Below are 144,179 nucleotides of genomic sequence, written 5' to 3'. Positions count from 1 at the left end.
CTTATTTCGACAACAGGATCGATGAAGCGGGGTGCACCTTCCCTCGGAGATTTCACACGAAGTTCCTCACGATCGTCAGGCTTTGGACCGGTACCGCTGATGTCGCCAACTGAAGGACTGGGCTATTTTAAGACCCAGCGGTGCCAGGGGACAACACCTGAAACCTTCGTGGGTTACCTGTTCCGGCGTACAAATTACTGAGACACAGGACACTTCCTTCGGAGTCAAAGATCAGCGTTTATTTACTGCAGGGATACAGAAATCGCTAGAAGTACAACAGAGTGTAGGTTCAGAGAGTCTGCTTCGAATTGCAAAAGTGGATCGCTCCTTTTATACCCATTTTCGTCATTGCACAACATAACAAACAAAAGGTTACAACTCAGTTCCCACAGTAAACTTCAAAAGGATCGCATTCATGTTTCAGAAGCCCGGAACATATTTACAGTAACATGGCAGTTCCCAACTGTAAAAGCACGCTATCCCACCATTAGGCACATTCCATTCTAGTCGTAAATGGGCTAAAAGAAGGGACAGGAACAGGTGCAAGGAAAAGACAGACAACAGATTGAAAAGAGTGTAGGGGCAATATCGGAAGCGTGATCACAAGATCAAAGGATTCGAGCCTAACGTATGCAAGGCTGAAACAATAGACCGGCACGGCAAGATGAGCCTCGAGCGGAGCCATCTGCCTTAGCCGTGTCATTCCCCTAGTCATAAAGGCACACTCATAGGAATATGCATCTTCCGCAAGAGCTTGGGAAACCCAGGGTCATCAAGCGAACATTTGTCCGTTCGCCGGCTACGTGAGGGCAAGAAACAAAATGGATGCCGTATCTAAAATGGAACCCGAGGGTTCAGATGGAAGAACCCGTAAATAAGACTAACCCTTTCAAGTAGTGTAACGAAAACACGTACACCTACTAAACTCGTCATTTGTGGTTCATAGATACCAAACTCGCCATATCCGAACATGCCCAAAACGTCGTTCCAATTCTCACGGAACCTCAAAGGTTATCGCCGTTTTCCATGCAACATCGCTGGAAAAACAGCGATGTTCCATGAAAAACACCACTATTGCTGGAATAATTATCAACATTGCGCTATGCATTGCTAATACAAAGCTAGCAAAGTAATAATTTCCAGTGATATCCGGCGGAATTTTTTTTCCAAGCTAAGCGCAGTCAGCGATAGTTATTGCTACCGCTTGATAATTTGCCCCCCAGGGGCATATTAACAAGAGGGGGAGATAAAATGATCGCCACTTTAGTGTCCGTTTGCGGCCTAAAAGCAGCGATAATTTTATCGCAATATTAGCAAGGACACACTAGTGCGTGTTTCTGTGATTTAGCACCCGCTTTGCACAGCATCATTAATGAGATGCAAAGTAGGTGTGCCTCAATAGACCACATGGGAAATATCGCGAAGACAGCTTCGCAATATTTATAAGAATGCCCCAGCCGGCGTAGTGATAAACAAAATTGCTCTAACCGGCCATTAACGCTGGATTTTAACGTCTGCTAAAATCCAATGTTAGGCATACTTTGCATGGGAGATGGAATGTGGGGTTTCGACTAACCCTGGGCATAGTAGGCGTAGTGGGGCTACACGAAGCTACGTGAAGTGGGCGAGAAACTACGCCCACCTACGCACTTAGCATAGCCCCACTACGCGCCACCCGCCTCCCTCCCGCCCTCCCTAAATACTTAAATTACCTATTACCTTCTCGCGAGAAATGCGCATGCGCGGGCGGCCGCGCATGCGCATTAGTATCCGAGACGGCGGCGCGATTACAAGAGGGAGCCCCGGGGACGCAGCGGACAAGGTAAGTGGTTTTTATTCATTTTTAAAAGTTAATTTAAGTATTTAGGGAGGGCGGGAGGGAGGCGGGTGGCGGGCAACTTCGCTACGCCCACGGAGTGGGCATAATTTTGCCTGCTACGCCTACTTCGCAAAGGGCGAAGTAGGCAACACTATGCCCACTCTGTGGGCCTAGCGAAGTACTTAGCCCAGGATTAGCTAAGACCACAGGGTCGTCTCAGCAAGGTCATTGCTGTTTTGCAGGGAACATTGCTGGCTTTACAGCAATGTTTTAGACATTTCCCTGCTATTGCTGGAGTTTTCATCACCAATGTGCTAAGCGTTGTAAATACAGTGCTAGCTTGGCGATTAATTCCAGCAATAGCCGGCAATAGTGAAACTCGCACTAGGCGCAGCCAGCAATAATTATCACTTTCGCTTGTTATTATGCCCCAAAGTTATCCTTTGTGAGATTCATCCACAAGGGCTGGCGCGATGTGAAGCTCATGTGTCTCTGCGCAGCTAAGGGTCCTGTTAATCTACATTTACTACAGTTACAGGACAGCATTACCTGAGCCGGGAGAGCTACAGTCAGTCAGTCGTAAAGCTAAACAAACGTCCAAGGCGCAAGTTGTAAAATGAGGAAATGTATTTGGCTTCCTGGGGACAGCGAGTGTCTGACCTGACACCATGCTGTGTCCATAGGTGCTCCAACTCAAAGCAGAGCAGTGCGAGATGAAATCGGAAGGGCATGGCTAAATAGACAGAGACAAATGTCAAACAGGCAACACTGCGGGGCTCACGCAGAGGGGGGAGGGGGCTAGGGGCATACGGATGCGCAAGGAAATCTGGGAAAATAAGCGCTGGAAAACATCATCTGTCCTCAGTCTTTGAATCCCCAGCAAATGTGATAGGATGACAAGATTTACTGGCCTCTTTACACAAATGGAGTGAGCGAGTAAAAACAGGACCAATCCTGTGAATTGCTTTTCAATAAAGAGGAAAGGAGATCCTGAACAGATGTTAAAATGGTGACCAGTGTATTTATACTGTTCTTAGTCTCTGGTCTCGGGGGACGGCTAGTCACAGGAAGAGGCATGACAAAAGCATACCATGGACGAATAGGAAGAAAGAATATGAGAGTGACAATGGAACCAGCAAATATGGTCAGGGATGCCCGCCACCCCTTCCACCACCAATCCCAATGGTAGGAGACAGACACAGTTTGAACTTTTGAAAGGCAGGGGGGCCTCAAGACCCCCCCGGCCGTATTTAATAAAATATGAAACAAAATTTAAATTAAAACGTTTCATGTGTCATGTACAAAATTCAGCTTTCATTACACTTGATGAAGACAGGTATCCAGGCTAACCTTAACAAATCTCTAATACAAAGATTTTCCTAACCAAGTCTAACATCATGACATAATGCATTGCATACGAATTTTGTACATCCTATCGTTAGGGGCCAACGGCAAGGTCTTAACCGGTGTCAGATCCCTATCGACAAATTCCCGCCCTCACGTGTGAGTGGCGCATGCGCAGAAGGCTTTACCCTCGTAGCCAACTGTAACTTCCCTTGTCATGGGGGCCCCCTTTCACTCGGCGCCATCTTAAGGTCGTCCGAGTTCCCGTGCAGGGTATCTGTAAGAAGGACAGCGTGGACTCCGCCCCTTTCCCCGCACTCTCTTCCGCCGCGGCGGATATCCGGCCCCCGGGAAATTCGTGGGAGGGGCATCTAGCCATCTCCCCCTGGGAGGGGCCTATGGCCGTCTCCCCCTGGATGACCCATCCGTAATGGGTGCCGCCCCCCCGTGGGAGGGGCCAATGGCCGCCTCCCCCCGGGCGCTCCCATCCATAATGGGTGGCGCCCCCACTAGGGACCTTGAAATCACTGCTCACCGATCATGACCTTACCGCCACAGGCCAGATAGTTGACCCACTATTTGGCTCCCCCACACCTCCTATAGGTCATGTCTCCTCAATCCCACTAGCCAATCTATCATGTCCCCTATCAATAAGTCATTCCCCACCCTGGACAGGTGTACCCCATCGTCTGAATAACAGTGGTCCCCCCAGATGCACCCATGAGGTATGCTTTGAAGATGAGCAGAGCGAAACAATTTCTCCATTTTATTGTTGACCCTCTTTACCGAATGGTTCAACGCTGTCGTGGACAATCCACCCCTCCATACCCTCCTCGGGATCATGTGTGACCACGCTATCGTGCACCCCGGGAGCGTCTTTGCTAACCAACTAACTGCTGAAAGTATGTGCTCGATTAAAGGCCGTCTGCCCAACCTTACCAAGTCATTGCCCCCAACGTGCAATATGACTACTGCTGGCGGTGACCTGTGTCGCCCTAACAATTCTTCCACAAAACTTTGCAGTCGGTCAATACATAGGCCGCCCTTCCCATGGAAGGACACCCTGAAACCATATTCCTCAGATGTGTGGATCGCATCACCTGTCTTGAATATGTCCGCGGCGCACCTCACGTATGAGTGGCTCATGACCCAGACCACTCGCCTTCCATTCCTTGTTCCTGAAGTGGTGGTTAGCTGAAACTGGGCCGGTCCCAATTTCCGCCCTGCGTCACAGGCTCATGAAACTGTAATCCAAACAAAAGACAACAAGTGTGAGTGCACTTCTTCAGTAACTTACAACATGTGCAGCCGCACGTACCGTTTGAAACAACTCGACGACCAGCGGCCTAATTGTTTCACATTGTCCGCCCGCAGAACTCCAGCCATTGCTTCTGTAGCGGCTCCTATCCTGAATGAATGAGTCCCAAAATTGCTCGGGTTCAAGCCCGCAGCTGCAATCGTGATTGCCAGCACCCTCTGGAACTGAAATTTTGTTAACGGGGTGCCGTCAGCATGACGCAGCAAGGCCCCCCCATGTCGTCAACCTTTGTTTTAGGTAGGCCTCAACATGCCTTACTGGACAACAGGGACTACCCAGAGCGCGCTGCAACACAATGCTATTCCCCTGGCCTCCTGGTCTGTCTTTGACCTGGCTATCGTGACCAGCAGGGAATCCCCCCTCACTTGCGTGTGGTCCCTGCGCAGACCCCCATCGATATCCCTTTTGTTAGCAGCCACTAGTCTGCTTACCCGCAGGGCCCCATAAAGCGCCAACGCAAATGCTGCCCTGAATAGGACGACCTCACTAGGTGAGGAGCACGTCTCCTCTAGTTTAGCCAACAAGGAGGTCAATCTGTCAAAACCTATCGGGTGCCTGGTATCCTTTTTGCGACCCTCTAGGCGCCGGCAGCCGCGCAGCGCCTTTCTGACTATAAAGGAATCCGTCAGGTCCCTAATCCCCTGGAGCTGAGCCATAAACGATATGGCGGCCTTATACCGACTGGCGGATGCCACCGACCGGCCCTCCTCATGAAGTGCCACTAAAAATCGGGTAAAGGACCCCTCCTGACCCCATCTATGCTCCCATGCAGGGCCCAAAAAGGCGGAGTACGAGCGGAACGCCCCTTCATAAGCTTTTCTTGTCCTGAGCACTAAACTGGCTGCCACGAGGTTTTGTAGTCCGGGGCGCCGATCTGCCATAGTGCTTCGGGAAATGGCGCTGCCACTAGCTCCGCTGAGGGTAAACACTCCCTGAAAGCCTGCATTGTGAAACGAGAGAGCGCATCCGCTGCATTATTCAGTACACCCGGCACATGTTTTGCCCTGACTTGTACATTTAGTCTCCAGCATTCCAACACAATCTCTTTCATCAATCGCAATATCCACTTGCAGCGTGCTGCCTGCTGGTTAATGCACTCGACTACAGTCATGTTATCAGACCAAAATATCACCGAGCGGTTTCGGAACTCTTCTGGCCATGCCGAAAACGCTTCCCAAATGGGGAATAGCTCTAGAAAACCAGTGTTGCTCGTCAAACCACTTGTTTCCCACCATGCTGGCCATTTCTGGCCCGACCATCGGTTACCAAGGATCGCGCCAAACCCCACACTGCCCGCAGAGTCAGAGAGGCCGGGGCTTTGCTCCAGACTACTCAGCCGTTGAAATCCGCCAGGAATGCCAGCCAAATGAGCATGTCCTGGCGAACCTCTGCCGACAGCCTTGTACGATGGTGCCCTTCCTTTAGGCCAACCATGGCCTGGGCAATCGATCGGGAGAAGGGGCGAGCCATCGGTATAACCCTCAATGCAAAGTTAAGCTGACCCACTGTTTGCTGTAGTTGGTGCAGTGTCACTTTGTCGTTACGGAGACATTGCAACAAGGAGGCCCTGAATTTGGCGATCTTCTCCGCCGGCAAACGGAAGCAACCCTCCTCGGAGACTAGTTCGATACCCAGAAACTCCAGGGAAGTAGTTGGACCCACCGTCTTACCTGGCGCCAATGGTACCCCAAAACCCCGCATGAGCACGCAGAAATCCCGCAATGCCCGTGCACAGTCCCGAGAGCCCGCTGGGCCGGGAAACAGGAAATCATCGAGATAATGCATCACATGTTGGTGCCCTGAGGCCTTCGAGAATACCCACTCCAGAAATGAGCTAAACATTTCAAAATAGGCACACAAAATTGAACAACCCATCGGCATGCACATACCCATGTAGTACTTCCCCTGAAATGCAAAACCCAACAGGTGCTGATCCTGGGGATGCACCGGAGCAACCGAAATGCACATTCAATGTCTGATTTCGCTAACAATGCACCGGGGCCTAGACGATTCAACATTACTACTGCGTCATCGAATGATGCATACTTCACAATGCAAATGTCTGCATCGATTGCCTCATTAACGGAAGCTCCCCTTGGTCGGGATAAATTATGAATGAGACTGAATTCTCCCGGCTCCTTCTTGGGAACTACCACTAATGGGGAACACACAAAATTGGCCGTTGGTGGTTCACCGAACGGTCCTGCAACCCGCCCCAAGCAAACCTCTTTTGCGATTTTTGTGGCGGCCACCGCCGGGTTGTGCTTAACGGACAGTTGGTTTCTGCATGAGGGGCCCCCCGAAAATCACCCGCCGGGATCCTGAAGCCATACGAGAAGCCATCTCGCAGGATCCCAGCGGACACATGATCAGGGTATTTGCTCAGCCAGGAAGTCAAAGCCAGAATATCCACGGGCGATTGTTTGGACCTCTGAGGCACCGTGTCAATCCTGTTTGGTACCCCCTTTCCCTCCTGTACTATTGCCTCTGGATCGGTAGCTAGTCTCGGGGTGGGAGGTGTTACAACAACCTGCGCAGGCATGCCTGAACCTGCATGTTCCCTGCGGCCTGCTACACGTTCCCTTGTTGAAAGCCCAACATACCCCTCGCTTATTCCCATTCCCACCCGATCTAGACTGAGTATCTCCCCAGTAGGTTGGTCAAAAGGGCTGTGGATGCTTCTGCTGAAAGGCCCTGGAGCCGTTTGCACTCAACCCTGATCCACCCGCTGAGCCCGGCAAGAACTGTGCATGCCAAGATACAGTATCCATACAATCCCAAAGTCAAACTTTTCTAAATGCCACGTCATACCCTTTCCATTCCTCTCCTCCATACTTATCATGGAAGCCCGTGATCCTGCTCTGGAAGCAAGCAAGCTCTCCCAAGACTTCTGCTGTTCGCTCACCCATAATTGCTACAAAAATAGAAAAAGCCCTGATCCAGTTCATCATAGACTCTTCAACCCTGAATTCTGCCATTTTTGCCCTCCATACACTGGGGTGCCATAAATCCTTCTGAGTCTTGGCATATTCTAACTCACGATTGTCTGTCAACAATGAAAACATATTGATATACTTGTTTGCCCACACCATTTCTTTAGTTGCCATAGGAACATGCTGCGCCAAGTATTCCAGCCTTGAGGGTACAGCGCCCTCCCCCATTATTGGGAGCGATCTCTTACCGGTCTCTGTTGTACCTCCGGTCGTGTCCGTCGACTTATTCCGGTTTTCGACCGCAGCCAGGTTTGCCACCTGTGGAGAAATAGAAGGCACGTTTGCTGCCCTAGAGCCCCTTGTCTGCCTGCGCTGCTCGACAATCTGCCTAGCTTCTTCGGCTGGGTCTTCCACAGCCGCGGATCCCCCCACTCCCTTCTTCAACCAGGGTAACACAGCCGCCAACTGAAGCGCTAGTTCGGGAGGCATTTGGTTGTTATCCAGCGGTGTGATAACCACAGGGATTGGCAATCCCCCATCCGGTGGAGGTACCGGGTTGGACGCTGGTGCTACTGGGACCAGCGGGACCTCCATCGGGACTGGGGCCTCGCTAGGACCCACTTTCCCCTTCCTCTTTTTCCCCTTATCCCCCCCCCGGGATAATGTTTGGCAAAGCTGGCCCCACGATCCTCTTAGGTCGCCCTGAGGGCCCCGCTTGGGCCTCCACTTGTTTCCGGAGGGCCGCTAGGCCGCGACCCAGCTGGTCTTCTTTACCGAATTTCCTGTCCATCGCCGACACTTGGTTCACTAGTGTATGCAGCATTCATTCCATCTCGGAGCTCTTTCCACTCTTCTTACCAGGCATATCTGCGTTCTGCTCTGTCTCTGCCTGTTTTCCAGTAGCGACTCGAACTCCAGCTACGCCTTGACGACTGAAACAGAAAAAACAATGATTACACGTTCAAAAACTGCAGCTTGTTCCCTTGAGGGCTCACGAGCGACGAGTGGTGCAGCCTTCAGAGCGCAGGAACAAGAGGACGCCTGCCTGGATTCCCGCGCCTTTTATCTTGCAGCGGGAAGGCGAGACAGCCTCCCCAATCCACCCAGAAGTGCACGGACTTCCGGGTGAGTGATAGGACAACCTTTTTAGGCGGCGGGGGTGTGCTCCAACCAAGCCACTATGGGCATACCGGCCGGGACACGCCCCCCACCCGCAAAGGCTTCCCGGGGGATCGGGGCACCCAGCCATACGTTCGGGGTGCCCGAGAGGTCTCCCCTTTTCATGGGAAGCCTATGGGCAGGCTGTAAACCCAGTATGTACTAAAGTATATAACAAGTATATACTAAAGTATATACAAGAGGTCTTGAATACTTGACCTAATAAGTAAATAAAATAACAATCATATGTGCACATTAAAACAACAAGAAGGACCCTGCACATCATTTGAAGACAATCACCTATATTAGTGATGTGCATTGGTATAATGACCTTCAGGATATTGTGGATTGAACAAGGCCCCTTATAATACCAGACGCAGATTCCGCTCAACAAATATTGTGCTATAAAATATGTCCTTACAATATACAGTAAAATATATTCGTGGGCATAGTAATAAAATGGTATAATGAATTTGTTGCCATATTTATCATAAATCACAGTAGGTCTAACGTTTTCTGTTATACCATCCATCATCTGTGTGTCGTTTGCTTTCTCACCTTTTAGTAGTGGCATTTCTAAGCAAATCCTGACGAAGCCACCTTTACCACTGGAAAAGGGATGTCACTACGAATCCAATGATATTAAACATGGTGTGGCTGCCCCACTGCAATCCAATGTTGCTGCCTAAGGTAGAAGTCTGCAATGGCAGGCTGGACATGTATTCAGAGACACCATCGGAGCCAGCGCGCAATGGCAAGCTAGACACAGGTTTAGGCACACCATGGGGGCAACGCACACACCAGTCTGCCCTGCCAGGCTGGACACATATTTAGTAATACCAGACATGCAACGCGCACCTCAGTCTGCAATGGCAGGCTGAGCACTTTTTGGAAAATACCAATGGTGCAAAACTCACACCAGTCTGCAATAGCAGGCTGTCACGTATGCAGAGGCACCATATGAGCAAATCACACTCCAGCCTGCAGTGGCAGGCTGGACACATGTTACGAAACACTAGTGGGGCAATGGACACATTAGTCTGCAATGGCAGGCTGGCCACGCATGTAGAAAACTTCATACCTCAGCCCACAATGGTGAGTTGCGCATGTGTGTGATACCATTGGTGCCACAGTGCACCTCATCCTGCAAAAGGCTGACACATTCCGAGAAACACATCGGGTCAAGTGCCCACCCCAGGCCTGCCACATATTCACGGACGTCATTGGTGCAAATGCAATCCCCTCAGCCAGGCTCTACAGCATCACATGTGTCAGAGCACACACCGGCCTGCATTAGCTGGCTAGGCACTAGATTACCACCACCCTAGGTGCGAGTGTTAACACACACCTGCCTGCACTGACAGACCTGACCGCTGTTTGGAAACCACTGACAAGCACCCCTTGCTAACGTGTGTAGGAAGAGCATGTGCACTTTCATGCTGCCTTGACAGTGGGAAAGTGCCCCAGGCCTTAGAACCATACTAAGGGCGTCAGCCACACCCTGGAGGGGCCCCCCATGCAGACAGCTGACCTCTTATGTAGGGAAAACTTACATGGGGGTTCATCCCAACCAGGGCAGGACACACGCAGAAGTACCTACCCGGCCCCTCACCTACCCCGCTGTGGTGGTAGGAAACTACTTCTTCAGGTTGGCCACAGAGTGTGCCAGGCCAACTTGAGCATGAGACATTATTGAGAGACTCTTCTGGGGGTGTGGCACAATCTGCTATGTTACCCCATCAGCCTGTGCCGCCCCCATCCTAGGTATGTGGTGTACCCTTTCATCAGACAATTACAGGCATGACATCTAAACCAATCAAGGAAGCACCCTGTTCGGACATGTGTAGGAAGGGTGCATGCACTTTCCTACTGCAGTACAGTGGGAAAGTGGCCAGATTCCTATGGTCAGCAAAGGAGAATGTGCAAAAACTAGGAGGACAAAAAGGAAAGAGTTCTGGGGAAATACCCCTAAGAAGGGCAATGTTTAACAGCAAGAAATTGGGAACTACTGCTGGAGGGGTGCCATAAGAGGGAAGTAAAGCGCAAGAGAGATGAAGAAATGGAACAAAGGCAGGGGAGAAGCAAGAGAGAGACAGACAGCTGGGGACAGAGACTAGAGCAAGAAAGACAGGAAGAGTGAAATAGAATTGTATAATAAAAGGGTGGGTCGATGTGAGAGTGCTGGAAACAGTAGGACAAGAGAAACAGCGAAGCAGGTGAGACAGGAAAAGCGGGTGGAGGGGAACAAGAGGAAAGATGCTGAGTGACAGAGTGTGAGATAGGGGAACAGAAGCTACAAACAGCAGGAAGGGAATAGAAAGACATAGAGACATAGGAAACAGGGTACATAGCGAGGGAGGATGAGAGAAAGAGGGAGAATCAAAGGGACATGATTGAAAGAGAAACAAGCAGACACCAAGAACTAGAGCAATCGCAGACCGATTCAAAGAGGCAGATTGAATGAGGAGTGAGGCAGACAAACAGCAAGCAGGCATGAGACAATTGAATCAGTGGCAAGTATAATACTGCAATCATTATCTCTGATCCAGAAGGAGTCACTATTTGTGGAGCCCATTCACGAGTAAGCATAAGTGTGATATCAAAATGTGATAAAATTACCACACCGGATCTACCGAGCACTGCTGGGGGCTCACGCGACTTCTTTGCTACCATCAGATTCTTGCCTGTCATCGGATTGCTCTACGACTTGCCGGACCCGCTGCACCGGTCCCGCTGCGCCAGGGGACATCCTGTGGGGCGCTAGAGGGGAGCCCAACACCCTAAAAACTTGCTTGTTCACCGGCAGGGCTGCGAGCAGCCTAGCAGGGACTCCATTGTCCAGGAGTCCCTGCGTGCTACACCTGTGGCCGCTCTCCCTGCCGGCAACGCCCCCTGACTGTAGCTCAAAAGTGCAGCGTTCTCCTCCGCCAAGCGGGAAACCACACCGGATCTACCGAGCACTGCTGGGGTGTCACGCGACTTCTTTGCTACCATCGGATTCTTGCCTGTCATCGGATTGCTCTACGACTTGCCGGACCTGCTGCGCGGGTCCCGCTGCACCAGGGAACATCCTGTGGGGCGCTAGAGGGGAGCCCAACACCCTAAAAACTTGCTTGTTCACCGGCAGGGCTGCGAGCAGCCTAGCAGGGACTCCATTGTCCCGGAGTCCCTGCGTGCTACACCTGTGGCCGCTCTCCCTGCCGGCAACGCCCCCTGACTGTAGCTCAAAAGTGCAGCGTTCTCCTCTGCCAAGCGGGAAACCACACCGGATCTACCGAGCAATGCTGGGGGCTCACGCAACTTCTTTGCTACCATTGGATTCTTGCCTGTCATCGGATTGCTCTACGACTTACAGGACCCGCTGCGCGGGTCCCGCTGCGCCAGGGGACATCCTGTGGGGCGCTAGAGGGGAGCCCAACACCCTAAAAACTTGCTTGTTCACCGGCAGGGCTGCGAGCAGCCTAGCAGGGACTCCATTGTCCAGGAGTCCCTGCGTGCTACACCTGTGGCCGCTCTCCCTGCCGGCAACGCCCCCTGACTGTAGCTCGAAAGTGCAGCGTTCACCTCCGCCAAGCGGGAAACCACACCGGATCTACCGAGCACTGCTGGGGGCTCACGCGACTTCTTTGCTACCATCGGATTCTTGCCTGTCATCGGATTGCTCTACGACTTGCCGGACCCGCTGCGCGGGTCCCGCTGCGCCAGGGGACATCCTGTGGGGCGCTAGAGGGGAGCCCAACACCCTAAAAACGTGCTTGTTCACCGGCAGGGCTGCGAGCAGCCCAGCAGGGACTCCATTGTCCAGGAGTCCCTGCATGCTACACCTGTGGCCGCTATCCCTGCCGGCAACGCCCCCTGTCCTGCCCTATTTTACAGGGCGGAGCATCCGCTGCGCGGGAGCGACCAGGGCGAAGACCGGGCAAAGAGCGGGCCATTTGAGGCCGTTCGAGTATGGCAGAGTCCGGCCCGGGCCCCCCCCCCCTGGCCGTTTGGAAGTACTTAAGGTAGGCCGCCCACCTTACCTTACAAACTGTTGCTTCTTGGTTCTGCGGGGACGGTCTAAAAATTACTGTGTGGTTTTGTATTTCATCTACATCCCGCAATGCCCTTAAGGTCAGGTAAAGAACGCACAGTCCAAATCCAAACCACCAAAGGAGTCGTATAAGGCCCACTGGACGCTTTCATCACACGGGTCACGGGGATTTTGGAGAAGGAAATTGCCATGGTTGAAAAAAGACTCTTGCTTGATCTTATCAGCGGAAATCGCTCATCGCTGGGTGGACTAGCTACCATCACCAGTCCCGTAGCACATGCCGCTTTCAACTGTGTTCAAACTTCTTCCACGGATGCTATTGTCCATCTAGAAAGCGTGGGGGAGAGCCCAACTGTTCGTATTCTGGAGGAAGATGCGCACAGCATAGATGATTCACAAGCTAGCCAGGGGGATGATTTACAGACTAGCGGGGGTCTTGAACCTAGTCAGATATCTGGTTACTTACCCCTTAACGTCTCTAACACCGTTACTACCATAGATCCACCAAGCACTGACGTTACTTCTAGAAAGAGAAAGCAAGACTCAAGACATTCGGGGGGGAGGGAACGAAAGATCCCTAAAACAAAAGATGCTACAGACAAAGGGAGCCAGGGCCCTGAGCTTCTTTTAGACACACAAAATCCCTCTGCGTTTTCCAATATGTTGTGCCCCTCCCTCACCACCTTGGGCTCTTCAAACCCCTGTCTTATATGCCTTAACAGTGATGAAATCCTGTTAGTAAAAATGGAGGCCATGTTCAAAACCCTATAACTACCCGTTTTGGAGCGGACAAGGTTAATGACCTCGAAAATCGACAGTATGGAGGCTGTAATTAACTCAAACCAGGCTATGCTACAAAAACTAACCGGCACTAGTCATATAGGAGTTAGCAAAACACAAACAGCCCCGAAGATCCCAGGCACAAGCAATATCCCTACGAGCAATTCTGCCCATAATAAAACAACAGGGTCAGACACCAATATGACCATAGGGGGAGGAAGCAAAAAGCTACATCCTCTAAGCCATCCGCGAGTACCCTAACACAGGTTCCTAAGATGAAGGTTACTGACAAACCCAATTCTTGTAGGCATCAAAGTCCTAGGCCACCCCCACAAGTAAAAACCAATCCCGCCCCCCCCGTCCCCTGCCACACGGAGACATAGCTGGTCAACGCAGTAACACCAACCAAAGGGTGGGGCAGCACAGAAGGTTTACCACCCCTCGCGCTGACTTACCGGCCGAAGCAACACAACACACAATAGTTTTGACAGGTGTCGCTCCATTAAAACCTGGCAGTAAGGAGTCGTATGGGGATCTCCGTAATAAAGTAATCTTCTGGCTAAATAAAAACCAACCTCTACCCCCCTCCTCACCCACTGAAATTTTATTTGTAAGGAGAGTGGACTGGGTGGGCCATGGGACTAAGGATCTGGAGGGAGACTGCATCTTGATCTCGTTTAAGGATCCATGGGTGGTTGATACCATTCGTAGAGAAGCAAGGTTTGCTAGACAGGGGGATGTCCAAACATTGGGCCTATCGTATTTTTATCCTCATAGGCAAAGATCCATCCAACCATATTCCACCTTTGGCCAGCCACCAGCCTTAGGATACCCCTTGGAATTAACCCCTCTTGACCGCCAACGCCCATTCCTCTTTAACCACTTTGGCCCCCTCTCCGACCTTGAGGCCATAGATTGACTTCATATAACATCTCGTGAGTCTTCCCCTGCTGAAGTAGTTGGTCATGAGCCGATAAGGTGGAGTAGGGAGACCCCGCACCCAATTGATAATCTAGATGCAGCTGGGGGAGGTCTAGCCACAAGGGAGACTATCTTACCTGCACCCAAAGACGATTCAGAGACTATGACAAATGGGGATCCTATGGATAATTTTAAGCTCGTGGAGAATAAGAGGGTTGGAGGGTGCAACCAGGTACCTACTGCAGTCTCAACTCTGCCACCCCCCCATGTGGTTTCAATCTTAGAGAACTTGAAAATCCTATCCTGGAATATCGCAGGGATTAAGGCCCGTATGCTCTCTGCAGATTGGATGGAGTTTCTGGACAAATTTGACATTATCCTACTCCAAGAAACCTGGGCATCTGAACCAGTCTTCAAGCTGGGCTATGTCAATTTCTTTAAACCTGCGATCAGAGGGGGCAAAGGGCGTGCCTCAGGTGGCTTATTGATATGGGTGAAGCAGACATTGGGACTTTATCCAACAGAGCTACCTTTTCAGAACCCGGGTCTTCTTTTAATTAAACTGGGCAAGGCCAACCAACGGGATCTGTATATTTTCAACATATATGCCAGAGGTATGCCTGGTGGCCGTAGCCCTCTGTTGTTGAACGTCATAGACCACAAGCTTGCTGAAATGGGTAGTGGGAATGTTACCCTCTTGGCAGGAGACTTAAATTGCACCATCGAGCCATTGTTTGACATAGGGGACAGTTGGGGTTCGGCTGAGGACGCTGTTTGGGACATTCCTGATTTGATGGTCGATAAAATGGTTAAAGCAACCGAGGCGGCAGTGAACTGGATGGCTCTCTGCCTAAACAGGGGATTCCGGGCTTGCAATGGCCGCACAAGATCGGATAAAGGAGCCAACTGTACCTTTGACAATGGCCTAAGGCGGAGCCGCATTGACTATGTTTTATTAAAATTGGAATACTGGTCCTTACTAGTGGACATGGTAGTAATACAGCGCCCAGAAAGTGACCATAACCCGCTGTCACTACTATTGAAACTGCCAGACATAAAGAGACTAGAGGAGCCTACCTCTTCACAAACAGGGGATGTTTTGTTAACTAACGACAGGAGGAGGTTGAAATGGTCTAGGATCATGGAGGACGAAACCTTATGGGTCAATGTTAACACAGTGGCAAAAAATGTGTACAATGAAATGTTAAAAATTGACCTGTTGGGGGGAAGTCCGGAATTGGCAAATAATGTTATCAATCTCCACATTAGCTGTTTTGACCATCTAAAGTCCCTACTCTCTCTCCCTTGTCGGAGTGCACCCACCAAAGCCAACTCCCTTCACCAGAAATGGTACAACAAAAAATGCAGGGAGGCCCATTCAGATCTCATCAAAACTATCAAATCTCGTGATATGGGCGCAGTTAAAGTGGCTAGGCTACGTTATAGAAAAACTCAGTCGTAATCTAAACGGGAGTGGGAGGACAGGTTCTGGTCGGATCTTTTGGATGCCTCCACTTCGAACAATCCGAAAAAGTTCTGGGACTTAGTCAAGTGGGGGAAGGATCCTGACTCGTGTACCCCGGCAAATCATGTACCTGTAGAAGAGTGGGTAACCTTCTATTCTGCCCAATTCCGAGCTGGAAATTCTGAACCCTTAAAAACTTCGGGAAAGGCATCTCCGTTATACACCCACGGGGAGAAACTCACTTTCACAGAATCAGAGGCTGAGCTGGCCCTGGGTTTGACCCTGCGAGGGAAAGCCCCTGGAATGGATCTCATCCCAGCGGACCTGTTTAAATCAAACTCAGCCTTGTGGCTCCCCTACATAACCTTGATTGCTAACTCATTAGCTAAAGGAGCTAGTATCCCAGGATCATGGAAGGGAGCCGAGATAATACCAATATTTAATAAAGGCGACAGGTCCAATCCAGGGAACTAACGCCCTATCAGTCTCATCGATTCCATACAAAAAATCATCGCCCGTATGGTCTTGGGACGGGTTCAGGGCTGGACTGAATCTGAGGAAATATTATCTCCAATGCAGGCGGGCTTCAGATCAGGTATAAGTACCATTGACCAAGTGTTCAGACTATGTCTGATCTACTGGAAAGTGGACCTGCTTGGTGGCGGTACCATCTTTGCTGCATTCATTGACCTGAAGTCCGCCTTCGACCTAGTGCCAAGGGACAAACTGTGGGGAGTTATGAGAAACCTGGGCTGTCCATCAGAACTACTTGACCTCATAATTAAATTTCATGAGGATAACTATGCGAGGGTGAGGTGGGGAGGCCAGGGACAAGTGACGGAAACATTTCCCGTAACCAGAGGTGTCCGTCAGGGGTGCGTCCTGGCACCAACTCTCTTCCTCCTATTCATCGATCAAGTGGTGAAATTTTTTATGGATACCCCCACTGATGCCCCAATGCTGGCTGGGACGAGATTCCCATTGCTCATCTTCGCCGATGACACCCTACTCCTCTCCAGAACACGCAGCGGGCTGCAGCGGGCCTTGGACCGCTTTGAGGAGTTCTGTGCCATTAACAATCTTGCGGTGAACGTGGGCAAAACAAAGTTTATGGTTTTTTCGAAAAACCATCCTGTCAAGAATAAAAAAAAAAAGATAAAATTACATACATTGCAAACACATGCAAAGACTGCAACATAAAGAACAGAGATGCAGTCAACTTGTGAATAAAACTGCTAAATATGAAATAAATCATGTAGAGAACCCTAATTCCAAACAATGTGTATTGCAATACTATATGTAGTAAAGCAGAATATCAAAGACAATTGTCAATTCAACTGACCAGGCCTCACGATAGAAAGTGGTAAGTTGGAGCAGCGTGCTAAAACCTGTGCAATTTGATCCAGTATATATAGAATATATACATTTTTATCTACTAGGAGTCAATGGGATAATGTTAAAGACAATAAGCTTCAGCAGAAAATTATCTAGCATGCAGGTGTCTGGAACCTTTCCCGAGGAAGCACCTTGCTTGGCTCTGTGTGGCTTAGTAAATCCGAAGTAACACAGGGTAGTACAAATCGTTGCCTTGCGTTAATCTGTATGGGAATGCGTTTCATGGGTGGATCGTGGGCGTTCCCATGCATCCAACAATGGATTTTGGCACATTCCCATATTTTCTATGACTTGTAAGCCTGGGAATGCATCAAAACGGTACGCCTTACAAACAGAGGCAGACGTATCTTCATTTCTCCTCATTATTTCCTCTTTTTACATGTGCTGAATTCTGCATAAGACTTGCTTTTGTGCAAGAATGTCTTGCTTCCTGTACAAATACAATCCTGCTTCTAGCGCAGACCATGGCACAAGGGTCGCTGCATTGACTAAAAGCAGCACACAGTGCACCAGCGACAGGAGAGAGCAGGAAGGCACCATATCTTAGTACATATGGCGCATACCTGCTCTCTCCCAGTCACACAATGCAACACGTTGTCTCACTGCATTACAAGACTTTTTCTTTAATCTACCCCTAATCGGAGGTTATTGTTGTAATCTTCCTCCCCTCTTTCCTGCTCTTTCCCCCTGTTGTCACCTTCTCCTTTTTCAATTTGGTACCTTCCGTTCTCCCCTGCCTTTCCACTGTCTTGGTACGTCCCTCTGGAGTTCACCATGGAATGTTGGACTACCTGTCAGTTATGGAGAGTGGATGGCAGAATAAAGACAGTTCTTACCTTCTCCTGTCTCAGAGTTTCATCTTTTCAACACTGGCGACGAAACCGGTGCAGGGGGCCAAGCTGTCATCTCCCCTTTCAATGCTCTCTCCATCTGCTGCAGTTCCTGGTTATATTGGAGTGCTTTGTGTGAGGATTCCCTCATGGTGAGAGGTGGTCTACAGTTGCCCAGTTCCTTGTGCCAGTACCTTGATGAGACCGCTGAAGGCGTTTCCCAGTGAAGAACACAGTGTCAGATTTCTGCTGCCCAGGAGTCCTTTGGAGACGTCAGTGTGACTGGTGCTTGTCGTTCTGCACCTTATTCATCAATCTCGCTGTGCCAACTGATTTGAAAATCTGATCGCCTGACTGCAAGTCCAGAGTTAGTGGTTATACTTCCAGACTCTGTGTAGGGACTTTTACCAGGAGTTGCTGCGTGAGTTGTCTCATCTGGCGGTCATGTGCTTTTGGGTGCATTGGTGCTAATGTTAATTTTGGACATATGCTGTCGATGGGTTAAATTTTTTTGAGCATCAGGCAGCGTGTGAAGAGTTTTGTGTGGGGCGCGCTACTGAATTGCACTCACCCTGAAGAGACGCATATGGGTTGAAATCCTGCACAACAAAGGTACCTTGCCGTCCCCTGTGGTGAGTGTGGGCAGCTGCGGTGCCCATCTCCATGGGCGTCAGTGGTATCGTAGGTACTGCCACCTACTGCCAGCCTTCGTTTGTATTTTATTTGAGCTAGCGCAGCTGCTGCCTTTCCCATGTAATCCCCATCAGAAAGAAGACGGGCTGAGGCAGGTGTAGTGAGCTCGTTTGCATGGTACGTCACGTGGCTACGTGACGTACGTTGACGTAGAGGCGCGGCAGGCGTAGCGCGGCATTCAGAGCGCGAGCAGGCTGGGCGCAGGTCATGCTTTGTGCTCCTTGTATGTATGTTCCTGAATAAAGAGCTTAGCACCTGCATCCGACTCCGAGAGTCATTGGGGGGAAGAAAAGAGTATCTTTACAGTGGCGACGAGGGTGGGATAGCCGACCCACGACCCCCACCACGCAGATTACGAGAAGCACGGCGGAACGGAGTAGAGGTGCAGGAGAGACGAAGAAGGCCCAAGGGTACGCACAGCGACACCACCCTCAGAGGGCACGGCAAGGAGCGCAACGAAACCATCGGCAAAGAGAAGGGAGCACCGAGAGCACAAATAGCGACGGTCGAAGAACCCTGAGCAACCAAGGTAGGAAGCCAATCACGGTCAAGGCCCACCGGGAACCGCACTGGCTACTCCACCTGAATGGGAAGGGGTCGAAAGGAGCAGCCCCCCACCTTTGCTCAAGAAGGAAGAACGAAACGGTGCACCAGGGAGCCCGAGAAGCCTGGAAAGTACGCTGCCCGCAACCCGGGCGGAGAAGATGAATGCACAAGCGGGCTACGCGATAGCACCAGTCCAGTTCCTTCCCCGACCAGGGGAACCGCTCATGAAATGGGAGGACTGGAAGGAGTACATAGAAAATTTCATTGAAGTGATGGAAGACGAAAGCGAGGAGAAGTTCAAGCCGCCGAGGAAGAAACGCATCCTACTACTAAATCTGGGTCCAGAAGGCCTAAGGATCTACAAAAGCTTGGTGCCGAAGAAGAGAGAGACAGATGATGATGACGTGTATGCCCACGCGCTGGAAGACCTAGAAGAACACTTCAAACCCTCAGTATGTGTCTCAGTAGACAGGTTCAACTTCCAGCAAAGAAGGCAGCTACCCGGGGAAACGGTGTAAGAATATGTGGCGGCGTTGAAGAAACTGGCGGTCCCGTGCAAATATGCCAACTGGGAAAGTGAATTCATAAAAGACCAAGTGGTGATGCACACCACGTGCACAAGCGTACAGGACAAGCTATGGGCCGCAGGGGACACCTCGCTCAAGGACGTGTTGGTGATAGTAAAAAGAGCTGAACTGGCTCGAAGGTGTGCAGCGGCTACGAAGAAAGAGATCGTGCCCAGTGGAACGGTGAACAAAGTAGATGAGGAAGAACACCACAAAGACAATCAGGCACGGAAACAGCCAGAAAAGGGTCCCGACAGATGGCGGAACAGCCCTGGCAACCCTGGCAAACAGGCCGGAAGTAGCAAGCGGCCTTGCTACAGATGCGGCAGTTGGACGCACGAGGCACACGACCGGACGTGCCCCGCGCTTCGCGCCAAATGCACGTTCTGCGGAATAGTCGGCCATTTTGAAAAGGCGTGCAGGAAAAAGGCGGCCAAGAACACAGTGAAGTACGTGGCCCAAGCAGCGGAGGAGCCAGAAGAGGCAGCAGAGGAAGAAGTGATCACAGTCCTCTGCATCTACGACGAAATCTTAAGCATAAACGACCGAGGCCGTAGCACCGGCGGAAGAAGAACGATGAAACCGGTCATGGAAATGAAGATCGGAGGTGTCGACATCCAAGTGGTGGCAGACACAGGGTCGCCCTACACCATCATCCCCCGGAGCGTGTGGGAAGAGAAGTTTGCTCCGCGACTGGGCCCCGAACTGGACAAGCTGGACATACGTCCGGTTACTTACAATGGTGATCGCATCCCCATGGCCGGGTGTAGGAAATTGAACTTCGAGTTCAGGGGCAGAGAGGCCAGGTGCAAACTGTATGTCTCCGAGAAAGGTCCCTCCGTCCTAGGGTGGCTCGATCAAGGAGACCTGGGCATCAAGCTGGACCCGGGAGGCAAGGAACAGATACTACTGACGGAGCCGGAAGAAGCGCTGAACGAGAATAAATGGAGGATGGAGTTCCCAACTGTCTTTGGAGGTTCAGTGGGCAGGCTCGACAAATTCGCACACAAGATCATACTCAAAACTGGAGCAGTACCGGTGGCACACAAGGTGAGGAACATTCCGCTAGCAGTGAGGGACGATGTGAAGGAAGAACTACAACAGCTGGAGAAAAGAGGGATCATTGAGCCGATAGCATGTGCTGAATGGCTATCGCCGTTGGTGGTAGTGAAGAAGCCGAATGGCAAGGTCCGTTTATGCGTGGACCTACGTGAGTTGAACAAATGTATAGTGGTGGAGAAGTTTCCCCTTCCCAGGATAGAGGAAATGCTGGCCAACACCAGGGGTATTCAGTGGTACTCCACCATAGACTTGACCTCAGCGTATCACCAGATAGCGCTGCACCCAGAGAGCCGCAGCTTAACATCCTTCATAACGCCCTTCGGATGTTATCGGTTCCGCCGCATGCCGTTCAGACTAGCCTCGGCGGCTGCGGTGTTTCAGAAGCTCATGCATCAGCTATTTCAGGGCCTCAAGGGAGTACAATACTTCCAGGACGATATATTGGTGATGGGCCAGGACAGATTGGACCACGACAGAAAGCTGGAGGCGGTGTTGGGCATCCTGGAAAGGAAGGGCCTCACAGCAGAATGGGCCAAGTGCCGGATAGGGATGGAGAAAGTAACGTACTTGGGCCACGAAATCAGCGCTCAAGGAGTGACTCCCAAAAGTGAAAACGTGAAGGCGATCTGTGACGCACCAGCACCAGCAACCAAGGAGGAGGTCAGGTCGTTCCTGGGAATGGCGGAATACTATGGGAAATTCATTGAACATTTTGCCTCGAAGACTCACCACATGAGGCTGTCAACTCGAGAGAACAGCGAGTTCCGTTGGTCCGAGGAAGCGCAACGGGAATTTGAGATGATAAAGAGAGAAGTGGCAGGGGCAATTCCTCTGCAAGGGTTCGACCCCCAAGGTAGCACCATACTCACCACTGATGCGAGCGATAAAGGACTGGGAGCAGTCCTCATGCAAGACCGAGGCCAAGGGAGAGTCGAAACCATATGCTTTGCATCCCGCACCCTGAATGACACTGAAAGGAGATATAGTGTGATTGAAAAAGAAATGTTGGCGGTGGTGTGGGCCATGTCCCGGTTCCGGCAGTTCCTGTGGGGCACAAGGTTCCAGCTGAGAACCGATCACAAGCCCCTACTCAAAGTGCTCACATCAAGTGGCCATGCGGAAGCGACACCGAGGATCTCGAAAATGTCGCTCAAACTAATGGAGTTCCGATATGATGTTGAACACATTCCGGGGAACAGGAACAAAGTGGCAGATTATCTGAGTAGAGCGGCTGCGATGGAGCCCAGCACAGAATGCCCCGAGGCGGGGGAAGAGTGGGTCGCACTCACCGAGGACCTCGAAGTATCCATCAGCAAACAAGAATGGAAAACGGCATATGACGGAGACCCGGATCTGGAGAAAGTGAAGGAATACGTTGTAAGAGGCTGGCCGGACAAATGCAGATTAGAGCGGAACCTTGTCCCCTACTTCGAGGTGAGAGAGGAAATATCTATGGATGATCAGGGAACGTTTGTCTACAGAGGGGAAAGAGTCATACCCCCGTCAATGATGATACCCAGATTGTTGGACATGTTGCACGAAGGCCACCTGGGAGCGGGCAAACTGAAGCTAAGGGCCAAGCAAAATTATTGGTGGCCAGGAATGGACATAAGAGCGGAAAGACATGTGAGAGAGTGCCGGAGGTGCCAGGGCGCGGACAAAACACTGAAGCCATTGCGCCCAGCCCTAGGGAAGATGGATCCCCCACAAAATCCCTGGGAGGAATTGTCCATAGACATACTAGGGCCAGTGCTGAACGCACATGGTATACAGAAGTACATTTGTGTAATGATGGATCGTTATTCGAAATGGCCAGAAGTAAAGATCGAGGAAACAATGGACACGGAAAAAATAGTGAGCTTCATGGCGGAGACCTTCGTGAGAGAGGGCATCCCCAAAAGTGTCCTTAGTGACAATGGGCCCCAATTCCGCTCTGACAGATGGAACCAATTTATGAAAAGAAATGGAATAACGTCGAAACACACATCCATATACCACCCGGCGGGGAATGGCTTGGTGGAGCGCTTCAATAGAGTGGTGATGGGCTCGATACAAGCGGCCATTGCAGACAACAAAGACTGGGAGGCGGAGATATGGCACATGGTGTGGGCGTATCGTATAACTCCCACGAACACTGGATATAGCCCGTTCCAGATATTGAGGGGCCGGGAGCCGTTCACCCAAGACAACAGGATATGGAAGGACCGAGTTATTAAGAGTGAGTGGTCACCGGCGGTGGTGCAAGCAAATCTAAAGAAGGCACAGGCAGTGTACACCAAACACTACGATGCGAGAAGGAATGTAAAAGACACTGCCCTTGAAAAAGGGGAATGGGTACGAGTAAAATTGCCCACCCTGCAGAAAAAGGGGGACAGTAAGTACAGCAAGCCCCTGAGAGTTGTGGAAATCAAGGGCCGGGCAGCTTTGCTGAGCGATGGAAATGTGTGGTCGCAGGATCGCATGGCCAGGTGCAATAAAATACTCAACTGGAGTAGCGGAGGCTACATGGGAGAGAGCGAGAGCAACAGTGACTACACCAGTGACTATGAAGGTGAAGGCCCGGACTGTGGAGAAAGTAGCAATGAGGATCAAGAGGCCAGTGCAGAGTGTCAGCCGGAGGAAGACAGCAGTCGGAGTGTGCCTAGCGCGGCCGCGCTAGAGAGTGGACAAAGGGAAGAGGCAACAACTGCAAGTTCCCCGGTAAGACTGACGAGAAGGGGCAGGCTGGTAGTCCCACCAGCGAGGTTCAAAGACTATGATATGAGTCAGGACTTGTTTACTTAAACTGTTGGAAAAAAGGGAGATATGTAGTGAGCTCGTTTGCATGGTACGTCACGTGGCTACGTGACGTACGTTGACGTAGAGGCGCGGCAGGCGTAGCGCGGCATTCAGAGCGCGAGCAGGCTGGGCGCAGGTCATGCTTTGCGCTCCTTGTATGTATGTTCCTGAATAAAGAGCTTAGCACCTGCATCCGACTCCGAGAGTCATTGGGGGGAAGAAAAGAGTATCTTTACAGCAGGCTCTTTGCAGAGACACTTTCTTGCCGTCTCTGTGGTGTTCCTCGTACCCGTCGGACCTGCGCAGCAGCAGCTCTGCCGATGGAGGTCCTGTCAGCTGGGGCAGACACTGTACAGAGACACTTCTCCAAGCCAGTGAATTGTTCGTGTTCCGGGCGCTTTTCGGGCCTGCGCAGCAGCACCACCTGAAATCCTGTCAGTAAGCGTCAGCAGTGAAGAAGGAGGCGTGAGTTCCGGCGCATTCTTCCCTCAGGGCCACCATTAATACTATTCCTTTCAGTTATTGGGAGCGACGTCCAGTGCCTCTTAGCATGCCGCAATACAGATTCAAGAGTTTTTTTTAGCAACGGTCAAAGCTTCTCCTTTGTTGCACCTCCCTGGTCGTCCCTGCCTCACGGCGTTTCCAGTCAGAACGCCGCGTGTCAAAATCCGGTGCTTCAGCCACCTCAGAGCCGGCATTGACAAAATCTTCCGGATGACTAGCGGTTACAGAGTGGTGTATTCAACTTTCAGCACAGGTGGTCGGAGTTTTCCATCGCACTTTGAAGCACTTTGGGGCATTTCCTCTTTCAAGTAAGGTCTTCTATGTGTTAAATTAGAACGTTTTGTCCCGCGGTGACACTCCCCACTGTGGGATAAGCTCTTCTCTACGCAACTACCGGCAGAGAGACTACTTCCGTTTGCCGGCATATTGCTGAGTGTCTCTGGTGCTCCTGTGTCATGGTTCGCCAACCCTGCAAGAGAATTGTGACTGAGTACTAATATCCTGCATTTTGAGTAAGATTTTCAATAATGTGTCTTCGGGGGGCAATATGTAATTGACGAACGATTAAACCAGAGTCTCGTTGCTATATTCTAATTGAGGATCCGACGCCCTCATGTGTCCAGTGGTGCTCATGACAGGAGTTGACGTCGAGCATTTTTACCTGCTGCATGTCATCTGCATCATTTCAGTAACCAAGTTTAATTGTTGCATTTCATAGCTGTGGTGTATATTGTTCGTTACTTCACAAACAAAGTTTCTCGCATGCTTCATCTTAATTAGAATTTCCTAGGTGAAACTACTACCATGTATATTTTGAGGCTCTGAGGTCATCTGTGCTTACTGTGTGCTGTTTTACAAGTATAGTTTCCTGCATGCATCCTCTTTAGAGTGTATATAATGTAACATGCTTAATGAGTACTGCTTTACAAGCTAATTCTTCCTGCATCAATCTGATATTGAGAGGTATTAGAGTCCAATATAGGGATTGTTACCGTACATACTTTTTGCCTCTCAGATTATCTTAGCTCTATTGTAGTTGTTACGCATTGAGGCTCCTTCTGGGGTCCCATTCCGAGTTCCTTTTGTGGACTCCTTCTGCTTTTCCCCCCCCTGCTCCATCTAAGCATAGTGTGGCCACTTACCTGCTATTGTTACTCCTGTTGAAGTCTGCTAGGAGCTTACCTCCGCTACGATGGCAGGACAAGCTATGAGCCAAGAGAACCATCTTGCTAATGATGTGCGTTGCACTGCCCACAATGTCACATGTGTCAAGTGTAATAAGAAGGGGCACCTGGGAAGAGTTTGCAAAAATAGTGGGAACAGTCAAGTTAAAGTTGTGCATGGTGAGGGGGACGGGACCCCTAAGTACTTTTTTCAAATAGGAGCTAGGGACTGCAAAACTTCTCAAATTCCTCCTGGGCATTCCAAAGACCACGGATCTATTGAATATCCTAAATGTACTATCTTTGTGATTATGGTTCCCATAGAGGTGTTTGCTGATTCGTGTGCCCCAGTAACCTTACTTAACATGGATATCATAAATGATATAATTGACACCTCCTGCCTCAATATGCTGGAACCGGACATCTCAGCTTTAGGGTATGCCGGTGAGAACATCCCTTTAGTTGGAATAATGAGTTTATGTATTACATTTAAAGGCAGATCTACATGGGGCAAAGTGTACATTGTAAACAAAGGGTCAAATCTGTTGGGTTGGCACCACCAAAGAGAGCTCGGGTTTGTCCCTGACCCCAACAATAGATCTAGTTCTCGTAGCTGGAAGGGTGGAGGAAACCAGTAGGGATGTACGACGTTACCACGCGTACTTTTACAACGCGTGCCGTTACTACGCAACTTTTACAACGCAAGTCGTTACAACGACTTGCGTTGAGGGGTGCTGGATAGTAAATATTTTAATTTACTATTCCAACTCCAGTCCCCGTGGATAGTAGGGAAGGAGTTGGATAGTAAATTAAACTATTTACTATCCTGGAGCGCCCCCAAGCGCAAGTCGTTGTAACGACTTGCGTTGTAAAAGTTGGGTGGTAACAGTACCGCGTTATAAAACCTGTAAAGGTTGTTCCCCAACCAGTAGAGATGTAAAAATGTATTCTGAGTTAGTTACCGGAATAGGACAAAGAGTAAATGACAATGCCTGCCACATACCTCCTTCGGGGGTATACATCAATTCTAATTTAAATGCCAAAATCTGTGTAGAAAGGAAAATCTCTGAGATGGTTCATGTTGTATCAGGAAATGATGCTGTTAAAGGTTGACCTGCTGCGAACAATTGTAACTTCTCCGAAAATGCCATAAACCTCTATTCTCTGTGTTCTTTCTCCGTGTAAGTTGTATTCTTCACGATGTACCTGGGCTTTAATTCTTTTTCAGCTTATGGCTCCGCCTCCCAGGCCTTGGGTTCCCATGTTACTTAAATGGTTATCCCGCTTTCTTCTCTGGGTCCTTGCTCTCTCCTCCCTCCCTCCCTTCAGTTTTTTCCTTGCCTTCTCTCTTCTGTCCGTAGGGAGATGTGTTGTAATCTTCCTCCCCTCTTTCCTGCTATTTCCCCCTGTTGTCACCTTCTCCTTTTTCCATTTGGTACCTTCCGTTCTCCCCCCGCCTTTCCGGTGTCTTGGTACGTCCCTCTAGAGTTCACCATGGAATGTTGGACTACCTGTCAGTTACGAAGAGTGGATGGCAGAATAAAGACAGTTCTTACCTTCTCCTGTCTCAGAGTTTCATCTTTTCAACAGTTATCTTATCGACATGAGACAAGAGCATGACAGTGCAAGGGGGCTGCAAACATTCTGAAAGTATTCATGCTGGTGCTTAGGGACATGGTCCAGTGGCTGATCGTGACAAAACACATTGTTTTTATTTATTTTATTTATTTGGGCATTTGTAAAGCGCCTGGTTACACCGCTGGCGTGTCCCCGCGCTGTGATAAGTGAAGTAGCTGCCCCCCCCCCACTCACAGAAGGCTACCTGCTAAAACGGTATGTTTTAAGTTTTTTTCTGAACAGGACTTCAGATGGTTCTAGTCGCAATTCCAAAGGAAGAGTATTCCAGCACTTGGGAGCGAGGTATCTAAAAGATCTGCCTCCCATGCGCGCCTTTGATACTCTCGGGACCTTTAGCAGCCCCGTCTGCGAGGACCGTAGACTACGTGTGGGCTCGTAGTGAGTTACCAGACTCTGGAGCGGAGCAGGCGCTTTGCCGCTCAGGATGCGGTGGCATGTGGTAAGGGCCTTAAACTCCACTCTCCTCTCGATGGGGAGCCAGTGGAGGGTCCGTAAAGCTGGTTTGGAGGATGACCTCCTAGGGAGCCTGAGTACAAGCCGCGCTGCGGCGTTTTGGAGAACTTGCAGGCGGCCCGTGACCTTGCCCGTGGCTCCCAGATAGAGCAGGTTCCCATAGTCGAGTCGTGAGGTGACGAGGGCGTGCACCAGCGTCCTTCGAGCACAAATAGGAAGAAGATCTAACACTTTCCTTAAGGCTCTCAGGACACCGAAGCAAACCCCCGCCACGCGACTGACCTGGGGACCAAAGGCAAGGTCCTTGTCCAGCCACACGCCAAGGTTCCTGGCCTCGCGGCAAGGAACGGGAACTTCACCCAGACAGGGCGGCCACCACGCCGACGACCACGCAGATGGCCCTCCCCCCACCACGAGCACCTCGGTCTTGCTACCATTCCCCTGTCTGTCATTGTTAAGAGGGCACCTGTTGTTGAACATCATTGTCACTGAGTTTGTTTGGCTGAAAACAGAGTTGGCTTGGTAGTAAATGTCCATTCGTCGGTGAGCTATGTACAGGCGCCTTGTAGTGCGAATGACCACTGTGGTAATTATGATAAACAGAGACTCCCCTGCAGTGCTCATTGTTTGGAGGTCTAGTTGGCAGCCAGGCACATACCGAGAGGGCTAAGGATGGTGAACTGCTGCTGGGGTGGGGGGAATGAAAGCACAAGAGAGATCAAGAATGGGAAGGAAGGCAGGGGAGAAGCAGGAGAAAGACACACAGCTGGTAACAGTTTCAAGTTTACTTTTAGCGGACTAGAAAACAAAAAGTTGAGGAGGGTCAAGGGGACTATATTTATAGACCATCCAAACTCAATACCCCTAATCAGACTACAATGAACAAAAAAGAGTTGGAGGGTCTGTTGGCAAGGGTCGCTGAGTCTAATAGGTCCTTATTCAAGTAACCCTTTTGGATTGCACTCAATCAGACCACGTGGTCACATGACACGGGTATATAGTAGATATCCTATCAGCCCACCCATTTGGCGGAGCCTCGTCATGTAGGACGTCTGACCAGGGTGGTGAGTCTAGGCCCAGATGAATCGGCCAGATAACACACACTTCTGGTTTATATTCTTACAGTGTCCATGCCACAGAGTGGTGCTGAGAAATTGCAGTGCAAAACAGGGAGTGAGAAAGAGTGAAGCTAAAATGACGGTCGAGGCAAAGAAAAATGATTTTATTGAAGATATTCACCAGGACGTCAGGTTAAAAAGAAGTGTAAAACAGGGATGACTAGTGCTTGTACTGCAGTTTGGAAGTCTTTGGCTGGGAGGAAGGGTTTAAGTGTAAAAATTGAGAAAGACATACAAGTGTTCAGAGATATCACCATTAACAATAAAACCACCAAATACGAACGCGATACAAAGACGTTCAAAATCGAACCGGTTTATCCTTTCCTTAAAGAGGACTACTATTCCCTTGTTGACTCACGTCGGGCGCTGTACGACTACCAGGGCAGATCACGCAATAGATTCACCACCTTTTCAGACACCTCTTCATCAGGATCTGACATAGACAATAGAGGTAACAACTCTAGGAAACAGGTAGCTTTTTTAGACAGGGGCCAGCCTCAAAAAACCAGGTTCAAGCCAGCATGGGAAATGCGAACCAGAAACAGGGTCTACAAGTCATAGAGAAGCCAGACGTGATCGTGAATTTATCTGACAGAGTCCTCACAAAACACGAGGAGTCCGTACTCAATTTGGGATTAAAATTTGTCCCCAGCCAGAGGACGGATTTTACGAAATTAAAGATTGAGACCCTTGAATTTTGTAGGAAGTTGAGACTTCGAGCCTTCTTCTTTCACCAACCCACACCAGTTGATAAAGAAACAACTGGCCTGAGGAACAAATCGAGTTTTGTTCCACATCAGAACATCCCCAAACAGGTTCTGGCGTTCGAACAGGTACTATTAGCATCCATTAATCAAATGGAGAGAGCCAAAAAATATGTACCACAGAACATCAGCCCGCACCAACGTACAGCTATTCAGAGCCTTAAAGAAGATTCTTCTTTAATCATTAAACAGGCTGATAAGGGGGGAGCAGTTGTCCTGTGGCCAAGGGACCAATACATTGGTGAAGGGATGAAACATGTCAATAACACCACATGGTACCGCAAATTACAAGAAGACCCAACGAAATATATACAAGGTCTCATTTCACAGACACTGACTGAGGGCCATGAACAAGGCTTTCTAGGACCCAAAGAATTTGATTTCTTGACAAAAAAGTTCCCACGCATTCCAATCTTATATCTTCTCCCGAAGATTCACAAGAGTCTAGCTGACCCTCCGGGGAGGCCCATAGTATCTGGCGTCGACTCCTGTCTAGAACCTATTTCAAAATACGTTGATTTTTTCTTGAAGCCTTTCATTAAGGACGTCAAGTCATATCTGCGAGACACTACCGATTTTCTGAGTAAGGTAGAAGGCACTTCCTTTGATCCTTGCACTCAAGTAATGGTAACAATGGACGTCACGTCCTTATATACACAGATCCCTCAAGAAGAGGCTCTTGAAGTCATCGAGCTGTACCTTGAGAAGCGAGAGCGTCCCCATCGGGTGCCCACAAAATTCATCTTGAAATTGGCAGAAATTGCCCTTAAGAAGAATTATTTTGTATTTAATGGCCAATTCTTCATGCAAGTGAAGGGCACTGCCATGGGGTGTCCTTATGCCCCAGAAATGGCAGTGCTCTACATGGCACAATATGAGATGAAGTTTGTCGATAACAATAATCCATTCAGTGACAACATCATCCATTGGTGGCGCTACATTGACGACGTCTGGCTCCTGTGGCAGGGGAGCCAGACCGAGCTCAGTAGTTTCCACGAATGGATCAACTCGAGGCACAGCGACATAAAATTTTCCATGGAAGCCAGCAAAACTAAAATGACCTTCCTGGACATTGAAGTCACATGCTCGGATGGGCTCCTGAAGGCTTCCCTTTATAGGAAGGTGACGGACAAAAAAATCATTCTGCATCACAGCAGCCATCACCCGAGAAATCTAAAGACCAATCTCCCTTATGGGCAATTACTGCGGATCCGCAGGAATTGCACGGAGATCAGTGACTTCGATCACCATGCTGAAATCTTTTGTGGGGAAATGACACACAGAGGATACCCTAAGAAGCTACTTAGGCATTCGTACAAACGAGCTCGTTGTACACCGAGAGAATGCCTCCTGCAAATAAAAGAAAAGAAAGAATTGGACCGGTTGGTATGCGTGACCACATTTGGTCCAGACACGCATAAAATGAGACAAACAATTCTCAAAAACTGGCACCTCCTTGATGGCTTAGAATGCCCCTTCCCCCGGCCCATTTTTGCTTATAAAAAAAACAAAAGCATTGGACAACAAATTGTCAGAGCAGATGTGTCATTACCGAAATCCAAACAAGATATTTTATCCTGTTGGAATTTGAAACCAATTGACGGCCACCATAGATGTGGCAACTGTGTGGCATGCTCTAGCACGATTGAGGGCAATGAGTTCGAACACCGTGGGATCAAATGGAAGCATTCAGGTTTCTCTAATTGTAAAACCAAAAACGTTATATACGTCATCCAGTGTCCTTGCCCCAAGATTTACATCGGGAAAACAAACCAGCAAGTTAATTTTCGCATCAGTCAGCACAGGTCCAGGATTAGAAAGAAAGTGCTTACGGCACCCATGGTTGAACATTTTATTGATAATTCTCATTCAGAATTGGATTTTAAGTGGGCAGTACTATTTACACTTGGTACAACACAGCGCCCGGCAGACATCGACAAGATGTTGCTCCAGAAGGAAGCATACCTGATCCTCAAGTTCAATAGCACCCTTACAGGGCTTAACAGTATGTCTGAACTATCAAGAATTTAGCTGGTTTTTCCTACAATGACCCAGCCTTGATTGGCTCTTTTTGCCCCCCTCTGCCTTGCATTTGTCTCCTTTGTATTCATAAGGTGGACTCCCATGCAGCCGTTTTGAGCCCCACACATTGGCTCCCCTTTGCCTTCCGTGTTCTAACTTCCATCCCTGACATGAGTGTAAATACCAATTCATTCCCACTCGGTGCGCCTTTGAATTTTTCAAAATTGGGACTACATATCCCATAATGCAATGGGACGCTGGTCGTCCCTTTTTCTAGCAGTCCAAAATGGCCCCACGTAACGTTAGGCATTCTTCGAGAAGCCTTCCATTTGAATATTGACTGTCCGAGGACAGGTAAGAAACGCGCTCCCTTCGGGAGCCTTGATTCACGTAGTAACCCGCTTCGTTCGGGAGCTTTGATTTATGTACAAACTGGCAGCTTGCAGACGCGCATCTCAATCGCGCTTTTGTTCCCTTTTTTCAGCGCGCCACAGAAACGGAGATAAATCAAAACACTCCGGTTTCTGACTCCTGGGCCGCCATGATCCGTGCAGCTGACCCAGGTAGGCTCCTTTCCACCAGCCCGTAACTTAGTTGTTAAATATTGGCTAAGTGCAACCGGTTTGACGCCCGCTTTCACTTTGTTCATGTAGGAGCTTCATGCTGATTTCAACCTAGAGGGATACCGCTTTATTGCATACAAAACACAAGGTATGGGGCCCCCCTCTTTCTAAATAATGTATATCTTGTCCTTTAGAGGTTGACATTAGATCATAAGCCTTTGCTTTTAATTGACAGGACTCAAAGACTTTTATCCTCGATCTCCTCCCTCTAAGGGGCGCCAGACGGTGCACATAGAGGTAGGCTCAAATCCTGATTCTCCCATTCTTTTTTTGATGCATATGCAATTATATGAAACAACATTTTGTGCTCTATTCATTCTAGAACTAAACCTTTGTGTCATCGCCCCTGTCCATTGAACAGTGCTTGGGAGCCTGATAACCACAGGTACCCTCCTTATTCAAAACTCTATGAGTTCAACCGCTTCACATTTAGTCCTGGCTTTCAAAACTGTTCTCTATTTTTTATTTCTTTCACACAGACTATTCACAAAGCCCTGATGAGGGTTCGAATACGTTCTGCTCGAACCTGAAACGCGTCGGCATTACGCAAGAGCACAGTAATACATTAAATGTATCTATGCTAATGGACATTGTGCAAGCTCTTGCCCCCTTTTCACTTCGCTTTGGTGGTTTCAAAACAGGCATTCATATTTAACCATGAATTACTAAATGTGTTAATATTCCCTCTGTGTTCTTATGTATCTCATTAATTGCCATTGTTTATAATTATTGTTTGTATTTGTATAACTATTGTGTTGATTGTGTGGGTTCTTCCCCTTTTTCTGCTTTTGTAAAAAACATCTTGCCAAAAAATTTCAAAAAATACTAGTAGTTGGTATAAATAAATGTACCTTCACATGTGCAATTCAGTTACACGTGCCTTCTTCGAATAATTGTGTACTATTTTGAGGTGTGGGCATTTTCTCTTTTTTCCTTCATTAGATTATGGTCCAGCCCCCCCTCAGTCCCAATCAGGACCTAACTCCTTCTTTCCGGGAATCCAGGAGAAGGCACTGGAATGGACCATCTCCTTCCTCGCCGGGAGGACACAGAGAGTCCGCCTCCCCCCGTTCAGTTCAGAAGCCACCGAAGTCATCTGCGGCGTCCCTCAAGGATCCTCGCTCAGCCCCACCCTCTTCAATGTCTACATGAGCCCCCTTGAGGCCATCGCACGCCACCACAACCTCAACATCATCTCCTACGCCGACGACACCCAGCTGATCCTCTCCCTCACCAACGACCCCGCCACCGCCAGAGCCAATCTACACAGGGATGAAAGACGTAGCCGAGTGGATGAAGAACAGCCGTCTGAAACTGAACTCAGACAAGACGGAAGTACTCATCCTGGGCTCCTGGCCCTCCGCCTGGGACGACTCCTGGTGGCCACCCGCCCTGGGCAGCGCACCCAAACCAACAGACCACGCACGCAACCTGGGCGTCATCCTGGACTCCTCCCTCTCCATGACCAGACAAGTCAACGCCGTCTCCTCATCGTGCTTCAACATCCTGCGCATGCTACGCAAGATCTTCCGGTGGATCCCCACCGAGACCAGGAAGACGGTCACCCAGGCCCTTGTCACCAGCCGACTGGACTACGGCAACTCCCTCTATGCCGGAACCACTGCCAAACTCCAGAAGAGACTCTAGCGGATCCAGAAAGCCTCAGCAAGACTCATCCTCAACATCCCCCGACACAGCCACATCTCCGGACACCTGAGAGACCTGCACTGGCTCCCGGTCAACAAGAGAATCACCTTCCGCCTCCTCACCCACGCACACAGAACCCTACACAACCAAGGACCAGGATACCTCAATGACCGCCTCAACTTCTACACCCCCACCCGCCAGCTTCGATCGACCAGCCACTCCCTCGCCGCCGTCCCTCGCATCCGAAGAGCCACCATAGGAGGAAGGTCCTTCTCCTACCTGGCCGCCAAGACGTGGAACTCCCTCCCGACCCATCTCCGCCGGACCCAGGACCACCTCGCCTTCAGGAAACAGCTCAAGACCTGGATGTTCGAGCAGTAGCGGACCACCCTTCCCCAAGAGCCTTGAGACCCTACGGGTGAGTAGTGCGCTATATAAATGCCTTGATTGATTGATTGATTGGATGGAGCAAGAAAGACACAAAGAATTCAATAGAATTGTAGAATAAAAGGGTGGGGCGATGTGAGAGTGCTGGTAACAGCAGGAGAAGTGAAACAGTGAAGCAGGTGAGACAGGAAAAGTGGGTGGAGGGGAACAGAGGAATGAAGCTGAGAGACAGAGTGTGAGAGGGAAACAGAAGCTACAAACAGCAGGGAGGGAAGAGAAAGAAGTAGAGACAGCGGAAACAGTGAACATAGCGAGGGAGGATGAGAGAAAGAAGGAGAATAGAAGGGAAATGATTTAGAGAGAAAAAAGCAGACACTGAGAGCTAGAGCAATCGCAGACGGATTCAAAGAGACAGATTGAATGAGAAGGAGTGAGGCAAACAAACAGCAAACAGGTTTGAGATACTTGAATGGGTGGCAAGTAAAATACTGCAATCATTATCTCTTATCCATGAGGAGTCACTATTCTGTGGAGCCGAAGCAGAAGTGTGATATTAAAATACAGATAGTTGCATACATTGTAAACACATGCAAAGACTGCTACATAAATAACAGAGATGCGGTCAACTTTGTGAATAAAACTGCTAAATATGAAATAAATCATGTAGAGAACCCTAATTCCAAACAATGTTTATTGCAATACTATATGTAGTAAAGCAGAATATCAAAGACAATTGTCAATTCAACTGACCAGGCCTCACGATAGAAAGTGGTAAGGTGGAGCAGCGTGCTAAATCCTGTGCAAATTTGATCCAGGATACATAGAATATATACATTTGTATCTACTAGAAGTCAATGGAAGAAGGTTAGTAACAATAAGTTCAGCAGAAACTTATCTAGCATGCAGGTGTCTGGAACCTTTCCCGAGGAAGCACTTTGCGTGGCTCTGTGTGGCTTAGTAAACCTGGAGTAACACAAGGTAGTGCAAATCGTTGCCTGGCGTTATCTGTGTTGGGAAGGCATTTCATGGGTGGATTCATCCATGGATTTTGGCACTTTCCCATATTTACTACGACTTGTAACCCTGGGAATGCATCAAAACGGACACAGCGTTTGCAATGCTGTGAGTACCACGCGCGTTGGTAATAACGCGGACGTTACATCGTCTGCGTTGTTACCACGCATGGCATTACATCCAAGTCATTTCAACGACTTGCGCTAGAGGGCGTGCAACACCAGGGAATGTGTTGGATTTTAAGTCCAACACATTCCCTGCTGTTGCGCTAACTGGAATAGGAATAGTAATTTATACTAGCCCTAAATCCAGCTCGCCATCTAGTGCAAGTCTTAGAAATGACTTGCCTTGTAATGTCATGCGTGGTAACAACGCGGACGATGTAACGTCAGCATTGTTACCTACCGTAATGAAATATGTGCCGTTGTAACGTCACATATTCCATCAAAACGATACGCTTTACCAACAGAGGCGTACAAATCTTCATTTTTCCTCATTAGTTCGTCTTTTTACGTGTGCTGAATTCTGCATACGAATTGTTTTTGTTCAAGAAAGTCTACCTTCCTGTATGAAAACAGTCCTGCTTCTAATGTAGACCATGGCACAAGGGTAGCTGCATCGACTAAAGGCAGCACACAGTGCACCACCGAAGGGAGAGACAGGGACTCGCCATATCTTATTACATTTGGCGCATTCCTGCTCTCTCCCTGTCACGCAGCGCTGCAGGTTGTCTCACTGCATTACAATACTTTTTTGTTCAATCTGCCCCTAAATTCAAATCGGAGGTTATCTTATCATCCTGAGACAAGAGTATGACACTGCAAGGGTGCTGCAAACATACTGAAAGTATTCATGCTGGAGATTAGTCACATGGTCCAGTGGCTGATTGTGACAACACACATTGTTTCCCCCTGCCATTCATTCTTCTGAGGGCACCTGTTGTTGGACACCGTTGTCACTGAGTTTGTTTTGCTGAAAACAGAGGTGCCTTGGTAGTAAATGGCCATTCTTCAGTGAGCTATGTACAGGCGCCTTGTAGTGCGAATGACCACTGTGGTAATAATGATAAACAGGGACTTCCCTGCAGACCTCATTGTTTGGAGGTCTAGTTGGCAGCCAGGCACATACCGAGAGGGCTAAGGATGGTGAACGGCTGCTGGGTGGGGGCAGGGGGAATGAAAGCACAAGAGAGATGAAGAAAAGGAAGGACGGCAGGGGAGAAGCAGGAGAAAGACACACAGCTGGTAACACTTTCAAGTTTACTTTTATTTTGCATAGTTACTAAAAACCATTGCAATGTTATAAAACTATCAAAATAAAAGGTCACAGCTGGTAACAGTGGATGGAGCAAGAAAGACACAAAGGATTCAATAGAATTGTAGAATAAAAGAATGGGGCGATGTGAGTGTGCTGGCAACAGCAGGAGAAGAGAAACAGTGAAGCATGTGAGATAGGAAAAGTGGGTGGAGGGGAACAGAGGAAAGAAGCTGAGAGACAGAGTGTGAGATAGGGAAATAGAAGCTACAAACAGCAGGGAGGGAAGAGAAAGAAGTAGAGACAGAGGAAACAGGGAACATAGCGATGAGAGAAAGAGGGAGAATCAAAGGGACATGATTGAGAGAGAAACAAGCAGACAGAGAGCTAGAGCAATTGCAGACAGATTGAAAGAGGCAGATTGAATAAGAAGGAGTCAGGCAGACAAACAACAAACAGGCATGAGACACTTGAAGCAGTGATATGTACAATACTGCAATCAGTATCTCTCCTCCAGGAGGGGTCGCTATTCTTTGGAGCCCCTGTACCTCATTCACGAGTAAGCATAAGTGTGATATTAAACTACAGATAGTTGCTTGCATTGACACAACACATGCAACAGCTGCTACATAAAGGACTTAGATGGGGTCAAGTTTGTGGATACAAATTTAAATATCAAATAAAATACCTAGGCAACCCCAAGTCCAAACAACATTTACTGCAACACAGCATTTGTAAACGCAAAATATCAAAGAAAAATGTCATTTCAATTGACCAGGACTCACGCTAGAAAGTGGTCTGTGGGATCAGTGTGCTAAAACCTGTGCAATTTGAACCAGGATGTATACATTTAATTCAATTCAATTCGACTCAATGGGAGATGGTCATGTGACAATTAGTTTCAGCAGAAACGTATCTATCATGCACGTGCCCGGAACATTTCCTACAGGAAGCACTGAAGGGCCATGAAGGGGAGATATCATTCATAATCACAAACACTGACTATTCATCTCATAAAACCTGCTTTCCTTGCCAGGCTTGGAAACGAGGCTACATTTGCTAAAGCATTCAATGTACAACACAAAATGTCATGGGTCAGGGCCTATCAGAGCCTGACAAAGCAGTCGGAATACAATCAACACACCTCAGAGTTAGACACTAGTGGGGTGACATGGCCTTTATTGGCATGTGCGTGTCAGTACAGACGAGGCAACACAACAGGCAGGGACATGCGTAAGTAAGGCACTTGCACGCAGCATGGGTACATATCGAGGTTCAGACTATGTTGATGCAAAAATGGACAAAAATCATCACGGATGGCAATGCTCCAAGCCCACCTTGCCTTGCTGGATGAGTCATGTGCTGTTTGGCGTCTGCCCCCCATGTAACGGGGCACGACTCACTGCCCATGGGATCTGCATAGTGCTCTGCCACCGGAGTGTGCTGATTGTCTGCCCTGCTGACAGTGCTCATGTGACCGGGTCCAACAGGTTCACATGTCATGCCACAGTGCTGTGTGTGTGCTGTCCCCCAGCAGTGTGTCCGAATTGGCAATGTTGCCAAATGAAGCTGTGTTGCAACGACCATGGACCTGCCTCACCTTGCACAGGTGTGTGTACACATGCGTTGTTCCACGCACATGCATCCAGAGTTCGTCCTCTGTTGTGGTGGGATAAGTGAGCAATGCCCACAATGCAACATGTCGTTGGGAGCTGTGTTGTGGGTAACAATTAGATGTGGCTGCAGGAACGTAGTTACTCATCCTTGAATACCTGTGAAGCTTCATATGCAATGTGTTACAATAGTACGTCATTGTTGTGTTCAAGGAACACCAGGGTGATTCAATCCATTAACTGGTCCGGGCAGGTGTGCTCAGCCCACGCTGTTTCACCCATCAGCAAGACAGCCCAATAGGGTAGCGCCTCGATGTGGTCACTGCACACAAGGAATTGTGCAATCTGCCATGTACAACTGCCAATACATATGCAGTATGTCAAGGCATCCCATGCACAGCTGCCTCGGTTACACTCCTGTTCATGATCCAACAGGGCGCAGACACAAGTCATAGTCCAATTCATCTACGTTTGTGTTGGATAGGCAGACATCCATGGGACACTCGAATGTGCATGTTCGGTAGTGGAACCAGGGCTGGACGAATGTGACGAAGGCAATGCGGAAGCTGAGCCGGTAACTGATCCGCAGCACTGCCAGTGGCACTGCGCCCAGTAAATGCAGCATGCGTGTACAGTATTGTTCCAAGTGACGGGGGTTGTGCATGTGCCCAGTATGGCCTGCCATTGCCTTGGTGTATCTCGTGGAACCAGCACACTTCTGAACTGCGACAGTTGTGTGGAGGATATGCCATAGCTCTGAGCAATGATTTGAATGTGTGTGCAACGTTGGGCTGAATGGGTTGCTGTTTCCATGAAAGTAAAGGTCATCTCATGCGCGGGTACCTCAAGCAGGGGCTTCTGTGTGTGGGGTGTGGATAAATCAGATAGTTATTTTGCGCAATGCGTGATGTGGGAGTCGTCCGCATCTGCCATGGCATCTCTCTCAGGGTGTTCCAGGCGCGTTCTGGACCAAGGTCAGAGGTGCAGGTGTCCTCCCGCCTCCTGGATTGGAACAATGGAGCTTTCATCCCTGATGTTTGTCTGACTACTACTTGCGATTTTGGAATGTGATGTAGCTTTGTGGCTGAGATTGGGACATGGCCTTGGGCTCATGGTGTACGATGGCGATACACACACACATGGTGGCATGTTTTGCCAGGTACCCTGCAAGGCCTTGCACTGCTTGTGCAATCTCACTCCGTCTTTCTCCCTCGCTCTCGCCCTCTCTTTCCTTTGTTGGGCGCATGGCACACCTTCTTCTGTTGGATTTAGTCTTCCAGGCTGTGTCCTACAGATTGGCCAGTGAGGACCCGCTAGGACTAATCCGGATGGTTGTTTTGACTTTTATTTGTATGGTGGTTTGTGTTGGGGATTGTATTGCTGTATGACTGGTTTTTCAGTTTCTGGTGATGCATGTATGTTGATTTTCCTGCTTGTGCGACCTCAGGCAACATATTTGTTTTGTGATTCATGGTGTTGGAGTGCAGCTTCTTGGTCCGGGTTTGGAGGTGGACCCGGGGGGGGGGGTTGTGGGCTTGGGTGTGGTGTCGGTGGGTGTTGTGGCCCTCTTGGGTGTCCGTGCTGCATGTTCAGATGCCTCATGGCATCTATTTGTCTTCAGGTGTGGCTGTGGGCTGTGCTCCCTTTTGTGGTGCAGACTGTGGTCCGACTTTACACCAGGTCAGAGCAGGTGTAAATGTCCTGCTGCTAACGGGGCTTATCGCGTGTTTTGTGTTTTTTTCGCGGTTCTGTCTGGTTGCTGTGAATGTTGTGGTGTGGTGTGGTGTTTTTGCGGCTTTTGCCACGGGAACGCCTACTCTGCATCACATTAGCAATATTTGCAGGGGTCCTCTGTTGCGATGTTTTTTGAGGCTGCTATCTCGGTTAAACTGGTGCTGGTGGCTATTAACACCAGTTTGTGAATGGGGTGGTGAATTTATCACGACTTTGGCTGTGCAAAGTTTTACATCCAGTAAACCCAGGTCCGCAGAGTTATTCTCCATTCCGTGGTGCTTAACTTGTAGAAAGAGAAAACTTGTGTGAAGATACCAATGGGAAAAAGTAGTTTCAACAAATAGGGTTACACTTTGGTGGTCTCAGGGAGCTTTGGGGTATGGGTATATAAGAGGGAGTGGTGAGGTGAGCTGCAATATAGTTCAACTGCACATTTGAAAGGCAGTAGACCTGCAGGACCATCTGGCGTGATGGGCATTGCATAGTTACCCAACATTGAATAAGTCCCAAACATGATGACAAAGTCCTGAAGGACTGCACAAAAAGCAGAGGCCCTGTGGATGTCAGGCTGATGCTTTTGACCAGTAGACATAAGGAGTGTAGAGTGGGTCTTATTGGGCAAATACAAGTGAGAGCTGGGTATTCAAGGAACTTTTTAATTTGTGGTGTCGGATATCAAGAGGCACATACTTCCACGGGTTTGAGCCCTGCTTTGGGGAGAATGACTGCTATATTTTTTGTATTTAAATAATTGGGTCAACGCTAGGCACCAGTTGGTGAACCTTCAGATCGGTTGCTGAGAGACAAGCGGATAAACCATATAATTTGGGGAGCAGCTATGGTGTGCTTCACATATGAAGGAAGTGTTTTAAAGGTTGTTTTCTCTTTTACTGGGATCGAGGGGTAGAAAGTGATTGTGTTGTTTTAAGAAAACAACAGGTGAGCTGTCCAGTTTTGTATTCTCTGTAGATTTGAGGGAGATACACTGGGGAGGCTGTTGCACTGAACTACGCAAGATATTACCACAATGAAAGTAAGGTGGTGTCCTGAGAGCAAAGGAAGAGTGTCAGGATCCCGCTCAGCAGATATATAGGGAGACAACATTTCATTGGGGGGTTAAATGGTAGGTAACTTCCAAAGAGGCCCCCCAAGTTGTGTGGTTAATCCATGGGGTAGTCCAGTTACTCAGGTCAAGATATACGGAAGGGACTGTATTGATGGGTTCAGGAGGAGGATTTCAGTTATTCACCCTTTAGCAAGAGGCAATTACTCTGTTCTGCACCCACAGATGAACCTGTGAAAGGGACTGAGACAAGCTTCAAGGATCACCAGGCTTATCTTCAAGCTTGAAGTGGGATCTTGTATCATCTGCAATTTTATCCAATTTTGTGAGAGTCTAAGATGACCACCAGTGGGCCTCCTAGAGCTTGAATGGCGGTGGAGGCACGGCTGAGCCATGAGGGAGGCAACAATCTATGGATCTGATTTAGACTTTGGCGGATAGGATACTCCATTGTGATGAATATCCTGTGAGCTGTAATGCAAGAAATCCGTATCCTGTGGATAGTACCCCATCGCCAATGTCTAAATCGGGTCCTATGTCAGCTATTCTGGAAGCGATGAGGCTAGGATGACTTGGCGCGTAACGTTTTGTAATAATGAAGCGAACCACGACAGAGCTGTTGTACGTATGGCTGATAATATGGTCCAATCATTTCTACTTTTAGCTAAGCGTAGATTCGAAAAAACCCACGCTGAGGACATACTCAAACATGGACTATGGCAGGATGAGAATGAATGGGCTCACTCTTATTTGGAGGCAGAAAATATGAAAACTGTGGTGATATCTAGCACCATATCCCATTTCTTTAATACCAATCCAATAGTTTGCACCAAGTTTGTGTTAATGTTTCAATGCACTAAAACTAAACTAACTTTCCACTTGTGATAGGAGCAGTTTAGACTATACAAATACTATCACGTCTGAGCCCAGGCTCTCACCATGAAACGTTTACTCAGTCACAAAATAAAACAAAAACCAGAATACTCATGCCAGGTGGATTTTAAAATATTTGCACTAAAAAAGGGTAAAACAATACATTCTGGCACAGGTAAATCTCTTGTTATGAATAACGGACAGAGGGTGGCTGTTTTAATCAGTAAGAAGCTGGATCTCTTGAGTAGATAATGTAGATTATTTTATTTAAGTTATTAGAAGATGATAAAAGAAAAACCCCACCAGGAGCAGCTGTCCTGCTGCTCAGCCCTTACCCAACTGACACTAACAGACATCTCACATTCCATCCATCCAACATTCCACATCACACACATTCTAGCTGAGCAGGAGGAAGATATAAGTTACAACATATCTTCCTTCGTTAGGGGAAACAAATGCATTGTGAAATATATTAGGTGAAACAATTAAAATAATGACACTATGGCTAAAACATATAGTCAATAAATTGAATGCAATGCCCTAATAATAATAAATATGTAATACAATACTACACACCTCACATCACAACAAGTTAGAACCTAACACGTCTCATCAAACTGACATAAAAGATACATCCTGTCACACACCATACCACATCTCATCAAACTGACATAGAAGATACATCCTGTCACGCACCAAACCACATCTCATCAAACTAACATAGAAGATACATCCTGAGACACAATATTAGATCTCATCTCACACACGACTATACTAGAGATTACACTCCACATTACTATCTGAAAAGAGCATCACATAGCTTCCTGAATTAAACCACTATCCGACATCATACACCAAAACCAATATGCCACATATCATACCAGTTGGCCAGACCGGTGCAACGAGTAACACACAGGGAACAAACCTTAACACCATATATATATCAGGAAACAACGTGCACACCTCAGACAAATGAACAAGCACCCTCATAACACTGCTATACACACCTACCAAAAACTCAAAGACAAAGACAGTAGATGTCTTATTCATGCACCATTATACAATACACTATACCTAGTAATGAGTGACCAACCATAACATAGCCATCTCATACACAACACGAACCAATGAGTGGCCTAACAACTCGACACCAACTCATACACAACACTCTATTTCTTTTAGGATCCTGGTCCCTGTTGTGGATCAAGTTATGGAACATTTGTCTCCAACTTGGGATCTTGGTGACTTACACACATACTATCAATCATAAACAAATAATGAGAGACTTAACCGTAACACAGTCTTCTCATACACAACACGAACCAATGAGTGGCCTAACAACTCGACACCAACTCATACACAACACTCTATAGCTTTTGGGATCCTAGTCCCGGTTGTGTTTCAAGTTCTGGGACCTATGTCCCCAACATGGGCTCTTTGTCTCTGTTTTTTGGCTCTCCGTTGTGTTTCAAGTTCCGGGACAACATGGTCCCCAACATGGTCTCTCAGACCCGCTTCCATTGCTGGGACCTTTGTCCTGTTACAGCTTCTTCTGGGCTCTCAGACCCGCTTCCATTACTAGGACCTTTGTCCAGTTACAGCTTCTTCTGGGCTCTCAGACCCGCTTTCCAATACTAAAACTTTGTCTTATTTGATCTTCTTCCAGGCTCTTTTCCTCATTTAAAAAAAAAATATTCTTAAATGTACGCTGTTACAATACTGGTTACTCGGACTCTAAACCCACTGCCGATATTCTCTGAACAATATTCCATACAATTGAAAGTTTTGTGGGTGACATCCGTGGGCAAGGAGAAAACTTCACGAAACATGTATACACATCTGTCATACTCCTTTTAGCAACACTCACTGTTAGTTGAAGCAATGTCAGTACCTGTTTCTCTACAAAGTGTGAGAACCTATGCCGATTTTATGCAGCGACATTCATGATAATCTTCATCTTGATATCAACCATATCGGCAATACCTTGGCTTGACAATGTGTGCCTGGGTTAACCATTTACAAAATGGAGGCACGCATATCGACGTAGGGTAGGCTGGTTCACGGCACGAACATGCACCAAATAATGCTGCACAAGAGTCAGACGTGAATGGAGTGAGAGGTCGTCAGAGAGGATGACGCTGAAGGCCACTGAGAAGGTAAACCTGCAGATCTCGTGCAGACTTTTTTTTTTTTAAAGGAAACTGTGACCGTTAACTCGCCTTACTGAAGGTAACAGTCAAATCTAATGAAAGACAACAAACTTGTTTTATAACGATGACTTCTAATTCGTTTTTTTTTTCCTTTTTTTCCACGCACACAGCACTTTCTCCCCAACTTAAGCCCATAACGTAGGGACACACCTCCTCGCTCTTTAATCTCACTTTAGATCTTCAAAGAAGGCCAGATCTTTGCTACTGACCAACAATGAATAGTCAGCACAAAGGCCCGATCTCCTCCTTTGAACAATCTGATGTATTCAATTAATGGGGCATATCATCCCTGAAAAACTCCTAATTTACACCGGATAACTGCCATTACGTTGTGAGCATTTCACACCGGGCCTGATATTTGCCCCCGATTTCCATATTACCGAGTAAGAATCATGACAGTGCCCAACACTAACATGTGATCAACAGTTCACACCGAGGCTCGATTTTTTTGCCCCCGAACAAATGTACATCTTACACATTGGCTGGTATTGAGCCCTTGATTAACACTGCTGGATCTGGCACACGTGGGTTTTAAAGCGACCGATGACAGTATCACTGGTGGGTTTAGGTGCCAAACAGTGTTACATACTAATTTCCACAAAAAAGTATTTTACCTTATGATTTCCATGGCTTTAGTTTTCTGTTTCTGTCGAGTCTTAGTTTTCCAACATCCATGGGCTTCTCTTTTCAGTTCCTGTCAAGTTTCTGTTACTTTGTTTTCAGTTTCTTTCAAGTTGCACTTGTGGATTCTTCTACAAAAGCGTCGCCAACTGTTGTAATCATTAAGAAGCTGGATCTCTTGAGTAGATTACGTAGATTATTTTATTTAAGTTATTAGAAGATAATAAAAGGAAAACCCCACCAGGAGCAGCTGTCCTGCTGCTCAGCCCTTACCAAACTGACACTCACAGACATCTCACATTCCATCCATCCAACATTCCACATCACACACATTCTAGCTGAGCAGCAGGAAGACATAAGTTACAACAGTGGCCCTACACTCTTTAATGTCTATATGAAACCTTTGGCCAGAGTGATTAGAGCATTCGGCTTTGAGGTCCTACCCTACGCTACCCAACTTCTAATCGCTCTAGGTTCTGACCTTAACGAGACAAAACTCTGCTTCAAAAATTGAATGATGGAGGTTAAGAATTGGATGGGTATCAACCATATGCAGCTTAACCACAATAAAATTGAGATCATGCTTTTTGTCAAAGCCGTTGAACACTGGCCTCATGACTGGTGGCTAAAGCAGCTTGGCGACTGTCCTACCCCCAAGGAATCAGTACGGAACGTGGGTTTCTACATGGACAACAAACTATCCACGAAGACCCAAACTAACCACATCGTAGGAACCTGTTTCGGACTCATGCGCCGCTTGCGCAAAGTTTTCAAGTGGATTCCAGTAGAAGCACGGAAACCTCTGGTGCAGGGTCTAATTATAAACAGGTTAGACTACGGGAATTCGCTCCTCTTAGCGATAAATGGCCACCATCTGAAAAGGCTACAGTTTCTTCAGAACACGGCAGCGTGGTTAGTTTTAAACCTTCCCCGAAGATCGCCCTCTGCCCCATGCCTCAAAAACCTCCATTGGCTCCCTTCTGGTTCACAAACATATGTACGGAAATGGCTCAAAATATTGGTCCCATAAGCTTACATGGTACCCACCCAGAAAGCAACTCAGATCTAGTACTGAGTCGTTGCTCACTCCCCTGAGAATACAAACCTCCAGAAATGGGGGTCGTGCTTTTTCCTTTCTGGCTCCCTCTTTCTGGAATAAAATGCTCCTGAACCTGCGCACTACTTCAGAACACAGCTGCTTTCGTAAGAAGCTGAAGACATGGCTTTTTGCAAACTAAGTTGTCCACCTCTCGTCAGAGCCGTCTGCAAGCGCCATGAGACTCTTTGGATGCGATATTTGTGCGTTACAAATGCCTTTGACTTGACTTGACTTGACTTGAGGGTGGCCTCACCGCTCTTTGCTTTCACCTCCATGGTATTGATTCGCAAATATTGCAAGAGAATTGACAAGTGAATTATGAGTGATAAAATCCACTGCCATGTTAGATTCAGGTGGTGGTACTCTTGATATTAACAAGGCCTTGTAAAGAAGGTGAGTGCTGGAAGGTGCCCAGCACCCTGCACTCTGCACTCTGCATCCAGCACCCTGCACCTTGAACTCTGCACCCTGCACCTTGCACCATGAACGTGCACCCTGCACTCTGAACCATGCACCCTGAACCCTGCACTCTGCACCCTGCACCCTGCACCCTACACCCTGAACCCTGCACCCTGCACCCTGAACCCTGCACCCTAAGCCCGGAACCCTGAGCCCTGCACTCTGAACCCTGCACCCTGAACCATGCACCCTGAACCCTGCACCCTGAACCAGGCACCCTGAACCCTGCAGCCTGAACCCTGCACCCTGCTGCTGGGGATCCACAGAACCTCAACCAGGCCAGTAGCACATATGCGGCAGGACACAGGGTCTCTTGTGTGATTTCCTGAGCCGAAGTGTTTTTTTTCTTGGGGGGGGGGGGGTGCATAAGTTCCCCTCACATAGTGCTGATGATCAACAACTGCTGTCAATATTACATTCATTGATCATCATTTGCACCATTAGGACAGCCATCCGACACTACCTACAGCTTTCAGCAATAGGGGCAAATATGAGACACACATGCATGCTGTGCTAACGAAGGCTGCCTCATATGTGTAGCATGTACCCAGCACTCAAGCAACTCAAAGAACATCTCCCATGTAGGACAACCTACATTTCACACCCTTCAGCAATCAGGTGCCCTGGTACTGGTGCCAATCAGAGCTCTTCTCAGCTTTGCCAGGTTTGTGTAGTGCTACACAATGTGACAATACAGTGCTGTGGGTTTAATGGGACAGTTTTAATCCTTACCTCTGCAGTCACTTAAAGGGGTCATCCTGTGAGCGGTGTCACAACACATGTCCAAGCCCAACTAGACTGGCATGCCTGTTTCTGAAGATGTGGAGAGCTGTAGAACTTAACAAGAGAAACGTTTCTTTCCTCTACAATGGAGGCCCTTTAATCAGTGTTAATTCAGACATTACTGTCTTAATTCCTATGTCTATTACAGCGAAAGCAAAACAAACTCTTTTCAACCTACTACTGTTATGGCCATTTTGCACACCTAAGTTGCAGGAATGCAGCGTATCAGCTCAAGTACAAGGACAGGAACTGAGCAAGGACCATTATGTGCAGGAATGACGGGGTCAGATCAACAGCATGTATCCAAGAGAAAGGAGGCGTCAAGGATGGAACCCAGAGAGGAGCCAGGAGCATCTGAATCCATTTACACGAAATAACAGAAATACAAAATTGCAGTCTCATGCACGTGTGTGTAAATTGGTAATCAGGACAGAAAAAGGTGATACTATAAATTGAGAATAAGAGGAAAAGTGGGAAAACTAGCAAAAAAAAGTGACCCCCACCAGTTGATTACTAACAAATAATCATTATGGACAAAATAAACCAGGAAGTAAAAGAAGGGAATATGAAACCGCGAGACAGGATAGAGCGCCAAAGCGAAATGAATATTTATTTGAAAAGTCTGGTGGACTTTCCTTCCTATTATCCTCTTGAACACAAAATCACATTATCTCCAGAGAGAACAAGTCAAGCACTACTTTTCTGTACAAAAAATTCCTCTTGCTCTAAGTCTCCTCTTAGTGATATGTGGTCCAGCGATTTTATGGTTTAACTCTTTTATTAAAGTTTCAGTAAAAACAAAACAAAAGGACCCCAGTTGTCCCAGCAGGCAAAGCAAGACAAATTCCGATACATTAAGGTCACGCAGGACCCTAGCCAGAAGATGAAGGGCAACGATACAGATCACATACTCCCTTAAACAAGACAGCATGTCCCACCCCGACCTATTCCCCTCTGTCCCTAATTCAAAATGGGGAAACCCCGCTAACAAAGGTTAGAAGGCGAATAAATCAACATTGTATGGCCTTTCGCTTCCGCACAGGTTCCCTCTGTTTGGGAATTGGAGTATCTGCCAACCGCAAAAGGCGGAGCTATCGTAGGCAACTCAGTTCTCGAAACTCCCCGATAAGTAGTCTCAGAAAGGGCCGCCACAATTCTGGGAATTAGTCCCCCTTCCCCGCCTGCACAAATGATAATTTCTCCATACTGAGCACCGTCCACAATCTATGAAGCTGAAGAACCGGGTTTTAAACCCAGCGGCGCCAGGGGCACGCCCAAAGTCTTCGGATTCACCTGTCTTGGTATACAGAGACACGGAATACTTCTGGATGGCGTCAAAGACCAAATGTATTAGCTGCAGCTAGTAACAGAAGTCCTAGAAATACTACACAGTGTACAACTCAGGAGACTGTTAAATTTTGTAAGGCAAGACATCCCTTTTTATGACAAAATTCACATTACAAATGCACACCCACTGCGCAAAATTCAAGCCAATAAGGTACATTCTCAAACAAAGTATCACATAGCAAAAACCCTAGTTTACATTGCCTCAACCCACAAGTTAATTATTAGGAATGTCCCAAATCCAATCTCCACAAGCCGGACAAACCCTTATTTGAAAGCACAATGCATGTAATGAAAGAGCATAGAAAAGAAACATTGACAGATAGCGAGCAAGATAAAGCATGTGTAAAGAACCTAAAAGTTAACGATGTCCTGAACCTTGATTGGCAATCTCAGACAACGATCAACCAAGGAAATTGGCTTAGCGAGGTCAGTTTCTTACAGTTCACCTTAGAGTCAAGAAAAGGCCTAGTTAAAAAGTGCATGAACAGCGAAGCCCATGCAACTTCGTTCGTTCGGTTACCTCCACAGGCCCACGGGCCTGCGTGATGGCAACACAAAATGGAGGCACGGACAAAATGGAACCCATATTCGAGACAAAGTCTCTGAATACGTAATGAACTCGCTAGTTAACGCGACAAATTCACTTCATATTATCCGCACTTACTAAATACGGTACAACATCACCAAAATAGTGACGGAAAAATAACCTCACGAGACAAGACAGAATTTCACCGAACCTCAGACCCTCCTTTTGCCATTATGTAGGCAATAACCCAAACTCACATTAATCTGAATTAGGTCTATATCAATATTCATTAGATCATCAAGATGTTGCTGGAGCATCATCCTACTATTCTCCACTTCTCTCAAGACAGGTCTCCGCACACACAAGGTAGCACAAAGACTACAAACAGCAGGACCACCCTGGATGCAAAGACAATAAGAGAAGAGAATAGCTAAAAAACATACCAAAAAACATCAGAATCTTCCATCCCCATTTGGACAGTAGTCCCCAAAACCATCCAGTCAATGACCAGTCTCCTTCATCCACATGAATTTACTCGGAAACCTTATGCAATCTAGAAATGACTTGGTATACTGTAGGGGCATTGTCTGGTATGAAAACACAGCAACTAGATTAGATCAATTTGCATACCCCTCCTCTATCTGCAAGTATAATGTCTAAAACCATACGGTTTTGTAACGTCATAAGACGACCCGCTTGAAGCTCAGCGGTGACATTACTAAGGGCACCCGCAGGCTCATTGATAGTGGCCTCAACCACTCTCGTAAGTTGTCCTATATTCCTGCTATTGGCCATAGGACCCCAAAACGGTAGGAAACCCTTGAAAAAGTCTCCTACTTCCTGTGCTGCGGTATCTTCCTGATCGAAGACACCTCTACCATATCTTGTCCTATGATAGTCCGGAGTAGTAGTGTATGTAGCGGAAGCAAAAATGCCACATAACAAGTTCCCGAAAAATCAGGTGGCAACAATGTATAGGCTCTGTCGTGACAAACAAAATACGTGCCTTTAGCACACACACTCTTACCTAACTGAGCTCTTGGATTTCGACCACTACCTTGCAAACAAAAGTGGCCTCGATGTGGTACAATCCAAATCGGCGGAGACCTTTTTCGTCTCTCCTTCTCTATCAAGCTAGTACTGTATCCAGTCACGTTCCAACCAACATAAGCCTGCACCTCATCCTTAGGGATAGCATTATATGCATCAATATCTCGGATCATATCTACTATTCCCTTTATCAAGGCACTATTTCTCGGATTGTCTTTCATGGAACATAAGGGATATATCTCATTCGCGTAGATGAACATAGTCTGAAAAGCCCATATAGACCCATTGAGAGAAAATGGCAAAACCAAATAAGGCATACCTCTATTTGTCGTATGAGGCATAAGACCACAAACCCAGCAATTAGTGGTATTTACTACCAACTGATGCTGATGCAACAGCTGTATAAACGAATTGTTAACAAATTCTGACCTCCTTGTCTGTTCATGTTCAGACAATGTGTAAAATTGGTGCAAAGAAACATAGGAAAAAGAAAGCATAGGTTGGGAGGTGGGTGCAGATTTCAGTGGTGTAGCATAAACAATCCAAACCACACAAGCTAATGTGATACTTAAAAACATAAAAGAACACAATATTATAAAATATTTGCTACGTAATAATGTACAAACTTTCATCTTAAAATCCATTTTATCAACAACTCTCTCAGTTACAAAAAACTCCATCCTCTAACGTGCTGCCCACTGCAATTTTCCCTCTTCACTTAAGTGTGCGTCCAGGCGTCCTAGACGTCCTTAGAACCGCAGACCTTGTGTCAATACGCGGGTCACGCCTTAAGAACTTATACCATGACCCTGCAGCTGAGCTCAGATGGTAGCTCAAACAAGAAAAATAGAACAAAAAAGTTTCTTGTCTGAAAGAGTATAGTTCTCAAAAAAACTCAAATTTGTATTTGTCCATGTTGGACCTCAGATTATGGCGTTCTTTACCAGACACCGTCTGATCCTTGAAAAGCAACTCTGGTTGGGTTGTATCAAGTCTCAAATGCAATGGTACAGCTTCTTGCAGAACTTCGTCATCCGCACCTTCCGACTGAGTCCATTTCAAACATGCATCACTAATAGGCACAAATCTTGGGACCCTTTCAATCTCGGAATCAGCAATTCCCTCTCTGACCCATTGGTCATATGGTAAGGGCAAGGGTATCCTTTTACAATGGGTGTCATGCACCCAATCTTTCTTGCCGCACACTTTGACAGCAGTCCTAGTTGTCAGTAACACCTGGTATGGACCCGTCCACCTCGGTTCCAGATTCTTAGTCCTCTGGAAATTCCGTACAAGAGTCCAGTACCCAGGTTGAATCGAATGACCTGCATCCACAGAAGCTGAAGGTAGAGTATTGTGCACCTGTTGGTGAAGAACATGCAATTTAGCAGTCACGTCATGTAAGTAATAAACCAACATAGGATATTCTTTCGGCCTCGGCACACTCCAAACATTCGCCGGGCGACTAAAAACTATTTTGTATGGGCTAAGTCCCACACGAGAATGTACTGTCATCCTTGTTGACAAAAGTGCCAACGGCAAAGCATCGGGCCATGTAAGACCAGTGCTCGCTTGTATCTTGCCCAATTTAAGCTTAAGAGTGCCATTGTAGCACTCGAACACACCAGCTGACTGGGGGTGATTTGCAGCATGAAATTTCTGTTTGATTCCCAAACCCGCACACACTTTCTTCATAATCTGACCCACATATTCACTTCCATTGTCACTCCATACCATTCTCGGCAAACCATACCTAGGGAAATATTCCTTTAGCAAAACCTCAGCTGTAGATAAAGCAGTATTATCCTTGAGGGGGTAGGCCTCTATTCATCGGGAAAAGGCACAAACAACCACAAGGACATACTTTAGGTTGTTGCATCTTTCCATGTGAATAAAATCCAGATGCAACACCTCAAACGGATACGTTGGAGGAGCAAAATGACCCGCTGGAGTTGGGGTTCCCTTACCAGGATTATGCATCAAACAAATCATGCAGTTTTTAACCAGATTCTCAGCACATTTAGGAATTCCAGCATTCTGCCATACCGTAGCCAACAACTTACATATACCTTTTGAACTGATTTGAGCCTTCCATGAGCCATCGTAACCACTGGGAGCACATACGCATCAGGCAACAACCATCGCTGGTGCTCTGACAACTCAACCCAACAGCCAGTCGAATCCAACATTCCCGTAGTCTCTTTCCACACATTCAATTCTTTCTCAGTAGCTTCTGCCTGAATCGATTTCACACTTTCTATTGTGTTTTCACACATTCCTCCTGCCATAACCCATCGAGCAGGGCCTGCAACATACATACGACTCGTTACATCTTTCGCCGTTTCTCTCGCTACTTCATCCGCAAACGCATTACCACGACCAACATCATCCGTAACTGTAACACCCTGAGTTTCCCGGGATCGGGGACAGCCCGCAATTACTTTTGACAACAGACAACCAATGAAAGCTTTACCGATTTAATGTTCAAAGGTAAAGAGCAATGCTTATTATAGTTACATACAATATAGTTAACAGGATTCACAACAAACACCGGTACCTCAGTTAATCTTATGACCCTCTCCTGTCTGATTGATCAAGCGAAGTTCTGTTCCTGTCCACTCTATATGGGGTTCATTGACTTCCAAGCGGCCTTCGATAACGTTAACAGAAGTAAACTCTGGCATAAGTTGTCTAGACTAAATATTCCAGCGGTCCTCCTAAGAGCTATACAACTTTTACACCAGGACACTTGGGTGAGGATTAAGATCGGGGTCGGTTCAAGATTGTCCCGCCCAATTCCGACGAAAAAAGGCCTCAAACAGGGTTGTGTATTGTCCCCGACACTTTTCAATCTATTTCTAGCCGACCTCCCTGAAGCCCTTAACAAGGTCAATTCCCACGCTCCTAAACTATCTGGCCTGTCGTTGACCAACCTACTATATGCTGACGATGTGGTACTGTTAAGCAAAACAAAGATCGGAATGCAAAGACTCCTGGACGCTACTTCTGACTATTCAAAAAACAACGAGCTTCGTATTAATAATAGGAAGACGAAAATCCTAGCAGTGCACACTAGGAAAGTCAAGAAACTGTCTTGGGCTTTGAACAATGAAAGCATTGTCGAATCAAACTGCCAAAGGTATCTTGGGGTCACTTTTAACAACAATGAAAAATACAAATCCCATCTAGAAGAGCTAAAAAGGAAGGGTACGGCACTTGCTTTTGCAATTGGACTAATCCAAAAGAAGCTACAAGGTCCAACTCTGGCCCCCACACTACAGGTGGCTCAGGCAAAAATCATTCCTACCTTAACCTACGGTAGTGAAGCTTTAAAAGGATTGGACAGTAACCAGCTGGACTCAATCATCACCAAGATCTACAGATCAGTGTTCAAGTTACCAAACCATACATCACCGGCACAAATTAGATTGGAACTAGGCATCTGCAAACAACCATTGGCCAGAGCCATGTATTTTCTTGTGTGCTGTCACAAACTGAGGTTATCAAAGGAGGGAAGCCTAGGGCACCACTTGAGGGCCAGTATTGACAACAACTCATGGCGAGCAGGACATGACTACTGGTCAAAAGGTTTAACAACCCTATGCCTAAATGACCTCTGGAACTTACACGCTAGTCAAAAGGAATTCAAAAGGCTAGCGAAAATCAGTACCAAAAAACTGTCAATAGTGGAGGATAAAGCCAACCTTGCAAAAAGAAGCCATGGGTGGATGACCCTCCAATCTTATGCCTTGTTAATTCCACAGCCGTATCTTATTATACCTTTTAGTGCTCGAACGAAACTAAGTTTTTTAAAATTGAGACTGGGAGTTATTAACCTGTTGATTCATTGGCCAAAATGGAAAAGAGAACATGGAAGAGACTTATGCCGACTCTGCGGGACCTATAAAGAAGACATCATACATATCACCTGTCTGTGTCCAAAACTCCTGACAGAGAGACGGGGCCTACTTAAGCACCATTGGAATAGGAACATGATTAGAAGCTGTAGAGCAGCAGTTTTGGCCTGTTTTGATCCTAGGAACACTAAATTAAATTGTGCCCTAGTAAGATTTATGGAGATTTATGGAGCACGCTGCAAAAAAACTTAGCGAGGTGCCCACAGTTTGTGACTCCCCATTGTAACAAAGTTGTCAAGTTTCACTTGTTATTTCCAGCCCTTTTGGCTATTAATGAATATGACATTTTATATGAAAGCCTTACCTGATATTGCTACCCATATTGATCTTTTTATGAATATGATATTTTGAATGTAATTTTGAAACCTTTCTAAATGTTTTGTATTTGCAATGGTTTTTTTAAATCACGCAATAAAGTCCATTGATGAAAAAAAAAAAAAATAAGTACCTGGCTCACTATAGTTAGTGTCAAAAATTGTTAACGATACCCAATCACAGCTCCAAGATGGTCTCACCGTCCTTCTCATGAACACCAGTCCCAGTAATCTGCCAATGAAGGACACTGTGCTAAGTAGCGGCCGACAATGCCGTTCGACAGCTGTGATGGGTTTGAATTGCTGAGCCCAGGTCCTGATCTTCGGAAGGGCTCGAATGAATTTACCCAACTAGGGAAATACTCAGCCGGGCCTTCTACCTTCCGTTTGAGTAATGGCAGGGAACAGCCGCTCGACCTGGTCCACTTCAAGAGCCCTATCTGGAGTTCTGGACTTTTTGGTTCCGTCCAGAGGTGTCAGGGAACAACACCCGAAGACCCCGGAGTTCCACCTGTCTTGGTGCACAAATAAACAGAAACACGGGCTTCTCGATGGTGGCGTCAAAGACCAAAGGTTTATTACTGCAGGGACACAGAAGTCACAGAAACTACGCATGGGCAGTGTCTAGGAGCCTGTTCGATTTGTACAAAGAGGGTTGCTCCTTATATACTAAAAATTGAGCTTCAGGCAAATTCTTCATATGTTAGTACATTCCCAAACCTTTGTGTCCTAAACAATAAATATTTGGCGTTGCACAGGAATCGTCAACAGTATCTGATGTCAAAACATTACGAACGAGGGGTTCCCACTTTTCCATCATAATCGCATGTCAGCTTTTCATTCAAGACCCGGACCGCCTCATCGTAAATTTCGTTACCTCCCCCTAATAAAGGCCCAGAAGGAAAGGAGCAGAGCCAGGTGCAGAAGATAGAAAAGCAGGATAAGGGATGTTTGTGGGTTGTAAATGGGCAAGGCTACCGGCTTCGGCCGCCTAATCATGATCAGGCCAACGACCACAAGAACCAGTATAGCAGGACTGGCCTCGGGCAGAGGAGGCAGCCTTTGTCGAGTCATGCAGCTACAGCGTGTTCTGTTCCAAGGTGCACGTGTCACTAAAGAGGTGAATCGCCGGCTAAGGCTACGTGTCCTTAATCGAAATGAAGTGATCAGAGGTTATTGCGTATGTGAGGGCAAGAAACACAAAATGGCTGCCATGATCTAAGATGGATGCCATGGGGAGATCAGAAATGTGTTTGTAACAGGAGTACTCTTGCTCGTAGCATAGCGAAAACACCAGGATATGCTAAATGGATCATTTGCGGTTCGCTGATACCAATATTATGTGTTTCCGACAATATTGAAAACACGGGTTCAAATTGTCACGGAACCTCAGACCCTCCTTTTGCCCTTACATAGGCAATTACTCAATCTATGTCAGAGTCTAATTCTATGCTCATCAGGTCAGTGACATGTTGTTGTATCATCATCCTTTCTCGCGCCTTTTCTCCAAACGCAGGTGGTTTCCTAAAACAAGTTGCAGCACACAGACTACACAGAGCAGGACCACACTGGATAATCAGGCAGCATGAGAATAGGAATACTAAGATGACACCAATGACCATCAGAACCTTCCATCCCCTCGCTGATATCAGAGTCCAAAACCACTTCATGAAGGACCAGTATCCCTTGTCTGCGTGTATAGAGTCGGAAATCTTGTGTAGCTTAGAGATCGCCTCATAGACTGTTGGAGCATTATTGGGAATAAAGACACAGCAGCTCGATTGGATCATTCTGCATACCCCACCTCGATCTGCAAGTATTACGTCTAGAACCATACGGTTCTGCAACGTCATGAGTCTATCCGCCTGAAGCTCAGCTGTCAAATTGCTAAGGGCACCAGCAGTTTCGGTGATCGTAGATTCAACTACCCGTGTTAGCTGACGTATGTTTCTACTATTGGCCATAGGCCCCCAGAACGGAAGGAAACCTTTGAAGAAGTCTCCAGCTTCCTGACCAGCGGTGTCTTCCTTGCTAAAAACACCTCTTGCTACTCTAGTTTTGTGGTAGTCAGAAGAAGCAGTGTATGTCGGAGGCAACAGTCGAGCAATATAACATGAACCTGAAAAGTCAGCAGGCAACCATGTATACGCTCTGTCTTGACAGATGAAGTAGGTACCCCTAGCAGTAAGAAAAGCAGGGGAAGAGTTAGACGGAAACACGTAAGTCTCTACGCACTCACTCCTCCCTAGCTGAGCTCTCGGATTTCTCCCATTTCCTTGCAAACAGACCTGACCTCGGTGAGGTACGACCCAGATTGGAGTTGAGCTTTTACGCTTGCTTTCTCCCAAACTAAGACGATACTCTGAAGAATTCCAACTCAAATATACTCGCAATTCGTCTCTAGGGTAAGATGGAGTATTATTGACGTCCTTGATCATGTCAATAATTCCCTGGACTAAAGCTTTGTTGGCAGAGTTATATTTAGTGGAACGTGGTGGACGCGGAGGATAGGTTTCAAGGGCATAAGCAAAGATGGTTTGAAGGGCCTGAAATGATCCATTATAGCTAAAAGGCAAAACCAGATAGGGAATGCCTTTATCCATAGTGTGGGGTATCAAGCCACACACCCAGCAGTCTGTAGTGTTAACTACTAGTTGGTGTTGGTGCAAGAGCTGTACAAAAGTGTTATTGATAAATTCTGAGCGTCGAGCTTGCTCATGTTCAGGAAACGAGTGAAAAGAGTGTATAGAAGAAACAGTAGAAGTAGCAGGATCAAGGGGAGGTACTGTAGTTACTGGCACAAATATTAAATTTATACCAAAAACGATTCCACCCACCAACGTTATCAAAACAATTAAAAATGTAATAGCACATTGCATCAGAAAACATTTACTATGAAGTATTCTGTAAAGTCTGTTTCTGCGAACATAAATCACATTTTCTCGTTGCAGCGCAGGAAGCTCCATCTTCTACAATCCGCTCGCGACCACTGATGATGTGTACGTAGATGAATATGCCTCTATCAGCCCTGGGAGTTCCCAGAACCAACAGAAAGGTCGACCTTGTGTCTGACCCCCGCAGATTCAACTAGGCACACAGCCACGACCCTACGGCTACCCAGACGGCAAGGCAATTTTAAAAACAATAAAACAATAGCAAACTTCCTGGCTGAAGGCAAAAGTTCAAAATATCAAATATCACAATAGGCAGTTTCCTGCTTTATTTGTCCATATTACGAGATCGTAAGTTGTATCTTAGTTTTGCAGGAATCGTTTGATCAGGAAACAGTGTGTTGTCAGTAGAGTTTGCAATGTTCAAGTTCGCAGATGGCAAAGTTTCTTCTGATGCAGAGGGCAAGTGTTCAGGAGTCAAAGAAGTAGTTTCAGGAGGAGAGTCAGTTGTCAATTCGGCATCGCTGTAAGGGATGAACTTGGGTGTTTGCTCAAATTCAGAGGCACCAATTCCCTTCTTCACCCAGTTGTCGTAAGGGAGTGGCAGGGGCACACGTTTGACATGAGTTGCATGTATCCAATGCTTGGGACCAGCAACACGAACAGCAGTTCTCGTTGCAAGCAGCACCTGGAAGGGGCCCACAAATCTGGGCTGAAGGTTCTTCGTCCTCGTAAAATTTCGTACCACAACGTGGTCACCGGGTTTCAGCTGATGACCTGGACTCTCCGGAGGCTTTGGCAATGCATCGAAAACCTGTTGGTGAATAAGACTCAATTTAGCAGTCAAGTCGTAAAGGTAGTCGATCAACATAGGATATTCCAGAGAACAAAATTCTTTCGGCCTAGGCACTCCCCAAACATTAGCAGGACGGCCGAAAACAATTTCGTATGGACTAAGCCCTACTCTAGAATGCACAGTTGCTCTTGTGGATAACAAAGCCAAGGGTAGTGCGTCTGGCCAGGATAAACCCGTGGATGCCTGTATTTTAGCAAGTTTTAGTTTGAGGGTGCCATTGTAACCCTCAACTAAACCAGCAGACTGGGGGTGGTTTGCACTGTGAAATTTCTGCTTAATACCTAAACCGGCACACACACTCTGCATAACTTTCCCTATAAACTCACTTCCGTTATCTGACCATACAATCCGTGGCATTCCAAACCTAGGGAAATATTCTTTGAGAAGAATTTTGGCAGTTGATAGGGCAGTATTGTCCTTTAGTGGATATGCTTCGATCCATCTGGAGAAAGCACAAACTACCACCAGGACGTATTTTAAGTTATTGCACCGATCCATGTGAATGAAGTCTAACTGAATCACTTCAAAGGGACAAGAAGGTGGAGCGAAGTGACCAGCAGGAGTAGGAGTTCCCTTGCCAGGATTATGCATCAGGCATACCATACAATTTTTCACCACTCTCTCTGCACATTTACTAATCCCATCATTCTTCCAAACTGGGGCCAATATTTTACAGATTCCTTTAGAACTTATGTGCGCTACTCCATGTGCCATTGTCACCACTGCAAGCACATACGCATCAGGCAACATCCAACGCTGTTGTTCCGACAAGTCAATCCAACACCCACTCGAATCCAACTTGCCCGTACTTTCTCTCCATGCACGTTTCTCCTCCTCAGTTGCCTCTTTCTGAATCTCTTTCACACTTTCCACTGTATCCTCACACATTCCAGACTCAGAAATCCATCTTGCAGATGTTGCAACATACATTCTACTCATCATATTTCTAGCTGTCTGTTTAGCAGTCTCATCAGCAAAGGCATTCCCACGACCAACATCATTCGTGATTGCTTTATGCGCACTGCATTTCACAATCGCCACTTCAGTCGGCAAGGTTAGAGATTCCAACAAGTCGTTAACTAGCTGACCATGTTGAATCTTAGTCCCATGGGACGTAATGAAACCTCTTTCTTTCCACAAACGGCCAAAACTATGGGCCACGCCAAACGCGTACTGACTATCTGTGAACACATTCACTCTCTTTCCCTTAGCTAAAACACACGCTCTTGTTAGGGCTATTAATTCTGCAGCTTGGGCAGAATTCTGACTCACTCTTGCAGTCTCCACAATCGTCCTCAAAGTCGTTACTGCATAGGCAGCAGTCACATCACCATTCTCCAATTTAAAACATGACCCATCAACATACAACGTGCCATCTGGATCTAACAACGGAGTGTCTTTTAAATCAATTCGTCCTTTTGTCTCCTCCTCCGTTCTGAAACAACAATCATGAGGTTCGGAATCACTCGACTCTTGATTAGCCGGCAACAATGTTGCTGGATTCAATACATTGCATCTTTTGATCTGAATATGACTCGCTAGCAATGTCAGCTCGTAACCAGATAATCTCGCACTGGGAAGGTGTTGTGTCTTGGTTCGGTTCATGAGTGTATCCACAGCATGAGGAACCATGACCACTAGCATGTTGTTCATCACCAAACCAGCAGATTGTCGAATGGAAGCCGCAGCTGCCGCTGTAGCTCTCAAACAACTAGGTAACGCTCTAGCTACCGGATCTAATGTTGATGAAAAATACGCACAAGGGCGTTGTTTGTCACCAAATTTCTGTGTCAGAACACTCAACGCGCAACCTTCTCTCTCGTGAACGTAGAGCGTGAATGGCTTGCTGTAATCGGGTGTACCCAATACAGGAGCTGAACAAAGTGCATTTCGTAACTCAGAAAAACTCTCCTGACAATTAGCAGACCATGGCACCGGACTCGGAACATTTTTCCCAGTCAAAGCTACCAACGGTTTTGCTAAAAGAGAAAAATTTGGGATCCACTGCCTACAGTAAGAGGTAATACCTAAAAAGGCACGTACTTCTCTCTGTGTGCGAGGAACACTCATCTGCGTAATTGCTTTTATTCTCTCTGGGGTCATTTCCTTCCCTCCTTTGACAAGAGATGACCTAGGTAGGTCACTTCTTGGCAACAATATTGCATTTTCGAAGGTGACACCATGTGATTCAAATTGGACAAATGATGCAATAACGAAATTGTAGCTGCTTTGCAAGTTTCCTTGTCATCAGCAGCCACTAGAATGTCATCTACATACTGCACTAAAGCAGAACCTGGAGGAAGTACAAAGGAATCTAACTGACTTTTTAATGCCTGACGGTAAATGGATGGGCTCTCACAATAGCCTTGTGGAGCGCGTTTAAATCTGAAACTTCGACCTCCTAGACAGAAGCTGAAAATATCTCTGCTTTCCTCGGCTATGGGAATGCTGAAAAGGGCATTTTTCAAGTCAATGACTGAAAACCATGTGGCTGTAGCAGGAATCAATGTTAACAAGGCAGTAATATCTGGAACCACAGGAAACTGCGGGACCACAATCTTATTAACCTCTCTGAGATCAATGACAAACCTATATACTGGAGGCTTTGTAGGATCAGTTCGTTTCAAAATCGGTAATACAGGACTGTTACAGACATTTCCTCTAGTTTCTTCAACCACCCCCTTCTTAATCAAATCTTGCACAATCAGTAAAAGTGCACGTTCACCTTCATTAGAGATCTTATATTGAGGAATTCGTGGAAATTTGACATTTGCTTTTAAAGTGACTACATATGGTGGTATTTCCAAAAGGCCTACATCATTAGGACCAGTCGCCCAAAGAGTATCAGTGAGAGAACGCAGCTCTGGTGGGAGTGCATCCATTGACAAGTACATCGGAGAGGTGATTCTTTTACCCAACGTAAGCTGTACTCCTTCCAGAGAACAGTACAATGTCGCATATGGGCGTTTTAACAAGTCTAAACCAAGCAGATTTTCATTACAACCTGTCGTCAAAATCAGGGGTGCTTTCAATTGACACTGTCCAATAGAAATAGACAAAGGACCAGATACGGGGTTGTAAACAGGGGCGCCTGAGAAACCTACAGAAACATTTGTCAAGCCGGACAAAGGTGCGCCAGGGAGTTTCGCATGAATGATCGAACTTTTTGTGGCACCAGTATCCAACAGAAACGGTTCGACTACACCTGATGTTGCTACTGCGACATAAGGCCCACTCTGATCCACTGGAACTGATACTACTCCCTCTCTCTGTCCATGGCTGTCCTAGTACTCATTTTGTTGAAATCCCTCATCGTTTTCACAATAGTCTTCAACATGATACTGTTGAGATCTATTTTGTTGGGCAGACTGTCCATTTCGCTGATCAAAGTGATTGGAAGAACGATCATTTGTCTGTGGAGGCATAGCACCTCGTCCTCGACCTCTAGAATTCTGCACAAAACCACCACGACCTCTCTGAGCTGCTGCTGCGTTATTTTGCGCTAAGACTGGACACTCATTTTTATAATGACCCTCTTTCTTGCAATACGCACACTGATTCCACTGATATTGTGGCCTAGGTGAACTATAATCTGTCCTTAGATACGATCCTTGCTGTGTATTATTCTGATTCATGCGAGGCGGATACGCCTGTTGCAAAAGGACTTTAGTCTTTAAATCTTTCGTTTTCTTCTCTGATTTCTCTTTCTCTTCTTTATCCCTGTTTTCATAATAATGTGCAGTTGCAAGTATTTGCGCAGTTGTAGAGACAGCCCACGCACTCTCTGAATCTTTTAATTTATTGCATAGCTCAGGTAACAAATTGTGTACGAATTTATCGACAAACAATCTCTGTCCTCCTTCTGTGCTCATATCCTGACCACTGTGATCTACAAAAGTTTCTTCGAACCTTGTGAAAAAGTCGGAGACACTTTCGTCTTTCTTCTGCCTGCATGCGGACAACTTGTCCCAATTAACACGCAATGCGGGCATCAAAGTCTTCATCAATTCAATTATTCTACCTGGAAGATTGGCAATTAGAGGTTCGGGTTTGGAACCACATATTTGCTGACCATCTGCTGCAATGATGCTGCCCAATCACCACCTAGGGCAACTGGATGATTCTCTTTACGGATCTTAGCCCAAATTGGTTGCGGTACTACATTACCAAATAACATGTCAATGTCCGCCAGATTCATTACACAAGCCTCAACTGTTTGCGCTAATTCCTTATAGTATCCGGCAGGATTTTTACGTGGATCTGGCAAGGCCTGTTTCACTGCCAAGACTTCGGCTCGCTTCCACGGAATGTGTATCCACACTCTCTGGAATTGCGCCGGAGCGGCTGCAATACCAAGGACTGCATCAGCTTGTACAGCATCGCGCCAAATCGGAGGAACCTCCCTCATTGGATATTGGCGATTCAGCTTCGTACGACTTTTCTCTAAGTCTCTCGGTGAACGAAGTGATGGATCATTCCTATAACTTAAAATCAGTTCCATCGCTTCTTTTATATTTTGACCTACTATTATTCCTGCAGCAAACTCTTTCTGAACCTTAATTAAGTCTTCTAAATTCAATTCAGAGTCATCTTCTTCTAGTTACTCACGTAAAAGCGAGCACATCTCGTCAAAGACATATCGTTGCGTTGGTTCATTCCACTGCATAAACGTATCTAATACATCGCTCGTGCTATATCTCCTACTTTTCGAAATCCATCTGAGAGCCGTGTAATCTAATATTCCCCGTTCCTCAGTACTTGGGAGCTGACTACGTCTTTGTACAGAGTCAGAAGTAGGAATCTTAATTAAAGTTTTATAGAGAGGAGACAGAATGCTAGAAACAGAATCAGTGATTTTTCGACGAACAGAAAGCGGAGTCAACATACTGGCAGATGCAGAGAACACAGTAGCAGTTGGAATAGATAGCGGGACAGTAGGAGTGTCGAGGAAGATAGTTTGTGGAATAGTAGGTGTAAGCGATACAGGTATAGGTAGAGAAGTCGGCAACCCAGGAAGAGGAGGTGCCGTAGGAACATTTACATTAACCACAGGAGGTACAGGAACTTGATTCTGAGGGGCAGGAGCAGGAATACCAGGTTGTCCAGCAACCGGCAATTGAACATTTGGTACAGGTGGAGCCACAATACCCTGTGCATACGGTGGTGGTGACTGTAACAAGTAAGACAACAGAGGATCGTTTTCGGGATCCTCTACTATCTTAGTTGTACTCGATGGCAAGGCAGGATAGCACTTATCTATCGCTAAGTTACGCTCTCTAGTAGCTATCTCCATTGCCTTCTCAGACTCGTTATCTTGCAGCTGTTTAGCCGCTTGTTCTAGAGTTAACTCTTGCTCTTTCTGTTCTTTTTTCAACCTTTTAATCTCTCTTTGTTTAGATTCTTTTCGCCAGTAACGGAAAGAATCAAACATTGCCGGCCGGGCTTTCTTCTTAAACAATTTCACTTCTAAATTGTCAAGGATTTCGGGTTCAAAACTACCATGCAGTGGCCAACTAAGGACACCGTCCTTTTCAGTGTATCGGACCCACACCTCATTATAAGATATAGGACCCACACCATACTTACAGTAAAGATCATATAAAGGAGTCCCAATCGGAGGAACCAGACATGAGTCCTCCAATCGTGAATCACTGTTGCAACCAAAACACGACAACATACAATTTCTCCGACTTACCATTTTGTAATCCGGAACACAGAACAGACAACACAAACAGGGATGTGCACTTGAACCAAGAACTTAGGCCTAACAAAAGAGAACAAATGTATCGATACCCAAACTAAACCAAATAGATTATCGTAACCAGAACAACCAGTGATAATCTTACAAAACCAAACCAAACCAAGAACCGAAAAAGGATTTTAACAACCCTCTCGAAATAACCAGCTAGCAACCACTAAATACTTAACTGAGGCACTGAAGACGTCACCAAGGAGAAACCCGTCACGTTTCGCCGTACTAAGGACTGCACCTCGGGTCCAAGACAGGGCGACGGTCAAGGCAACGGCCCACTGCAGCCGTCCTGAACGGGAACCCTCGTGGAAGAGAACGTCGGGCCACTTTTGCGATATGCCGGGATCGATGAAGTGGGGCGCCTCCCTCAGGAATCTTCACACGAAGCTTCTCGAACTCTTCAGGCTTTTGGACCGGTACCGAATGACGTCGCCCCACGTGGGGCGCCATTTGGAGTTCTGGACTTTTTGGTTCCGTCCAGAGGTGTCAGGGAACAACACCCGAAGACCCCGGAGTTCTACCTGTCTTGGTGCACAAATAAACAGAAACACGGGCTTCTCGATGGTGGCGTCAAAGACCAAAGGTTTATTACTGCAGGGACACAGAAGTCACAGAAACTACGCATGGGCAGTGTCTAGGAGCCTGTTCGATTTGTACAAAGAGGGTTGCTCCTTATATACTAAAAATTGAGCTTCAGGCAAATTCTTCATATGTTAGTACATTCCCAAACCTTTGTGTCCTAAACAATAAATATTTGGCGTTGCACAGGAATCGTCGACAATATCTGATGTCAAAACATTACGAACGACGGGTTCCCACTTTTCCATCATAATCGCATGTTAGCTTTTCATTCAAGACCCGGACCGCCTCATCGTAAATTTCGTTACCTCCCCCTTAATAAAGGCCCAGAAGGAAAGGAGCAGAGCCAGGTGCAGAAGATAGAAAAGCAGGATAAGGGATGTTTGTGGGTTGTAAATGGGCAAGGCTACCGGATTCGGCCGCCTAATCATGATCAGGCCAACGACCACAAGAACCAGTATAGCAGGACTGGCCTCGGGCAGAGGAGGCAGCCTTTGTCGAGTCATGCAGCTACAGCGTGTTCTGTTCCAAGGTGCACGTGTCACTAAAGAGGTGAATCGCCGGCTAAGGCTACGTGTCCTTAATCGAAATGAAGTGATCAGAGGTTATTGCGTATGTGAGGGCAAGAAACACAAAATGGCTGCCATGATCTAAGATGGATGCCATGGGTAGATCAGAAATGTGTTTGTAACAGGAGTACTCTTGCTTGTAGCATAGCGAAAACACCAGGATATGCTAAATGGATCATTTGCGGTTCGCTGATACCAATATTATGTGTTTCCGACAATATTGAAAACACGGGTTCAAATTGTCACGGAACCTCATATCCTACTGTATCTCAGGAAGCCTAAACAGTACAGCTCAGGCAGAGAGCAGCCGCTCGATCTTGCCTGACTTTGGAACAAGGGGTTTTTGTTCCGATACCCTGAGACGCGGAAAACACCTCCGTGGTGTGCGTCTCAGAGACGAGGATGTTACGTCTCTCCAGTAGGAGCAGGGAACGCCCGTTCCTGCACCTGGGTAAGTGAGAGAGTTAAGCACAGCCGTGCTTCTCTGGCTTCTGTATCTCAGATACGGCAAACACCTCCGTGGTGTGCGTCAAAGATACGAACACTAAGCCGATATCAAGATAAACCAGAGAGCGTCCGCTCAATCTGGTTTTGGCGTCCTATGGTGAATACCTGCTTGGACACTAGGGAGGGAATTCCTACGACGCCAACAACAGTTCGAATATACGACGCAGTGTCCTCGCGTCTGCCAGCTTATGTAGGCGCGTACGTTCCGTTCTGCCTCCCGCTCTGCATGCTGGTAATCGTAGTTCTCGCGGCTCCGCTCCATGCCTTGGGATAGTCCGTGGGTCGGGGCGATCGTGACAGTACATCCTCCCTCCATCAGCCCCTCCCGACCGGACCCGCATAAGTCGGATGTTTCTTGTGGAACAGGGAGACCAAGCGGGGTGCATGGATCCCAGCTGCCGGCTCCTAGGATTGTTCTTTTGGGCCATAGCCTTTCCAGGCTACCAGGTACCATAGTTTACCCCGTAGCCATTTGGAGCCCTTGATGCCAGCGACCTCGTATTCTTCCTCAGAATCAACTGCAACTGGGGTCGGGACTGGTCTTGCCCTTTCATTTGCCGGTTTGAGCAAGGACACGTGAAAAACAGGATGTATACGCAGACTTGGAGGCAAACACACCTTCACGTTCACGGGGCCGATGCTTTTGGCGATACAGTAGGGGCCAATATACTTGGGATGAAACAAGCTGCGATTGCGAAACCGCATGTTCCGAGTAGACACCCAAACGTAGTCTCCTATTCTGTACAGAGGCCCAGGCCTCCTCCTCCTGTCAGCCACTGCCTTATAGTTCGCCTTGGCCTTGTCCAAAAACTGCCAGGCTCGAATCAGGGTTTCCTTGATGTTAGCTACTCTCCTTGATGTTTCAGGCATCTTGTCTTCTTTGAGAGGGTGAACAAAAGGGAGGAACCGGGGGTGATGACCGTAGTTGCCGTAGAAAGGGGAAGCCTTGGTAGAGCTATGCGTGGCATTGTTGTATGCTATTTCAGCGATCCATAGCAGATCCACCCACTCATCCTTTCCTTGCTCGACGAAACAGCGCAGGTATTGTTTAAGTGACTGATTCAGGCGTTCAGTCTGGCCATCCGTCTGCGGGTGGTAACTTGTGGACTTGGCCTATTTGACGTGCAGCACGGAACTTCACGTTCTCCAGAACTGAGCTGTGAACTCTGACCCTCTGTCGGACACTATCACGTTGGGCAGGCTGTGCAATCTTACCACGTTCTTCAACAACAAGGATGCCAACACACCCACAGATGGTACTTGTTTACAGGCGATAAAGTGATCAATCTTGGTGAGGTAGTCGATCACCACCAGGATAGCCGTGTTTCTTTGATCCGCGGGCAGCCCTACTATGAAGTGTAGAGAAATGTTCTCCCAAGGCCTGCTTGGTGTGGGAAGAGTTGAATGAGTCCTTGACTTTCTGTGATCGACCTTCATGGAGGCACAGATGGAGCAGTCGGCTCCCCATCTCCTGATATCCGTTCGCATGACCGGCCACCAGAACTGTCTTCCCATGCTGGCCATTGTTTTCTCAAAACCGAGATGTCCTGCACAGGGCAATACATGGCACCATTCGAATGCTTGCTTCCGGAGTCTGGAAGTTGGTAGCAACAGACAACGCCCTCTCATTGGAATCCCGTCCACGACTTGCCATTACCTGTGACTGCAGAGCCACCTGTCCCAAGTGAATGAACGGATCCCCGTCTTGATGGCCTTAAGGAATGCATCCGGTTGAATAACTCCCAACACCACCTTGGGATGAATAATGGAATGTTCCAGGGCCGGACTCAGGTCCTTGGCCGCTGTCTGCCGCGACAGCGCGTCCGCCTTCCTGTTTTCCGACCCAGGCCGATATGTGATGTGGAAGTTAAACCCAGAAAAGAAAAGCATCCACCTCATCTGTCTGGGCGATAGGTGTCTCGCCGCCGTCATAAACTGTAGATTCCTGTTGTCCGTGTAGACTGTGACCACATGACGTGCCCCCATCAACAAGTGACGCCACTCTGTGAAGGCATCCTTGATCGCTAGTAGCTCTTTCTCCACGATGTGATAGTTGCGCTCAGCATCGTTTAACTTCCTGGACATGAATGCTACAGGATGAAGCTCTCCTGTCCCGTGATGATGTTGTGACAGTATGGCACCCAACGCAACCTCTGACGCATCGGCTTCCACCACATACGGTTGCTCTGGATCAGGGTGAGCCAATATTGGAGCTGAGCTGAAAGCTTTCTTCAGTGCTACGAATGCTCTCTGCGCTTCTTGATTCAATTCAATTCAGAGAATTATATAGCGCGCTACATACCCAGAGGGTCTCAAGGCGCTTGGAGAAGGGTGGGTAGTTACTTGTCGAAAATCCAGGTTTTAAGTTGCTTTCTGAATGCTAGGTGGTTCTGAGTGAGGCGAAGGTGACTGGGAAGTGAGTTCCAGGTCTTAGCCGCCAGGTAGGAGAAGGATCTTCCTCCCATGGTGGTTTTCTTGATGCGGGGTACGACAGCAAGGGCTTGGTGGGAGGAGCGTAGCTGGCGGGAGGGGGTGTAGAAGGAGAGTCGTGTGTTGAGGCATTCGGGTCCAAGTTCGTAAAGTGATTTGTGTGCGTGGGTTAGAAGGCGGAATGTTATTCTCTTATTGATGGGGAGCCAGTGGAGGTTTTTCAGGTGACCAGAAATGTGCTCTTTGCGCGGAATGTCAAGAATGAGTCTGGCTGAGGCGTTCTGGATGCGTTGGAGTTTTTTCTGAAGTTTTTCGGTGGTACCGGTGTATAGGGTGTTTCCGTAGTCCAGACGGCTTGTAACCAGTGCGTGGGTGACTGTTTTTCTAGTTTCAGTGGGGATCCAGCGAAATGTTTTTTTGAACATGCGAAGAATGTTGAAGCAAGATGATGAAACTGCGTTGACTTGTCTGGTCATCGAGAGTGAGGAGTCCAGAATGACGCCCAGGTTTCGTGCATGGTCTGTTGGGATGGGTGCTTTTCCAAGGGATTCTGGCCACCATGAGTCGTCCCAGGCGGAGGGGGAGGTGCCTAAGATAAGGACTTCTGTTTTGTCGGAATTCAGTTTCAGGCGGCTGTGCTTCATCCACTCGGCTACTTCTCTCATTCCTTTATGTAGGTTGGTTTTGGCGGTGTTAGGGTCATTGGTGAGTGAGAGGATCAGTTGAGTGTCGTCAGCGTAGGAGATGATGTTGAGGTTGTGTTGACGTGCGATGGCCGCGAGGGGGCTCATGTATACGTTGAAGAGGGTGGGGCTGAGTGAGGATCCTTGTTGTACTCCGCAAATGATTTCAGTGGCTTCTGATTTGAATGGTGGGAGGCGGACTCTCTGAGTTCTTCCGGCAAGGAACGAGGTGATCCACTCCAGTGCTTTTCCTTGAATTCCGATGTTACTGAGGCGTTGTAACAGGGTGCTATGACAGACTGTGTCGAAGGCTGCGGAGAGGTCGAGGAGGATGAGGGCGACGGTGTCACCATTGTCCAGTAGAGTTCGAATGTCGTCTGTTGCTGCGATGAGTGCGGTCTCAGTGCTGTGTTTGGCTCGGAAGCCGGACTGTGAGGAGTCGAGGGATTTGTTGGTTTCGAGGAAGGCGGCGAGCTGGTGGTTGACAGCTTTCTCGATGACTTTGGCCGGGAATGGAAGGAGTGATATGGGGCGGTAGTTTTTGAGTTCGGTGGGGTCAGCTATGGGTTTTTTCAGAAGGGCGCTGAGTTCGGCGTGTTTCCAGCTATCTGGGAAGGTGGCGGAGGTGAGGGAGCAATTGATGACGTCTCGGAGGTGGGGTGCGATGATGGAATCTGCTTTGTTGAAGATGTGGTGAGGGCATGGGTCTGAGGGGGATCCTGAGTGGATGGTATCAGCCGTGGAGATTGGGTTCCAGTCATTAAGGATGTTCAAGGGGGGTGAAGGTGTGGCAGAAGGATGGGTGGGTTGGTCTCCGGGTTGGTTGTCGAAGCTGTTGTGGATGTCTGCAATTTTGTCATGGAAGAACGAAGCTAGGGAGTCGCAAAGGGCTTGAGAGGGAGTGATGTCGTTGGAGTTGGCAGTGGGGTTGGTGAATTCTTTGACGATGTTGAATAATTCCTTGCTGTTGTGGGCGTTGTTGTCAAGTCGGTTTTTGAAAGCAGTTCGGATCAGTTGGTGGTGTATGCGGGTGGGGTTTTTGAAGGCGTCTTTGGTGCTGGTGTTTGGGTCTTTTTTCCAGGCCTTCTCAAGGGAGCGACAGAGTTTCTTGGATTTCTTAAGATCATCGTTGAACCAGGGGGCGTTTTTGTTGCCTTGTTTGATTTGACGTTTTTTCAAGGGTGCTAGGTTGTCGGCGCTGTTGGTTAGCCATTGAGTGAGGTTAATGGCTGCTTGGTTGGCGTTCGATGAGTGGGCAGGTGGGTTTTGAAGAAGCGATGAGGAGATCTGGTCGATGGTGATTTTGTTCCAGTTTCTTCCCAGAGTAGGTTGAGGATGGTTGTAGGTTGTGGTCTTTTTGTAGATAAAGTGAACGCAGCTGTGGTCCGTCCAGTGGAGAGCTGTGGTGTGACTGAAGGAGATATGTTTGCTGGAGGTGAAGATAGGGTTGAGTGTGTGACCTGCGAGGTGAGTGGGGGTATTTACAAGTTGTTTGAGTCCGAGGTTGGCGAGATTTTCCAGAAGGGCGGTGGTGTTGCTGTCGTTACTTTTTTCCAGATGATAATTGAGGTCTCCCAGTAGAATGTAGTCCTTGGAGGGGAGGGCGTGTGGGGTGATAAAGTCAGTGATGTCTTCACTGAATTGTGCTCGGGGTCCTGGTGGCCTGTAGAGGAGGGTGCCTCTGAGTGTGGTCTTGGGGTCGGTGTGGATCTGGAAGTGGAGGTGCTCGGCGCTAGCGAGGTTGGCGTCTGAGCTGGTTGAGATTCGGATGGAATTCTTGTGAACAATAGCGATGCCTCCTCCTGTTTGCTTGTTGCGGTCTTTACGGATGATCTTGTAGCCTTCCGGGATGGCAATGGTGATGTCTGGGGCTGAGGAGGCGTTCATCCATGTTTCTGTTAGGAAGGCGACGTCCGGAGAGATGGTGTCTAGTAGATTCCAGAGGTCGATGGCGTGTTTGTGGACCGAGCGGGTGTTGAGCAGGATGCATTTTAGGTGGTTGGTGTCAGGTCTCTGTTTGGTGTTAGAGGATGTGGAGTTGGTCTTGGTGCCGTCAAACTTGCAGGAGTTGCACGTGAAGGGCCCATGGGTGTGTCCGGGGGCAGCTTGAGCGCAGTCGGAGAGTCGGCCGGGGTTAAGGGCTAGGAGGGTGGAGGCGGCGTATGTAATGCGGGTGGGGTGGGTGGGACGGGGGCCAGGGGATCTGGCGCTGGCCGCGGTCCAGGCGCGGATGGGCGTAGACGGGCTTACCTTTGGCACACCTTCGGCGCGGCTGTAGCGCGTGGACGCTGCGCGTTGGGACATCAGGCATAAATGAAGTCTGGAGGGGGCGGAGCCTGGGAGGGTCAGCTGGGAGGCGGGGTCTGGGAGGAGACACGGATCAAATTAAAAACAATCTGAAATGGCCGCCCGGTGAGAAATCAAAACTGGGGCACAGCCGGAGCTTGAGTCAATGAATCTAGATACTAAGTACACAAAGAGACGCTTCAACGACAATTACCTCAGCCGCTATGCACAGTTAATTACAAGTAAGCAGTGCGAGCAAAAACGATGTCAAGCGCTCAACCCTTATGCATTTAATTAGTAAAAAGCAATGCGAGCAAAAAACGATACCAAGCGCAGTGAAATGAGCTATGCGCTGTAACAGGGCGGCAGGCAGCAGGTATCAGGGCAGGCAATGCAGGCAGCGAGGAGAAGGCTTCCGTGTTGCGAGTGGAGAGCTGAGGGAGCGACCGTAATGGAGGGAATCCAGACGGTCCATATGAACTCTTGAGATTTCCGTAGAAGTTGTGTTATCGGGGCTACCAATCCTGAGAACCCATCAATGAAGCGCCTATAAAAATTGGCGAACCCAATAAAGCTCTGTACGTCCTTAACCCCTTGTGGGACTGGCCATTCTTCCACTGCCCGGATCTTACGTTCCGCCATCTCTTGCCCATCTGGGCTCAGCATTACTCCGAGGAATTCGACAGACGTGACATGAAAGTCGCATTTGCTGAGCTTGCAGAACAGCATATTCTCTCGTAGCTTCCGATATACTGCCTGAACGTGGACGACATGGTCCTCCTCTGTGTTTGAATAGATGAGAATATAATCGATGTATACCACCATGTATACATCTAGGACCTCGCGGAACACCTCGTTGAGAAAGTACTGAAAGGCCGCAGGGGCATTGCAGAGACCGAAGGGCATGACGAGATATTCGAAGAGGCCAAACCGGGTCTTAAACGCTGTCTTCCACTCGTCGCCCTGCCTCATGCGCACCAGATGGTAAGCCCCTTTGAGATCCAACTTGGTGTAGACCCTGGCCTTCTTCACCTGCTCAAGGAGAACACTTATAAGAGGCAAAGGGTACTTGTTTTTTATGGTGAATGCGTTCAAGGCCCTAAAGTCCACGCATGCCCTCAACTCCCTATTGGCCTTCGGAATGAAGAAGAGGGGCGATGCAGCAGGCGACTTGGAGGGCCTGATAAACCCCAACCCCAAGAGTTTGTCAAGATATGCACGAAGATGGATATTCTCAGGTTCGGTTAAGGCGTATATTCTGCCACTTGGGACGCTTGCCCCCGGTACCAAGTCTATTTGACAATCGTACTCTCTGTGCGGAGGGAGTACTTCGGCCCGTACTTCATCGAATACGTCTTCGTAGTCCAGGTATGCATCTGGGAGCGCTACCTACTTCTCAGCTGCAGTGGCGACCGTGTGTCCTTCGCCCTGATGGCTGTGGAGGGAATCTTGTCGTTTTACGCACCGCTGCGAGCAAAGCGGTGAGGTCATCCAGATATCATGGGTTGCCCAATCGATGGATGGGTTATGCTTTTTGAGCCAGGGCAGACCAAGTATAACATTGTACTGTGGAGCTCGGATGATGTTAAAGTCAATGTATTCCTCATGCCACTTCCCATACCGCACAGGAAGGTCCCCCGCATGGTGTCTGATGGGTCCTGTGGCTAAACGTCTCCCGTCCACGGCATACACTTCTTCGGGTATGGCCTTCGGAATGAGCAGGATACCCAATCTCTGGGCCTCCTTCTGATCCATAAAGAGTCCGGTGGCTCCGGAACCCACCATGGCCACCACAGGTATCCATTGTTCCTGAACCCCAATGTACACCGTAATGAACAAATGTTGCTGCCCCGCTTGATCCGATCGAGACATAGAAGGGATGGTTACGTGACTCCAGGAGGCCCCCTCGCTATTCCGGGAGTCTGTTAGTTTTCCGCCGGTGCATCCACCACCGCCGTCACCATTCGGTTGGGCCGGTATCGATTGTTTTTGGGTTTGGCAGGGCATTATCGGATATAATGTCCTTTCTTGCCGCAATACAGGCATAGACCTTGCTTGCGTCTCGACTCCTTCTCGGTGGCAGTTAGGCTGGCCCTTATGGCTCCAATGTCCATAGGTTCGGTCTTTGCAGGTGGGCTAGGTTCTTGGCCTCCCACCGCCCCATAGGGGGTCACAGATTTTCCTTTCCTCTTATGGTCGCCTTTCCTCTCACTCAGCCTATGATCCAGCCTCAACACCAAATTGATTAGACCCTCACATGTTTTGGGTTGGGGATCTATCTGTGCCACCACGTCCTTGAGCTCCTCGCTCCGACCTTGATGGAACAGTGCAGTTTGTTTAGAGAGAGGCCACTTGGTTTCGGCCACTAACCGTCTAAAAGAGTTCAGGTACTGGAACAAGTCACCACTGCCTTGTTTTAACTGTAACATTTCACGATCTGCGGTATATGAATCTGCCCTCCTGTCAAAGACCTTCAGGAATTCCTCGCGGAAAGCACCCCAATCGCACAGGAGTGGGTCGTCTCTGCCCACTAGAGGCACCGCCTATTGCGCAGCATTGCCTGCCAGGTAGGAAATCAGGAAGATCACCCTGGCTTGACTGGTAGGAAACGCCTTGGGCTTGCAGGACAAATGCAACGCTATCTGCGTGAGGAAAACATGTACTGTATCTGGATCACCACTGTACCTCTCCGGTGTGGCCAGAGGGATAGAGACCGGCATTTCCACCACCACCGCAGTGGACGATGTCGTGGCGGTAGGACCTGGAGCGAAGGGGTCCGCCTGATAAGCGTCCATCTGGGCCTTGACGTCCGCTGTCTACTGTCTAGAGGTGGCAAGTTCCGCTTGCACAGCGGCAAGAACGGCCAACACATCGTCTATTGTTGCCATGGCTGTACCCACCGACCAGGGGATAGTTATGGTTGTAAAGGTTGGATATTTTGTAACGCCCTGAGTTTCCCGGGATTGGGGACAGCCCGCAATTACTTTTGACAACAGACAACCAATGAAAGCTTTACCGATTTAATGTTCAAAGGTAAAGAGCAATGCTTATTATAGTTACACACAATATAGTTAGTGTCAAAAAGTGTTAACGATACCCAATCACAGCTCCAAGATGGTCTCACCGTCCTTCGCATGAACACCAGTCCCAGTGTTCTGCCAACGAAGGTCACTGTGCTAAGTAGCGGCTGACAATGCCGTTCGACAGCTGTGATGGGTTCGAAATGCTGAGCCCAGGTCCTGATCTTCGGAAGGGCTCGAATGAATTTACCCAACGAGGGAAATACCCAGCCGGGCCTTCTACCTTCCGTTTGAGTAATGGCAGGGAACAGCCGCTCGACCTGTACCACTTCAAGAGCCCTATCCTACTGTATCTCAGGAAGCCTAAACAGTACAGCTCAGGCAGAGAGCAGCCGCTCGATCTTGCCTGACTTCGGAACAAGGGGTTTTCGTTCCGATACCCTGAGACGCGTAAAACACCTCCGTGATGTGCGTCTCAGAGATCAGGATGTTACGTCTCTCCGGTAGGAGCAGGCAACGCCCATTCCTGCACCCGGGTAAGTGAGAGAGTTAAGCACAGCCGTGCTTCTCCGGCTTCTGTATCTCAGATGCGGCAAACACCTCTGTGGTGTGCGTCAAAGATACGAACACTAAGCCGATATCAAGATAAACCAGAGAGCATCCGCTCAATCTGGTTTCGGCGTCCTATGGTGAATACCTGCTTGGGCACTAGGGAGGGAATTCCTACGACGCCAACAACAGTTCGAATATCCGACGCAGCGACTTGCGTCTGCCGGCTTATGTAGGCGTGCACGTTCCACTCTGCCTCCCACTATGCATGCTGGTAATCGTAGTTCCCATGGCTCCGCTCCATGCCTCGGGATAGTCCGTGGGTCGGGGCTATCGTGACAGTAACCTTCCTATGTGCACTGCATTTCACAATCGCAACTTGTGTCGGCAATGTAAGTGACTCAAGAAGTTCATTCACTAATTGTCCATGCTGAATTTTCGTACCATGAGAAGTAAGAAATCCTCTCTCTCTCCACAAACATCCAAAACTATGAGCCACACCAAATGCATATTGGCTATCAGTATACACATTCACTCTCTTTCCTTTCGACAACACACACACTCTCGTCAGTGCAATCAACTCTGCTGCTTGAGCTGAATTCTGTGGAATACGTGCAGTTTCAACAATCGTGTGCAAAGTCGTAACCGCATACGCTGCAGTCGTATCGCCATTCGGAAGCTTAAAGCATGAACCATCTACCCATAGGGTACCATCTGGATTCTCAAGAGGAGTATCTTTCAGATCAACTCTACCCTTCGTTTCCTCCTCTGTCCAGAGAAAACAATCATGCTGTTCCTGAGCATCTGTCCCTACAGAAATCGGCTACAATGTAGCTGGATTCAACATGTTGCACCGCTTAATGTGCACATGACTAGCCAAAAGCGTCAACTCATAACCTGACAAACGCGCACTAGTAAGATGCTGAGTCCTTGTTTTATTCAATAAGGTATCCACTGCATGTGGGACCATCACAATCAACGTATTATCCAACACCAAACCAACAGACTGTCGGATAGAAGCAGCTGCTGCCGCTGTAGCTCTCAAATAACTCGGCAACGCCCTAGCTACCGGATCTAAAGTAGCTGAAAAATACGCACATGGGCGCTGCTTGTCTCACAACCTTCTCTCTCGTGTACGTAGAGTGTAAAAGGCTTACTGTAGTCGGGAGTACCCAACGCCGGAGCAAAACACAATGCATCACGTAAATTCAGAAAAACTCTTCTGACATTCGTCAGAACAAGGAAGAAGATTTGGTGTATCCTTAAGGGTAAGTAGAAAACAACGGTTTCGCCAATAGAGAAAAATTCGGAATCCACTGCCTACAATACGAGGTGATACCCAAAAACGCCCGCACCTCTCTCTGTGTAGATGGCACAGTCATTTGAGCAATCGCTTGAATACGCTCTGGGGTCAATCATCATCCCTCCTTCGACAAGAGATGACGTAAGTAGGTCACTTCTTGGCGGCAATATTGCAACTTCGAAGGTGACACTTTATGGTAAAGGTCAGACAAATGTCGCAACAAAGAAAGCGTTACTGCTTTACAAATCTCTTCATCATCATCATCAGCGACCAACAGATCATCCACGTACTGGATAAGAGTCGCACCAGGAGGCAAGACAAAAGCATCAAGCTGAGTTTTCAAAACCTGACTATAGATGGAGGGACTCTCCCAATAACCTTGAGGAGCGTGCTTAAACCGGAAGCTTCGGCCACCTAAAGAGAAGCCAAAAATATCCCTACTTTCTTCAGCAATCGGAATACTAAAGAAAGCATTCTTCAGATCGATAACAGAAAACTAAGCAGCTGAAGCAGGGATCATAGTCAGTAAGGCAGTAATGTCGGGAACAACAGGAAACTGTGGCACAACAATTTTATTGACCTCTCGAAGGTCGATCACAAACCGATACACAGGTGGCTGAGAAGAGTCAGTACGCTTAAGGACAGGCAGAACAGGACTGTTACACACATTACCTCTTGTTTGTTCAAACACATCTTTCTCAACCAAATCATAGATAATCGCTTAAAGAGCTCTCTCACCATCACTAGAGATCTTATATTGGGGAATGCAAGGTAGCTTAGCATTCGACTTGAGGGTAACAACATAGGGTGGAATCTGCAAAAAGCCAACATCATTCGGACCTGTAGCCCACAGAGTATCAGGAAGCGAACGCAATTCCAGTAGAAGCTGATCTTGAGACAAATACATCGGAGAGATCACTCTCTTACCCAACGTAAGATGTACTGCCGAAGGAGAACAATGTAATGTTGCATGCAATCTTTTCAACAAATCCAAACCCAACAGATTCTCACCACAACCTGTCGTTAGAATAAGGGGTGCTTCCAATTCACAAGGACCAATAGAAAGAGGTAAAGGACTAGAAACCAGATTACGAACTGGGGCGCCAGAAAATCCTACGGAATCATTCATCAAGCCAGACAAAGGTGCGCCAGGGAGTTTAGAGTGCATGATAGAACTCTTAGCCGCACCAGTATCCAAAAGAAAAGGTTCTGACACACCTGATGTAATTACTTCAACATAAGGTCCACTCTGGTCTACTGGAACTGACACTACTCCCTCTCTTTGTCCATGGCTGTCCTAGCTATCATTAAAACCAGCACTCTCGCTTTCAACATAATAATCATACGTGTATTACTGAGCAGACTGAACAGATGGAACATTCTGTTGATCAAAATAATTAATGGAATTCTGAGGGGGAAAGGAACGTTCATTCTGAGGAAACGTACCACGTCCTCTACCCCTAGGCACTTGTTGGAAACCACCACAACCTCTCTGACCAGACACACCATTCGTACGTTGTAGCAAAACCGGACAACTATTCTTGAAATGACCCTCTTCCCTACAATAAGCACACTGATTAGGGCCTAGCGGAAGTCACGGAGGAAAAGACTCAGGCTTCTGCAACAATCTCTGAAACTGTGGGGGCTGCTGAAACTGGGAAGGCTGCTGACGCTGATTAGAGCGAAGCGGATACGCCTGCTATTGAGGAACCTTCCTCTTGAATTCTTTAGTCTTCTTTTCTGCTTCTCTGCTTCTCTGCTTCTCTGCTTTTCTGCTTCTCATCTTTATCTCTATTTTCATAGTATTGTGCAGTAGCCAATATCTGGGACGAGGAAGAAACAGCCCAGGAACTCTCAGAATCCTTCAACTTATTACAAAGTTCAGGGAGCAAATTAAAAACAAACTTGTCCACGAACAATCTTTGACCACCTTCTGTACTCATGTCCTGACCACTGTGATCAATGAATGTTTCTTCAAACCTAGTGAAGAAATCAGACACACTCTCGTCTTTCCTTTGTTTGCATGCTGCCAACTTGTCCCAATTCACTCGCATGGGAGGTATCAAGGTTTTCATTAAATTAATAATCCTACCGGGTAATTCTGCAACTAAAGGCTCAGGTTTGGCACCTCCTACCTGTCGACCATCTGCAGCAACAATATTAACCCACGTATCTCCTAACTCTACCACATGATCCTCGTGACGGATCTTTGCCCACAAAGGTTGAGGGACTACATTACCCAACAACATATCCACGTCAGCTAAATTCATAACACACACATCAACTGTCTGAGACAACTCCTTGTAGTAACCAGCAGGATTTTTACGGAGGTCAGGCAAAGTTTGTTTAAGAGCCAGGACCTCTGCTCTCTTCCAAGGAACATGTACCCACACTCGCTGAAAATGAGCCGGTACAGCTGCAATACCATTAGCGGGATCAGCAACAACTTCCTCTCTCCATACAGGGGGAACCTCTTTCATAGGATACTGCTTCACTTTCCTCCTAACAGAAGGATCAGGTTCAAACAACGACTGAGAAGGAAGTCTACACCTAAACACAAGAAGCGTCTCTACCGCTTCCTCAACATCGGGACCCACTATCGTCCCTTTAGCAAATTCAGACTGAACATCAAGCACTTCCTGCGGAATCAGACCCAACTGATTATTTCCCCATTCTTCACGAAGGAAAGTACACATTACATCAAAAACATACCTTTGCTTAGGCGGATCCCACTGTAAGAAAACATCCATAACCGCTTGTAAATCATACCTAGAAACATTTAAAATCCATCTAGGAGCCAAGAGATCCAACACTGCCCGCTCTTCAGGACCAGGAAGCTGACTACGACTCTGCTTACGTTCCGAAACCGGGGTCATACTCAGTGACCCAAAGAGTGGAGACAAAAGACTAGCAACAGTCTCAGTCATCCGTTTTCGAGCAGAAGGAGAAGAAGTTGACATAAGGACAGGAGACAAAGTATTTTGAGGCGACAAAGACGTAGGGTCAGTAGCAAAGGAAGTCAAAGGCAAAGGAGAGGAAGGCAAAGGAGTTTGAGGCAGAACTGGTAGCAAAGTTGGCGGCCCTAGAGAAGGCTGCACCAATGGAGGAAGAACCAACTGTGGAAGAACAGCTGGCGGCTGAACAACACCAGGGGGTTGAACAACTGGGGGTCGCGGAGGTGCCATAGCACTCTGCACATAAGGGGGTGGTAATCTCAACAAATGCGACATCAAAGGATCCTTTTCAGTGTCATTTGTCGCATTCGGTAGAAGAGGTGGCAAGGCCTGATAACATTTGTAAATGGCCATGCAATGTTGTCTATCTGACACCTCAATCGCACGATCTTCTTCATCTTCTTTAAACTGCCTTGCAGCTTGCATTATCGATATATTCTTTTCTTTCCTATCTTTCTTAGCTTGCTTCATTTCTCGCTGTTTGGCTTCCTTACGCCAGAGGCGGAAAGAGTCAAACATCGCCGTCCGGGCTTTCTTCTTAAATAGCGCAACTTCTAGGTTATCTAAAACCTCTGATTCGAAACTACCATGTTGGGGCCATCGTAAGACACCATCTTTCTTCGTATAACAGATCCAGACTTCATTAAACGTAATTGGACCCATACCATGCTTTGAATAGAGCTCATAAGTTGGAGTTCCAACCGGAGGTATCAGACACGAGTCCTCCAATCGGAATCCCTGTTACAACTACAACAAAACCATTTCCTAAATTTGCTAAGATCAGGCATCTTATAGCTCGCTAATCTAGCTTCAAACTTCAAGGGGTTATCAAAAACGTTATTCTCGCAAATATACGAGCCCCTCGGCTTTGGTAATTGCAACAACCATATCAAAGAAACCCAAGAAACCAAACAAAGTTGTGGGAGCGACCCATTTGTACTTAACCAAAATGTCTGTCACGCCACCATAAGACCGTCTATCGTCTCACCTTACAAATCATCACAAAAGGGTCCAAGACAGGGTGACAGTCAGGGTAGCAGTCCTTCGTAGCCGTCGGAAAGGGGAAGCCTCGCAGTAAAGACCTTCGGTCCACAGTCGACATGCAGGGGTCGATGAAGTGGGGGCCCTCCTCCAGAATTTCCTCACGAAGCTCCTCACAATCTTCGGGCTTGGACCGGTACCGCTGAAGTCGCCCCACGTTGGGCGCCAGATGAAGAACCGGGTTTTAAACCCAGGGGCATGCCCAAAGTCTTCGGATTCACCTGTCTTGGTATACAGAGACAAGGAATACTTCTGGGTGGCGTCAAAGACCAAATTAATTAGCTGCAATTCTGCAGGGATCGCGCCAGGCTGGGTGAACGAGTTAAAAATGTCTCGTAGCAGGGGGGCTGCCTGCTGGCAGAATGTTTTGTAAAACACTGCTGGATATCCGTCTGGGCCGGGTGATTGCCCCAATTTTAGACGCAAGATGGCTGACACCACCTCCTCAAAGCCGATAGGTCTGTCTAGAAAGTCCGCCTGTGCTGAGGTCAGTGAGGGAAAGCATGCCTCCTGCAGATATCTCTGACCTGTGTGGTGGTCGAGGGTGTCACTGGCGTAGAGGGACTCATAGAAAGCACCAAAAGTCTTTGCTATCATCGCTTCATCTGACACCATGTCCCCTTGGGCGGTTTGGAAGGCCTGTACCCCTTGTCGCTGGCGCTGTTCCCGCAGCTTGTTTGCCAGTAGGCGCCTGCATCTGTCTAGCCCAGCATAGTAGGCCTGCAGAAGGTGGAGGGCTGCATATTCCGCTTTGTCCTAGTCCAATGCAGCCAGAATTTTCCTCTCTGCGCATAATTGACAGCAAGCCCGTGTCGCTCCCGTACGCTTATGCATTTGTTCCAGCTCAGCCACTTGCTGCGCAATTTTGGCCTGTTTCTGCGCCCGCTCTTTATTGTTAGCTGTGGCTATAGATATAAATTTGCCTCGCACGACTGCTTTAAGAGCAGCCCACTGTGTCGCCCGCGTAGTGTCAAAATGGGAGGGTTGTAGGAGCACTCCGAATTTGTCTGAGTTTTACTGTTTTTTACACTGGTGCTGCGATTGTTAAGGGTTGTCAGTCCTGGTTCTGAAAGTTCGTTATGGTGGTGTTGAGTTACCACCCAATCGCGAACTGTTCACTTGGCGCTTTGGCGCTTTATGTAATCTTATTAAATCAAACTATATTTTAACCACTCTTGTGTTATGTTCCACACATTTATTTTTTCTCTAACTCGTATTATTTTTCATATGAATCGTGGTAACATTTTTTTACATACACAATACTATTTCATTACTGACATGTATTCACAGGACTTATACATTCCATGTTCATCAGTATACACTTGGCACATGTAATATAATACATTTAATCAACATTTTTCGAATGAGCCCAATGCATTTCGGCACTCGTGTGTGCCTTCATCAGGGGCAGTATCTATGAAAGGAAATTGAAAAAACATGGTGTAAGTATCAATTTGTGGCGGGGGGTTCTGTGAATATATAACCGTGATGTGTGCGTACCTGGTCCTTGTGGTGATGTTTGACCTTAGTCCTGTCCCTCAGTATGGCCCTTATATCTGTGTTTAAAACATAAGTACACGCCACTATATGATGAATCCATATACACTTGTGTAAGAACTGTCAACTTGCCTTAGGTTGTCCTACATACCTTTAAAGACGATATCTCAAGTGTCTGAAAAAAATAATGGGCAACAAGGTCTTTAATATTTATATGTGTATAATTAGACCATCTTACTGCGTGATTCGTTTTCAACATACCTCATTTGAATGTGCCTCAGAGTTCTGAAATATATGAATGAGGTCTATGTTTTAGTTTCAAGTGACGGTAAAAACATTGCTGGAAAAACCGGCTCGCGGTAGCTTGCCGTGTTTACCTGTTCTTTGTTCTTTGTTGTCCCGATCTACAAAAACCGAAATATGACAGCATAAACACCCTCGTTGGTTATACCAAAGTCTATTGCTAAGTTCTGATGTAAATATTCCTGTCATACCTGTATTTGACGTAGCTACTGCTCTGAACGATTCCCGCAATCTGCATCAACGTCTATAAACTCCGGTTCCTGTTTATCTACTGACTACGTTTAACTCCGCGTCAGTTTCGCGGAGTTGACAATAGACGACGGACTGTTCACCCGTGTGTCTGGGATGGTAAATATTTGTGGGGGCCATCTTTGAAAGGGTTTTCGAGTCCGTCTGTAGAATGGATCGCGTTCCTGATAACTGTATTTAGATGAAACTATTAAAAGCAATAAACTCCTATATCATTCGTTTGACTAGTAGATACACTCATTATTCTGACAGTATCATTGTTGTGTAGTGATCCTACCATAGTAAACCCGTAGGTTTCACCGAACTGCTATCTCGAAAGTTATATTTTACAAGGTTGAATATATGATGTCTAGTTTAAGTGATACTGTGTCTATTGTCAACTAGCTCACGATGTGTATGCATTAGACCTAAAGGGGCTGTTTGTATCACTAGTGTATTCTCACTTGTGGGACGTATTAATTATGTTGAATTGGTTTATCATTTAAAAACTGTAATGGGACTTGGTGTGTGAATCAATATGCATCAGGTTATACAGTATATAAGAACATCATGCAAACCTCACATCCGGTTACTTATGAATTTCTCTACAGTGGTATCACATTGGTTTCGTAAAACAGTTACATCTCCCTGGTCAAAAAACATTATTGTTCTTTGTGAGTATGTGAGCTTCACTGGTGTATTATGATAAATGTCTCTCTACTGGTTATTCTGTAATGATTGTACCTACAGAAAACACGCTAAATCGTACTTGTCATTGAGACCAGTTGGTATCATGGTGTTTAGATATCTTATCCAAAAGAGTTCGCGTTGTAATAATTTCTGGTGGTTGTTCACGCCTTGTTTCAATGGTACTTGTTCTAAGATTTGAAATCTTAATTGAGATATGCTGTGTTTCTCTGTAATCCAATGTTGTACCAATGGCGAAGTCAAAGTGTTGTTACGAATTCGGCTTTTATGTTCCGTTATTCGCACCTTTATTTTTCTCTCAGTCTTACCAATATACATCCTTCCACATGGACACTTGATTCCGTAAACCACGTTTTGCGTGTTGCAGTCACTTGTGTGTCTCAAACGTATCTGTTTGCCTGTTGTAGGGTGAATACATGTGTCCCCTATTATTGCATTGTTGCAGTTGATGCAGTTATGACATCGAATTGTTCCTCTGTGGGTGAAGGTTTCCTCTGGTTGATGTTTAAGTTTCAATTTCTCCTTTAAATTCAATCCTCGAGTGTACGCATGCAGTGGCAATTCTTTAAACAATCCTTTGAAATCCGGTTCCAAGGATAGTAACTCCCATCTTTTGTTTGTTGATGGATACTTTTGTTATCTGCTCTTGTAGTATGTTTTTTGGATATCCTCTTTCCTCATATTTCCGAACTTGTCTTTGCAGAGTATTCTCGTATGTATGCATGTTTGAACATATTCGCTTGATGCGGATAAATTGGGATAGTGGTAAATTTTTGATCAGGCTCCTGGGATGGAAGCTCGTGTAATTGAGGGCACTATTCCGATCCGTGAGTTTCCACAATGGACAGAATGACATTATTACAACCGCGACCAAGAAAACAACAGGACAGGATGGTATTTGTAACAAAATACACTAACCAATCACACAAAATTAAAAACATTATCAACAAAAGATGGGAGTTACTATCCTTGGAACCGGATTTCAAAGGATTGTTTAAAGAAATTCTGTCTATCGAAATTCTGTCATAGATCATGGGTGCATATAAAGAGCCTATCACTAGTGTCTGGCCTGCTATCAGGAAGCGGTATACTAGCAATTGCCTCTTTTTCTCTGCCTCCCACTGAAGCACCTTGCCCGGGAATGATCTGGACACTAATATTGCTACCCCTGCCTCTTTGGTGGCGGAGGATGAGAAAAGTTGCGTGGGGAGGCACGGGATTTAAGTCGATGTTGGTCTTTAGGCAGTACACAAGTCTCTTGTAGGAGGCAGATGTCTTTTAATGGGGTTATTGAGCCCTCGCACACAAAGGGTGAGGATTTTAAGTCTGGAATGAGTCATCGTCTCTCAATGTTGACGCATGGGCTCTGGATAGCCTATGGGACAAGGGACGAAAGAAAACCCAAAATAAAGGGAAGGACAGAGGGGTGCCCACCCTGCAAACAAAACTCCTTCAAAAGAACTGTCAGAACTCCCCCCCTGGAGCGCCCCCTCCCCAACTCTCTCCTCCCGCACCACCCCCCCACGGACCCCCCCAACTCCCACCCCAACCAAGAAATCTTGTGCATTAAGCTGCATGTCACACGTGTCAAGGCTCCGCCCTCCAACTCCAGTCACTCCCCTCCCCCTCCCCCTCCCTTTCCCCACCCCAACTTGAAGTTCCAAATTGCAAACCATAGTCTCAGGCTAGTCACACGTAGTTCAGGTCTATAGTAATAGGAAGAAACGGAGTGTGTGGCAGCGGCGACCCCATTGGCCCCCCGCCCAGTAATCGCTGCATCTGGTCTCAATTTTCGTGTCCTTGGACACCTCCAGCACAGCCGCCGCTTGCTCCTGCGCCACGTCATGGGGTCTGGTTTAAGGTTGTTTCTGGGCGAGCGTTGCCGTCCCACGCGCTGCCACCTCTGCTGGGAGTACTGGATGTAAATGTCAATGTAAATGTACAGGAATTTATATAGCGCAAATCACTGAGCGGTTTCTAAGCGCTTGCTTAGGGAACCCGTCCTGGTATTCCCCTGTGAGATAACCCCGGCAGGGTATCCGCAAGAGGAAAGCCAGGCATCCCGCCGCGAGGGGCCGTTGTGGAGATTAGGCAAGCTATTGCCCAGAGTCGCAGAGTGTGAACCCGTGAATCGAGTAGGCACCGGAGCAAGAATTGTCGAGTCCATAGACATTTTAGGACTCAAGACCCCGCCGAACTGGGAATTGAACCCTGGTCCCGGGCTGACCTCTGCTTCCAGGTCTCCCTCCTCTAACCAGTGAGCCACTTTTCTCCACTATGAATGGATGGATGGATGGATTTTGTCTGCGTTAGCAGCGTTGACGGCCCATCGGTTTGTGAAACCTCCTCGTTGTCGATGTTCAGCAAAGCACACATCTCCCATATGGATCAAAGCTGGTGCAGCGTCCCCTTCCATTTAAAGATAAGTCTAAAGGGGTGCCCCCAGGAGTAATGGATCCCATTGTCCCGTAGAAAGGTCATAGCAGCTCTAAAGTTCTTCCTTTTTTATAGGGTGATTGCTGAAAGGTCTTGATACAACGCTACTGAGTGGCCTTGGAACTTGAGGGGTTGTTTCTGGCGGGACTCTTTCAGAATACGTTCTTTCAATGGGAAGTCGGGCAGGAAGGCCAATATTTCAGGTGGGGGGGCAGGTGCCCGGCGCGCCAGGCCCACTCCATGTGCCCTATCAATGCGTACATCAAATTCATCGGGTTCCCCCAGGATCTCTCGGAACAGCTTCTGCAGGTAGCCGGTTACATTATCCCCCTCCGATTTGGAGGGCATGCCTTGTTGTAGGATTTCCACTTCCTCACTCCTAGATTGGTCTGTGTCCTCCATTGCTGCCACTCGTTCCCCGAGCCCGTTCACGTCACAACGCAACTCCCGATGCTCCCCTGCCATGTCTTGTTTGAGGGTCTGGAAGTCATTCCTCCGGGAGTTGAATAAGGACTCCAGAAAGGCTTTGTGATGGGGGCTTCTTTATCTTCCTGCCCCGGGGTCTCCGTAGCCGACGCGGCTGGCATCGGACTCTTCTCACCTTTAGGGGTGCCTTTGATGAACATATCAGAGATGGTGTGACCTCCTCTGCGATTTGTATTCACCATGGTGTTTTCACTGCTCGACCTTCAAGTGTCGGGCTGTCCAAATCGCTCAGACAGTGGGTCCTCTGTTGATTGCAGACCCCTTGGGCATACCGTCAGTTTGTGGTGTAACGCCTGTACCTCTCGTCAAGGGCCTCAGCCGTAGGCCAAAACCCGACCAAGCGCTGTTTCCAAAGATGCAGCTGGCGGGTGGTTGCGTGCTTCGTAGGCATCATTACCAGTCCCGGAGACCACCAGGCAGTGCTCTCAACACCCTGGCCCCAATGTCCACTGGACCTGAACCATGTGGCCCCCTGATGTCACCCTCCTCCTATGCTCCTCACCGCCACTGCGTTGCAAGTGCTGGGCCGGCCTCTCTCCAGGCCCCCTTGCAAAATGATGGAAGGGTGTCTGTGCTGGTGCACAGCTGCTGTTTGTGCACCAGCATAAGGGAGAAGAACAGGAATGCGCCATACCTTGTAGATGGATCACTGACAGAATCTCGGCAACGGAAATTTCGACCTACAGAAAGATTGTGACAAAAATATTGTTGTCAAAAATATCGACCTCCTATCTACATAATGGTAAGTACAAAAATAGCAACAACAAAAAAATATTGTTGTTAAAATATGTTTTCCAAAAATATTGTTGTAAAAAATATATGTCTTCAAAATGTTAAAAAAATAATGTAAAATAAATTAAATAAGACATTAAATTCCAAAAAATAGTTAGAAATAATAAAACAAGTTTAAAATTTAAGTAATATGTATAATGTAAAAAATTAAATATACATATACATAACATCTATATAAATAGAAATGTAACTGTCGTTTGTTCAAAATCTCAAATCTCCGAAAGTTCTTCACCAATTGCTTTGAAATTTTGACACAACATTGCATTCGAATACGCGAGTGTTTTTATATACACAGCGTTGTATTCAAATGCGCGTGTTTCAAATACACGCGTGATATTATTCGAAAGCTCAGACACATAAAAATGTCAATGTGTGTTTGATAAAAATCTTAAATCTACGAAAGTTTTTCACCAATTGATTTGAAATTTTTACACAACATTGAATTTGAATAAGCGCGTGTTTATAAATAAACAACGTTGGATTCAAATACGTGCGTGTCCAATACGCGTGTGTTTTTAATCAAAAGGACGAACAGAACCTATCAATTTGGTTACTGCGCAAAAAATACAAGGGAAGCATATAGACAATAGATTACATATATTAGGATGGACAGTTGGTGTCAGGATGGCAGACCAGGAAGTGGGTGGGTGGAGGGAGTGGAGAGGAGTTGGTTAACTTTGCAACCAGAACAGACCCTATCAATTTGGTTGCTGTGCAACAAATACAAGGGACGCCTATAGACAATAGTCTACATATATTAGGATGGACAGTTGGTGTCAGGATGGCAGACCGCGAAGTGGGTGGAGCGAGGGGGGAGGAGTTGGTTCACTTTGCCACATTAAGAAAGGATGGATAGAGACAATAGTCTAAATAGATTAGGATGGACAGTTGGTGTCAGGATGGCAGACCGGGAAGTGGGTGGAGGGAGGGGGGAGGAGTTGATTCACTTCGCAACATTAGCGCGTGTTTATATATATACAACATTGGATTCGAATACACGCGTGTCCAAGACGTGCGTGTTTTTAATCGAAAGGCCAAACAGACCCTATCGATTTGGTTGCTGCGCAACAAATACAAGGGACGCATATAGACAATAGTCTACATATATTAGGATGGACAGTTGGTGTCAGGATGGCAGACCGGGAAGTGGGTGGAGGGAGGGGGGAGGAGTTGGTACCCTTGGTAACATTAAGAAAGGATGCATAGAGACAATAGTCTACATATATTAGGATGGACAGTTGGTGTCAGGATGGCAGACAGGGAAGAGGGTGGAGGGAGGGGGGAGGAGTTGGTTCACTTTGCAACATTAGCGCATCAGACCGGGAAGTGGGTGGAGGGAGGGGGTAGGAGTTGGTTCACTTGGCAACATTAAGAAAGAACGCATAGAGACAATAGTCTACATATATTAGGATGGACAGTTGGTGTCAGGATGGCAGACAGGGAAGTGGGTGGAGGGAGGGGGGAGAAGTTGGTTCACTTTGCAACATTAGCGTGTCAGACCGGGAAGTGGGTGGAGGGAGGGGGTAGGAGTTGGTTCACTTGGCAACATTAAGAAAGGACGCATATAGACAATAGTCTTCATATATTAGGATGGACAGTTGGTGTCTGGATTGCAGACCGGGAAGTGGGTGGAGGGAGGGGAACGGGGTTGATTCACTTGGCAACATTAAGAAAGGGCGCATAGAGACAATAGTTTAAATAGATTAGGATGGACAGTTGGTGTCAGGATGGCAGACCGGGAAGTGGGTGGAGGGAGGGGGGAGAAGTTGGTTCACTTTGCAACATTAGCTCGTCAGACCGGGAAGTGGGTGGAGTGAGGGAAGAGGAGTTGGTTCACTTGGCAACATTAAGAAAGAACGCATAGAGACAATAGTCTACATATACTAGGATGGACAGTTGGTGCCAGGATGGTAGACCGGGAAGTGGGTGGAGGGAGGGGGGAGGAGTTGGTTCACTTCGCAACATTAGCGCGTGTTTATATATACACAACGTTGGATTTGAATACGCGTGTGTCCGAAACGCATGTGTGTTTAATGGAAAGGCCAAACAGACCCTATCGATTTGGTTGCTGCGCAACAAATACAAGGGACGCATATAGACAATAGTCTACATATATTAGGATGGACAGTTGGTGTCAGGATGGCAGACAGGGAAGAGGGTGGAGGGAGGGGGGAGGAGTTGGTTCACTTTGCAACATTAGCGCATCAGACCGGGAAGTGGGTGGAGGGAGGGGGTAGGAGTTGGTTCACTTGGCAACATTAAGAAAGAACGCATAGAGACAATAGTCTACATATATTAGGATGGACAGTTGGTGTCAGGATGGCAGACCGGGAAGTGGGTGGAGGGAGGGGGGAGGAGTTGGTTCACTTCGCAACATTAGCGCGTGTTTATATATACACAACGTTGGATTCGAATACGCGTGTGTCCGAAACGCGTGTGTGTTTATTGGAAAGGCCAAACAGACCCTATCGATTTGGTTGCTCCGCAACAAATACAAGGGACGCATATAGACAATAGTCTACATATATTAGGATGGACAGTTGGTGTCAGGATGGCAGACGGGGAAGTGGGTGGAGGGAGGGGGGAGGAGTTGGTTCACTTTGCAACCCGAACAGATCCTATCGATTGGGTTGCTGCGCAACAAATACAAGGGACACATATAGACAATAGTCTACATATATTAGGATGGACAAAAACATATTGTATACCCACAAGCATTATGAAATCAAACATATTAGAAACGTACGCTTACTCTTGTCTTTCTCTTCCATTTAACCAGACTGAGCCACAGCAATGCGAGGCAGGGTGCAGCTAGTATCATATATATATTATCATATTCACGAAGAACTCCAAAAACGCCACTTCCAAACACACAGATCGGCGAAGCGCTAAGCAGGAGACAGACCACCAGATTGGATAACAGTTCTTTAATCCAGGTTAGATGTTATTTTGCAGGAAATGCATAACGCGTTTTGGGCTGCAAGCCCTTGTTTACATGCATAAAACTGTCTGTTACATCTTTACTTTTTATAATGCCAAGTGATCACTGGTGCAAACCCCTCCCACACATCATGTGATCATAGACAAGGTAGACATACTTCTTGCCGCGACATGTGCAAACAAGCAAAAAAAATAATATAAATACTTGTATTAAACATGTAATCATTGTTTGTTTGAAAGCAATAAAAACTATTACCGGATAAATCCGTTAGTTGCTCAAGTTATTTTCCATTTTGTCACAAACAAACACCCCTGAATTCATGGGTGGTGCGGACCCTTATTCATTGTATGTCAATAACTAATTTAGGGGTGGGCATAGTCCAGTGAATAAAGTGTAAAGTGCAAAAAAAGTGTAAACAGTGCATGTCCTAAAGTGCAAAAAATCACATTAATATTACAATCTATATACAAGAGAAGAGAAAAAGTGCATAATACCTGATAAAAGTACCTGCTTTTAGAAATGGTTATTCCATGCTAGCTACACAGACGGACAAAAGTCTCATTCTGTATGATAAACGCTTGATAAAAAACATTTCAAATTATTAACAGGGTTCATCATAAAAAGTGATAAAAGGTGATACTACCAACACCCTGTGTATAAAATAGTGTTAAAAATTAGAAATATCAAAATTTATTTAGGTTAAATATATTTATACAAAGGGGTTGATACTTATGTAGATTGCGATTCCTGGCTGACAGGGATCCTGACTGGCCAGGGCAAACAGAGCGAATATATATCCAAATAATTAACCTTAACAACTGGTTCTGCATATCCCTTGGTAACAGGGAACTTGACTACCAAGGTTGACATAAACCATATTGATTCACAGGAGATCAAAAAACAAGAAACAAGAAATATCAGACAGTATCAATCAAGGACCAGCCTACAGAAAAGTATGTAAATCTTCGGTGTTGTTGAGGCCGTTTGGCCACTTGCTATCGAATTCCAAGATCATATTCGATTCAAGTTGTCTGAGCCTCAACTCTCTGTTGCCGCCTCTTCTCAGTTTAGGCACTGCCCCTACAAGAAAGTTTGTATCTTTATTGTGTTTGATTTCAAAGTGGCGTGCCACTGGGTAACTGGGGTCACTGTGCAAAATTGCACGTAGATGTTGCAGAATCCTAACGTGCACCTGCTGCTTGGTACTACCAATATAATTAAAGCCACAGGTGCACGTTAGGACATATACTGCAAATTCCGTCTTGCAGGTGTATTGGCCCACAATTCCAATCGCCTTGTCACTAAAAGGGGTAGTGTAGTGAGTTTTATTTACCCCAAATTTACAGGCGCGGCAACTGGAGCATTTTCAGAAACAACATGCAGATTGTAACCAATTCGTTTTTTCTTTTAATTCTGGACATGGTTGATCCAGAACCGCGCCCATATTGCGCGCTCTACGAAAAGTTACAGTTGGTTTCTGTGGTAAAAAGGCCCCCAGGATGTTATCAGATAAAACAATGGGCCAGTTCCTATTAATGATCTTTCTGATCTTGCGCTCCTGGTCACTAGAAGAGGTAATGAATCTAGGGCAAGGTTCGAATTTTTCCTCTGATGAAGTAGTCAGAACTACCTCTTCACCAGTGACAGGTAACAGTCTTTCACAGGTCTTTAGGTCGGCTTTAGCCAAAGCTCGATCAAAAGTTTTCTTAGAAAATCCCCATTCCCTCAGTCGTACTTCTAGTTCCACTACACATTGTCTAAAATCCCTCTCAGAGCTGCAAATCCTTTTTAGTCGGAGAATTTCTCCGTAAGGAATGCTCTCAATAGTGTGTTGTGGGTGTAGACTAGAGGCATGCAGGGTAGTATTACCTGCGGTAGGCTTTCTGAATAATGTGGTTTGTAGTTTCATTGAGTCATCAATGTAGACTTTAACGTCTAAAAACTCCACCTGGCTTGCACTAATGTGCGATGTAAACTTTAAGTTCAGGGAGTTGTTGTTAATTTCCTCAATGAAGGAGACCGCTTCCTCCTTTGTACCTTGCCACACAATAAAAACATCATCGATGTACCGCAGGTACTTAATTACTTTTTCATTGACCCACACTTTGTGTGTCACATTGAGGACCCACTCCTCCCACCAGCCAGCGTGCAGACACGCATAGCTGGGGGAGAAGCAGGCCCCCATTGCCACGCCTCTCACCTGTCACCAAATCTCCTTCCCAAAAGAAAAGTAATTATTTCTAAGACACCACTCTATGAGACTCAAAATTGCCTTATTATGTTGGTAATAATGTGCGGGTCTCTGGCTCAAGAAATATTTTACTGCATTAAGGCCATCTTCATGTGCTATACTTGTATATAAAGATTCCACATTGAGTGTTATCAGCAACATGTCTTCCTGCCATTCAATTGACTCTATTTTCTTCAGGAAGTCTGTGGCATCACGGACATAGCTGGGTAGCTTTTTAACAAAGTCCTGGAGGAAGAAATCTATGTATTGGCCCACCCTTTCACCCACACTATTCAATGCAGATATAATGGGTCTACCAGGCATAGGTCTAATGTCTTTATGCAATGTTGGTATCAAGTAAAATGCAGGGAGGGTAGGGAACTCATTATGCAGGAACTTGAACTCATCCCCTGAGATGAGTCCTTCCCTGCGCCATTGTGATAACAACTTATACAGACTCTCACAAGCTTTACCATAATCCTTATTGCTAGTTTTAACATAGCAATTAATGTAATGTAATTGTCTATGGGCTTCTGTGATATATTCTGTTTTGGGCCATAGAACGAAGTTCCCACCCTTATCTGCAGTCTTGATAACAATGTTAGGGTTAGTAGTTAGCTTCTTCATAAGGGCATAGTAATTAGCATGTTGTTGATCATATATATATATATATATATATATATATATATATACATATATATAGATATATAAATCCAGCCGGTCTCCAATGTGCTTGCCGCACAGAAAGGCACGCAGACGACGAAATTAGCATTCCGAGGCAAGTTGTTCTTAAAGTTGCTGAATTTATTTTCACAACATGTGGATAAAAGCTGTCATCAGACGCGTTTCGGGCACGTCCGCACCCTTGCTCACTGATATTTAATAATATTAATAAATTATTATTTAAATAAATATGAAATGTGGGAAACATATTACAAATTAAAACTACACACACAATGCTCCAAGACTTGCCCTCACAAACAGCAGCACCCAAAACCAGTGTTCCTTTGTAAGGCTTTAATCAGGTACAAACATCCACTGCCACACGATGTAGGTTTCAGTTACTCCATTCGTCATCGCCTGACGCGTTTCGAAGGGGTTTCCTTCTTCCTCAGAGGCTGAATGGAACAAGTACGTACACGCCTCCCACTTCCTGTTAAATGCATATTTCCACACCCCCCTGGATCGGAGGTCATATGGCACCGTGGAGCATTATGGGGGACGTAGTTTATTCATGCTGTCCTGTAAAAGTTCACAAGCCCACAGATGGGCCTCATCTGGTAGTGTCCGTTTTAAATCCTTCGCTGGTTTCCGCGATGTAGTTCCTTTAGTTTCAGAACTCACGGCCCCCGTTATGGGGTGGTGCAAGCTTTGGCGGCGGGACCGCCGCCTAATATCAACGCTCCAAGACTTGCCCTCGCAAAAAGCAGCACCCAAAACTAGTGTTCCTTTGTAAGGCTTTAATCAGGTACAAACATCCACTGCCACACGATGTAGGTTTCAGTTACTCCATTCTTCATCGCCTGACGCGTTTCGAAGGGGTTTCCTTCTTCCTCAGAGGCTGAATGGAACAAGTATGTACACGCCTCCCACTTCCTGTTAAATGCATATTTCCACAACCCCCTGGATCGGAGGTCATATGGCACTGTTGAGCATTATGGGAGACTTAGTTTATTCATGCTGTCCTGTAAAAGTTCACAAGCCCACAGATGGGCCTCGTCTGGTAGTGTCTGTTTTAAATCCTTCGCTGGTTTCCGGGATGTAGTTCCTTTAGATTCAGAACTCACGGCCCCCGTTATGGGGTGGTGCAAGCTTTGGCGGCGGGACCGCCGCCTAATTTCAACGCTCCAAGACTTGCCCTCGCAAAAAGCAGCACCCAAAACCAGTGTTCCTTTGTAAGGCTTTAATCAGGTACAAACATCCACTGCCACACAATGTAGGTTTCAGTTACTCCATTCTTCATCGCCTGACGTGTTTCGAAGGGGTTTCCTTCTACCTCAGAGGCTGAATGGAACAAGTATGTACACGCCTCCCACTTCCTGTTAAATGCATATTTCCACACCCCCCTGGATCGGAGGTCATATGGCACTGTGGAGCATTATGGGAGACGTAGTTTATTCTGCTGTCCTGTAAAAGTTCACAAGCCCACAGATGGGCCTCGTCTGGTAGTGTCCGTTTTAAATCCTTCGCTGGTTTCCGCGATGTAGTTCCTTTAGATTCAGAACTCACGGCCCCTGTTATGGGGTGGTGCAAGCTTTGGCAGCGGGACCGCCGCCTAATATCAACGCTCCAAGACGCCCTCGCAAAAAGCAGCACCCAAAACCAGTGTTCCTTTGTAAGGCTTTAATCAGGTACAAACATCCACTGCCACACGATGTAGGTTTCAGGTACTCCATTCTTCATCGCCTGACGCGTTTCGAAGGGGTTTCCTTCTTCCTCAGAGGCTGAATGGAACAAGTACGTACACGCCTCCCACTTCCTGTAAAATGCTTATTTCCACACCCCCCTTGATCGGAGGTCATATGGCACTGTGGAGCATTATGGGAGACGTAGTTTATTCATGCTGTCCTGTAAAAGTTCACAAGCCCACAGATGGGCCTTGTCTGGTAGTGTCCGTTTTAAATCCTTCACTGATTTCCGCAATGTAGTTCCTTTAGATTCAGAACTCACGGCCCCCGTTATGGGGTGGTGCAAGCTTTGGCGGCGGGACCGCCGCCTAATATCAATGCTCCAAGACTTGCCTTCGCAAAAAGCAGCACCCAAAACCAGTGTTCCTTTGTAAGGCTTTAATCAGGTACAAACACCCACTGCCACACGATGTAGGTTTCATTTACTCCATTCTTCATCGCCTGACGCGTTTCGAAGGGGTTTCCTTCTTCCTCAGAGGCTGAATGGAACAAGTACATACACGTCTCCCACTCCCTGTTAAATGCATATTTCCACAGCCCCCTGGATCGGAGGTCATATGGCACTGTGGAGCATTATGGGAGACGTAGTTTATTCATGCTGCCCTGTAGAAAAAGGGTAAGGCTATGACCTTATTCAAGATTTGCCCGGCGCTAACCGCCCTTGTACCATTCAAATTACCAAGCAATGAGGCAGGCGCCGGAGACCAGAAGGCAGGAAACAGAAGTTTTATTCCGACGGAGCAGAACACATCAGATCAGACAACAAGGTATCGTCTCGAGGTGCTCTAACAGCCTCTCGGAGGCCTGGCCTTTTATACACTGGTTTATGGCATGTGACCTTTCTTTATTACAATCAGTACTTTGTAAAGTAAGGAAAAGACATCCCCGTAATCCTCGTGTCAATCCCACCCCCATATACCTTCACAATAGAGGTCCTCGACCTGCTGATAAGAGGAGGGGGTCATCACGCAGCTGAGTGTTTCGCCAAGTCTTAGGATGTGTGCGCCTGATCATATCCCAGGGGGTGGGGAGGCCCTGATCAACAGTGTGTCCTTTGAAGAGGGGCGATTCCATACAATGAGGGGCAGTAAATGGTATCTCCCGGCTTAGGCAATGACCTCGGACCTGTGTGGACAGTCGGACACGGGGTGAGGGGTCATCAAAGGAGTGGTATTCATGCCGCGTGGACAATCCAGTGCGGAGGGAAGGTTTATCAACAGAGGGGCATTCATGGGAGGAGAGGAGGTGCTGGTCAGGCGCTGGCGTGACTCCCAAGGACAGGGTCATGCAGAAGGGTCATGCTCATGAGGGGGAGGGAGGGGGAGCCAGGGTGCGGGGAGGATGCTTGCTGGGTCAGAGGGGCGCGCTGGCGATCGATCGTGGACAGGGAGACCATGATACCTAAAATGGCTGCCGTGTACGTAGTACGTAGGTGACAAGCTGGCGCAGATGATGTTTAGATCGCAAACTAAAATTCCACAGTCCTCCCTTTTAACATGTCTCGCCAACTTGTCAGTTTGGGTTTATCCCCATAAGGCCACGTATCTCTACTTCATAGAGGGGACTCATGTGCTCATTTCGGAAGTCCAAAGTCTTTGGGCACATACAGTTAGAAGCAAGGCCGCACAAAGATGGCAGACATTGGATACCTAAGCAACACCCACATAATATCACAACAGGTATCAGCACGATGGAAAACAACCTCCAACCCCAGTTCTTCAAAGTGTCCCAAAACCAGCTCCCGAGCGACCATCCTTCTTGTTCTTGGTGAACCTCCGAGGAAAGTCTGTGGAGGTGCTCAATGGCTTTGTAGACTGAAGGCGAGTTGTCTGGCACGTAGGTGCAGCAGCTGGATCCGATGATGCGGCATGCTCCTCCTCGGTCGGCTAGGACCACATCTAGGACAAGACGGTTTTGAAGGGTCACAAGACGGACCGCCTGAAGCTCCGCCGAGTTGTTGGCGAGGATGCCAGCCGTGATGTTGATCGTTGTTTCTACTGCCTGGGTCAGGTGTCGGATGGCGCGGCTGTTTGCCATTGGGCCCCACAGAGGAACAAGTCCCTTTGCTGCGTCTAGGAACTGTGCTCCAGTGGAGTCGGCTTGTCCAATGTCATCTGCACGCCTCTGCCGGTGATGATTGGCAGGGGCTACATACGTGGGGGGAAGAACGAAGGCAATGTAACAGATACCCTTCCATCCTTTCGGGAGCCAGGTGTAAGCTTTGGTGCCACACACAAAGTACATATTTGGAGAAGCAACAAAGGAAGGGGGGTCAACTGAATCCAATGTTCTGGTGATTCGGCAGGCACTGTGACCCACCAGCTGTGTTCCGTGGCCTTCGAGACACACAAGACCTGTGACATTGATAACAGACAGAGCCACAGTCAGAGTGGCGGTAGTTTGTTTTTGCAGATGAGAGAAGGTGGTTCTGGCTGGATTGTGGAGCACCTGTACTTCGACTCGTTCTTTGGCTGGAATGTCTTTAAGGAAGGTGGCGCCTGTGAGCGCAGGACACAGGGCAGCAGAGGTCTTTCCGGTTTTGTTCAGCCAGAACCCAGAGTAGAAGTGCGACACTGTCTGGCTGGAGGTGGCATTATCCTTGTGGCTCTCTTGCATGAGGATCAACCAGGCGAGGCAGGAGCCGTGAATTGAGAAAGGAGAAGGGATAAAGGGGATGGAGTGTCCAGTGGCATGCGGGAGCAACCCGCAGATCCAGCAGTTCGTAGCATTTGCAGCAAGGTTGTGTTGGTGCAATAGTTGCACGAAGGAATTGTTTCAGAATTCCCTGCGCCTCTCTCGGAGCTGAGGTGACAGAGAGATTAGGTGATGCTCTTTCAGGGGTGTTGGCTGTGCAGTAGGTAGCAATGCCTCATGAGCCGGCGTGCTTTCCTCCAGAATCCAGAAGGAGGTCATGAGGAGGAGGCAGAAGAGGAAGACAATAAAGAGGGCGATTGTCTTTGATTTGTGCAAATTGTCAGTCTTTGGGTTTCTATAGTGGGTATTTCCTGTTTCTTCCATCATCTTCTCACCTGGCGCTTCCATCATCTTCTTATCTGGCGCTTCCATCACCTTCAAGGGGGCTCGGTAGCGGGCAGAACCACAGACTTTGTTTAGCTTCTCTCTCGGCAACCCTTGGTTGTGCTTGGGTCACCGTTCTGAGATTCAACTTAGTCCGTGGCCTACTTAGCCGAAGCTCCCTCCTTTCGACGCAGGAAATACCCTTCTCTGGAGGGCACAGTGGGATCAGAGAATTTTGCAAGTTCAAGTGCCTCAGTATCGGGATAACAGTTCAATGTTGGTCGGTCTTTGTTCAGGAGCTCTTCTTGGGTGTTGACGTTTTCAGTCGTGGCCAGGTTCGCAGAGACCTTTCGGCAGTGATGTGCGTGCAGCCAGGGCCTCTTCCCCTCCACTCGAAGCGCCGTCCGTGTGGTAATCAGCACTTGCCAGGGGCCCGTCCACCGAGGTTCCAGACTCTTGGTCCACTGGAAATTTCGTATCAACACGAAATCTCCCGGTTGGATGTCATGGCCGGTGCCCCTGGAAGCATCGGGGATGGCCTGCTGCACCTGTTGATGAATGACAGACAACGTCTTAGTTAATTTGCACAAATAATCAGACAGTAGGACGTCCGGGACGTCATGAATGGAGGTCGGCTTGGGAGCGGTCCAGAGGTTCATCGGTCGCCCGAATACGACCTCATAGGGGGTCAAATGGTGTTTAGTGGGAGTGGAGCGCATTGATAGCAAGGCCAAAGGGAGAGCGTCTGGCCATTTAAGTCCGGTGGTTGCCACTATTTTTGACAATTTCAACTTCAATGTGGCATTATGGCGCTCCACCAGACCGGCGGATTGGGGGTGGAAGACCGCATGAAACCTTTGCTTCACCCCCAATCCCTTTAGGATTAATTGGATAACCTCAGCTATGAAGTGGGGGCCATTGTCGCTCCATAAAATTCGACAAAGGCCATAGCGAGGGAAAAATTCTTTCAGTAGTACTTTGGCAGTAGTCATGGCAGTGTTGTCACGGGTTGGATAAGCTTCTACCCATTTGCTGAAGGCACATACAATGACTAGTACATACTTCAAGCCCTGGCATCTCTCTAGTTGGATGTAGTCCATCTGAAGGACCTCAAAGGGGTTATTGGGGGTCCCAAACCCTCCCCGGGGTACCACAGTTCCTTTCCCGGGGTTGTGTTGCAAACAGATAAGGCACTGTTGGACTAGACGTCTGGCTGAGTCGGGGATTTTGTCGTTGTGCCAGACTTTGGAAATGAGTTCGATCATGGGTGCGGATCCTATGTGTGCGGGGGAATGAGCCATTGTCAGTATGGGGATCAGGTATGAGTCGGGTAGCAACCATCTGTTTGCATATTTTGTTCGCCAGCAGCCCTCATCATCCTTCAGACCCACCCTTGCCCATTCAGTCAGTTCGTGAGGGGTGCTGGCCGACTGGATGTCTCTGATCATTTCCCTTGCGTCAGTCCATCTCTCTGCTTGTGACCTGGTCATATATATGCGTGTTATCGTCCTATTCTCATCTGTGGTTCGCGCAGTGATGTCGGCCAGTGCATTCCCTTGCCCAACTAAGTCTGTCACCCTTTTGTGTGCCTGACATTTGATCACCGCTAATCGTTTGGGGAGGAGAACTGCTTCAATCAGGGCGGAGACTAGATCTTCGTGGAGGATAGGGGTGCCGTGGGACGTCAGGAATCCCCTCTCCCTCCACAGGAGCCCAAAATGGTGGACCACTCCGAAGGCATACTGGCTGTCCGTATATACGTTCGCGGTGGTCCCTGCGGCTATGATGCATGCTCGGGTGAGGGCTATCAGTTCTGCTGCCTGGGCAGATCGTTGTGTGATGCAGGCTGTTTCAAACTACTGTTCGGGCTGTCGTTACTGCATAGGCAGCTGAAGTGGTGCCATCTGGGAGTTTGATGCATGAGCCGTCTACCCATAGCTCTCCATCGGGGTCAGTGAAAGCAGTGTCTCGGAGGTCAACCCTACTCCTGGTTTGTTCGTCCGTGAGGGTCACACAGTCGTGTATGGGAGTAACGTCGGGGTCATTTTCAGGCAGGGGCAACAATGTGGCAGGATTCAAAGTCGTGCATCTCTTTAGTGTGATGTGGGGTGCAAGTAACGTCAGTTCGCACCCTGTCAGTCGTGCGCTAGTCAGGTGTTGAGTCTTGGTTTGGTTCAGAAGGGTGTCGACTGCATGGGGTACTAGCACAGTGAGGGAATTGGAAAGTACGATTCCTTCGCTCTGACGGATAGAGACAGCAGCGGCAGCTACTGCTCGAAGGCAGGCAGGCAAAGCTCTGGCTACAGGATCAAGAGTGGCGGAGAAGTAGGCACAAGGGCGCTGCTTAGGACCAATTGATTGTGTTAGGACAGACAATGCACATCCCTCCCTTTCGTGGGTGAAGAGGGAGAAGGGTTTGGAGTAATCCGGTGTTCCTAGGACGGGTGCTGAACAGAGTGCATCTCGTAATTCCTTAAAGGATGTTTGGCACTCAGTGGTCCAAGGAAGCGGGGAGGGGACATCTTTGGTCAACAGGGCAAGTAATGGTTTCACAATGAGGCTGTAATTAGGCAACCACTGTCTGCAGAAAGAAGTTAGGCCAACCAAAGAGCGGACTTGCTTTTGTGTTTTTGGGACAGGGGTGTCTAGAATGGTTTGGATTCGGTCGGGTGTGAGTTTCCTCCCTTCTTTGGACAGGAGATGGCCTAGGTATGTCACTTGTGGCTGGCAGAACTGTAATTTCTTTTTGGAAACTTTGTGGCCATTGTCTGCAAGAAAGTGTAGGAGTTGGACAGTGGCTGTCGTTGCAAGTGGGGTGGTGTCGGCCGCCAAAAGGATATCATCGACATATTGGATCAACACCACTCCATCTGGTAGCTGGAAGGCATCCAGCTGTCTTTTGAGGGCCTGGCTGTAAATGCTCGGGCTTTCAGTGTACCCCTGGGGAGCTCTACAAAATCGGTACGAGCGGGATTTTAGGGTGAAGCCGAAGAGGTAACGGCTGTCTGGATGGATGGGGATAGAGAAAAACCCGTTCTTAAGGTCAATAACAGTGAAGGTGGTGGCAGTGGACGGGACGAGGGTCAGAATGGTGGTGATGTCTGAGACTACAGGATACTGGGGTACAACCACTTTGTTAATCTCTCGCAAGTCGATGATGAAGCAGTACGCTTTCTCATCTCCTTCACCTTGCTTCTTAACAATAGGTAGGATTGGGCTGTTGCAGACGTTGCTGACCACCTCTTCAACCACTCCTGCGTTTACCAGAGACTGAATGATCGCTACCAGTGCCTTCTCGCCCTCTGGGGATATCCGATATTGTGGGAGTTTCGGGAGCATAGCGTCCTGTCTTACAGTTATATGAATAGGGTCAATCATCATTCGTCCCACATCAGAGTCATTTTGGCCCATAGGTACGGAGGCAGTGTGTCAAGCAAGGACACGTCAGCATCAGTTATGGAGCACATTTGTCGTGTCGGGCAAGATTTGGGTATATCTGGGTTGTCGTACAGGATGACTCGAATTCCATCTGGGGAACACCTAATGGTCGCTCGAAAATGTTTCAGTAAGTCGATGCCCATGATGGCGTCAGGGGAGTTGGAGGAGAGCAGAAATGTTGTGTCAGTGATGTTGCTTTCTAGGTCAAAAGTGATAGGTACGGACAGGGGATTAGTGGAGGGCGTTCCATCGAAACCTATCGACGTAATGTGTGAGCCAGACAAGGGTGCCCTTGGAATCAGTCGTCTCGATAACACGCTACGTGTCGCCCCAGTGTCTACCAAAAATGGAGACTCTGTACCGAAGACCTTAGCGGTGACATAAGGACCTTGCTGGTCAACGCAGAGCTCGACTGGATCCCTCCCTTGCCCCTGGCAGTCCTATGCAAAATCAGGGGTATTCTCACCGTTAGATACTTGATACTGGTTCTGTCGGGAACGGTCAAATGTGTTCAATCTCCCTGATCTGTCATTGTTGGTGTCGTTTGTGTGCCCTCGTCCTTGTCCTCTGTTTCTCTGACCACCTGCCACATCCCTGGGGTCCCGGTTTCTATTCATCTCTAGCAGAACCGGACACTCGGATTTCCAGTGGCCGAATCCTTTGCAGAAGGCGCATTGGTCATTGCTAATGTCTCTACGTCCAGTGTGTGGTGTTGGGGAGTGATCTTTAGGAGGTAGATTTCTGGGGGTGGTCGATTGGTAGTTCCCTCTTTGGTGTTCCCGTCCTACCGCTATACCTTGTATCTGGGCTATCATTACCCTTTCCTTTAAATCGTTCTTCTTTTTCTCGGACGCCCTATCATTCTCATTCTTTTGGTGCTCGTAATACTGAGCCATCTGAAGGATAGCTGCGGGTTTGGAGGCCCCCCAACTACTCTCACTCGTCTGCAGTTTTTGGGAGACTTCTTGTGTTAGGCCCTTTACATAATTTTGTACAAACAGGTGCTGTCCGGTTGCGGTGGTCATGTCTTGGCCACTGTAGTCGGAGAACACTGTCTCGAATCGGGAGAAGTATTCTGACACATCTTCCTGGGGTTTCTGTCGACAGGCCGTGACTATCGACCAGTCTACCTTTCTTTCTGGGATCAGTGTCTTTAACTTCTGAACTAGTTTGTCTGGGAGTTCCAGTATGTCCTTCACTGGTTTCCTTCCTGGCTCTCGCTGTCTATCTAGTTTACCGAGTTGGTCCCAGGTATGTCCAAACAGATCCGTGTGATCAGCCTTCCGGATTTGCTTCCACACGTCAGCTGGCAGGCATAACCCGAAGAACAAGTCAATGTCCGCTAAAGTCATTATCGTCGAACCCAAGGCTGTGCCTAATTCGGTATAGAATGCTGTCGGGTTCTTTCTTAAATCTGGCAGAGTTTGTTTAAAGGTTAGGATATCTTGTCGGTCCCATGGTTGGTAAACCCAATTGTACACAACTCTCCCTTTTGCATCTGCGTGATTAATATCGTCGCTTGTTCCCAGGCCACGTGGCGGGATCCAGTAAGGAGCCGCCTCTCTGATGGGCATCATAGTGTTGGCTACTTCTCCTGAGGTCGTTTCAGGGACTGTAACCTTGGCTTCTGGTTTTTGTTCCGTGAGGTGGCGGAGGACCTCAAGCATCTGCATGAAGAGCTCCGTCGCCTCAAATTCAGTCCCATCTCCAACGTCAATCTTCCTATACAGCGTCGTTAGTTTAGCGGGACCCTTACTTTGATACCTATCTTCATATGCGTTCAGGATGTGGTAGCTGAATCGCAGAATGAAATGCCGTCTGTGGCTGTCGGCATGTCAATTATATATGCTCATTGTGTACTCTTCGCTTTCCCTTCGTTCTACTAATGTCTTTGCTTTTTTGTCGATCCCATCCCGCTCATCTTTGCTCAACCTATTTGGTCTGGCTGGTGGTTGTTTGCTAGCCTCAGGGTCGTCTGACGATGTTGTTAATGTGGCTGGTGCGGAGGCCGTGAAGGCTGGTGCACTAGCATTAAGGTCACTTTCGCTCGCACTCGGGATTTGCAAGATTTGTTGGCAGGGGGCATATGGAGGGGGCATGTAGATGATTGGGGGACCTAGCAGTAGCTCATCGCTCGCCCGTTGTTTGGAGGGCAATTCAGGGTAGAGTGCAGAGGGGGTCCTTACAGGACATTGACCTGTCGACCCTGATTCTTGGTTTTGTGTAGCTTCCTTTCTTTCTTTTATTTCTTCTTCTAGTTGTTTAGCGGCTAGGTGGGCTGCCTTTCGTAATTCTTTCCCTATTTTTGCTTCTTCCCTTTTCTTTCGGTGTTCCGTTTCTTTGCGCCACATGCCTATACTATCGAGCATAGTGGGCGTGGTCTTATTTTTCTGGAGCGCTATTTCCAATGTTTTTATTTTATTTTCATTAAAGGAACCTATCAGTGGCCACTGACTTTCAGGGTTCTTTTTTGTATATTTATGCCATAGCTTAGTATAAGCTATGGCGACTAGTCCATGCTTAGTGAACATGTCCTTATTAGGGGTGCCTTCCAGTGGAGCCGGATGGTTCATCTCTAATAAGCGGTCCGGGCTGAACAGGCTACCAACCAGTGGGGAGAAGATAGGCATGACGGGTTACAACGGGGACAAAGGTCTGCACTACCTATCTTATCACGGCGGGCAAAGACTAGACAGAATATTTCTATTCTCCGTTGTTTGCCGGCGGTGAATACCTCAAAAGAACCAATACCGAACAATCAATGTTCGGTCAATCAAACAATCAGTGGGGAGAATAAGTGGGTGCAAAAAGTTTGCGTTACCCACTCTTTCTCTACCTGCAAAGAGAGACCTTGTTCTTCCCTGTTTGCAGAAAAAGAATCTCCAGACAATAATCCACGAACGATAGTTCGGGAAAACAGTGGGGGAGGAAAATAGGCACGACGGATTACAATGGGGACAAAAGTCTGCGTTACCTATCCTTCACTGCTTGCAAAGAGAGAGCCTGTTGTTTTCTCCGTTTGCAGACGGTGAATCTCCAGAGGTTTCAACAAAGCGTAATACTAGTATTATCCAAACCAAACAATCTTTTCTCAGTTTGTCGTGTCTACACGACCTTACCCGGACCGCATGGACGGTTTCCTGTCTTCTGAATCCAGCGCCCGATCGTCCTCTCTTCTTCGTGATGTTTGTGGCACTCCTGATGGTTCCCAGTCAGGACCGTAGATCACTCGAGAGAGGTCTGTTCGGAACTAGTGAAGGTCGGATGATCGGCTGTCAGACGAGGGTCTATCGGACACGAGCTCTCCCGATCGTTGCAGTCGTTCACTCTGTCGTCGGGACCTCTCCCACTGGACCCACGTGTCGCTGATGGGCCCCACATTGGGCGCCAATTGTAGAAAAAGGGTAAGGCTATGACCTTTTTCAAGATTTGCCCGGCGCTAACCGCCCTTGTACCATTCAAATTACCAAGCAATGAGGCAGGCGCCGGAGACCAGAAGGCAGGAAACAGAAGTTTTATTCCGACGGAGCAGAACACATCAGATCAGACAACAAGGTATCGTCTCGAGGTGCTCTAACAGCCTCTCGGAGGCCTGGCCTTTTATACACTGGTTTATGGCATGTGACCTTTCTTTATTACAATCAGTACTTTGTAAAGTAAGGAAAAGACATCCCCGTAATCCTCGTGTCAATCCCACCCCCATACACCTTCACAATAGAGGTCCTCGACCTGCTGATAAGAGGAGGGGGTCATCACGCAGCTGAGTGTTTCGCCAAGTCTTAGGATGTGTGCGCCTGATCATATCCCAGGGGGTGGGGAGGCCCTGATCAACAGTGTGTCCTTTGAAGAGGGGCGATTCCATACAATGAGGGGCAGTAAATGGTATCTCCCGGCTTAGGCAATGACCTCGGACCTGTGTGGACAGTCGGACACGGGGTGAGGGGTCATCAAAGGAGTGGTATTCATGCCGCGTGGACAATCCAGTGCAAAGGGAAGGTTTATCAACAGAGGGGCATTCATGGGAGGAGAGGAGGTGCTGGTCAGGCGCTGGCGTGACTCCCAAGGACAGGGTCATGCAGAAGGGTCATGCTCATGAGGGGGAGGGAGGGGGAGCCAGGGTGCGCGGAGGATGCTTGCTGGGTCAGAGGGGCGCGCTGGCGATCGATCGTGGACAGGGAGACCATGATACCTAAAATGGCTGCCGTGTACGTAGTACGTAGGTGACAAGCTGGCGCAGATGATGTTTAGATCGCAAACTAAATTTCCACAGCCCTGTAAAAGTTCACAAGCCCACAGATGGGCCTCGTCTGGTAGTGTCCGTTTTAAATCCTTCGCTGGTTTCCACGATGTAGTTCCTTTAGATTCAGAACTCACGGCCCCCGTTATGGGGTGGTTTAAGCTTTGGCGGCGGGACCGCCGCCTAATATCAACGCTCCAAGACTTGCCCTCGCAAAAAGCAGCACCCAAAACCAGTGTTCCTTTGTAAGGCTTTAATCAGGTACAAACATCCACTGCCACACGATGTAGGTTTCAGTTACTCCATTCTTCATCGCCTGACGCGTTTCAAAGGGGTTTCCTTCTTCCTCAGAGGCTGAATGGAACAAGTACGTACACGCCTCCCACTTCCTGTTCAATGCATATTTCCACACCCCCCTGGATCGGAGGTCATATGGCACTGTGGAGCATTATGGGAGACGTAGTTTATTCATGCTGTCCTGTAAAAGTTCACTCTGAGGAAGAAGGAAACCCCTTCAAAACGCGTCAGGCGATGAAGAATGGAGTAACTGAAACCTACATTGTGCGGCAGTAGATGTTTGTACCTGATTAAAGCCTTACAAAGGAACACTGGTTTTGGGTGCTGCTTTTTGCGAGGGCAAGTCTTGGAGCGTTGATATATATATATATATATATATATATATATATATATATATATATATGTATATATATATATATATATATATATATATATATATATATATATATATATATATATATATATATATATATCTTTACAATTGCTCCCACGAAGACCCCGGAAAGCAGTAAGTGGCACACCAAAGCTGAAACTGTATCCTTTAATCATTGCAGCAGCAGCACTCCCTTCATCTTCCCAACGCGTTTCGACAGTTCGTCTTGATCACGGGATTGATAAATACTGGAACTCCTCACTCCCACAGGTGATCTGAAAGAATGCAAAGAAAATGTGCGTCATCGTTGCAATGCATCCTGGGCAAGGTAGTTTCAATTGTCACAATCATTGGGGTCAATATGCTGCAATCAATTTTCGAGGGTTCAGCTTGTTCCATCACGGGCCCACAATCATGATGGCCCAGGTAGACCCTCAAACACGGCATTCCGCGGGTACTCACACCACCTGTCTGAGAATCTGCGGGCGATACGACGTTGTTTTGGAGATGACGCCCACTTCTACCGGCACTGGGCTGTGCCGCGAAATATGTCTTTACAATTGCTCCCACGAAGACCCCGGTAAGCAGTTAGTGGCACACCCAAGCTGAAACTGTATCCTTTAATCATTGCAGCAGCAGCACTCCCTTCATCTTCCCAACGCGTTTCGACAATCGTCTTGATCACGGGATTGACAAATACTGGCACTCCTAACTCCCACAGGTGATCTGAAAGAATGCAAAGAAAATGTGCGTCATGGCTGCAATGCATCCTGGGCAAGGTAGTTTCAATTGTCACAATCATAGGGGTCAATATGCTGCAATCAAATTTTCGAGGGTTCAGCTTGTTCCAGCACGGGCCCACAATCATGATGGACCAGGTAGACCCTCAAACGCGGCATTCCGCGGTGACTCACACCACCTGTCTGAGAATCTGTGGGCGATGTGACGTCGTTTTGGAGGTGACATATATATATGCAAACACCTGTAAAATAAAAATTAAAATAAAGAAAATATATATAATAATTTATAATATCAAAGTATTTGAAATAAAAATTAAAATACATTTTACACTACATTAACTGTAACAGTAGTGAAAATGTTGGATAGTGGAGGGGAATCATTTACTATTCCCACTCCAGGGAGTGCAACAGTAAACGTCAGCATTTGTAAAGTGCACAGCTTTCTCCGACGGAGGTGTCACGGCACTGGGGGCCATCAGGAAGATTAAGCAAGCTATCGCCCAGAGTCACATGGTGCTGGGCTAACCTGCAGCTGGGGATCGAACCGTGAATCCTGTGGTCCGGAGTCAGGCACCCTGGTTGCTACACCACACCTCTTCCTCTTCCAGTAGGGAAAGTGTTGGAAAGTGGAGGGGAATAATTTACTATTCCCACTCCAGCAAGCACAACAGTAGGAAAAGTGTTGGAGAGCGGAGGGGAATATATTACTATTCCCACTCCAGCAAGTACAACAGTAAAGAAAGTGTTGGATAGCGGAGGGGAATAATTTACTATTCCCACTCCATGGAGTGCAACACTAGGGAAGTGTTGGACAGCGTAGGGGTTAAAACTACTATTTACACTTCAGGGATAGCAACAGTAGGGAACGTGTTGGATAGCTTAGGGGTAAAAATTACTATTCCCGCTCCAGAGAGTGCAACAGTAGACAAAGTGTTGGATAGCAGAGGGGATAAAATTACTATTCCCACTCCAGCGAGTGCAACAGTAGGGAAAGTGTTAGATAGCGAAGGAGTAAAAATTACTATTCCTACTCCAGGGATAGAAACAGTAGGGAAAGTGTTGGATAGTGGAGGGGATACATTTACTATTCCCCCTCCAGCTAGTGCAACAGTAGGGAAAGTGATGGGTTGGATAGCAGAGGTTTAAAAACGACTATTCCCACTCCAGCAAGTGCAAATGTAGGAAAAGTATTGGGTAGCGGAGGGGAATAATTTACTATTCCCACGCCAGCAAGTGCAAAAGTAGGGAAAGTGTTAGATAGCGAAGGAGTAAAAATTACTATTCCTACTCCAGGGATAGCAACAGTAGGGAAAGTGTTGGATAGTGGAGGGGATACATTTACTATTCCCCCTCCAGCTAGTGCAACAGTAGGGAAAGTGATGGGTTGGATAGCAGAGGTTTAAAAACGACTATTCCCACTCCAGCAAGTGCAACAGTAGGAAAAGTATTGTGTAGCGGAGGGGAATAATTTACTATTCCCACGCCAGCAAGTGCAAAAGTAGGGAAAGTGTTGGCTAGTAGAGGAGTAAAAATTACTATTCCCACTCCAGAAAGTGCAACAGTAGGGAAAGTGTTGGATAGCGGAGGGGAATAATTTACTATTCCCCCTCCAGCAACCATACCAGTAGGGAAAGTGTTGGATAGCGGAGGGGAATAGTTTACTATTCCCACTCCAGCAAATTAATTAGCATTAATCAACAAACAATGAATTAATTCAAAATAATTTACGTCCCGCCATATTCCCCTATAAATCACACCACCAATGTCGTAAAACATGACACAATTAGCATAATTATTAATAATTAATGACTCAAATATTAACAATTAACAAGCACATTATAAACAATTATTAATAAATTAATTCACACAATTAACACTATAAAACAACATTAAATAAGTATTATATAAAAAAAAATTAAAAATGTATTAAAATTAAATGACTTCCCACCCTACTCCCCTATCAATCCGCAACCCACTCCTAAAAAAATTATGCAATTAACACAATTAACAATTAAATAATAAAAATGAATGACCAATTAATAACTTGTTAATAATAAATATTTACCACAATTAACATTATTAAATAATACATAAATATGAATTAGTAAAAAATGTTTATTAATTAATTAGAACTAAATTACTTCCCACCCTACTCCCCTATAAACCCACAACCTGCTTCAAAAAATATAAAACAATTAACATAATTATCAATTAATTAATAAAAGTTACTAACCAATAATAATAAAGTAATAACAAATTATTTATAAATACTAATACATAACAATTATTCATTATGTTATTATAATTAAAGTACTTCCCACCCTATTCCCCTATTAACACACAACAACCCGCTACGGAACTAAAATGCTACATTTAATTAAAATAAAGTTAATAATCAATTTATTACAATTAAATTGCTTCCCATCCTGTTCCCCTATAATTCCACAACACGCTACGAAACTAAAACGCTAAATGTATTTCACATAAAAAATGCACACATTCATTTAAAAAAATGCACTACTTATACAAAAAAAATGTGATCACATACTTTTATAATACATACTAAAATACATCACACTAATATAAAAATCGATATAATAAACAACATTTTTACTAAAGATATTATTGACTTCAATATTAAAATAAAAGATATTTCTTACCTTACTGTCGATATTATGAACCACGATATTCTTGCAGTCGATATCCTTGCATCACGATATTTGCAACTCGATATTATGTCTGTGCACCCTTGTAGATACGGCTCATTCCTGCCCTTACTTTTTGACGCATGGCAGCGCAGCAAGAATGCTTGGTGTACTGTTGTGAGTCAAAATATTGTAAATAAGGCCCAAGATGTGGTGGATTACGTATGTTGCGGAGTAAGAAATATTTGGTATGGGTAAATGGATACTTAGCTAATGTGATCCATACTCAAGGCAAATGTCACCTCATTTGGCACTTTATTGCTTAGACTTCGGAGTATTTGTGTCACTTTCCGCATAATAATGTTCAACATGATAAAGAAGAAGACGCAACGCCTTCATAAAGTAGAATAAAGCATGCTGTCCTCTGGTGTTTCCTGGATTTTCTACCGGGGGACTTGTTTAACTTTCTACAGAATGCTTTCTCTAGACCCATCTTTAATAGTATCCATTGGAAAAAGAGGTCTGAGGACACTCTCAGCCTCACTGCAGGAGGCGTTTCCTGAGAATAGGTGATGTTACAACGCTTTCAAAATGATCGCGGATCGTTGCACCGCAGTTTTTACAATGCAAGTCATTACAATGGTTGCGTTGGACTTAGGAATAGTATCATTTGCTATTTCAACACCAGTCTACATACAGTAGGGAAGGTGTTGGAATAGTAAATCATTCTATTTCTTAGGTTATAGCGCCATTCAGTGCAAGTCGTTGTAACAACTTGCGTTGTAATACCCGTGATGTAAAGGCATTGCGCCTGGTACTGGATGTTTCCCATTTCCTGATGTGTAGCGGATCACCATGCCCTAGAATGCCCTCCAAAAATGTACTCATCTGTTCATGATTTTGATACATTTGTTTTTGCAAATTACTCCTCAGTTTTATCTAGTTTACTCCTCTTTCAATGATTTTGTATTATGCTCCTCCAGTTTTGAATGTACTCATTGATTTTTTCTTTTTGAATTTTACTCAACTATGTCATGTTGTCTCTTTAAATATCTCAGAATTGTTTGCTTTCTACATTCTGTGTTGTGCAAGATTCTCTTCCCTGCTTCTATGGTGGCAGTTGCTGGGGAAGAAGTCCTGCGTAGGATGTTACCTACCTTGCTCCTGTGCTATCTTTAATAAACCTCCTCTTATACCTTTATTCGTGCAGTCAACTTTACAATTTTGGCGACGATGATAGAGAAGCACTAGGAAACCCTCGAACCCACGAAACCTCATTTTAAAGATTTTCTTGTTCAACGGATTTAGAGGAAAAAGAATTCTACTTTTATCTTTTGACTTTTAATGACATTTTTTTTGTAGAATTGGACACTCGTTCGTCTGATGTTGAAGCGGAACCAATTCAAAATCGACTTGTCTTTGAGGTAATTGATTTGCCTCAGAAGAATCTATTTTCCGTGAGTTGCTTTCTTCTGGTATTTCCTTTTTAGCTTTGCGCATTTTACATGTGACTTTATTTACCAATTGCGCAAATTTAATTTTATGAAAGGCCTTCATTAAGCGCTGCTTATCACTGTTGCATCTTTCAAAGTTGGGTAAAAGCGGTTACCTTTAGCGCGCTCTCCAACGCGAACGCAGCCTCTTCTGCATTCTTCTCTTTACTGCATTCTCCGCGCTCCAACCTTCTATTTTGATGACAACACTGACGCACGCTACGCTCGACGTGATGCACGCTGCGCTATGATGTAAGACGCAGAGCAGCCATTTTGGAAATCACCATAGCAACAGGAACCAAAGTAATAATTTACTGTTTACTATCGCTTCACATCGTCATTTCGCCTTGAAGTACATTATCAACTTTGCGCTTGCTGTATCCACATTACAGCGCTTTATGATTTTCGTTTACCTGATTTCAAGTAAGGAGATTTTGTTGTTGTTGTTGTTTATTCAAAACCCTTAGTTATCTTTGACTGTTCAGTTACACTTCAACATGGCCACGCAAAACTTTACAATCCAGTCACCTCAAGTTTTTTGGCCTTCTGGATTAGAACCCTGTATGAAGTGGCTTCAATGGAAAGCATATATTTTAAACTTTATTGACACCATTGATGAAGATGGAAAAATGAAGCCAGAAAGAAAGAAAAAACTGTTTTTACATTCTTTAGGTGCTGGTGGTTTGAAGGTTTATGAAGAAATGTCAAAGACTGCAGGTGGTGGTGATTCAAATGTGTTTACTGATATTTTGATAGATTTTGATAACCACTTTTCTCCTAAGGTGTGTATAGGTATCACCAGATACAAGTTTTTTCGCAGGAAACAACTACTCGATGAAACTATTGATGTGTATGTGGCTGAGTTAAAAAAATGGCTGAAGACTGTAAGTTTGATCATCTCCAAGAACAGTTCATAAGGGATCAGGTGGTTATGCATGCTTCAGATCCGTCAATTCAAGATAGACTTTGGATTAATGGTGATTCTGAACTTAAAGACGTTCTGGCTATTGTTAGAAAGGCAGAACTCTTAGGTCGCAGTGCTAAGGCTATTAAAGTTAGTGAAAAGTCTACCACTGAACAAAAGAAGGTTTTAGAACAAACTATTTCTAAAGTTCAAGGTAAATCAAATTATAAACAAAGATATCCTGTTAAAGTTAAACCTGCTGAAGTGAAAAATAATGATAAACCTAAGTGTTTTAGATGCGGTAGCAGTTCGCATTTAGCTAATTTTAAATCGTGTCCAGCGATAAAGGAAAAATGTTCCAATTGTGGGTTAATTGGGGAAACCTTCCTTTTTGCGTGCTGCCTACCGGCCCAGAGGACTGCAATCACCGCCTGCTGCCTGGTGCCTTGTGCTGTGGGGGAAGGACGCTGCATCTTGCCGGACCCGCTCCGCGGGTCCCGCTGCGCCAGCAGCCACCGAGGGAGAGGAGAAGAGGACCAACTGACCCCTCCCGCACCGGCAGGGCTGCGAGTAGCCTAGCAGGGACTCCGTTGTCCAGGAGTCCCTGCGCGGAACACCTGTGGCCGCTCTCCCTGCCGGACACGCCCCCAACAGCCTAAAAGCTGCTCTCTGATCCCAGCCTGTGGGAAACCTTCCTTTTTGCGTGCTGCCTACCGGCCCAGAGGACTGCAATCACCGCCTGCTGCCTGGTGCCTTGTGCTGTGGGGGAAGGACGCTGCATCTTGCAGGACCCGCTCCGCGGGTCCCGCTGCGCCAGCAGCCACCGAGGGAGAGGAGAAGAGGACCAACTGACCCCTCCCGCACCGGCAGGGCTGCGAGCAGCCTAGCAGGGACTCCGTTGTCCAGGAGTCCCTGCGCGGAACACCTGTGGCCGCTCTCCCTGCCGGACACGCCCCCTGCCTTGCCAAAATCCTACTTAACTGGGCGGGCCTGCCGCTGCGCTGGAGCGCGCGGGAGCGACCGGGGCGAAGACCGGGCAAAGAGCGGGCCGTTTGAGGCCGTTCGAGTACGGCAGAGTACGGCCTAGGCCCACCCCCCCTGGTCCATTAGAAGGCCATAAGGTAGGCGGTGGACTTGGGGCCAACATCTCCCGCGCCTTGGTGTAATAATTACTGTTTGTCATTCCACTGCCATTTGTACCCTCTATAAAATGCTGTTACGGTCAGGAAAGGAACGAACTTTTCAAATCCACACCGCCAAGGGTGTTGTGTCTGGCCCCCTTGACGCTTTTATATCACGGGCCACTGGAATCCTAGAAAAGGAAATTGCCATGGTAGAGAAAAGACTCTCAATAGACCTTATCAGTGGCAAGCGATCGTCACTGGGGGCCTTAGCTACTTCCACCTCCCCTGCGCCCTCTGCCCCACATGCTGCCTTTAACTGCGTCCACACTTCCTCTACGGACGCAATTGTCCATTTAGAAAATGCAGGGGGAAGTCTAACAGTGGATACTTTGAGGGAAGAAAGGCATAGTATAGATGCTTCACAATGTAGCCAGGGGGATGATGATAATGAATCCATGATTAGTGGGGGACCTGATTTTAGTCAGCTTTCTGGATGTCTCCCCCTTAACCACTCTAACATCTCTAATCCTGTTGAAACCACTAACCACTCTATACCCAACCCTGGCCCCAACATTAAGAAGAGAAAGTTAGATTCTAGATTGTCGGGGGAGAGAGACTTAAAAATCCCTAAAGTAAATGAAGCCCAAGATGGTAGGAGACAGGGGTCTGAGCTTCCCCCAAACCCTTTAATTCCCTCTGTGTTTAACAATATGCTATGCCCTTCCCTTTCGGCCTTGGGCTCTTCAAGTACCTGCCCTTTGTGCCTTAATAGCGACGAAGTTTTGTTAGCAAAAATGGAGGCCATGTTTAAAACATTACTTTTACCAGTCCTGGAGCGGACAAGGCTCATGACCTCAAAAATTGATAGTATGGAGGTTTTGATTAATTCAAACCATGCGATGCTACAAACGTTACTTGGTTCCAATAATACGGGTGCCAGTAAAACATCAACAGCTACTAAGGCCACTTGTAATAACAATATGGAAAGGGGTAAAGCACTTCCTAATAAAACCACAGGGTCGAACATTACCACGCTTAAAGGGGGTGAAAAATCTAATATTACATCTTCCAAACTAAGTGCTAGCACTAATGCCCAGGCACCAAAGCCCCACTCAAAACCAGTGGATAAACAAAATACTGGTGGGCGTCAAACCATGGGTCCTCCCCCACAATCTACTCTAAATCCTGCCCCCCCCAAGCACCCAAAGAGACCAACGTACTGCCTTTACCAATCATAGGGAGGGGGGACGCAAAAGACCAACCACCCCTTGTGTTGATTTACCACCTGAAGCAGCTCAACACACCATTGTCTTGACAGGTGTAGCGCCACTAAAACCAGGTGCCAGGGAGTCTTATGGCGACCTTCGTAACAAAGTCATTTTTTGGCTGAATAAAAACCGCCCGCTACCCCCCTCCACTCCTACAGAGATACTATTCGTGAGGAGAGTAGATTGGGTGGGACATGGGTCAAAAGACTTGGAGGGAGATTGTATCTTAATCTCGTTTAAAGATACGTGGGTGGTAGATGCCATCCGACGAGAACTGAGGTTTGCAAGGCAGGGGGATGTACAAACATTAGCCTTATCATATTTTTATCCACATAGGCAATTAGCCCCCCAATCCTACCCTTTATTTTGTAAGGGCCCAGCTATAAGACACCCCTTGGCATTAACTCCACTTGACTGTCAGCGTCCCTTTCTTTTTAATCACTTTGGCCCCCTCTCTGGCCTTGAGGCTATCGATTGACTCAACGATCCATCTAGTGAGTCTTTCCTTGTTAAAGCAGCAGCCCAAGAGTCTATTGAGCATAGCATGGTGCGCCCATATCAATCCTGCAATCCAGTAGATGAGGATGGATGTCAAGCTCCTCTGCTACTTAGCCCTCTATCACACGTAGCTGTCCAGGGGATCCCGACCAAGGACAATGTTATAGCTCCAGTAGATTGTGTTAAGCACCTACAGGTTAAAGACGATAAAGGGATCCCTCAGGGAGTTGCACAGCCCTTACAACCTCCGTCTCTGGTCTATCTGAAAGATAACTTGAAAATTTTGTCCTGGAACATAGCGGGTATTAAGGCCCGCCTTGCCTCCACTGATTGGTCGAACTTTGTGGACAATCACGACATCATTCTGCTGCAGGAAACGTGGGCAACTGAGCCTGTTTACAAGTTGGGTTACATTAACTTTTTTAAACCTGCAACTAAAGGGGGTAAAGGGCGGGCCTCAGGCGGCCTGTTGATTTGGGTGAAACAATCCTTGGGTTTCTATCCAACTGAACTTCCTGTGGAGAACCCGGATCTCCTCCACATCATACTAAACAAAGGGAACCAGCAAATCATGAATATTGTAAATATCTATGCTAGAGGTCTGCCTGGTGGTCGAAGTCCACCCTTGTTGAATCTCATTGACCATATAACCACGGAAATGGACATAGGTATTGTTACTATTCTTGCTGGTGACCTAAATTGTACTATAGAACCTTTATTTGATATGGGAGACACTTGGAGTATGGCAGAGGACTCTGTTTGGGGCATCCCGGACCTAAAAATGGCAAAGAGGGCAAAGGCAACAGAGGCGGCAGTATCTTGATGGCATTTTGTCTACAAAAGGGGTTTCGTGCATGTAACGGCCGTTCTATTTCGGACATTAAAGGAAATTGTACTTTTGACAACGGGCAGAGGCAGAGCCGCATTGATTACATTTTGCTGAACATGGAACATTGGCAGTCATTAATCGATATGGCAGTATTACAGCGTCCGGAAAGTGACCACAACCCGCTGTCATTGTCATTGAAGATTCCGGGTCTAAATAGACAGGAAGAGCCAACTGTTACTTATACAGGGGACGCCCAACTTATTAATGACAGGAGGAGACTGAAATGGTCCCGGGTCGTGGAGGACAAGTGCTTATGGGACAATATTAATACTGTGGTAAAAAATACGCTTAATGAAATGTCGCAAATAGACTTGTTGGGGGCGGACCCTGGTTTGGCTAACAATGCGATGGGATTACACACCAAATGCTTTGACCGCTTAAAAACCCTTCTTTCCCTACCGTGTGGAAATGCTCCTAGTAAAACAAATCCTTTGCCCCAAAAATGGTACAATAGGAAATGTAGGGAGGCACATGCAGCTCTCATTTCAGCCATTAAATCTCGGGATATGGTTGGAGTGAAAACTGCAAGGCTCAATTACAGGAAAACCCTTAGAGAAGCTAAACGGGAGTGGGAGGATAAGTTTTGGTCAGATCTTTTGGAGGCATCTTCCACTAACAACCAAAAAAGGTTTTGGGATCTAGTTAAATGGAAAAAAAACTCGGACTCTTCTACCCCGGGAAACAATGTGCCCCTTGAGGATTGGGTATCATTCTACTCGGCCCAATTTAGAGCTGATGACCCCGAAACTATGAATCGCTCAGGCAATACACTCTTGCTGACCCCCCAAAGAGATAAACTAACCTTTACAGTTGCCGAGGCCGAGCTGGCCCTTGCAGTGACTCTCCGAGGGAAAGCCCCTGGTATGGATCTGATCCCGGCAGATTTATTCAAATCTAATCCCACTTTGTGGCTCCCTTATATAACAATGATAGCCAACACCTTAGCCCTTGGAGCCACAGTCCCGAAATCATGGAGGGGAGCAGAAATTGTTCCGATCTATAAAAAGGGCGATAAGTCCATCCCAGGAAATTACCGCCCTATCAGTTTGATCGATTCGATCCAAAAGATAATAGCACGTATGGTCCTGGAACGGGTCCAGGGATGGATTGAAACAGAGGGTATTCTGTCACCCATGCAGGCGGGCTTCAGATCGGGAATGAGCACCATAGATCAGGTGTTTAGATTCTGCCTGATCTATTGGAAGGTGGTGTGGCTTGGCGGCGGCACGATCTATGCTGCATTCATTGATCTGAAGTCCGCCTTCGATCTGGTGCCAAGGGATAAACTGTGGGGTGTGCTGAAAAACCTGGGGTGCCCGTTAGAACTATTAGACCTCATTGTTAGACTCCATGAGGACAACTATGCGAGGGTGAGGTGGGGGGGCCAGGGACAAGTGACTGAGACATTTCCCGTAACTCGAGGTGTCCGCCAGGGGTGTGTCCTGGCCCCAACTCTCTTCCTCCTCTTTATTGATCAAGTTGTCAAGTTTTTCACGGATACCCCCACTGATGCGCCAATGCTGGCTGGGATGAGATTTCCTCTTCTCATCTTCGCAGATGACACTTTAATCCTCTCAAAAACAAGTAGCGGACTTCAGCGGGCTCTCGACCGCTTTGAGGAGTACTGTGCCATCAATAACCTGGTGGTAAATGTGGGGAAAACAAAGTTTATGGTTTTTACAAAAAACCACCCAGTTCGGAGTACCGTGAGGTTGAATGGAGTAAACCTCGAGCAGGTGGATACCATGACCTACTTAGGGGTTACCCTCAATAGCCGTCTGAGATGGAAAGACCAGATTAACATACAACATCTCAAGCTTGCTAGGCTGACTGGTTGTCTCATCAAAGAGCAAAAGGAATCAATTACAAAGCGGGTCCTCCCGGCCCTCAAGATATATGATGTTAAAATCTCTACCGCCATTTTATATGGAGCGGATCTTTGGGGCCACATGGACTTGCTTAACTTGTTTAAAACCCAATGTAGATTCCTTCGTAACTTAGTAGGCCTCCCGCAGTCGACACCTTCGATCCCCCTCTGCTTGGACCTTGGTTCCCCACCGATTAATGAGATGGCTAGATTTAGGCTGGTGGCCCTGTGGAGACGGATATGGACATCTCCAGATCTATCTCTATTTGCAAAGGAACTGGCTGAAGTTAGGTGTATTACAGGTTCAGGGAAAATCCCATGGCTTTCTGCTGTTAAAACTATCCTTAATGATATGGGCTTGGAACACCTTTGGACATCTCCTCAAACCAATGTTTTCCCTTCCAAAGACGAGTTCAAATCCCTGTATTGGGTCACGACCCGCTTAAAAAGAGTTCTGCTTTCTAACAAAAATAGCCTTACAGGCAGGTTTTTAACAATTAAACTTGACCTGTCGCGAGAGCCCTACTGGGACGTAATAACTCGACCGTTAGACAAGAAACTGTACCATCAGTTTAGAGTGGGTTCTTTGCCTTTGAACCCCTTTCTAAACAAATGGTCTACAGGGTCATCGCCCAACTGTACATGTTGTCCAGGTCATATTGAATCTGAAGGACACTTTCTTTTTGCTTGCCCTGGGTATGTTGCACCCCGAAAGAAATGGTTAAAACCCTTGTTTCAAAAGTTGCCATTCAAAACATCGATGGAAGCAATATGGGTGCTTAGGACCAACACCTCCGAACTCTTTGTAGTAAGTCTGGCAAAATATTTGGGATGGGCTTGGCTCCTAAGGCTAAAAAAAAAAACAACATGCCTTAGCTCCAAGGACCAAGATGCTTCGTAATCGGTCATAATTTGATTGATTATGTATCAGTTAATTGATTAATGATTTATCTGTTTCATCTGCACCCCCTGTATTTTTGCCATGAAAGGGCTCATTGACAATGAATTTGATTTGAACTGTAATGTCTTTTCTTAACTTAACTTTATCTTTTTATAAAATAGTCAGGTTCTTCATTAATTGAAATTTAATCCTGTTTTATCCATTTGTCTTAAATGTTCCTTATTTGTATACTCTTGTTAGTTGCTTAATCTTTTTATAGTTTTTGCTTAAATTGAATTAGTTAAATTCTTTTGTATTTTAACGTGTCTTTTATGATTTGTTAAAAATCGAAATAAAGACTTTAAACCTGAACCTGGGTTAATTGGGCATTATTCCAGAGCTTGTTACAGAGCTAAAGGAAAAAAGGTAAAAGTTGTTTGTGATTCATCTTCAAGTGACGATGATGATATCATTAAAAAAGTCATGCATTGTTCTATTCAAGATGAATGCGTTAATAAGGTAATGTATTGCTCAGTTGGAGATGAATGTATTCCAATACCTCTTGAAAAAGTTTACATTTTCAATATTAATGATTCCTGTAAGAAAGATTTTCTCAAAAAACCCATTTGTAATATGCATATTGGTGGAGTTCCTATTAACATCTATACTGATTCAGGTTCTCCATACACTATTGTTAATGAGAAAGTGTGGAATTCTAACTTTGAACATCATCTTGGAAGTAACCTTTATTTGCCTGACATTGCTCCTGAAGGATTTTCAGTAACCCTGGGCGAAGAACTACGCTCCGTTCCCGGAGTTTGCGGAGTTTCGTCAACTCCGCGTTCCGCGGAGTACGCGTAGCTGTCGATTACTCCGCGATCCGGTGCGTAGCGTAGTTCTCGCGCGCTGAATAACATTATCGCGTGCGCTGCAATGGCTTACCTTGGTTCTGCGTTCGCTTTTTCCCGGTCGCGTGTGCCACCATGTTTGTAAACCCTCCCGCACCATTCCGTGCGACTGTGCGAACGCGATAACGTCATTTGGATGCGCGATAGCGTCATAAGGATGCGCGAGGATGCTTGTTGGTAAGATCGAGTTGCCGAACACGCAGAACCTGCAATCTTGCACAGAATAACTCGCGAGCATGTTAAAAGTTAACCATAATAATAAATTACCATTTTGGTTAGCAAAAAATTGAGAAACCCCTTAAAGTTGTACCTTTGGCTGTATTTTTTGGGGGGAAGGAGTCCTCTTTTTGTTTCTACTCTATTTTTGAAGATTAAGGAGGAAGGGCTCTTGAGTTTACAACTTCCTGTTCCTGTCCACCAGGCTCCTCCCAGTGCTTTGTCCATGAGGTGCTCACTTTCATTTGGATTTTGAGCTGGAAGGATCACTTTCTGTGTGTGTTGGCTGCATTACTGCTTTTTCTTGGATTTTATTGAGGACTTTTGGATTTGGAATTCTCTTTTTCAAGTAAGTTTCAGTAATGTATGAGTGAGTATGATGTTGTAGACTTGTGTTTGTTTGATTTGAGATTTTTTTAACTACAGTATTCATTCCTGAATTTAAATTATTGATGGGGGCCTGTACTTTTATGAGGTCCCAACTTGTATTTCTTTTTAAATTTCATCCAGGCTACATAGAGAGGTACCCATGGGTAAAATCATAATTCTGTGGTCTGTGTTTAAATTTTTATTCAAGTTTGTAAACAAACAGCATGGCTGGCATTGGATTATGGTCATTATGCAATACCAATGTATGTTGTGGAATTTCTGTTTGTGTAATTTAAATGTTTTTTATTTTTTTTAAGCCAATAGCTGACCCTAGTACTCCATGTAGTTAGTGTGTAGGCATGCTTGAGTTCATTGTATTAACTTTCTGTGGTTGGCCTGGCCATGTGTTGGTGGCCATTTTATGTTTCCCAGCCACTTTGCACTTGCCATAGGCCTCCAACCTTGTGGCCTACTCTGCCAGTAGGCCAGAGGTACTAGTCATAGGGTCATGAAAGTTAATCAACTGTTTTTGTGGTGTACCCTTAATTAGAAAATCATGGATGGCTTGGTTTGATTTAGAAAATCTTTTATGTGTGGGGTATGTCAGGTTTTGGGTGTGTTTAACTAATCTGTCAATTTCTGCCATTAGGTAACCCTAGGAATACAGCTTGGGTAGTTTTGGTAACTTCGCACAGTGTGAGAACGTGACCTTACATTTTTTGTCTTGTTCGCGCGCTCAATGTACTGGCTCGGGAACGCGATAACAACGTTTCATTCAATTCGCGCTGCCGAACACGCCGATTTTGCAATCTCGCGAACAATATGTCCTGAGTTGCATAAAAGTTCCTCGAAAATGTTTAATGTGTTTCTTGTGCTACAAAAAGTCCTCATTTATGTGTCATTTGGTTGTAGTATTCTCTTATTGGAGCATGGACCACTTCCAGTTTCTTTCTGTCCTCTATGTAATGATTTCTTGTTTATGTGGGTGGGGTGACCAATTTGGGCGGGGGTGTGTCCATTTTGTGAAGCTAAGCATTGTCCCTTTGTCATAGGCATTTATTGTCTGTCTTCTCTTTCTTTTCATGTTGTTGTGGGTGGCCAGGCCATGTGGTGGGGGCCATTTTGCGTGTACTTCCTTTGTGATGATTCTGCCGTGTTGTTGTTGGTGGACAGGTCATGTGGTGGTGGCCATTTTGTGTATGCTTCCTTTGTGACTGATTTTGCCATGTTGTTGGTGGCCAGGCCATGTGGTGGAGGCCATTTTGGGTATACATCCTTTGTGATTTTTCCATGTTGTTGTTGGTGGCCAGGCCCTATGGTGGCGGCCATTTTGTGTGTCCTTCCTTTGTGCTTTTGCCATAGGCATCCAAGGTTTTTGACTATTCTGGCAGTAGGGCGGAGGTACTACTACTCACAGCCATAGGTATATTAAAGTTAATCAACTCTTTTTGTGCTGTATCTTTAATTACATTGTGTATGGCTTTGGATTGCTTCACATTTTTTTATGTTGGTACTTTCAGCTTTTGGTTGCTTGTGTGTAACTAATATGGCACTCCCTGCCAGTAGGTAACCTTAGGAATACAGCTCGCGTACTTTTGGTAACGTCGCACAGTGTGGACACGCGACATTACATTTTTTGTCTTGTTCGCGCGCTCAATTTACTGGCTCGGGAACGCGATAACGACGTTTCATTCAATTCGCGCTGCCGAACACGCCGATTTTGCAATCTCGCGAACAATATGTCCCGAGTTGCATAAAAGTTCCTCGAAAATGTTTAATGTGTTTCTTGTGCTACAAAAAGTCCTCATTTATGTGTCATTTGGTTGTAGTTTTCTCTTATTGGAGCATGGACCACTTCCAGTTTCTTTCTGTCCTCTATGTAATGATTTCTTGTTTATGTGGGTGGGGTGACCAATTTGGGCGGTGGTGTGTCCATTTTGTGAAGCTAAGCATTGTCCCTTTGACATAGGCATTTATTGTCTGTCTTCTCTTTCTTTTCATGTTGTTGTGGGTGGCCAGGCCATGTGGTGGGGGCCATTTTGTGTGTACTTCCTTTGTGATGATTCTGCCGTGTTGTTGTTGGTGGACAGGCCATGTGGTGGCGGCCATTTTGTAGGTACTTCCTTTGTGCATTTATCATTGGCCTCCCTGCTTTTGGTCTGATCTGACAGTAGGCCAGAGTCCCAGAGGTAGTAGTTAGCGGGCTTGCTTTATGTAGCTGTTTCTATTCGGTCTATTCAATTAACATCATTAGTGCATGTGTGTATGGCATTGCATTCCCAAATGTGTTGTCTGGGCAGGGGTGTAGGTAACTTTTTTGTGTTAGTAATAATGTTATGCCTTGTATGTGTTTTTGCGGTGTAGGTTTCCAACCTCTTAGCCATGGGGTATTTTTATTCCTTGCATTAACCTGTCATGTGTAGCAGGCATCCTCCTTTTTCTGTCCATATTGGTATATAGGCCCACTTGACTTTATTGGTTCTTTCTGGACTTCATGTGCCTGGGAGCTGTGGTGCTGGTAGTATTAGTCTTCTGTTTTGTGTTCTATACATTGGCCTGTGTGTCTTTCAATTGTTCATGTTGGCTTACTGCTTGTTTGACTGATGTTGTTCTGTCTTCTTTGCTTGTAGGTGCACAAAAAAAGACTGAGGAGGTGCTGGTTGTTTTCATCCATCGCCCGTTCTACTGCCAGACGGACGTCCTTCAGTTGTACGCCACGTGTGGTGTGTGACTCATCTGACCACACATCTCTGCAATTTGTGCTACTGAGTGCTGCTGTGTGCTGACATCAGAAGAAGATGGGCCCTAAGAAAGCAGGTACCAGGTCCTCCACCACCAAGAAAGTTGCTGAGAAGAAGGTACAGAAGAAGGAAGTGTCACTTAAGTGTGGTATGGACCCCAAAACCTTTTTTGGGCCCCCAAAAGGTACGCCTGCAGCAGCGGTGTCCGGGGTGCAAGCTGGGGCCAGCATATCCGCATTAACGGGGGCAAGCCACCAACCCAGAGCCAAGCACATGAGGGTCGAAGAGGTAGCCAGCTTAGTGTTACAAAGCAGTGATACTGAGCCTGAACTAAACTTATCGCTGTCTCAAAGTAGTACACAATCCTTGCAAGATGAAAGTGCTCAACAACCACCGCCAGCAGTAGATGTTCAACAACCACAACCACTTCCCGCAATAGTTGTTGAACAACCACAAGCACAGCCCGCAATAGTTGTTCAACAACAACAACCAAATCCCACAATAGTAGTTGTTGAAGAACCACAGCCCGCTATAGTACTTCCTCAAGAACAACAACCACCATCTCCGCACGCAATAGTAGTAGTTGTTCCTCCCGAAGTCGGGGCAGTTCAGGAAGTAGAGCCTCATTCCGAGGAAGAAGAAGAGGAAGCCACTTCTGGAGGTGATCTATTGTCTTTCAATTTACCAAGGGAAAGGAGGGTTAGTGGTGGCAGTGCATCAACTTCTTCGCCAAGCATCCCTTCAGATGACCTTGATAAGGATTGGCATCCAAAAGTATCTGAGCATTCAAAGGAGAGACATCCCAAGACCAGGCTAGGAAAAAGGAAGGACCCACCAAGGCTTGAAATTATGGAGGTCGATGTAGGTGAGCACGATACTGCTGGTGATAAAGACGGGTCTGACACTGTTATCATCACGAGCGTTATTCCTGGTGCACAGGATGTAGAGACCAACATTTTCACCCTATCCAGAAGGGCTGCGATTAGTGATAAGCAGGTAGCACGTATAACTCCCACACACTCAGCACCCAAAGTAACACCAGCTCCCATTTCTTCATTAGCGAAGGCCCGGCAGCGTCCGACATCCAGCACAAGCGCCACCTCAACAGAATGAGGTAGTGGCAGTACTAGTACTGAGCTGTCACATAGGGAAATTCAACAAAAATCCTCCAGTTCATCCGGCATTGGAAGTGGGTCCTCTTCCTATGGCAGGAGACAAAAGTTTACCTCCCCAGTGTGGGATTTTTTTACGGTTCACCCACATCAGGAGAACATTGCTATATGCACCATTTGTCATACCAATGTTAGTCGTGGTAAGATTGGTACAATCTATGGGTCTGGAGGCCAAACGACCCATTTGAAAAAAACACACTTAATCCAGTGGGAGAACCACCTTGCAAGCTTAAAAAATGTAAGCACTGGTGTTGGTGGGGATACAGTACTACAAGGTCCACTCATGGTTGACCAGGAGGAAGAAGAAGGAGACGATGACCTTCTATCTGGGAGTGGTATACAAATGAGCCCTGTCGCCAGCACTGGAGTGGTGCAGTCCACATCCTCCGCATCAGCAACTTCTCAGTGGCACCAGAGTCAGCCGGAGACACCAAGGAGTGCAAAGTCTGCGTTGAAAGGTGGTCCGTCTAGCATAACAGAAAGAAATACCAAGCAGCGTACCATTACTAGCATGTTTAGGCAGGAGGGAAAGTACGAGCGGAACCACCCAATAGCACATTTGTACAATGCGAAACTTGCAAAAATGTTGGCACTCGACCTTCTCCCATTTTCATTTGTTGAGGCAGTGGGATTTCGGGAATTAGTGGCAACACTCTCCCCAAAATGGGACGTTCCCAGTCGCTACTATTTTGCAAGAGTTGCTATTCCAGCACTACACCACAACGTGCTGGAATTGATTGGGAAAGCCTTACAACAGAGTGTTGTCCATTGTATCCACCTGACAACAGACATGTGGAGCAGTCGCGAAGCCACAGCAGATTACATGTGCATCACCGCACTCTGGATCTCTTTTGCAGGTGTTAAAGACAAGTTAACTTCAGGCCTTGACGTTGCTGGGATTTTTAATGATACTCGCAGACATGCAACTGTAGCCATGTTTGGTATGGAGAAAAATCATACTGCTGAAAACATTTTGTCTGAGTTTAACAGCAAGGTCTTTGAATGGCTGCAACCAAGAGGCCTTAAGATTGGTTTTGTTGCCACCGACAATGGCAGTAATGTAGTGAAGGCAATGAGAGAAGGACATTATTTCAGGGTACTCTGTTTGGCACACTGCATTAACTTAGTCGTGCAAGACTTTCTGAAAACTGAAGCCAAAGTCAGCAACATACTGACCATCTGCAGAAGAATATGCACGCATTTTAACCATTCTTTAAAAGCACGGAAGCTGCTACGCGTCATTCAGCGTGAGCATAAATTGCCAGTCAAAGCACTGATCCAGGAGGTCCTAACACGTTGGAACTCTACTTATTTCATGCTTGAGCGTCTCTTTGAGCAGTACATACCACTGAATGCTTATGTCATGTCAAGAAGATTAGGGGATCCTACTGTTAATCTTAAAACCCTGACCGTTGAGATGTGGCAGTGGGACATCATTAAATGCTTGACAGAGATGCTACAACCTTTTGAGGTCTTCACACGTGCAGTTAGCAGGGAGGACTGTACTATGGGCCAAGCCATCCCATTGTTGTACATGCTCGAGCAACAGCTGAAGGAGGTCTGTGAAACATACGAAGGTGACGAAGAAAAAGTTGATGCATATACCTTGGCCAAGGCCTTAGCCAACCGCTTATCTGTAAATGCAAGGCTTCAAATGATTGTGTCAGATCAACATTACATAACTGCAACAATGTTAGATCCACGGTACAAATTGTTTGTCAGCAGTAGCGCAGCAATTCCTTTTTCAGATGGGGATGTTGCCAATTACAAAACTTCCATAGCTGTGGAAGCTAATGATTTAGAAACTGAACGGCTGTTACTTAAAGGCCTGCCAGTGCCAGCCCAGGACAGTCAAAGTACTCCAGGCCATCCTCCTGAGGCAAGTTCATCAGAGCATGAGAGCAGTGCGTCTGCTTCCCAGCAGGCACCAACAGTACCAAAAGCAGCACCTACACGATCTGATTCAGCAGACACAACCAAAAGCATAACTGCTTTTTTTCTACAAAAAGGGATGGGTAAGTCTGTTGCTGTTGCAAAGGGGAAAGAGGACCAGCAAAGCCGAGCACCAATGAACACTGAGCGGATGGTTCAGGCCTATCTGGATGACACAACAGAGGTGTTCATGGAGCAAAGCCCATTGGTCTATTGGTATGAAAGAAGAAGACAGTGGCCAGTGCTGAGCAGGCTGGCGATAAAGTGTCTGGCTGGTCCTGTAGCCAGTGTCCCTTCTGAGCGGGTTTTCAGTGCTGCTGGTGCCATTGTGACATCGAAAAGGACCAGTCTCTCCCCCAAAAGCGTGGAGAGGCTGAAAATGATAAAAATGAATCAACACTTCATACCACCAGACTATACTGTACGTGAATCAGAGCAGGATGAAGAAAGCGAGACCGAAGACATCATCACTACTGTGTTACATGACCTACTTCTGTCCAAACCCCCAGAGTTTGAGGACGAGCTCCTCTTCCCTGACAAATAGGCTTTTAAATTGTTACTTTCTCCCTTCCTTTATTTGTGTTATTTATTTTCTTATTAACAATGGCTTTCTGGTGCAAAACTGCTAATAAAAACCACAACCAAATCCATCCCCACCACTGATTCTTTTTATGTACCTACTGGAGTTGCACGCCTGTGCATTTATGTTCCATGTTGACAGCACTCCTCAGAGTCTTGCTCCATCTTCTTGACTCCCACTCAAGTCAATACAATTCCATCTTGCCAGCCATACATTGGATGTTGTAGATGGAGTATAGTACAATAACAATAATGTAGCCTCTAACAGTCCCTCCATAACAAGTGAACCGTACATGACTACAGCCATCCTCTATTTCATTTGAAATCTGCAACTCATCACTGCCTTACTGAGTCTTAAGGCTACCACCTCTGTCTGCAGGCATTCATAGACGACTCTTCAGTGTCAAAAGAAACTTGAGCAGGCATTCATAGACAACTCTTCAGTGTCAAAAGAAACTTGAGCAGGCATCCACAACTGAAGTCAACTTGTTGTGACTCGCATTACTTTTAAAAGGCTCGGCAGCATCTGTGATCAATCATCTGACAGTGAAAGAGAAGAGAAAGACAGGTATATTAAATGAATGATGCCATGCATTGCATTGGATGTATTGTTTTGCTGACTCTGAGCAAATGTGCATGGAGTTGAAGTATACTAGTAACTTCAGACTCACGTGATAGCCAATTTTTCCATGTCATTTAATAATATAAATTATTTACGCACTTGTGTTCCTACTACTACAGATGCAGTCAGGACTTAATTTATCGTAGTCACTCACTACAGACTGAGTTGCTGTTGCTGTTGGACTAGACGTGCCACACTTGATAATGATGGTGACCACCATATCTTTGCTGTCAGGCAGTTGGATCTGAGCTGATTGGTGTACGATGTTTCTTGGAGTGGAATACAAGGTAATAAATACAAATAAGAGGCACAGCACAGTAGACCCAGGCTACTACATGTGTGTGCACTGTGCAGTGGTAGAGTACAATAGTGGTATGATTGATGACTGAGAATGACGCATTGATTTTGTTGATTAATTTTGTAAATGCTAGGTTGCTTTTTTATTCCCCTTTCTGTGGCTCTGTGAAATTTTTAGGGAAATGCAGTTTGTATTACGGGCGACCCTGTGTCGTCGTGGGCCTGTTCTGTGCTGGCTCCTGTCTTTTTTTGTACTTCTAGATTAATAATGATGTGCAACTAGTAGACTTATACATATTGTATCCAAGCCGCCTCGGTCTGAAAGTCCTCTCATACGACTACTCCTCTTGTATTATCTTTTTGATCTTTACTGTATTACAATTTGTTTAGGTCATTCACATTCTTTTGTATTTGCCTTTTCTTTTTCAGGCTGGACGTTTTTCACCCACTGCTATTATACTATGAGCATCAACTCACCCTTACCACTAATCCTCATCATCAAGCAATTGGATGGCGGGAAACCAGGAATGATATTCAGCGTGTCCTTTTCTTACGTTTATTCCTTACATTCATTGGCTAGTGGATCAACATCATAAATCATCGTCTTCATTGTTTTGCTTTTGTTGTCTCCATGTGTACTGTTTTTCTTTCTTAAACCTTTCCCAAAACCCCCGTACCCATCCATTCAACAAACCCTAACCCTCTTCCCCCGGGCTGCGTGGTTTCATTGAGGTGTGATGTTTCTTACATTAAATATACACCAACAATTTGATCACACGCTTGCTGGGGCAGATGTGGTGAAAGCAACAATAGTGAAATGTCAACAAAGCATGGCCAGGATCTTCTTCGGCTTCCCAACTCAAGCTCTTTGTATAATGCCAAATAATTTACCATTACCATCAAACAACGAATACATCTAATGAATTGGCGTAATTGTTTGGGTTTAAGTTTAAAGCATTATGATTTAGAAAAGTTTGACGTTGCCGTGAGTACTACAACTACAGTTGAACTTCTTATCTTCTCTTGCACTTAGTTTACAGTCCCCAAAACCATTGTTTTGTTTCAGTTTAGCAGTTGCAATATTGGGTCAGTCGTGTAATGTACTGTACTTACTTATACTACCCCCACATTGTCTGTCACGCAAATGACTGCCTCTTTCTTTTTGTCTCAAAATGCTACTGGCAGGGTCTGTCTACTACTATTACTATCACAGAAGTTCAGAACCACAGATTCTTCTCCATTGTCTTGGGAAACAAATGCAGCCCTTGCAGTGCCACACTTCATCATAAATCATCATCAGCAATCACAGGTAAGATAAGTTTGCTGTTAGGTATAATGCAAGACAGACTGGTAGTTCTTCTAATACTACAAATATAACTCGGTGAGGGTTTACCGCATCTATCTGTCTGCATGTTAACGATGTGGGCAATATATTTTTTTATTAGAAAGCACTGTCCGCCGACCTGCATGGCCAATTAAACCTTGCGATGTTGCACAACGTACATTATTTGGTGAAACAGTCCCCCCTCCACCCCCCCAAGAAACGCAAATGAACTTCAAATGTTTCCTTTTGAACATAACTTTGTGTCTCGTTTATCGTTTATTTTAACATAATATAAATAAAGATGATACAAAAATAAAATATATATTAAATCCTACCCCACAGCTGTCCCTACCCGCCTCCCCTAACCCCAACCAAATTCCCACGTTCAATGTAATGTAAACCCCAACACCCAATTCCCACCCACCAACAAAAGGATTGAAAAAGGGGCAAACAAACAGGGTCCATCTCAAAGCCGGCGGGCTTTTAAGTGTTTGTCAACAATGAGCTTCACACGCTCCTCTATTTCCCCCTCCAGCCTGGTAACCCGGAGGAGAATCTTTCTTTGGAACTGACGGCACCTACATTGGCATGCATGTTGTTGTGGGGGGGTGGGCGATGTTGAAAAAATCTGGCGGCGGGCGGCTGTCTGACCACGGCGATGTACTCCTGCAGGCTTGGGGGCCGGGGCATTGGAAGAGGCAGCAGCTGCTGCCGCCGCCTCCTCCTCCTCCTCCTCCTCGGCCTGAGCCACCAGCCAGCGGTAGGCCTCAACGATGGCTTGCAGTTTCCGCTGCCGGGCCCGGACTGCCAACTCCTTTCTCGTTGGTTTTGAAGGAGTAACTATAAAGAAAGAGACAGAATTGTTGTAATCCAAAATCCCAGCAAATCAAGAACACAAAATGTATTCAACACATAGTGGCACCGTACAGTAGCACTAGCAAGCAAGCGGAGTACAAAAAATGGTGTTTTATCTATTTTGAACATTCTACGGCTTATATACTTAATTTGTTTGACTTTTTGGCACGGCATTATGCCTGCCCTAGTAGGATAGCATGGGTGTACTTCAACGGTCACACACATACGAACACCTGTCTTTTTCATATCTCGTTTTTTTATATCATATACTCTGTGCTTCCGGGAACAGTGACAGTCTCAAACTAACATTAATTAACAGGGGCCAGCTAGTACTAGTAAATGTCTAGTAGAGACTATCATTCTTTATATCGCGCAACAAACCTTAGGTGGTTTGTGTTTCGCCAGCAACGACCCGGAATGCATCCAGTCGTCCCCTCCTTCCCTTGCCTTTGGGTTTGACCAAAACACCGCTGCTGACACTATCCACCACTACCCACCAAAATCAATCTCCTTAGTGTTAATCCATCGCAGTCATGTAATGTTGTGGATAAGACTTTTTTAGTCTGCCACCAACCTTTCACAGCTGAGTTGTAGTCAGATAGAAGAAGCCTGTTATTTTATCAATTCTCGCCGGTGGTAATGCTAAGCTTGGTAATGACAAATAAAGGTGGCGTCATATATTGTCCAGTAGAACTTCAAGTTCATTATAAATATCAGAGTACAGTGAGGAAGTTTTCCCCACCCACCAAGTAATGCGGATCACTATTGAATGTAACTTACCATCGCCCAACGTTGTTGGCTCCTCCCCCACTGCTGCTGGTGCTGGTGTAGGTGCCTCTGGTCCTCCTGTCCCCTCCGGGATCGCCTCTGCTGACGCTGCGCCGCTGTCCCAGTCGGCACTGGTGGATGGTACCGGTTCTGCACCTATAGAAATAAGTACACCTTTTTAGATGGATGCACAGCCCCCATTGTACTTGTTCACCAAGAATGGAGTTCTGCAAAACAGTTAAGTACAACGTAATCAGTAGTAGTCCACATTGCCTAGTACAGCAGAGTAACTAACTCACTACACATATTAGCATTCATTTGTTATGGTATGGTACCCAAGCTCATCTCATCTCTACTGCTACTCTAGTCCTTGGAAAGTTAGACTGAACCATGTAACCTAACCAGTTTGTACATCAATGTCTACAGTTTTGCGCATGCTACCTCGCAGCTTGTTGCGCAGTACAAGAAGACGCCTTTGAGGCCACATGATTGTTCAAAGCATACACCTGAAGAGTTTGGAAAATAAAAAGGCCCGTATTTACTTTTTGAATGTGGATTGTGGAATCGAGTTTGCTTACAGCCTCAGGTTACACCTTTTTTTTAGCATGACTGCTAAAAACTTGCATAAATGTATTTAATGTTTTCATACTGTCTAACGTGCACCACTTTTGTCATTATTTTTCGGCAGATGAGAAGATTTCCTTCTACGAAGCAGAGATTTCCAGAGCTTACCAAAAAGAGGCATATGTAACCAGTATACGTTCAATGGTGAGGGGTCTCCGACATTTCCCACATTTCCCTATCGTGAACTGGTAGCTGTAAAAATGTAGATTACTTTATTCAGCCTTTTTTAACTCTGGATTTTTTCTGGTGGGCCTTGACGTATTTCACGGAACAACTTAAAAACATTGATGTTACTTACTTAGTTAATTCTAATAAAATAAAGCTTTTGAAGTACCACATTGACTCGGGAGTATATTTTCAGTGTCTGTTGTCTTGTAGACTTACACGAGAGAGTGAGCAAAAGGGGTTACTTAGGTTATGGATTGTGTAATAAAAGCATTGGGCATCTTGGTATTGGGGTTCAGGAGTGGGATGATAATTGAATAATTGAACAATGACTGAGCCCATATAGGTTGCCGTTCAGTGAATTGTGGGTTCCTCAGAGTTCTGTGACTGAGGTGTAAGACTGTAAGTAAGTAAGGTCCAACCTGCCTATCACCAACATCCAATTTTGTGGTGCATACATAGTTATGTATGTGACGGCATAGAAGAATACCCGCAAGAGTAGTAGTGGTATACTAACGTTTACAAAATACTAGACCAACATCTGGATGCATACTTGGTTGGTGTCAATTGTCAAAGAAGAGACATTACAGAGGAAAAAGCATAAGACAGGAGTGGACCCTGTGCCTGCAGCTATTCTATCACAGATTTTTTGAAAAGATTAATACCTTAACTAAAGAGTGGGCAACAGGGCAAGCTTACCTACAGACAGTCTAGTAGTAGCACAGAGAGTCATAGCAGAGGCTCTTTGAAGGAACAGAAAGGCAGGGACAGATACCCAAAATGTTGAAAACATAATCAAAATAAAAAAGCATTTGTCAAAATTTAGTTAGGAATGAAATGTCATTAATCGGTTGGAAAAAAAAGCTCCGTTGGAAAGTTAGGGAAATATCATTGTTCCAAAAGAAAGCACTGTTGGACTTACTGGGGACAGCAGCAGGATCCTCAGTAGAGGAGCTCTGTGCCTGTGGTTCAGGTTCACCCGCCGACTTGGTCCCATCCTTCTGCTTGCCCCTGGGTTCTGTGGTTCATGTAAGAAATAATAAAGAAAGAGAAAAACATTGAGTGCTGTGAAACATAGACAGCATTTCAAAAACCACTGCTACAACATTAAAAGCAACAAACATTGATCTACCAAATGACTACTGCCTTGCATGATTCACTGACTGTACTTGGAGAAAACAAGTCAAATGTTCCATAAACATTCTGATTGCAGATTACTAAGTAACACAGAGGCAGTAACACCTGAACAACACCACCGATTCAAGAATGGGGTAATCAATTATCTGTAAGTAGGCATTTCTTTTTTATTTTTGCCAGCAAAATGCATAGATCACAAGGAGGAGACATGCTTAACTTTGTGCATACTAACACAAAATTGTACGTTCATTGCATCATATTTTGTTCTGCTACTGGCTGAATGCTACTGCTGCCCTACCCACTCACTAAGCAAACTACATCAGTTCTATGGAGGGCTGAGGCAGGGGCGGCTCTAGGCTCATGGTGGTCCTGGCCAGGGAGCGTAGGTAGGGGGGCCCGGAAGAGGAGGTCGGGCAGAGCACGGAGGCCATTGAAGAGGGGGGAGTCAGGGTGTTTGGCAGTGGAACAGAGCCGGAGGCACCAAATCCCTGCCAGGGGATGCCACGCAAATATGTATCCATCCTCTGAGGATTATTAAATTAAGGATATATATTGGTGTGGTGGCCCCTGGCGTTTGGTGGCCCTGTGCAGTTGCACAGCTTGCACATGCCTAAAGCCGGCCCTGGCTGAGGTAAGAAGAACAAAGTAACTTTAGCATTCATTGCCAGAGGAGGATTCATGCAGAAGAGAAGGCCGTGAAAAAAAAATTATACAATATGCAAACACGTACAATTATCCATCAACCGCTATTTCACTGACAGACAAAGGAAGGACAAGACTCTATTAATAGCATTAACTAACTTCAGTTCTCTACAATAAAGAAAATCTCACATCAATAAACAGCAAAAGCTAGTGCCAAATTGAACACGCAAGAGTCAGTGAAGAAGCGCAGCACAGACCAGTGTCATACAATTACAGTAGATATAACGGAATACATCTGAAATGTAACTAGGAGCACCAGTCATCGCGTTACTTATTCAGCCAAGATTTACAAAGATACAATAACAATACTTATACTACTATAGATATATATTATACACACACTTTTTTTTTTGGGTAGCCACTCACCAAGACCCACGACCTCGACACCAAGCAGGTCCAACAGGTCCTGCTCCCGGTCCAAAATGTCTGCCCAGCGGTGGGTCAGCTGATGGTGGGTATGCCGGATACGGGAGCAGCGGAAGACTGCCCGGCGCACCTTCGCCCACCGCCGGAGACGCTCTTCAATCTAGTGGTAGCCGGAGCCGGGCCTGCCGCCTGCTGCCAAGATCAAGGATAAAAAAGACCAGGGCAGCCACCTCCTCCTCCCCAAAAAGTTGGCGGGGCCTCACCCCTAGGAGGCGCATTCTGCCGCAAGGCAGCCGGGTTTTTTGGGGCACAGGCACCTTGCCCTTTGAGCCGCCGCTGCTGCTGGCGCCCTTGACCATGGTTCTGGGAGGAGGGGAGAAGAAAAGTTCAAGACAAAAAGGTAGGGGAAATAAGAAGCAAGGTAAAAGAAGGAAGTAAAATAAAACAATAAAAAAGTTGTAAAAGTAGAAATAAAATGAAAAATATAACCCTAGGCACAGAGAGAGATAGGTAATAACTAAAGAAAGTTTGAAAAAGTGGGTAAAAAGACCAGGATTGAAGAGATATCAGCAAGATGCTAAAGTAGGCCCAAAACCATAGCCAGAGTGTGTGATCCAAGATGGCTGCGCCCATCGCGACCGCATGGGTAGGTTTGCACGATATTTAGCGTGATCACGCACTTTTGTAGTGCGAACGAGAAGATGAGTTCCCGAACATGTCTTGCACACCCCGAACACGTTACTTGTGACCCGGAACAGGAAATAAGGGAACGCAAGCGGGCGGGACAAACCTCTTGGCTAACTTAGCGCGCTAGCCATCCCGAGCATGCAGGCAACGCCCCGAACACGTGCACCGCGCTCCCGAAGACGAAAAACGGCGCGCAAACGGGTCTAGCAAGCAACTACGCATGGCTGCGGAGCTACGTGTAGTTCGCGGAGTGCAAGTGCGTCTTCGCGTAGCTCCGCGGAGTCCGACTCCGCGAACTACGCCCAGGGTTAATTTTCAGGAGAAAGTATTGACATGATTGGTTTCAAAACTTTAAAGTTTAGATTCAAGGACAGGGAATCTTTTGGAAAATTTTATGTTGCAAGACGTGGTCCTTCTGTCCTCGGATGGAGAGATCAGAGAGATTTAGATATTATATTAAATCCCAATAGTCCTGAACCTGTATTAGTCATTAATGATGGTTCAGAGATTGGTGAGTCTATGCTTAAAAAGTTTCCGGAAGTTTTTAGTTGTAAAACGGTAATTTTCAAGGGTTTTCTCACCATATTGTTTTAAAAAGTAATGCCAATCCAAAGACCTTTAAAGCTAGAAACATTCCTTTTTTGGTACGTGGTGATGTAGAAAAAGAATTGGACAAACTAGTTAAGGAGGATATAATTGAGCCGATAGAATCCTCCGAATGGATTTCTCCAGTTGTAATTGCCAGACGTTCTAATGGCAAAATTCGCTTATGTGTGGATCTACGCCATTTGAAAGATAACATTGTAGTTGATAAGTTTCCTTTACCAAAGATGTCTGAAAAGTTGTCCTCGGTTAATGGTGCTACTATTTTTTCAACATTGGACCTTTATGCTGCTTATCATCAGATTTCTCTCGATAACAACAGTAAGCATCTTACAGCATTCATCACCCCCATGGGGTGTTTTCAATATAAAAGGATGCCATTTGGCCTAGCTTCTGCGGCCGCCATCTTCCAACGCATTATGCATATACTTTTTGGCAAACTTTCTAATGTTAAATTTTTCCAAGATGACATTTTAGTATATGGGAAAGATAAAACGGAACATAATTCCATTCTTGAAGAAGTTTTAGGCATTCTTGAAAGCAAAGGGTTAACAATTGAATTTTCGAAATGTCATTTCGGAGTTAAATCTGTAACCTATTTAGGTCATGTGTTGTGTTCAAATGGTGTTTCTACCAAGCCCAAATTGGTTGATGCCATTAAAGAAGCTCCTCCCCCTTCTAGTAAAGATGATGTTAGATAATTCTTAGGGATGGTAGAATTTTATTCAAAATTCATTAAAGGCTTTTCCAGCAATGTTTATAATATAAGACAACTGTTGAAGGGTAAGGTTAAATTTGAATGGTCTGCTCTTTGTGAGGACGAATTTAACAGCATTAAGACCGACATTATCAATGCCCCTGTGTTGTCTCCTTTTGATTTAGACCTGGATTCCGTGATTACTGTAGACGCCTGCAATAAAGGTTTGGGCGGTGTTCTTTCTCAGGTTGATAGTCATGGTAATGAACGTGTTGTGGCGTTCGCTTCCAGGGCTCTTTCTGTTCCTGAGAGTAAGTTTTCTGTTATCGAGAAAGAAACACTTGCCGTTGTCTGGGCTTTAGAACATTTCCGAAGTTTTGTGTGGGGCAAGAAATGCGTTGTTAGATCTGACCACAAACCTTTGACTAAGCTTCTTTCTACGGACGGTCTCTATAATGCCACTGCTAGAATAGCGAGAATGTCTATGCGTTTGCAGGATTTTATAATCAAAATTGAGTATTTTCCAGGGAAGAACAACGTGTTTGCAGATTTTCTTTCGCGTATGCCTTCTGAGCTACAAGAGTGTGAGGTGAGTGAATGGGACTCTTTTCAGATTGCTCTTATTCATGATGATAATCCTTTTTGCATTGAGAAAAAAGTATGGAATGAGGAGTATATGAAGGACAATGTTTTAGTCTCTGCAGTTTCATTTATTCGTGAAGGTTGGGTGGAGAAGAAAAATTTAAGCTCAGATCTTAAACCTTTCTGGGAGGTTAGAAAAGAACTTACTGTTTTGGATGATACTATTTTTACAGTTATGTTACAAGGATCATTGTGGCATAGTCAAAACTAAACAAAATGTGAAACAATGGTATTGGTGGCCCGGTATTGATGTTCTTGGGGAGAGGATTGTACATGAGAGTGTCATTTGTTCTAATTCAGATAAAGTTCTTAACACTCTTAAACCGGAAATGTGTGAACCTATCATTCCTGATGGCCCTTGGCACACTGTGGCCATTGACATTATGGGGCTTATAGGTGTCAATCATAGGTTTGTGATTTCCATTATTGACATTTTTTCTAGATGGCCTTGCGTCACCATCGTGGATAAAGTTGATTCGGCCGCTGTGTTAGATTTCATTGACAAAGTGTTCATTGAAGAAGGTCTCCCTACCCAAATTATCAGTGATAATGGGATTCAGTTCATGTCCAAATTGACTAAATCTTATTTTGACAGAACTGGCATCATCCACAAAAACGACTTCATTATATAATCCTAGTGGAAATGGGTTATGTGAGAGATTCAACAGAGTTTTGAAGAATGCTATCCAAATTGCCAATCTTAATAAAGAAGATTGGGAAATTTGTGTCTACAAAGCTGTTTGGTCTTACAGGACCAATGTCCATGATGCCCTGAAAATGTCACCTTTTGAGATTATGGTGGGTCGTACTGCCAGAACCAAATTTAATCCCAATTGGTTACATATGAATTCTTGTTAGGATGTATGTATGAATAAAGTTAGAACCAATATCATTGAGAGGCATTTACAGTATAAGAAAAGTTTTGATGGAAAATGTAATGCTGGTACTGTGGATGTCAAAGCTGGCATGTGGGTTAAGGTTAAAAAGCCTTGGAAGGTTCGGAAAGGAGAGTCTCAATATTCAAAACCTTTAATGATTAAGAAAGTCTTACGTAATGCAGTTTTGTTAACTGATGGAAGGGTGTGGAATTTGAGGAGAATTGCTATTTACAAAGGAAAGAAAGAATTAACTTCTGATTCTGCTTGCTCCTCACTTTCTTCTACTGCTATTTCTGAATCTCATTCTGTTCATAATGGGGATCATGGTGGATTTGTTGTTTCAGAAAGTATTTCTGATGAGTGTGTTGACTCTTCTGACAGTAGTGGTGATGTTACTGATCCTAGTGGTGATGTTACAGATCCATCTTCCAATTCGTCCAATGTACGTTCTTCACAGAATCTCGACTCCAACTCTTCTACTGTACCTGATTGTTTTAATGATACTGTTGTAAGTGGAAAGCGTGTTTGCTCCAAACCCAAATGGTTACAAGATTTTGTTTGTTGTTCTTTTGTTTTATTTTTGTTTCATAAGGAAGACGATGTGTCATGTTGTCTCTTTAAATATTTCAGAATTGTTTGCTTTCTACATTCTGTGTTGTGCAAGATTCTCTTCCCTGCCTCTGTGGTGGCAGTTGCTGGGGAAGAAGTCCTGCGTAGGATGTTACCTACCTTGCTCCTGTGCTATCTTTAATAAACCTCGTCTTATACCTTTATGCGTGGAGTCAACTTTACAAACTACTTCTGTAATTGACTCACCCTGTTATACATTTTATTTCCTCATGTATTTTAGTCATCCATATGTCCAGTCTACTTGCCCGTTTGTGAATTGTGTCCCATGTTTATGTCATTTGCATTTCTGGCAGTGTATTTTGCTCTTCTTCATCAGCAGACCGTTGGTTGTGTAGGTGGAGGTCTCTTTAGGCATGATGGGATAGTAGTGGCCTGGGATCCCTCAAAGGCACAGACACCCTTTTCATATTTACATAATGGCATCCTATGGGGATACATTATCCTCTCCTCTTTCAGTTTTTTTCCTTTCAAGATAAAAAGGTTTATGAATGAGACTCAAACACTAAATTTAACAATCCAATTATTTGCCTGAATTGTTTAATATAGTTGTTACACTTTTCTATATGCAATCAGAACCAATTGGCCAATGTAGCCTTCATCCTAGGCTGCAAAACGTTAATGTCTTCAGTGTCTCTCCAGGCCTGGTGAATATCTACACTTAAGATGGAATATTGCAAAGGAGTGATCTGTGAGCCCCGTGCGTGGGCGGGACTATTCAGTGCTTATGCCTATCAATGGAGATCCCATGAGAGAAAAAAATATTGTCCATACCTGGCTCATACACTGACAGGTGTTATTAGGAGGTGATGCTGTGGGAGGGTATTTTAGGTAGGGCTGTATAGTAACATACAACCTTTTATTTCCTTCTTTTGCTGAACCCGTTTGTGTTAGCTATGGGAATCTGCACACTTTACTCCTGCCAATCAGCTCTAAGATGCTTGAGCTCTCTCTTTTAAACATGGTAAAATTGGCATATACATAATTGGAACATTTAATTTACTTATAAGTACCAAATATATGGTACTACCTGTACCCTGGGTCTGTAAATAAAATGCTACTACTAGTGGGCTGCAGCACTTATTCTGCCAAACACTAAAGTAGCTCTGTAAAACATGTCTCCAGACCTGCCACGGCAGCCTGTGTGTGCATTTTTAGAACTGCCATTTCGATCGGGTAAAACAAACCTTTTACAGCTGTAAAACTCAATTTTTATACTTTTAGGTCCCCCCTAAGGTTGGCTCGGAATGCTCAAAGTTATGTTGCATGGTTTCTAAAAAGTAGTACATATATAATTTATGTTTTACATGTCTTGCCAGTAAAAAAACCTACAAAGTCGTTTTTCCCTGTGACAAGGCTGACTCTCCAACAGGTTACACTATTACATTTAATAAGTGCTAAATTCAGGTTGGGAGTAGCTAGATAAATGCTTCAAAGGCTCATTTTAATAGTAATTTAAAATCCAATGTAATAGTCAAGTCAGAATTTATATTACTATTTTGAAAATGACACTTTAAGAAATGTTTAGTTTTCCTGCCTAACAACAAAACGCTTTCTGGCTACTGTCCATCTGTCACCGGACCCTTGATGGATCTCTGTGGTGAGATGTATATTGATTGGTCCATGCAGTGGTTAAAGAGCCCTGGAAGGGGGGAGAGGGAATCCTCCCTTTGGTAAGATGGCCCCGGGGAGCTGGGTCCAGTCCCTTCAAGAGCTTTAAAGGATGCCTACCATGTCAATAGCAGATGAAATTCATAGCAAGGCCTACCTCCCCTTTCTCTATCTAATCAGACTGGCGCCAAGCCCGGTGGAAGATAGGGAACTGACTAGAACTGGTTTAGTGTGTGGATCAAGGCGTGCTCTTTACCCACAGAGTGGCACTGGAAATACAATTGGACCCCACAGACCTTTCCACATAACACTCCTGTATCTGGATCTGTAAAGTATCAGAAGAACTGCCCTACAGTCTAAAGACCCTGAAGGAAGTCAGGACCTGCTTGCCTTGAACCCAGGACTGCACATGTGACTCTAAGATTCAGTGGCTAACCTCCCATATGAGTTACAGAGGTCACTCTCCCTGCAACTGCCCCATTGACCAGTTCAAACTGGTTCTGCTCTGAGTCCTGCACCTTGCCTCTGCTGGAGTGAGTTTTAACCCAAAGCTATGCCTCCCAAGTTCTGGAGCCTTGGCTGGTGTTAGAGTGTATTCCACCTGTCCCTAAACTTCAAGAAGTAGGACTCAGAAACGTTTTGCCAACTTTCTGCCTGGAGAACTGGCAGAGACTGAGACTGCTGTCAGAGCTGCAGCCGTCAAGGATGATTTGCTACTTGGCCTCTGCTTGCAAGTTTGCCTCGCTGAAGGAGATCTGACTTCCATTCTGAATATAGAGGGCTTCATTGGGAATGACGCCGAGCAGCATCTAATGAACATTGAGGCACTCCTGCGTACAGACTCTGGACTTCACCAACTAGGAGCTTTCCCACCTTTATCCATAACCACACCAGGACCCGGCTCTACAGCAACCCGCCGTTGTTGTCGAGCCCTGTGTGGATCTAGCTTGCCCCATAGACGACTCTTTCATGACGACTGTTCCTCCATAAATGTTTCTAAGTTAGAATTTAAACTTTCCTCCAGGACGAACCTGGTCCCTGTATCTGATTCTCGCTACTTCGAGGTCAGCCTTAACTTTATACGTTGCCCCGATGTAGTGTGACCAGATAACTTCAGGTGGCGCTTTGTGTTTTTGAGCACTATTTTGAGTTTAAAAATGCATATCTCCAGTTCTGCTTATGAAATTTTTGCCATTTTGATTTTATTTTATTTACTAAAATGTACTCTTTTTTGTAAAATGAGTTTGGGGGTTTTCTTGTGATGTGTTGTCACTTTATTACTGTTGAGTGCTGCATGAATACTTTACATATTGCCTATAAGTTAAGCCTGAATTTTTTTTGTGCCAAACTAGGAAAAGGGCTAAGCACAGGTTTATTTAGTGACTTCAGTGGTTCACCCTGACAAGGATTGGAATTCATATTTGAGGTAGGTTCTCACCCCCTCAAATAATACTCCAATTTCTCACAGAGAGCAGCCACCAACTGGCACCATCAAAAGTCTCACCCAGTGAAACATCAATGTGCCCCAATAAGGTTTACCACTAACTCCAATTTTAGGATTTCTTCTTGCATTCCTTACTCCAATCTCATATCTTCAGGTAGTGGGCCCCGGATGTTCCCAAATTTACCCTCTCCTTATCATATACAGAGCAACCTTTTCTACAATACGTTAAGGCATTCATTCAGAGGTTGGTTGGTATAGGACATTTGACCCAAAAAAGGCAGCAACCCCGTCTTTAGATGTCAGGGCTACCCTAACCCATGTGGAACTAGTGAAACCGGAGGGTTTCTTATGGCGAAGCCTCAGCTGTTTCCACCATTGGAAGCCCTTGACCAAACATCCAGTCTGTAACTATCTCCCACTGTATTTAGGGCAGAGTGACCCTCATTCTCTGCCCACATTTGCCATGTCACAGTGACCCACACATTTAGGAAAGAAAATCCCTACACATCAGTACATAGGTATTTTTGTTTTTCACAAAGTCTCACTTTGGGACATTTTTTGTGTCAAAGAAAAACGTACACATTGAGTAGGGCAAAAAAACACATGGTTTCCAGCCCTGCGTTCTGCTCTGTGTACAAACACGTGCTGCACCAGCCGATTCAATGGAGGCAGATGGGCCACCTTCAAAAGAGGCGGAAGAGGACGTGGGGACAGAGGTAAGTGGTGGTTTGAATTCACAGGACACCTGCTAGAGTGCAGCTGAGACCCCAAATAATTGAATTCAGCCTTCTTACTAGCAGGTCTGTGGAACAATACCATCAGAACCTGCTCGACCTCCTAGTGAACCTAATGAGGGAGTTCTTAAATAAGATAATCTCCCAGTGGGATCGTCCTACCAGGGTGGAGAGAGGTTGCCAATGATGAAGCTTGTCACGTGATGTGAGCGAGGCTTCCTCTTCCAATAGGATTGGTCTTTCTTCTCCTCCTGTGTTTATCCCTATCCATGCCAGAATCTTGATCATTTATATATCAGTGATTTGTACCATAACACTGACAAAATATGGCACTGCAGACCCACCATACCTTTATGTGTTTTGGGTCTTTACTTTGGGAGGATGTGTGGTGGCGTATACTAACCCTCTCCTTATTTGTGTCTTGAGCAGGTTTGTGGTCACAGACCTGACACAACATGTGGCAAACATAGGCTTGACTGACTGCGCCATTAGAAATGAGGATTCATGCACTGCCTGGATCCATCTTCACATTATCAAGCATGATTTCTGCTGTCCCTAAAATTACTGTGGTAAATTTCAGCTGGACATCTTATTGAGCACAGGCCACAATGTTGCCACTATTAATCGCAATATTGCCGTCAGAATATGGACCTGCAGATATCACGGCTGAGTTAATAGTGTATCTACACTTACCTTGACAATATTTTATGGTCGATGTTCTGTCATGATGTAGACGATATCCTGGCTGTAGTATTGCGTCATGCAGCAGATAAATAATGCACAGCCATTTTAGAACGCACCCAAGAGTCCAAAATAGGGCAAATATGACAAAGACTTTATATTCAAGACTATATTAGCACATAAAAATGTGTGCGTGGGACCTAGAGCACGCTGTGCTTGCATGGGTCTCTCGGAGATTAAATTAATTAATTATATCGCATCATGTTCCGCCTCAGGCCGGGTGGGGAATAGGTAACAGTGAAGAGAGGGGCTTCCAAGGGGCTCACAAGGGAACATCATTTCATCATTTGGCATGAAGTGCCTACTGACGCAATGCATAAATTACAAGAGGTTGCAACAGTAAAGCTCCTCTGAGTGAAAGTGAAGCAGAGGTCGTAGCTATGAGCAGTGATTGTCACTTGAACCCCCGCTGCTTCTGGTAGTTTTGCTCTCTTAACAAAGGCTCCTGTAATGTTTGTTTTGTTAGCGATGACCCTGACCCATTCCTGTGCACTGAGCAAGCACCAGCTTGGCTGAGTTTTGAAAAGCAAAGTAGCACTTACTTCATCTCCTGCAGCCAGACAATGGACTTCTGCCTGGGGGGCTGTTTACATCTGCTCTGACGACGTTACTGGCAGACAAGGTGTCCATGGGGAATAAATGCAGGGTTGTATCACAACAGAGCTTGGTATGCAAACGCTTCTGTGAGTCACGTCTTCTCCGATGGGTGCCTTAGCTGTGCATTCTCATCCGATGGGCCTTTACCTGTACATTCTCATCCAAGTGTCCCATTACCTGTACATTGGTATTTTATGGGTCTGTTACCAGTGCATTTTCACCGGATGAGCCCTTACCTGTGTATTCTCACCTGATGGGACCCTTGTCTGTGCATTCTCAACCCATCGGCCGCTTACCTGTTCATTCTTACCTGTACTTTGCGTTTACTTTTAATAAATTCAGTGATGTGGGGAGGCAGAATCAGGTTATTTCTCATTGTTGGGCGCTGAATTCAATCCTGCTTGTACAACATGCTGTAGTGCCCCCTCGATCATCCATCCCCCAACATTTCCTAATCTCAGCATGTCTGACCTACCGCTCCTGTACCAGTCCTAAGCCCCTCCCCTTTCTCTTCCAGGCCTACTAGTTCTCCTTCCACCTGGACCTGCTATCTTCAGGCCGTGTGCATATGATCCTTTGTCACAGATCTCCAAGATTCCCTCTAGCCCCTTCATTCCCCCTCACCTTTTAAGCCATGGCACCCACCACCACAGTATCTGAGCAGAGATGGGCACTACTTACCCCCCTGGCCTGGGTCCTCTTCTTACCACACTCTTCCTTGTGTCTCCAAGGATACCGTGGGCTCTACTAGATGGGAATCATCATGATGGACAGTGGGAGGTGCAGCACTGAGAGATCACACCATTCTGTGGCCCAATCGAACAATTCAATTGTTGAGACACATTCTTGTCCAGAACAAGGACCTGTGACATTGACAGCTGACACTGACCATGTGTACTATAAAAATCAAGTTATTGTTCAAGAGGCTATCTGCTTAGGTGTGTTTTGTTTTCATTTACTTTTAGATATATAATGTTGCTTTTTGTAAAGTTATTTCTAAAATAACAGGTGTTAACTGGTGTGTCCATAGGTTAGGGCTTGACTAGTCCAAAGACTTAGATTTTCTGATTGGACCTAGGATTCAAGTCTAAGGGCCAGATGTAGATAAATATAATTTACCGATTCTAAAATACCGAATTTTACCGATTCTGTATTTTAGAATCGATAAATGATATGTAGCTAATGATTCGGTAAATTTTACTGAATCGGTAAAATTCGGTATTTACCGAATCGGTATTCCCCATTCATTCCTATGGGCCTGGAGGCCCTTTGGAATGAAGGAGAATTACGGATTCAGTAAATACCGAATTGGTAATAGGGGGTAGACCTACAAGGGTGGCAGGGTGTCACATTGACACCCTGTTGCACCCCTGTATAGTGCATGGGTGCACATGTGGCAGACATACATGCCCTAAGGGCATGTATGTCTGCCACATGTCACTGAATAAAAAGCTAAAAATTGCTTTTTGAAAGGTATTCGGAATTTACCACCAACTAATAGTTGGTGGTAAATAACAAATCCTTAAATGTAAAAAGCACTCAAGTTCAAGTTCAAAAGCTTTTATTCGATTTGTACATACAAATCATACAAGCAAAACACAATTGAAATATTAAAAATCACAAATAATCTTTCCTGAAAAAGGGGAAGAAGCTAAAGTGCAGCAAGTAGAAAGTAAACATGCTTCTATAGGTCGACATGATCTTATAAAATACACTACATTCTTACATGGACTACCTAGGAGTCAGTAGAAATTACTTACTAGGCCTTTACTGGGAACTGTATATTAAAAATTGTTAAATAATCATTCAATACTGTGGGGCACTGTATAAATACCTTAATACAGACATTGATATATAATTCAAAGAGAAGTAAAACATATATATACAGACAGGGATAATAACATTAATTTCATCATAAATAAACCCTGGCAGCTGTATAGCACAAGTACAGACAGGTCAGTAAACAACTTTAAAATACAATACTTTTCCTGGCAGCTGTACATTTTAAAATAAAAGTAGCCAAGAAGAAACAAATCTCCTCGTTCACTAGTAAGGATAAAATTATCAATGCTGTTTGTGTGGTACAGATGTTGTATTTAATAAAAATTGGTTTAAGGTATTTAAGCCTAAAATACTGATAAAATTTACAAAAAAGTAAAAAATGGCAACTACTCTGACGAGAAGTACCGTCACACGGACAAGGTGTGTTTGAACTAGTCTTTGTGTTTGGAAAAGCAACCAAGTGGTGTACAATACCCAATCTGACCCGTGTTAAAACATACTGGTGAGAAGGGCGGGTCACAAACACAAGATAGGATTGCAGTCCAGAAGCTAAATTTAAATCTTTGTAGAATTTCAAAGTAGCAAGATTTCCAACAGCTTTGTCTCGCTCAGCCTTACGAAATTTAAGGAACGTTATCTTAATTTCTTTTTTTGTAATAGATACAACCTTTTCCGGCTCACGGAACACATTAATGTTAAACAAAAGTAGATACCAATGGTGGATGTATCTTAACCATAATACCCGTAGTAATACTCAATTGAGTGCTCTCTACATTATGGATTCAGTAATTTACCGAATCGGTATGTTAGGAATTCAGCAATTTACCGATTCCTTAAGATACCGATTCGGTTAATTACCGAATCCTACATTTTGGCCACCCACATCAGAAAAGCCTAATTCCGCTTGGTAACGGACGAAATTCAGTAATTTTGGCCGTTACCGACCAGAATTAGGCTTCCTACATCTGGCCCTTAGTTTTTTTAATTGAATTGGTACAAGGGCACAGGCCTGTGAATTTTTCCATGGTTTGCATTGGTTGTGAGGCTTAGTCTAGGGCTCACATTGTTTCTAAAAGTTATGTTTATTGGATATGGGGCTAAGGGCTGGCTTGGCCTCCTATTGGTCGATTGGGCTAAAGTTTCCACTGGCTCCCATGTCTAAGGTTTCTATTGCTTGTGGGGCTTAGTGCTTGGGCTCGCTTAGGCTCCCATTGATTCAGGTCATCACATCACTAAGGCTCCCGCTCCTGTTTAAGCAAATCCTTTATGGTGTCCGAGTAAAGGGTGTCAGTTTGAGGGCACTGCCTGTTTGTGTCTGTTAGGACCTGAAAGAGCCAAAGGACAGACGCTCAGCATTTCCACCTTCAAAATACCAAGCAAGCAACTACTCATGTCTGCAATC

The sequence above is a fragment of the Lissotriton vulgaris genome, chromosome 7 (assembly GCF_964263255.1).
Source record: "Lissotriton vulgaris chromosome 7, aLisVul1.2, whole genome shotgun sequence".
In the NCBI taxonomy this organism is placed as follows: domain Eukaryota; kingdom Metazoa; phylum Chordata; class Amphibia; order Caudata; family Salamandridae; genus Lissotriton; species Lissotriton vulgaris.
Note: the sequence above shows the minus strand (reverse complement) of the source record.